This window comes from Alligator mississippiensis, chromosome 2 (assembly GCF_030867095.1).
Source record: "Alligator mississippiensis isolate rAllMis1 chromosome 2, rAllMis1, whole genome shotgun sequence".
Lineage (NCBI taxonomy): Eukaryota > Metazoa > Chordata > Crocodylia > Alligatoridae > Alligator > Alligator mississippiensis.
In genome coordinates, this window is record NC_081825.1 from 128,319,888 (window position 1) to 128,464,066 (window position 144,179).

A 144,179-nucleotide genomic window follows, 5' to 3' on the forward strand; every position below is an offset into this window, starting at 1 on the left:
TCCAAGACCAAATGTTGATCAGCATATTTAATGCCACTGCTCCCGTTATCAAATTTCCCACTCCCTGGGGAGCCCTGAAGGTCACACTTCGCCCACAGGCTGAAGGTTGAACTGATACTGCAGCCAAATGTTTTCCTGGACAAATTTCTCTGATACATATATTTTAAGCTTTGTTAACTGCACCCCTTACCACAAAGCAGAATGTTGTAATTCTTTGTATGCATCTAGATAGGAAATGAATTGTACAAATTTAATCTTGCTTGGAAATAGTGGTGTCGTTGGTGCAAGACAGTGGCAGAATGAAATTGGTATATACTTACCGTTACAGAGAAAAAAATGTCAACATACCTTCCAATTTTAGTTACATGTATTATATTAGTATTTGTACCTGGAATATAAGACTAATGCCATTAGGCACAAAGATACCCAGTATCAATAACTGACAGTATAATGTTAATTATAGCTGGGCTAGTGGGGCCACCAATAGGAAATGGCAGTGTGGGAATCAGGTTTCCAGGTCTGTTCAATCTTTTTATTCCTTTGCCACAGTTGTTACTGAGGGTATCTTATTGCAATTAATTTATTCACTAGGAAAAGAACCAGAATAGCTATTTAATAGCTGTCAGTTCAAAGTAGGCCAAGAAGTCCTTTACAATTTTACCCAATAACAATGGTAGAGATGGTACCTTGGGGCATACAGTATCAAGAAGTAAGATTAACTACTCCTGACCAATCCAGTTCATATTTTCAGTAATCTAAAATGTACCGAATTCAGATTTTTTGATCACTAGGTTGGATGCTTTCCATTTTTGTTTCTATGGCACAGCATGTTACAAGGATGCTTGTTCCATATACAAAATTAATATGGCCAAAGACTTTTGTTTACTCACCATGAAAATATCCTCCCCCTTAAATACTACTAGTAAACATGTAGGATACTTTTTAAAAGCAGGTTGCCCATTCGCAGTTGGGAACAAACATATTTTACCATTTGCACCTAATTCCTTTATGGTGATTTAACCCAAACTAACATAGGACAGGTACAGACATTACATTTTTTCTGGTTTAGGTGGTTGGAAGCCAGTCTATACCCATTACCAAAGTTCAGAGAGCACAAACTCCTATACAAATGCTGGATCCTGGTCTAAAATGGACCTAGACTGATGTGGTATCAGACTTGATTGATCCGGGTTAGACCAGTGAATTGAACTTCAGGACCAGGTCTGCTCATGAATCAAGGTTGGTTAGTATCTGCTAGCATCCCAGGTGCCTTTGTGGGCCCCTGCTAACCCTCCCTCCCATGGAGCCATGTGGGCTGGAAATGCCTGTCACTGACACTGCTGCTGATGGGGGGGAAAGGAGGGAAGGGGAGTCTTTTAGTGGGCTCCCCTGGATCCCTGTCACTATGGCTCACCATGCCCAGGTCCCTGTCACTGTGCTCTCAAGGGAGGCATGGGGGTCTTTCAGTGTGCTCCTGTAACCCCACCAAGAGATCTCCTCATGCATCCTGCAAGCAGGTGCAGTGACAGGGGAGCCACACGTGCTGGAGACACCTCTCGCTGATGCTGCCACTGATTTTTTTTTGGGGGGGGGGGGGGGGGGGAATTGGCTGTGCCTAGCTCCCTCTCACTGCACCCACCTGAGGGAGGCATGGGGGTGTCTCAGTGGGTGTGTAGAAGCCCACTGAGACACCCCCCAATGCTTCCCTCAAGCAGGTGCAATGACAGAGTAGACTGGGCTAGAGAAGCCTGCCACTGACTCCACAGCGCTCAGCAATACTCAATAGCTCAGGGAGGCTGCGGGTTATGCCAGGAGGTATGCTGAGTGCCCCAGCCTGCTGGCCTTGGCCACTGTAGGCAGTCCAATGGTCCTCTCCCCCACACCAGGAAGGCAAACTTCTGTTCACTCCTGACCTAAACTAGGGTGCTTACAGAAACATGTGCCAGTTTGAGCAATTCTACCTCAGGCTTTTTGAATGTTTGTACCTAAGTCTTCAACCTTTACAGACTCAAGGAACCTCTCATTACAATCAAGGAACCTCTCAGAAAATGCCATCTCTCATCTTTCACTCATTTCTTGCCCACAGAAAAAAATGTAATAGAACAATTCTTCTGTTGCAAGCAATTTTGAATGTTTGCTCTTTTCTATCTCTAGATATACCTTGTGAATCATGTGTAGTTGTTTACACACCTAATAGCACAGCACCCGTCAAAGGAGATCATGGCATCCTGGTTGGGAACTGGGGCTGTACTTTGCTGCTGGATATCTTGGCCACTCCAGGAGATTTAGTTTTAATAAACATATATCCTGAGATCAGTTTCAATTTTCCATCAGCAGGCATAGGGGAGTGTTCTTTAAAACGTTTGTAGTATGATCAAACAGAGATTATATTATAGAAACCTTCTACCATATACAGAAGCATAAATAACTACTAGATTGTCTATACTGTAAATTGATTTTTACTAAACAAATAAGCAAATAGCTCTCAAATGTATTTTTCATAATTTTTGTATACAAAACACATAGAAGAATAAAGCTTTTAAGTAATAGTTTTACAGAAGATATCATCATAAACCAGTTTCAGGTGTTCTCATATTCAATGTCAAGTTCATAAATAACTGTGTATTCTGTAGAGCTGTTCACTGAGATTATGCTAATATGCCCTTTTGACACTATGGTTTCAAATAATTTATAAGATGTCTACTTTTCAGTGACATTTAGCTTTTATTCAAAATGTGAAGTAGTCTAAAATAAAAAAATATGCAGTTACTGACTTCTTGTCTTAATTTAGGGACAAGATCCAGCATCAACGAAGACATATAGTAACTGATAAAAAATGCAGACTGACTAGTAATTCTGAGCTTCTGAGCAATCTTTGGGCACTCAAATAATTCTGGTTAAGCAAAAGAGACTAATTTAAATAATAAAAGGATCCTTCTCAACTGACTTGCTTCAAACAACCAGGATACCCCACCTTTAGGGTGCAACTAGTATAGTCATAAATCAGTTGTGAAATGTATCTATTGTATTTTTCTTTTAAACATTATACCACACATGATTCAATTTGAATCTTTCTGGGTATAGAGCTCCTGAATATTCAACTTCTTGATTGTTTTAAAATGCTTTAAAGGATTATGCTTTAAAAATTCACTAATATTACCTGCATTTTTAGCGCTTTAGTTCATTATGACAGTGCAGTGAAAATTATCATTTAAACCAAATAAGTGGCAAAGCTGAGGCTGATTCATGATTGACAATGCCTAAATCAGTACTTGAAACAGGCAGCCAAAACATCCTTCCCCCTCTACCTCTGACTATCACCACCCACCATCAATTTTTAGGTGCTAAGTTGAATCTGTGTTCACAAACCAAAGCACTGTTACAAGTATCAGCAGAAATTAGATTATAAAAAAAAAAATACACCAACATGTTTACATTTCAAAACTGGGGTTTTTTGGACATTTTTCTTTTTTTCAAATAATACACCTTTCCCTCTCATCTCTTCAACTAACACACATTTTATATCCCTTATTTTCATCACAGAAGAAATCATATCATAAGATAGCATTCAGTAGTTAACCACGCTTATTTTGAATTTCAAAAAACATGGACCAAGATTGGTTTAAGTAACAAAATATAAATCAGGATTAAGAGAGACTCTTCTTCAGAAAACAATGTATATGAAGGTCCCAACATTAGTTTTTATTGATACACCTACAGCACATTCCCCTCTATGAAAGTCTCTTCTCCCCCCCCAGAAAAGTCTGCAAAATAGAGTGGTAAACACATTCTTTTCAACAATGAATTCTAGATTCAGTATAGAGTTCAGCTTCTAAAATGTAAGAGTTGCAGAAATATAAAAACACATGATGAAGCAAAATATTTTAATTCATAAGCCAATCATAAATAAATTCACCTAAAAGAATAAACTGAATAACTTAAGTTGTGTTTTTTCCTCTGCGGATTCCAATCTCTTAATGTCTTAGTCAACTTCATTCTTTATCTAGGGCAAACTGATTTGTCGTTGAACATTCAACACTGCTGCACACTGAACTATTCATTCTTTAGTTACATTTTTACATCTTCTTTACAAATGTAACACTTATGTACATTATATATTTTATTTCTACATTTCATGTACTTTATTGAAATTCTAGAGTCTTCACAGAGAAAATGTTGAGTCTTTTAGTAAATATGAATCATTCCTTTTAAAAAGTAATTGATATAAACAAACAACATACAGTGTTGCCCTTTGGCTTCTCTGTTAGAGTTTGAATCCAGAAGGGTTATCATAATAAATGTAAGAAAAAAAGGTTTCATCTAATTTTCCATTTCATTAAGAAATATCCCACATCGCTACATAAATTCATCAGCTTGCAATAAACAGAGCACCATACTGCTGCACTACTGGAAGCATGTATAAACCAATTTAAAATGTACTAGTGAAACAGCTTCATTACTCCTACCATGTTTAGGCTGAAGCAAAATTGTGTAATTCCTCTGGAAATACAGATGTATTTGTCCATTAGCTTGGAACTGGTGTTATGGACTGTATATTGGGAAAAACAGACTCCTGTTACTGAAACTTTCTATGTGCTTTTCTCACAGCTGATGTTTGCATCCACAATCAGGAAGTTGTTTCTTCTTTACTTCTCTTTCATTTACAAGTCTGCTGTTGAATCTGAAGTAAGTATTCATAGTATGAGAAAGCTGCCTCTGTCCGATCTTCAATTAAATGCTGAAAAAAATCCGTTTTGGCTGGACTCTCATCTCTGAAAAAGAAGAGAAAAATATATGATCCATTAAACATTAATAAAACACATTTTACAGAAAAGTATAAACAGAAAGTCCACATAATGCTTATTGCCTTGAGAACTACATGCAGCATAAAATTATTAATGAAGTATTCCATTTTCCAACAGTAAAAATCATGTTATTATTGTGTTATAAAAAGAACACTCCTAATATCTGAAATGAAAAGATATTTAAACCTGAAAAAAACAACAAAAATGTAAGTATGATAAAACATTAGAATAAAAACAATTTTTGCTAGCAGTTATCATGACCTGTAGATAGTAACAGGCCATCTATAGGTTACAGTTCGACTCCTGATAATAAATATTTAAACTTTTTACATATCTGCAATGCTGAGTTCACTGCTGACATACAATCTCCTCCAGGCAGATCAGTAATGTTTAAGTTAAGCATAAGAGTCTGTAGGATCAGTGAGTAAATTCAGTTTAGCACAAATCATTCTTTATTATTTCTACAGCATCTAGCGCAATCAAGCTAGAATCCTTAAAGCCACTCAATGCTACTGCAACCCAAAGAGCAGCAATACCAGGAGTTAAATTAAGTCCTTTCAACCCTCACTCTGAATTTCTTGTTTTTCTGTTAATTTGATTCCAATAATTGTTACTTTATAATCTAGAGTTACCCACTGAACTACTCAATGGGGTGGGTTTTTTTTATGTATTCAACTTTTTATGTTGCAAAACATTTACTTAAGACATCTTTTACAGAAATTTTACTGTTAAATAATACATTTTACAAATAAGGAATCAAAGGAAATTCTGATTCAGTCTTTACTACAAGGCAGTAAAGTTCCAGGCATGGCTATACAATTTATCCAAACTACTTTTGTAAGGTATAAATATACATACATAAAAATGTATCAATATAGCACAAAAAACAACTACTATTTGCTTCAAGGGTAAAAGCTGGCAGCTAAAAACATAACATACTTTCCTTAAAAACAAACGGACCAACCAGTCATCAGTTCTAGTAAATTGATAATTGTCAGAGATGAAAAACTATTAACTAAATAGAAGAATTTCACAAATCCCAGATGCTTTAAAACAGGCCATGGATTGAAAAGGCTACAGGATGTCTATGAAGTAATCCACTGATAAATTTATTATTAACTTCTATTAGGCAAACAGGTCTAGTTTAACACTAAACAATTATTAGATATTAGAAGTTATGCTTAAACTTTGATTGGATATTCAAATGTTGAGAGAGTCCAGAGAAGAGTCACCCGTATGATCAGACTTGCAAGACAAGCCATATGAGGAAAGGCTGAGGGACCTGGGACTCTTCAGCCTAAAAAAGAGAAGGCTGAGAGGGAGACTTGGTAGCAGCTTACCGCTACATCAGGGGAATACATAAAGGGCTCGGCAAACAACTGCACTACACCACCCTTGGGGAACACTAGGAGTAATGGCCACAAACTCCTGGAAGACCGATTCAGGCTTAACATTAGGAAAAACCTCTTCACAGTTAGTGTCTAGACTGTGGACTAAGCTCCCTCCAGAGGTGGTGCAATCACCTACCCTAGAAAACTTCAAGGAGACTGGACGGTCACCTTGCTGGGGTCACGTGACCCCACTTGTCTTTCCTACCTAGTGCAGGGGGGCTGGACTGATAATCTTGCAAGTTCCCTTCCAGCCCCTAACAATCTATGAATCTATGAAAATGAAAAGAACACAGATATTCTCTAGCATGACCCTTGTGGGGCCCTAAACTTGCAAAGGTGCTGCTTTTCCTCCTGCACTGAACAGCCTCATTTCCCAATTAACTTCAATTAGAAGCTGAGGGTACTTAGCCTCTAATAGGATTATGTGAGAATTACTACTATGAAATCTAAATATGTTCCCCTGAGATGCATATATGGAAAACAGGAATGTTATAATAAATGTAACTAAAGATGAACTTACTTTATTACTTGAAGAACTGGGTTTAGAGGTCTACTGTCTCTAAGCCAGGATATAAAAGACCTTGTTCTCTCTGAAGATAGCGTATCCAACTCTGGAAGCTGGGTCTGGTTAAAAAAGCCATGAGAAAGAGAGGCTATTTCTTTTCAATATATACCAAAGTAACATAAAATCATGCTGAAATAAATGAATGGTTGAATGAAAGCCAGAAGGTATGATATATACTAATCTAGAAAAAACCACCCCAAAGTCTCAGATTATGAATGTCTTCCAAATAGCTTGTTTTGATACACTGTACATGGAGGTAAAGAATGGGTACATGCATAGATACCACAGAGTAGAAATAGGTACATGATGAGTTTAAAATGCTTAGTAGAAAAAGCTATTCTCAGGACACGAATCTCATGGAAAATAGCCTGAACTTTTTTTTTTTTTTTTTTTACAAAATCATCTGCCACATATTGTATTATAGGCTCTTGTTAGCTTACGTACAACGATTCTGTATCTGTCCTTTCATTTTAGCCAAAAGTAAATGTTTAAAAAAACTGCATTTTAATTGAAAGGTATTTAGAAAACAGGCCCACAGAAAACTAATTTCCTTTCTGGAAATACGGCGTTTTAATTTCCCCTTTGTACATACACATTCAAATTCTTGAATGTTGTGCTCCACAGCAAGAGATACTGACAAACACCAAAACTAAGTCCTGAATTGAAACCACTAAGGTTCAAAACAATGACTTTAGTGGGCTCTTTAACAGGGTGAGGGATCACTGCTAAGCAGCATCAGATATTTCAGCCATTTCTTCTGAGTTAGTATATTGCATCTGAATCATCTGCATCTGGAGAGCTGTTACAGATGTACCTGGAGAAACATCTTTCTCTGAGATCAAACGACAGTTTTTTTTGTGGAAGAGAGCTGGGACACTCCCAATATCCCACAGCCCTCTGCTGTCTCTCTTTCCCCTTTCCAGAGGGCTGGAGTGCTTTTACACTCCCTTTCTTGCCATGTTTTCAAGCTCTGCAAGTTTTCTTTGAAAATTGTATCTCCAAAAATGAATGACTGTCTCTAGCCCAGTTATTTTACTCCCTGGTCAGATAGATATGGACTGTGGGGGTTTCTGCCTTCCTCTGTAGCAGGGGCTATGACCCTCTACCTGGGATCACTTGAGTATATATTAATAATAGAGGTAAACTGATACATTGGTCTGATATAGGATCCATACTGATATAAAGAAAACTGGCTGTATCAGATATTGGTCCAAGGGGCCAATGATTTGGCTGATAAATGCCTGTGTTGCACGCAGCTGCAGTGCAGCACTCAGGCAACAAGGAGCACAGCCGACAGCGTGGAGAGCTGCCTCCAGCTGGGAAGTCTGGTGTGGTGGAAGGGGAAGGGGCGAGGAAGGGGCGTGGGGGGGGGCAGATCAACGCCCCCTGCAGTGAGTGGGTGGAGGCGGGGTGTTGAGCTGGGGCTGCGGTGGGCAGCTGGCAGCAGCAGCACTGAGAGCAGAGTGGCAGCCAAATTTGGGGTGGATGCAGGACCCTCCCAGCACTTCCCATGCTCCCAGTACCTTTCTGAGCCCAGCCCACACCGAGAAGAACACTACACAGACCCGGCTGCAGCCTGCCCCCGCCTCCAACCTCCCCCATGCCCTCCTGGGGTGCAAGAAGCAGCGGGAGTCGCCTCCTTCCCACCACGAGCTGCGGCTCTGGCTCCCCACCCAACCCCACCCCACCCCTGCCTGGGCAGCACCTGCCCATGCCCCTTCCCTCACTGCGGGGGCCGTTGATATGCCCCCCCACACCACTTCCCTCCCCTTCCACCACGCTGGATTTACCAGCTGGAGGCAGCTGTATCAGAAATCGGATCGGTATCGGCTGATATGCCTCCTTAAATATTAGCTATCAGTACTGGCCCCAAAAATCTCTATTGGTGCACCTCTAATTAATAATCTTTTACAAAAGCAGGACTTCGGCTACTATGATACTCCTGCTTTACTTGTGGAAAGATAGATTATGTCTTGTGTTGTTTCTGGGTTGACTATAGTTTTACTAAGAGGTTAGATTTTGGATTTGTACAGGATGGTTTGGGTAAGGATGATCCTGCCTCAGGCAGGGGGCTGCACTAAATGACTTTTGGAGGTCCCTTCCATCCCTGCTTCTCTATGATTCTGAACCAGTGCCAGGGTACCCAGGGGTGCCACCAGATCCTTTGAAGGATGCTTTGAGGCACGATAAGATAAGTGAGGTATAAGGAGGTAAGCAAATAAGCTAAGTGCAGGCTCAGGCTTGTCCCTAGATCCCCCACCCTCACTACCTAGCCCCTCTGCAAGGAGATAAGCACTGTAGTATCTAGTTTCTGAAACTGGGTGCCATTCATATTCACAAAAGTTATGAAGGGGGTGCCTCAAGTCCAAAAATGTTGAAAACCACTGCTATAGCTTATGTAGCTTGTGGAACAATTAATATGGGATCAAAAACAAGTCTTTGACTGCACGTTTAAAATTAGTTGTGTTGCCACCTTTGTAATAAATGGATGGAATGAGCTATATTTAAAACAAATCCACATTTCTGTAGTGATCAGTCCTTCCTTATGTAATGAATCCTTCCCTTTTGCATAAAAAAACCTGTCCTTGTATTATGTCTCCCCCTTGATTAAAACTGTATTGGCGCATTTTGGTTCTCTCTGAATATAGTAATTAAATAAAAAATGTTTAGCATCTTGCTAAAGTTCCCTCTACATCATGTTCTTTAATATTTTGGAAAAATTTCCACAGCTATCTTGTTGCTTTCTACTGAAGTATCACTACATCTGATTCAAACAACCATAGGCAGAGATTTTCACTGTGTTTGGCAGACTTGAAACCACACATAATTCTCCTACCATGCACAAATTCTACCATGAAATCAATTCAATTCAGCTTCTCAACTGAACAGAGTCAAGAGAAATGTTGATTACTTATAAATATACATATGATATGATCCAAAACATTCAAATGCTTACCAATTTCTGGGGTACGGCTGCATAGTTTGGATACCCAAGTACATCTTTTATGAAGTTATTATCACAACTTTTCCCAATCCATATGTAAAAAATCTACAAAAGATTAAAATTAGTCTCGGTAAAAGTCTTGCATATTTTTTAGAGGAAAATACAACCTGAATCCAGAGAATTCATGTTTTGTTTTGGAACGTAGGTTTAAATGGAAATGGAAAAAGTATTTTAAGAACTCTGGTCTGGGATATACAGTATTTAGGAGATTCTCTCTTGATTTTTTTTTCCAAATATCCCAAATATTGAAATTATGATATAGAATTTGATAATTCATTCAAGGAACTATTATTATCGGAATATATTTATAATTTAAAATCAACTGATGCACAAATTCAGTAACAATTTCAAAGCACATTCTTCTACAGCCAAGTCTATATACTTTGCTTTGTCAGTAAACTGGCACCATCTACAGGAAGATAATTTAATAGCATCAGAAAACTACAGTAAGTACAAACACTGCAGTAAATTTTATACAGGTGGATGTCACTGTACCGTAAGCACAGATACAAGGGCTTGTAAGTACAATAGCTGCTTTACAATAATTTCTAAACTGGCTACTCATAGTGGGCTATAACATTTGTACCGCAGCTTACTGCAAACTAACTTCCCTGTTTAGATAAGCCCTAATGTTCTGAAAATCTAACTAAGGTCCATAACTTTTTCTGACTTTTATAGACAAATCACTTTTCAGACTGAATCCTTTATATCCACAAGTTCAGAGTGCTTCCTTTCCAAATTAAACTAACAATTTGTGGGAAAAAATATTATGGCACTTTCCACAGAAATCTGGATCATTTTCTTTAATTGTCATAACATAACTTTCCCCACACACAAACATAGTTCATATAAGCCACAATTCATATAATTTTTTGCAGAAATCTAGTTGGTTTAATAAAAGATATCACCTCTACCACGAGTTCTGATATAATTCATAGAAGTATTTAAGTACATCCTCAACTTTGATGAGAATCAAGTATGGGAGTAAATGTTTTGCTAGAGCAGACTTTAGCATGTCCTGTTAAGCTACCACTTTCAAAGAAAAAACTCAGTGGAAAAAGGAAGCTTTAAACACTGTCATTAGAGTCCATAACAACATGAAAACATTAGTATTCCGTGCTAGATTAAGAATCTTCTTTTACTAAGAGCAAAGTGTCTCAACTGGGACAGGAATTTAGAGCCTTGTATTAATCACTGTGTTGCTTTGCTATAGTACTTGTGTAGTAAGTTGGTTATTATTAAAAGTTAAACTCATTTGTTATTGTCTAAATAAAAATGAATCAAAGTAGTAGCTTACTGAGCCACAGTCCATAAGAAAAACTCCTTCTCTTGTCAGCTTCTCTGCAGATAACTTCTGAAGAGGAGGTTGAGGAACAACCCTGTCGTTAACATGAATTGCACCCTGTAATACAATTACAATAGTAATTACAGTTACAATTATAACAGTAATTACAATTACAATAGTGCCCATTACATAAAACAGGATGTATGATTAATTAACTTTAAGCTTAATCATTTTTTGACAAATTAGGTAGTTTAGTCTAAGTGTTGGTTCTCTAGTTGTATTTTAGATAGATTCTTATCTAACAAAATCCCACCTCTACCCTTCACGTAAATCTTTCAAAAATTCTCATTCTGGAAAGATGCATCTAGAGACATGATCTATTTTACTATATAAACTAAGGGATGATAACTTAACTAAGCACATTATGTATACTATGTCTCCATGCTTACTGTGTGAACTAAATACTAATATGTATATTACATTAAACAGATTCTCACTCTACACCCAAAAACAAATGAAAAAACCTGACCTTTACTAACTAATGAAAAAGTTACAAATGGCAATGTCAAAGACTCCCCAGACTGTTCCTGTAAACCAGAAGGCTGGAGGAAATTGTGGTGGTAGAAAGCACCTGGTGGTCAGATCCTGCTTGGAGTCATTTGTGGCAGCTAAAACAATTCTGTCTTTGGTACACTGCTCTGAAATGCACTGAATGACCAATCTCTTTCCCCACTCCCCGCCTGTACCTGAGAAAGCATAACAGAATTGCCAGACCCTACAGAAGCTGGATTACACTACCCTGTCAATGTATCTGAGCCCAGTGTTATAAAGGCAGGCTGAAGATCTATTACTAAGGACCTGTGGATCATTCTGCTAAGAATATGAATATGAAAAATAATTACATAAGTGATAGTATATCCTCTGGGCTGGATTATGATCTCATCTAAAAAATGCAGCACTACCTTAAATACAATGTGAAAATGAAAACTGTAAGAGTGTCTTGGAGAAGAAGTAAGAGCTGTACCCAACTGTAATGAACATCAAGAGAAGGGGTCTGTATTTTAAAGGTCAGTAAATTTAAAATCCACTGCAAGAAATATGACTTGAAGCAATATTGAGCTATGGAATTCATAGCTCTATGCAAGCTAAGACACTAAGAGAAATTAAATCTGACATCTTAGGTCCACATTGTTTTTGGGTATGAATATATCAATGAATGACACAATGATCCCAGTGTTCATAGAGATCACCTGGAAACTATCCCAGGATTTTGCTTTCTTGACAGAAGTAAAAGACTACTAAAGAAATACAAAAACAGACTGGAGACGACTACCTCATGGCACAGATAAACCAAGAGTGAGGGTGGGAAGGGAGTACACAGATTATTAAGAATTTAACTTAAAAAGAAAAAAGGGTACATTTGAAAAAAGACAAGAAAAAAAATAAGAGGTCAGAAATTCTTAAAGGGCTTCAACCATTATTTTAGGCCTTGAATCACAGAGTTCTCCACGTAAAGCCAATGGCAGTTGAGAAGCACTATGAAGTAGAAAGCAAACTGCCCTTTCTATCCTTGGTGCAGAGCAGAAAGGAGTGGAGTTAAGTGTGCCCTAGAGATATTACTGAGGCAAAAAACTCTCCTCTCAAGGACAAGTGGCATTATCCATGTTCACCCACAGTGAGGATTGTGCATATGGACAATCCCTCAAAGGAGAGCTGCCTTGATTGCATGCTCTTCTCAGATATTTTTTTCCTATACAGTTTAAGTCTGCCAGGCTTATTTAAAACAAACCAACAAACAAACAAGGATAAAACAATGAGGGCTCAAGAGCTAGTACAGGGCAAAAATTCCAAATGGAAAAAAAACTTCCAGGCTGGCTAGAGCTATTCATACTATACAAAATAAAGTATTTAAATTAACTTCACTTAGCCAATAAAAATAAAATTTTAAAAATGAACTTCTAGCAAGAGATAACTGAATTGAAATCTCTTGGAACTAGCAACTTTGTATTTACTAATTAGATTTTTTCAATGCATTTTCCTTTAGCATTAATGGCCGAGCATAAAACAAAGCTACTTTAGCTTTTCATGTGTCAGTAGGAAGAAAAAAAAAGATTGACATGCCAAAAACAACTAGTCATTTCAACTGTTCTTGTTGGCACTAGCTTCAACAATTAACTGATACTGCAAAGGAAGGCATATTTAGCTTCCAGCTTACTATTTTCAACCCGAAGAAATGGTAGCCTACAAGTTAATTCTGTAGCTGAACAATTCAGATTTAAGGAGTGTAAGCAAAAATCAATGATATGTAATTATATTTACGACAGCTAGTGGGAAATTAGCAAACAAAACTCTACTAAGCTAAAAGTTGTATCTGTCATACATATGAACAACTAGCTCTACTGAACGTTTCAATTGTTAAAACACGTAGAAAAAACCCAAATAAACCAAAAGGCTCTTTACTTAAACTCTCTGTGTTCTTGCACCAAGCCCAGCACAGCACAGGCAGTGCATTAGCTGGACCTGGTTCACTCAACATCTGTATAGATTGGGCGTTTTAGTGGGGCTTTTTTTGGCGTGTTTATCTAATAGCAGATTGAATCACCTTTTGAAAAAAGTGTCAAAAAGCCCAGCTGAAGCATCTGATCTATACAGATGCTGCAGAGCCGAGTCAAATAACACGCTGCTTCTTCCAGTCAAGCACATTTTGTTTGTTCTTTTTTAAGGTCTGCAAGCAACCTTTACTCATTCTCCACAGCCAAACTACAACTCAAGCATAGCTTGCCGATTTCATTATCTTCACATGATTTTAAAACTTTACCTTTAGGAACCAGATATGCATTATCTTTTTAGCTTTCCATAAATTGGCAACAGATGGCAAGATGACAGAATAATAATCACTGAAACATGATTCTTAAGAACATGTGCAGAAAGACCTTGTGCACTCATTACCCATCCTGTATTTCTGGCAAACCTTGTAAGCACTTAGCTTTAGAGATTATTCAAGGTTTTTATAGTTTACCATGTCAAAAATGGTAGAAATAAACATTTAAATTACAATCAAAATGTATAAGAAACTGTTACCATAGGTTCAGTAGATTCTGCAATGTGTTTCAGCTGTATTCTATATAAAACAGTTCTATGTTATACCTCATCTGTCAATCTGTCTATCCTGTACAAGTTGGGATGTATCATTTTCATCAGATGAATAAGAGGCTGACTCTTCATCTGGCACATGGCATATACACGGTCATCCAAGCGTGTGCTAGTGCCAGTTCTAAAAGCTTTCTGTAAAACAAAAAAGTATCAAATTGAGTTTAAGACCCTTTTTATATGTTTTATAAGGAATTTTAATATATCATGGCAAAACATTCATTGCAAGGAACTCAAATCCAGAGCTGACAAAAACGCAGTTATTTTTATGAGGAAAAAGATTCACTTTATGTTAATTATAAAATCAAGTTCAATCTGAATGCCAAATTTGAGGCACTTTAAATAGAATTCATCCTCCTGCTGTTCTGAGAAGTATTTGGGGAAGAATCAAGAGCAAGATGGTTTCTCCCATTTATCATAGATTTATATTGCTGCTTTCAGCATTTTTCTTCTATCTTTATACTTAATTCCTATAACAGGCTATGAAACTTACTGCCAGCAGAAATCATTGAGGTGAAGAGTTTAAGAGGTTTCAAAACGAATTAAAAAACACATCCATTATTATATCCAAATTTAGGGCAATAAAGATTAAAAATAATCAAGAACTGTGAAAAATACAGAGCAGCACAGACAGTCCTCATATTTCACAGTACAAACCAGGCTTCCACAAATGTGGGCCAGAAAGAATCTTTTCTGGAGGACAAATTATTCCATAACTGCCTTCTGCAGGTTTCCTTGCACTTTCTTTTGAAGCACTTCATAAGCACTGCTGGAGCTATTCATCACTGTATAAATAACGGACTCCTCACTGAAGAAGGGACCTGAAATGGGGTGCGTCTATCAGTGGTGAGAGCTCCTCACCCATACAGGTTGGCCTGCTTCCAAGACTAGACTTTCCTGCAACTGAAAACCCTCTCAACAAACAGGATGGATCACTGTTTTAGACATGATAACAGATTAGCCTTATTGGTGTGGCATGGACATTTGTTTCCCCAGAGACAAGCAGCAGCAGCACTACTACCTTGTAGTGTAGGTGGGTTATGCTGGTGCTACTTTTCCCTGGGGAATGCCCATGCCACGCATGATCTAGTGCGCAGCAGGTTATCCCAGGTTGGGTAAGGGAGAATGAGGCCAGCAACTGTGGTTAGTCCCAGCAGCCTTAACCGGGGGCCTTGGGGAGTTGCAGCTGCTGTGCGCAAGCTAGGAGCCTGTCCAGGAGCTGCAGTGTGGCTCCAGCCAGCCAAGCTCTGGTTTTGGGCAATGCGTACTGCCGCCACGTGTGCTGCCACATGTACCACCCCGCTTTGTTTTTGGCATGGGTTTTTTTGACCCTGGAATCTCCAAGGGTAACCCCTTCCCCCCTCCCACAAGGTAGCAGTACGGTGAACACCTGCACATCCACGCTTGTCTGGACATGGCCATCCAGATGTAGCAAGATAATTCCTATATTGAAAATTCAGAAGTCTGTGCAGTAATATAGCTTTAAAATGCATGGAATCTCTTCTGCTTGCATAAAGTACTCTAAGAACTCAATTTCTTTGGTCTGCCATGTTTCAGTATCATTTCCAGTCTCCTTTCTGTATCCCTTACACTTTTTAATATGCAAAAATTTGTTAGTATCTGGTTTCATAGATGTTACAGGCTGGAAGGGACCTTACAGGTCATCAGGTCCAGCCCCCCTGCACTTGGGCAGGAAAGACTGCTGGGATCAGATGGTTATTCCTTCACCTGCTGTTAAGGGACTTTTAAATCATTGTAATCTATACACCCCTCCTGTGGACCCTCTGCAGAACAAAAAGATAGCTTTGCCACTCTTTTCCTTGTTTGTTGAGCCTTCCAGGGTACCTTGAAGCAGGCAAGCCTAACAGAGATAATGCAAGTGATCCTCTGGGTAGAAAAAAAATAATTTTCACTTTATTTGTGAATTCTGGAGATTTACCTTTTAATTTGGAAAACATTATACAAAACACTTCAGGAGATGAGAACTCACAGAAAATACTTGCTATACCTAACCATAAAATTAATTTGAATTTTGTTTTTAAATTTAAAAAATTTGAAGTAAAAATTGAAAGTGCCTGTGAACTATTACACATTAATTTGAGGTGAGATCTTAAACCACCTATTTTTAGCTTTAATCACCAGTTTCATTTAATAATGTATAAGAATAACATCTGTTGGTACACATTTAACTTCATTGATCATTCATGTGTGTGTCAGATATGTTGAGAGTATTTAATTGATGTGTTTTCCTTCATTATGGAAATTGAGCAAGTAGAAAAAAGTGGCTTCTAGCAGTAATTTCAAGGAAAAGCGTCAATTCCAAATTTTGGAAATGTTAATATTCACAATACTGATATTTTACATTTTGTTTCAAAATAGAAATGACATAGAATAATGAATTTCAAAAATAGATGTGCTTAAAGTTTTGGTTAGGGACTGATCAGATAACATCAGTTAAATCTTTTGTGCTATTGAGCTTATTTTTTAATCAAACTATTGCCACCCAAAGAAGAGATCGTTCCACTTTTCCAATAATGTAACAAAGGAGCTACCATAAAAAGGGGGAAGATGACAGACTCTAGATCCTAATATTTACACCAATGACTCATTGGTTTAGATTTCACAGCACGCTGGTTGAGAATCACTGGGTTAGACTGTCTATTGGAAGACTTAGTTAAAATCGAACACAACTTTGTATTTGATCTAAAAAATGAAAGCCATTAGATTATAAAATACCTGTTTAAGAAGAGCCAAAACATACAAAGGAAACAGCTTGAGAGAGTTTGGTGCTATCAGAGTAGACTGTTGTAAGTTTGAGACTGTTGACATATATGCAGACAATGAATCTACCACAGCATTCACTAAGGCATCTCTTGAATCCGACAGACTTGATGAAACTGACCGATCCACAGCTGTAGAATTTAAGCAGCAACAAAAAGGACATGCAAGTTTACTGACTGTATTTTAATATGAGAGTTGTAAAAAGTATTAGAAGTCAGTTGCTTTGTTATAGAATTTTTAAGAATTTTAAATAGCCGGTGAATTTCTATTAGAAGTGAATACATGAGTTTTCTCTAGGAGGGAAAAAACAAATCTGCTTATGATGTATAAAGAAAAACAGGCTAATGCAGTGACTTTTTCTCTGTTCCCAAGCTCCTGGAAATCTATGATACTGGGGGAGTAAGAGAGAGAGTAAATGTACTGTTCTTTAAGTGCCAGATTGACATGCTGGCAAGAAAAGAAATATTGAATCAGAAGCAGTCATAGAAAGAAGACCTACTCAGGAGACTGAAATGAAAAATGAAGAGGCCTGTCAAACAAAAATACCGAATGGAATGCCAACTGGTTTTTAATAAACTGCCTATTAAATTGAATACTTTGGAAAACTGCCACTGGATGTCTTGTTCTACTTCAGTCATTTCTAGTGTCAACTTCAGCAGAAGCTTCCCCCTTATTTCTCTGCAGTTTGGCCAAAGCTTCTTTGAATAACTGACCTAGAAAATTGTTTAAGTTTCCTGTTTGAAAAGATTGCCTGCCTGTCAAATACTGAAAATAAACTGGCTATTATGAGTGTCATTCTTTATTCAGAAAGATTTGGTAATTCTAAAATCTCATTATACAATAAGATTACAACTGGAGGAAGAGTGGAGTTAGGAGCTGAGCTGAAATCTCTTTGGCTGCTTACAGATGTAACCCCCTCCCACTCCAAATAGTGCTTTACTTTAAACTTCGTACATCCCCATGTTGAGCCCAGCACATGCCCAGAAGAGGCATCACGTTAGTTTGACTTGGCTTGCCCAATGTCTGTATAGATCACACACTTGAGCACGGCTTTTCGGGTACTCTTATCTAATAGCTGATTGATCAGTCAGCTATTAGATAAAAAAGTGTCCAAAAAGCCCTGCTGAAGTGAGCAATCTATACAGACACTGTGGAGCCATGTCAAACTAACCCAATGCCTCTCTCTTCCAGTAAAGCACGTTTTGGGTTTTTTTTTCCCCCATGTCTGTCAGCAGCCTTTATGCCCAGGAGCCCTCAGGAAGTCTCCATGTTTTGCTGATAATTTCAACAAATAAAGATTCAATCAGTTTCTCTCCCTTCCTCTCTCCCTTTTTAAGTGAAACAAGGTACAGCCTCTAAGAAGCTAAGTAATGCTGCTTGCAAAGTACAGCTCCTGCCAAACCTATCAATTAATGCCAGATTTCCAAAATGGACAACCAGTAAACTGACCTTCTCCAGACAAATTTATTCTGCGATTCCAGTCTAAATAAGTATAAAATTAAACAAACAGTATACTACAGACTTGAAGCACGCATTAAAATTTGAATATATTCATAAAACGGTTATATTCTGAGACATGTAACTGCACTTAATAGTACTTCTGATCTACTTGTATTAAGATATATATTGATCTGTTTCTCTAACACAGCTGCAGCTAGTGCAAATTGAGCTTCTTCCTTCATTGCTATTCCAGGACTAGAAATATCTTTTGGTTGTAGGAAGCCATCTGCTGGGTGAATGTAAATTTAGCATCTATAAACTAAATATTATTAGTTTCTCCTAATAACATTTGTTTAGCAGACCAGTAAGTTAAAAAACAGCATAGACTAAAGGGCTAAGCACTTATTTCCTTCTGTAGACAGTGCTGTGCTCCAGTGACAATGATGAACACGAAGTTGTTGCTGGCAATCTATGTAGGCAGCAAGTTGGGGTGTCAGATTCTTCAGGTGACAGTAACATGAGCTGCCATCCCTTTCCATCTGAAGTCAGGACTTCATGTCTTTCCTTAAAACATACCGGGAAACTACTAACCAGTGGTTCTCAACCTTTTTAGACCAGAAACACCCTTGGATAGACTTGAGGCAACACAGGAAAAATGAGCCTGAAGAAGGGTGTTTGTGCCCAAAAGCTTGCTAAGAAGAATTTTTCCTATTTGAATTGGTCTAATAAAAGATATTGGATTTACCCAAAGAATCTTGTCTGCCTGTCCTTAGACCAACACGGCTACAACCTACATCCATGAATTTTTAGTTTTCCCTCTTTCTGCATACAGAAAAACAACAGAGCAGTTCTTCTGTTGCAATGAACTCAGAAAGACCACAACTAGGGACTTCTATCTTGTGAATCATGTCTGTTAATTTAACAGTGCTAACAGTGCGTGACATCCTGTGGCACCCTTAAAAGGATCTCAAGTCACCCTGGTTGAGAATCACTGTACTAAACTCCCATACAGACTCTTTTTTCTTTTAAATTGATAATTTATGAATGTTGAGCTGACAAACCCGGGATTAATAATAAATCATTTCTCTTGCCTATTTCTAGTCCCTGGGCACCGTGATCCTGCTTTTATCCCTACCTAACCCATTTCCACAACTCCTCATCCCCTACTCCCCTCCAGTCCCTGCTTCCTTTTCCATCCCCCATTTCCATTTCTTCTACCCATTCCCTGCCTCCCTCACCATAACCATGCTCCTTAGTCTTCTGTGGTGTCCCTTTCCCTCCCCCTTCATTGTCTGGTTCCTGATGCTTCACCTCTTCATTGTCCTTCCAAGATACCCAAATCTCCTCCTAAAGCCCCTCTGAAGGTGCACCGATACATCAGTCCAGTATCGGATCGGCACCGATATAAAGAAAATTTTCTGTATTGGAAATCAGCCTGATGCGGCTGATAATTTGTCCGATAAATGCCCATGCGTGAGCGCAGCCACAGTGCAGCATGTAGACAGTGAGGAACAGAGCCTGCAGCATGGACTGCTGCTTGCAGCTGGTAAGTCTGGTGTGGTGGGAGGGGATGGGACAGAGAAAGGGGGAGGGCAGGGGGTGGGGAGCAGATCAAGGCCCCTGCAGTAAAGGGTGTGAGACTGGGGCTGCCCAGCTGGGGCAAGGGCGAGTATGAGACAGAGGCACGGCTCGTCAGGGTGTGCGGGAAGGGAGGGGAAGGGGTGGCTCCCACCGCTGCGCACTGCTCGTCTGGCAGCTCCTGCTGCTAATCCCGCTGCTCATCCGGGAGGGCATGGGGGGGGTGGCATGTGCCCTTGGATCTGTTCAGGGCAGGGCGGGCTGGGCTTTTCCTGGCTAGGCAGACCTGGGGGCACACGCCCTCCTGGACGAGCAGTGCGAGCCGTCAGATGAGCACTGGATGAGCCGTGGGCAGCTGCGGGAGCCACCCGCCCCCCTGTCACACCTCTGTCTTGGTGCCCACTCCAGCCCCAGCTTGCAGCTGCAGTCCAACTTCTGCAGATCTGAGGGGGCACATGACACCCCCCCCAGGACGAGCCGCTTGTGGCTCTGTCCCACGCCCTTTCCTGCCCCGGCTGGTCAGTGTCTGCCTCTGCCCCAGCCCCATTCCCACCCTCACCACAGGGGCTTTTATGCAGCTCTTCAGTTTGAAGAGCTGCATATTGGAAATCAGACTGCTAGCAGTCAATATGCCTCCTTAAAAATCAGCTATTGGTACAGGCCCCAAAAGTCTCTTAGTACACTCCTAAACCCCTCCTAAGGTTCTCTTAATCTGTAAGGGCAGGGGGGTGGGATGTCTAACAGAAGTATGTTCTCATACACCAAATAAAGCTACTCTTCCTGATATGTTCAGGTGGCAGCAGTAGATGCTAGACAGATTTCTTTGCCAGCAGCATGAGGCAGTCTGGGGCTCTTGATTTTCCTATTTTGTAAAATTTTCACCTACATTAGAGGTTCTGCCCAGAATGTTAAAAGGGGGCAGCCCAGAATGTTAAAAGGGGGCAGGGTTTACCAAGCACTGATTGCTCTACAGATGCCTGTCTGCCCCCTGGATGGCTCCAGCAGCCCCCATCTCTTTTTTATAGGATAACATTCTGCTAACTAATGCAGTTTGCCCTGCAGCTTAAGCTTATGATGCAATTCTAAAGTTCCAGGATACAAACTTAATGAGGATATCTGATTGGGAATTGTTACAACAATGCACAACAAAGTTTGCTTTTATTTTCTCTAAAAATATCCTGGCAAGTTACATACAAAAAGTTATTTAATTTAGCCTCTTGTGAGTATGCTTTAAGTGTCTCATACATATCCCTCCCCCCACCTTTACCTTGGTTTTTTAATACGCAGGCTGGATACTCTGGACCAAATTAAATTTGCATGGGAAACCATAAATCTAGCTTTTCCTAAATAACAAAGTTCTTCTAACATATTTCTTTTAGGTAACATAATATTTGAACATCCATGCCTGTACTCACCCATGTTTGCTAAGAGGCAGATAACTGCTTGTACATCTGCTCCTGCATACACATCAGCCAGTGAACTGACAACCGGCAAGCAAAGAGTGTGCACTCGAATCCTCCGTTCGCCTACAAGAGAAATGATGCATAAGTACTCACTGCTTTTCAACTGGGTAGAAAAGGGTTGGCTAATATTGCTTAATACATGCTTGCTCACGTCCCAGACACTTCTAATATAACTGTTTCCTACTTTTACCTTGTAACATACTGCCCAATATTATGAAATTACTCTTATCCTACATCATAAAGTCAGCACCCTCTTCACACTCAAATACCTCCCAAAATACTTCTAGAATATCCAAATTATGAGTTCGTAATAATTTATAGAAGTATTAGAATTTACCAGTGATGGTAGTTCTTAAAGAGTGGCCCTAGCCTATCCCCTTTTAATGTAACACACGATGTCTGTACATTGGCTTCTGAAACCAATTACTTCCTTGCCATTTCAGTGGTAAGGCATTGACAGTGCCCTCATAACCCTTGCTTTTACCTATGGCAGGAGTGTTAAACACGGCTAGTGGACCAGATTCAGCCCACGGAACTGTTCTACCTGGCCCACTGGTAGTCCAGTTGGCTACTGAAAGTTGGGGGGTTTGGTCATGGAAGCATGGCCTGCTGCAGAATTCAGGGGCCCTGAACCTGATGGACATTGTCTCTGGCAGCAGAGAGGTGAGCAAGGGTTGTGCAGATACAGCCCCTGCTTGTCCCGCTGCTGCTCACTCGTGGGACAGTGTCTGGTGGATCCAAGTGTGCTGCCTGCTACTGGATCCCTGGATCTGTGCAGCTGCCTGCTCTTGGATGTATGCTGCTGCCTGCCCCAGATTCATGCCACTGTCTAATCCCTGATCTATGCCACTGCCTGGTCACACACTCACACTGCTGCTCACCCCCGGACTTGCACTGCTGGCCTGGCCCCAAAGATCCAGCTCAGAAGTAGCCCTGTCTAGATCCAGCCTAGAGCCCAAAGTGAGTTTTACACCCCTGACATATGAAATGCAGTAAGGTGATGCTGCTGTTTCTGGCTTTATGCCTTACAGTTTGGACAAGTGCTTTGGACAATCAGTCATTTACAAAAGCTTCTGAACAAGAAACGATGGCGAATCCCCAGAAGAGAGTAACATAAAGCAAGTCTTTTTTAAACTAGAAAACACAGGCAGGGATTCTACTCACCAGTTTCTGCTACTTATTCAAATTTAATACCCAATTCCACAGGAAACTCTACTGATTTCAGTGGTACTTACAGAATAAGCTTGTCTGTACTAAACAAACACTTATGAACAGTATGGAGATAGGGCGCAGTTCACAAAAATAAACATTTTAACAGAATTTTTGCTTCTTTAGATAAAGAGCTTAATCTGAATTAGGTGTAATTTGGAATTTTTTTTTTAATTTAAAAACAAATTTTGTAGGCCCTGATGTCTTATATACCTGCAGATATTAACTATAAATAGAGCCATCGACTGTGATGGAAATACTTATTATGTATAAAATTACATAATGTCATGAGTCTTTGTTATGCTTACTAGCACTCAGAATTTTTCATCTGAGATGCATTGCAGCAATTCACACTTGGTATAACTAAAATCAAGAGCATTAATTAGGTTGTCCTGGTAATGAGACAGCTGTGCAAGCAACTGACCAGAGCAAAGAGGAGATTTGTACTCTGTCAACAGTATTACCCACTGGCTTCTGCAAGATTCATTAACTAGCAACAGCATCTACTTCAACACAAAATAAACTTTGCCTTGAAGTAAACATTTCTCTTTCCTGCCATAAATTAAGACATAGTGGGATGGAAATTCTCCAAAAGGTTACTGCATTAAGTACCTAATAATTACTGCTTCAAAATGAATCAGGAGTCATTTAAGATGTATAGCTAAGGGTAGTGGATTTCTGCAATTACCTTTGCTGGAAGTATACAAAAGGGCTGTCTGAAAACAAACTAGAGATGTGTCTGTTAGGCTTTCCTCTATAGACATCTGTACTGCAAATCCAGCATCAGGATTGACATTGGCAAGTGACAACAGGTCAGTAGATCGCACAAAAAAGTTTCCATGGAAAGTATGTATTGAAAGCCCTGTAAACAGATGAAATAATTTAAAAATAGGAAGTGACAACAGCATGAAAACCCAATACCAACTATTCTCTGTCAATCAAAGTGTCCAGTTTCAACAGTATAACAGTACAATAAAAAAACTTTTTCTAAATATCAATGGAATTTCAATGGTTGCATAACCATAATATAACAGTAAGAGATTTTGGAACAATCCTGTATGGCAAAGGTGCCACACAAACAGTTCACTGGGCTAGCCTACCAATTTGGGGACATGGACTGCTGCGGAATCCAGGACCCTAGGGCCCCAGTGGACATGCCCACGAGCAGCAGGGGGGTGAGCAAGGGCTGTGCCATCATAGCCCCATTTTCCCTGTGCTGTTTTCGCTGCCTCTGCCAGGGCAAGTGCCTGCTGATCTGGCTCACAAGAAGCCCCACAATCTGGATCTGGCCCTGGGCACATTCAACACCCTTGCTGCTTGACATTCATACTGGTTTGCAGTTTTGAATGCTCTTCATAAATAAAATGCTTCTTACTTCAGGAGGGGTAGTACCTGAAGAGGTGGGCTATTCATAAAAAGTACAGACCTCAATCTTGCAAAAACCTTATGCAAAGGATTAACTTTAAACAGCCAGGAAGTATCCTAATGCTTGAAATTAGTCATATACAAACTTTACAGGATCAGAGCCTAGGACTTCTCCACGATATAACATGCTGTTGTGTTTACACCTTGTTTTTTGCTTTTCTTATTCTAATGTTCCTTTAATGCTTCCTCCCTCCCTCCTGGTGTTACCCTCAAGTCTCTCCAAAGTTTATGGAAAGGGTGAGGCTGGGTACACAAGTGGTTTTCTTACCTCCAAAACTGCTTTGTGATAGAACTCTGCTCCTAGAAAGATAGCTGGAATTGCTCCCTGGATTCTCAGAGAGAAAATTTTTAGATGCACAGCCTGAGGACACATCTACACTGTAATCAAAGGTGTGGTTGCAGCCAGTGCACATGTAGAAGCTTTGATTTAGTATCATGTGGGCTAGCAATTTGAAGTACCGTATTTCACGGTGTATAGGTCAACACGGTGTATATGTCAACCCCATTTTTCTGATCCAAAAAGTTAGGGATTTTGCAGATCTGGTGTATAAGTTGACCTAACTTTTTGTATCAGAAATATCAGGTAGACTTATACTGGCCCCTGTGTGCCTTCACTGTGGGCTGGGCACCCAGGGGGGCAGACACGTGCTGCAGCGCCGCACACAGGGGACAGGATCGGGCTCAGCTGGCATGGCCCCATCCCTTGTGAGCAGCTGCTGCCTGGGCTGTGCCAGCCAAGCACCAAGCCCAGCGCTGCTTGCAGGGGATCGGGTTGTGCCAGCTGAGTGCCAAGCCTGGCCCTGTTGCTGTGAGCAGCACTGCCGAGTGCTGAACCCAGCCCTGTTCCCTGTGAGCGACACCAAGCTTGGCTGGCTTGTCTGGTCTTGGTGCTCAGCAGTGCTCGCTTGGTGTGACCCAGGCAACACCACTCACAGGGGATGGGGCCTTGACAGCTGAGTGCTGAACCCATCCTCATCCCCTGTGAGCTGCACCAGGCTTGGTGCTTGGCTGGCGTGCCCCCACTCCCTGCAGGCAGTGCTGCCTGGGCCGTGCCAGCCAAGCACTGAGCCCAGCCCCGTCTGGGCACTACTGAGCACCAAGCCTGGCCACACCAGCTGAGTACCAAGTCCAGTACCACTCATAGGGCTGGGCTTGGCGCTTGAGCCTTGTGCCACTCGCAGGGGACTGTGATATGACGTATAAATCGAGGATGAATTTTAAGTGTTAAAAATTGGGCTTCAGAACTCAACTTATACACCGTGAAATATGGTACATAATAATAGGCACCCTGGTTGCAATTACGTGGACAAGGTAGTTAGGTTAAAAACAGTGCAGGTATCTCTCCATATCCTGCAAACACACCTCTGATTGTATCACAGACATGCCTTAATTGGTTATGTTGTATGGAAAGGTATGGTAGATGTGTGTCAGACCACAACTGATAAGCTGGTCAGACCAAAATATGCTGTCTACATACACACTCCAACCTCAGGCAACTTGAGCTCAGCAGTATCTGCACCTTGCCTCTCCTCATGTTATGTATAAATGACAAAGGATAACCTGCACCACTTGAATCACAGTTTTCTTTCAATCACTGAACAAATTAGTAAACTCCAAGGAAGAGGATGAAGGGCAGACTGCAGAATGCATACATAAGGAACACCTCTTGAAGAGCTCATTTGCTGTAAGGTAAGCAACTTCTCCCCTTGGTGATCACCTGTACCGTACCTGACTCTAAAATATAAATTAGTTCATATGGAGGTAGGAACTCAAGAGTTTTAAGAGACTAATGACTGAATCATTATTTTCTCCAATGCAGCATTCCATTTTGAGGCTTTGGAGATTTCACAGCGTGAATTGAGAGCCACGTAGTTGCTTTATAGAATTCTACTAAGGAAACACTGAGGCAACAGCAATCAATAAAGACATCTTCTTTGATAGAGGCAGTAAGGAGAACGATGCCATTGGATCAGTAATCCCATAAGAGCTTTAAGAATTAAAGCTCTCAAGTTCATAGTGGCTGCTTACAGACATTAAAAAAACAAAACCAAAAATGATGCTTTACTTTAAACTTGGTGCGCTCCAGCACGGAGCTCAGCACGTGCCCAGCATTGTGTTTATTTGACCCGGCCTGACAAACATCTGTATAGATTGGGTGCTTTTGGGGGGTGGGGAGGGGGTGGCACTTTTATCTAATACCTCAGGTGTTCTCAACCTTTTTTAATAAGTGTATGCCTGGCGGCTCGGGGGTGGCACATGGCTGCAGGGGGAGTGGTGCATGGCTGAATGTGGAGTGGCGGCATCAGGTGGTGGATGGCAGTGGTGGCTGCCACCACGTGCAAGCTCTTTGCCACTCCCCCACACTGACCAGCTGGGTGGTGCCTATGTGGCCCACAGAGGGGTGCTGCTGCTTTCGCCCTGCTCCAGCCCTGTTCCTGGGAGGCGGCAGCACGGGGTGGTGGGTGGTGGTGCTCCATCCCTGCCCATCCGCCCATGCCCCCTAGGACCTTCCCACATACTCCCAGTTGACAGTTCAGGGACAGTCAGGACCTTCTGTTTCATACCTAGAAGACAGTGCAAGATTACAGATATGGATGTCTCATGTAGTTTGAGGGACCTGTAGTGCATGAGTCAGAAAATCTAGATAGGTGCATCTTTCCTGTTGACTAAGATGTCACAAACCACCGAAGAGCAGGGGCTCCTTTACAATTCAAGAAGCATTCAGCATCTGACTGCAAGACGAAGGGTGCTCAAGTCTAAGCAGAATATTCTCCTTTTACCCTATAGTAACAAGCCTGACACCACTTTCAAAATTCTTGGGAATAAGAAATGACAAGCACAGAAGATGCAGGAACCAGAACTGGTCGACCTCTGGTTGGGACTGTCAAACTCAGACTGGCTTATTTTTGCTTGACTTCACACCTGTATAGATATATGAAGTAATCTTTCTGTCCTAGATATCAGAAGGAATCAAACAGAGATACTGGCCTCAGGCTTCCAAGTCGTAATACCTGTTGTTTTAAGTAGCAAACATTCTGAGATTGGACCTCTGAGAAGAGGTTCTGAAATACAGAATTCTAATTCTACAAATGGTTTAGATCAGTGGCACTCAACCTTTTGGCTTTATGGACCAGACGAGTGGCACAGGACCAGTCTGCAGGATGCATCAGGCCCTGCACTGCCTCTGCCTGGCCCCACATGTGGAATTGGGCCCTGTGCACCAGGATTGGGCTATGGGGTCGCACACCAACTATGCCTGGCTCCATGTGCTGAGATAGGGCCCTGGGGCCCTGGACCACTCCTGTGCACAAGATCAGGCTCCACACTGCCGTGCATCCCCAATCCAAGGTACAGGGTCACAGCCCATGGGGAGCTCCATGGGCTAAATGACAGTGCCAGAAACCAGATCTGGCTTGAGAGCCTGGGGTTAAACACCCCTGATTTAGATAAATTTTCCTATAGTGGGTGTACACACCAAGGTGTTCTGGATGCTAGGCAGACAGAAAGCAGACAAGTTTATCTGATGTCTGGTGCACCAGCTCCACAGCTAGACAGCTTGCCAACAAAATGGGAGTGTTTTCCTCTACTTGCTGATGCAAAGCATGCCTGTGGTACTGTGCAATCACATTAATTACTACTAGTCCATTGGAGATATGCTGCAGGATGGTTCTCCAGGCTTTGAGGACCCCTTTGAAAATGCTTTCTGATTTCCTTCTACTTCATAGAGGATACTGCTAGCTGGGGAATATAGCAAGGGAATGCTTGTCTGGAATGTATATTGACCAGTTGTGCATGTACTTAGTACATAGCATGTAGCATCAGGTCATCATATTAATAGCATGTGATCCTAGCAGGGAATGGCAAGTTCTCACCATCATGGACAAAAGTTTCCGGAATATGTTCTAAGGAAAACACTAGGCTTATCAAAGGGGCTAAAAGTTATTGCGCTCGTACGAGGTTTGATTTCTGGATAGAGTGAACATCTCTTGAACATTTTTGGAAATCTGTAATCAAGATCTGCTCTCTATTAGCCAGCCAGCTAGGGAAGGATACACTAACAGGTTGTTTTTTTCAGGTACACAGCTAAAACCATGCACACCTTTAGTGAATACCCTTAGAGCTATCAACAAGCCAAAAAAAACAGAACTTAAACAGGTAGTGCTTTTGACCTACCATAAACTCCAGAACTTCCTGTGGGAAGACCTGAGAGAAATGCTGACAAACTCCTTGAAGGCTGAGAAATATGAACCCATTCCAATTCCAGGAAGGGAATTATTGTAGCTTGCCATGATCTTCCACTTCATTTTGCAGCTGAGCTCTCTCAGGTCTGGGATGAAATGCCATTTGCCTTTTCCCTTAAGGATTAGGAAGGAACTGTTCTCTGCTGCTGATGGATACCTTTTCTGTTGTCCCCAGGACAGGAAATAAGAGTCTTCCTCTTACAACAAGATTCCTACCCCGCAAGTTATAACAGCTCTTATCTGGAAAACCTCAAGGTCTAAAATTTAGGCTCTCCCAATGGAAAGACTTAATACGTGATATTTACCATTTGAGTATGTTGCACAGAAAATTATATTAGTTACTTTTAATCCCTTCCAGCCGATTATCCTGTGGACAACAGAAGTTGCATCAGCAGCAAGGCATCTTTTCCTCTGAGTGGAATGAAGTTCCTAACTATGAGTCACTATTCCAGCTGAGGCTGGACAAGAAAATGGGTAGATTCACAAAAAAACTATCTACTTTAACCCCAAAGTTTTAAAAAAGGACCATAGTTCAAATGCTTACTCATGTAAGCAAAAAATATAAAAGCAACCCATGCAGCTCACAACAGTGTTCTAAATGAATGCCTTTTAAGAAGCATGGTACATTTTAATCTCACCTATTGACTACATACAATGTCTAAACTAATACACAAACAACATTTTCTACTTTTTAATTATGCCATACCTTTTGTACACCTTATTCTCATGACTGCTTCAAATCCAATCTTCCTTGTAAGGTATCTTTTAAGGTCTTTTTGCAATTTTTCTGCTTGAGCAGAATTGTGGGTATGATGAAAAGATGGATAATAATAGATGCACCCAGCAGAATATTTTGACATGCAAGCTTTGCGAGAGAAAGAGGCAGAGAAAGAGTGTTAATATTTATACATGTAAAAATAACTTAAACATAACATAAAATGTATAAACACATCACAGAGCAGTGACTGGCAAGGACAATCCCATTCTTATCCGAGTGCCAGAATCACTAGTTTCTTCCTTTTTTATAGATGCACAGATTGTAAGGGGCTTGCAGGATCATCAGGTCCAGTCCCCCTGCACTAGGCAGGAAAAGACACCTGGAGTCAGGTGACCCCAGTGACGTGACCATCCAATCTCCTCTTGAAGATTTCCAGGGTAGGTGATTGCACCACCTCGGGGGGGGGGGGGGGGGGGGGGGGGGGGGAGTTTATTCCAGTCTGCACACCCTGACTGTGAAGAAGTTTTTCTTAGAGTTGAGCCTGAAGCAGTCTTCCAGGAGTTTGTGGCCATTGCTCCTGTTTTTTTCCTCCTCCTGACCCCATAATACATGCATTTTTGACTGCACAATGAACAAGCTTCTTCAGAACAAGGGGCAGTGGTAGCCTTCAGCTAGACTGTTCTATAGCCTGTGGTTAAAGGTGAGGAAGGTGGAAGGTGAGGGATGTGGTTTTAAATCCTTAGGTTGAGGAGAACCTGAGACCCAGCACGTTCTCAGCATACACTCCAATTACTAAGCTATTAGGCAAAAGGTATACACCATTACCACTACAAGTGGTCAGTTTAGTATCTACTCTTCAAAGAGGGACTGAGCACTCTGGATCTCAAGTGAATCGAAGTACCTAATGCTTACCCCTGTGTCAAATGCCTAAGCTCTGCAGAGCAGTAAGAGTTCACACACACCTCCTATGCTTGGTGTTTCCTTTGGTCTGCCTCTAGCAACTTCCAGGCTCTCTGAATTGAAAGTGAAGCCATCTTTCTACTGGCTTTGTCAGGACCTTAGTACCTAATCCACTTTCTCTGGATCACTCTTCTACTGCCAGGCTCCTAAATGTCAAGATGTTGCAGTTCCTAAAGAACTAATCTAGATTTTATCCTTAAACCTTAGGTAACCAGACAGATCACAAGGTTTTTGGAGAGCAAATCATACTAGTTTTGGAGAAGCAACACAGCTGTATTCACAAAGCACTGCATCTGAGCTAACTTCACCTCGGCAGAGCTAACTGGTCTGTCTGTACTTGTCAGGCTCTGATGCTTTTCATGTCAGAGCTGGCACCTGTAGAGCAGCTTCGTGCCAGGAATCCTTTCTATCTCCCTCTCCACAACTCCTCTGTGGCCCTTCCACAATCTCCACAGCCCCCTGGGTAAGAACCATTATTTGTTACCTCCACAACACAATTCTATTGTTTCATGCCATATTACACAGTGTATCAATGGCTGGTGTACAGAGACAGGCCTTAGCTTAAGATTTAGAAAATTCTGGATGATAATATTTGTACTCTGTATTCCACATTGAGCATTAACAAATTTCTCTTCATTCCTTGCCTTCTGGTTATATTGTTTCTTGAGCATGAGACTCGGAATAAACAGACCCTCTGATACCACCTGCCTGGCTTCCCTGTTCTTTCCTATTACTGATTTCCAAATCAGTTCCTTCTTTCTTTAGGGAAGTGACAACAACTTGTTTATACAACTTAAAAAACAAATTTGCTAAGGAGCCTTTACTAGGCATTAAAGTGAAAACTGTGACAAACATGAAAGTACATTTAGTATGAAAGTTGGCTTCCCCTACCTAAAGAAGCCAGGTCTGCATATTGTGAACTCAACAGAAACAAATCCACAGCCGTTTGCTGTCCTGAACAATCCAATGCCAACTTTTTATAAAAATCTGTTGCTGGGCCAAGATGCTGCACACCCTTTGGGAGACAACAAAGAATAAGAACACAGCAAGGTTAAGAACTGGGAATGTGTTGTGCTGGACAGAAAAATGCTATTAAATAGCATAGTATTGTAAAGGGAAAGAAGCATAATATAAAGCATTGCTTTTTTTTTTTTTTACTCTAAAACTTTCTAATTGTTTGCATTTATTTTCTTGAATCTAAACCACACTAGGTTAAGCTTATAATCAACCAGAAGCCTCGGTTTAATATTTAATGTGATAAATATTAGTTGCTTATTAATAATATTTATGAAGTTTATAAGCATTCCATTCACAAGCCGTTTGAATTATATACTACTCCTGGGATTTTTTAAAGCAACAAATGGACAAAATATTAAGAACTGAAGTTCCAAAATTATTCTACTGATTTGACTCAGATGTTCATTTCGGTTCTAGGTTCCAGGCCTGATCAAAACTGAGTTAATTAGGTTTACTCTTGCAGCATTAGCCAAACATCAGTTCGGCTCTGCAGAAAACTGCTCATCTGCCTTAAAGAGAGGTACGTTACATAAAGAATAAATAGTTACATTTAAAAAAAAATGAATGGAGCATCAATATAAAGTTAATAATACCTTCGTGCTTGATCTCTGATTGGGATCTTCTCTGGAATGCAAAAGTCCTGCACCCAAGGATGGCAACTGTGTTTGGAACACAGATATGCGGCCACCTGTTGGAGACATCAGTTTAAACGCAGCCTGAAGTGCAGGACCCAAAGCACTGTGTGTTTCTCTTGTATTGGTGAACATGTTTGGCAGTGCATTCAGTAAATCTTTTATCAACTGCAAAACAGATGGGAAGGTATTACTGACAAAAAAAATCCAGTTTCAGCTGTACCGGCAACAGTCATGTCATACATATTTGGTGATGTATATTTCATCTCATCTTAAACACACTGCGCAGAAAATGACATTTACAAAAAATCCAATGATATCTCAAACAAACAGAATAAAGCAGTAAACAGTTTTTCCACTCTAAAATTTAATGTTAATGAATTTCAGGCAAAATTAAGATGCTGAAATACGAAAATAAATGGAATTTATGTAACAAGGTACATAACAAAAATTTTTAAAAGAAACCTATTCTTATTTTTTAGAACTTAATAGTACTTTTTTGATCAATCTTACCTCTTTGCTTTCATGTAGATTTACAAGTAAACTGTCAGGTGTAGGTAAGAAAACATCTATGGAAAAAAAAAAACATTTTATTAAAGAAAAACACACAAATACCACAAAAATATTAGATATGTGGTATAAAAAACATTGTATAACCCAAATTTCTTTTCTTGTGTCTGTGTGTGTGTGCATGTGCACGCACGCACGTGTACACACACACACAAAATCTACTTTATATAAACAAATGGTTTTATCAGTGCCAGTGTCATTATGATTATAATGTCATTTTTTCAGAACTATTTTTTAAATGAACAGATTGTACATTAAGTAAAAACTGTATGGATCACCCTCATTTTGCTATGCATATTCTTTAGGGCTGTGCGAAACAGCACCATTTAGGTTTGACTTCTGTCTTGCCATTTTGAAGGGACAGTGTTTGGTTTCACGGTTTCGAAGCACTGTTCCATTTCATTTAATCAAAAATGTTTCACTGTTTTGACGCTGTTTCAATGTGTTTTGACATTTCACCCATAGGCTATAATGAGGAATCACAAAAATGCCTATAATTCTGTAATTTCTTGCCTGATTCGGATGACAATTGCAGGGAAGGTAGCCCCTTCTGAGGGCATAAGGTCTGCCAAGTTTCAAGGAGATAGGTGCAGGGGTTTCTGCGAAACTGCACCTCAAACTGTTCAAAGCAAAACCTGTATCACTCACCAGCAGCAGCAGCCTACTGTCATCTCACACGCATATCCAGGGGCCCATGCCCCCCAAGAGGAGTCTGGCACAGCCCCTCAGCCCTCCCGAGGGGTGTGGACCCCAAAATCCGCACATGGGGTTTCAGCAGGCTGCTGCGGCAGGCTGGGGAAATAGCCCAGAGCCGCTGCCATCACCAGCTGGCAGCAGCAGCCTGCTGTCATCCCGCATCATCCGCGGGCCTGCACCCCCCCACAGGAAGAGCTAGGAGAAGCAATCAGAGAGCTGAGGGAAAGATCAGGGAGCTGGGGAATCCAGCCAGGAACTGGGGGAATGTTCAGGGACCTGAACATTCCCCCAGCTCCCAGTTTGATTCTGCAGCTCTCTGATCACTTCTCCCAGCTCTGCCCGGGGAATGCAGACCCTCGGATCTGTGTGCAGGCTGGGGCCAGCAGCAGCACCGCAGTCTTCACAGCGCATGGCACAGGCTGCGTTGAGCAAGTGCTGCTGGCCCCAGCCTGCATCGGCAACCTGCTGAAACCCCACACGCAGATCAGGGGCCTGCACCCCCAGGGAAGAGCTGGGGAAATGATCAGAGAGCTGGGGGAAGCTATCAGAGAGCTGGGAAATTGAATCAGGAGCTAGATGTCAATATCAGAGCTGTCCTTCCTGCCCTCTTCCCCCTCCCTCTCCTTAGCTTCTAAATGTTTCCAGCGCTCTTGTTTTGTTTCGAAGCCTTTCGTTTAGATTTTGCTGTTTCAAGCTCGAAACAGCTTCGCAACAAAACGCATCGAAATTTCACACAGCCCTACTATACACCAGAATATTTAAGTAGATTTTAATCTTTCCTTAGAAACGGTAGAAGTAGATTCTAAAGTATTTTGTATCCACTTCTCTTACTCACCATCAATATCTGAAACAATCAGCATCTGAGGCTGTGATAATCCTTCCTGCAAGTTGTAGAACTGAACAGTACTGTCAAATGTTATGAACCCTATTCTTGTTCTTGAATCTCCAGGCAGCCTTAAGATAAAAAAAAGACCAAAATAAAAATAAAGACCAACATTTTAATTGCTGATACTGATATACAGCTCTTACGGATATTAACAAAAGCAGGCTGCAGATTATTAGGGTTCAGATTCTATTCCACCTATCAGTCAAGTAAGTTGACTTAGATGTTAAAATGTGATCCTATTCCACCCTGCTCAAAAAACTGAAAAAATATTAATGCCTGCTTTGTAGCATGCCGTCATTCACTTTAGTATTCTGAAAAACAGTTCATACAAAATCATACAGGAACTGTGTTGGTTTACAGAACACCTAAATATTTCTTCTTTTTATTCTCATTTCCTTTTTTTTGATTCTCTTATTTTTCTTCCTTTTAACTTGACTGGATCAGTTTCAGAAAAATACTGCACTGTTATGCAGGAGACGCACAACCCCATCCCCAAACAGAATATGCAAACTATTGTTTTGCATCCTCTCTGAGAGGTGCAGTCTAGTGGTAATTTATTTAAAATAAAGCAGGAGTGTGTCACAACCAAATTAAGTAGTGCCCATGTCACAAACAAGTAATAACCATTTAAAACAGTTTTTTCTGCACTAGGTTAACTAAGGGTTAACAATAATGATAGTAACCGCTTTTTTCTGCGCATGTCAAAAAGAAATTTATTGCTGCGCCACTAACAGAGATAAAAACTTTTTCCTTCTTTGCTTTATATAAATCATTATAAAAGAAAACAAGGAGTAACCCTGTGAAAATAACACCCTAGCAAAGACCACTAGATAATTGGCGATTCTAATTAGATTTATGACATGGCGAAAAACAATTGGCTATCATACAAACAAAACCTGCTTACATTTTTCGCAAAGTCGAAGACAACTCTGCCCACACCTTGGAGTAAATCTGACAAATTAATCAGTTGTCAGCGTCTTCCCGCCGCGACCTCCCTGGCGTACCCTTGCCCCGCACGCCCAATAAGCCGACCGCCGGCCTGTATATATATATCTGCAGAACGACTGAACGACGATCTCTAAGCTGTAACTAAGTATCTCTGACCTCCGTCTTACACCACCTTGACATGAGTAAACAATCTTGCTTTGCGACCGATAAGCGTCCGCCTAATTAATTCCACTCCACGCGTCACAAGTACCCGCCTGACGGCCTTCTAAGGCCCTGGACCCTTATCTGCCCGGGTGGGAATCAGGGAGAGCTGCTGGCCGGCTGCTCTGGGTCCCAACAGAGTGGAAGATACCTGTAAAATGTAACCTATGTATTACTCTATTCTATATATTTTCTTTGTGTCTAAAAGCAATACCAATAAAAATGAAGTTGCAACACAGAACACTTTATAAAATTAACACAAGTACTGAAAATCCCCAATTTTGAGTGGAAAAAGTTCTCACTAAAAAGTGACTCAGAGTTAAAATAACCAAAAGATAGGTAAACCTCACTTTAATGCATTCAGAAGGCATCAAAACACTAGGGAACTACCCAAGAATAAAAACATCCACATCATTGGTTTCCATAGCAAGACATCTAGGGACAAAGATTAAAACAAGAATCTACTTCTAATGATTTTTAAAAGTAAGCAAAATATTTTCTTCTACTTATTGGTGGCCTTTGATTGTCAAGACAATAAGTTTTACTTCCAATTCCTAATAAATTCACCTACTGCATGCACTTTTCCTCCCCAAAACTGGGATGCTTGTCTTGAGTGAGGAAGCTTGATTTTCTGCCCAGAATAGCAGCAGTGGCATTTCTATTCAGGGAGCACAAAAGGAGTCAACTGAAATCTACCCAATTCCTGCTAATTGTTCTTCACTCAACAGGTGTTAAAAAACTACTCTCTTTTAGAATTGTCTTGATGGATAAATGGATAAATCAAGCAATCCTTTTCTTCAGCAACTGTGCTGAAGAATCTGCAATTTAGCTACTCCTGATCTCTCTCCTAGGTCTGCCCATGGAGTCCAGTCTTCAGTAGCAGCAGCTACAGATCCAACCTTTGGCTGAGCAGTCAAGAGCAGCTCATATTTCTACTACAAAAGAGTTAAAAGTATAGCTTTTGCCTGAAAGGAAAAGGAGGGTGAGTGAGATGAAGATTAGGCTCTGTCCCTGCTGCATGCACGCATAACTGGGGGAAAAAAAATTTAATTTTGCCTTCCTAAAAAACAAGATGCATTTCTTATTCGGGGACATGTGGTATGTGAGAAAACATGGTACTTAGAAATCACTACTTTTGGAAGCAATCTTTGGTAATGTATAAAAATGAGCATTTTTTTACTGTGACAGTGCCAATAAAGCAGTGAGAGATGAATACGATGAACAAGGCATCAAAAGATACCTCTAGAAATTTGCATCACCAAATGAAAAAAATTCAACATGATAAATGTGAGTCAGATTGGCCAGCTCCAGTTTCTAATTAGAAACTAGGGGTGCACCAAAGGATTTTCTGGGCTGATACCAATCACTGACTTTTAGTGAGCCATATCAGCTGATACCAATACAATTCTGATATGCAGCCAGGCATCATGGAGAGTGGCATCAGGCTGGTAAGTCTGTTGTGGAGGAAGGGGAGAGGGAAGGGGCATGGGGGGACAGACTGAGGCTCCCGTGGTGAGGGAAGGAGTAGGGCTGGGGCAGGCACTGCAGTTGAGGCAGGGCACGGGATGGAGCCACAAGCAGATTGTCCAGGGGGTGCATAGAGGGAGTGGCGGCTCCCACCACTGCGTGCACCCCAGGAGGGCATGAGGAACATGTGCCCCCAGACCTGCATGCAGGGCGCGAGTGGGCTGCCACTGTGGGCTGAGGCAGTGCTGAGCATTTCCTGGTGGGGGGCTGGGCCAGGTTGTACTCAGGGTGGGCAGTGGCAGTGCTGGGAGGAGGTCTGGGAGGGGGGGAGGGGGGGAGGCCCGCCTCAATCTGCCTTCCCCCCACACAACACCCCTTCTCTCTCCTAACAAACTTACCAGCAGGACCTGGCTGCTCTCCACACTGCCAGGCTGTGCTTCCTGCCGCCTGCGTGCTGCGCTGCAGCTGTGCGCATGCACGAGGTATTTATTAGCAACATTATTGGCCACATCAGCCAAAACAAGCCAATTGCCGATACTGTCAATTTTCCTTATATTTGTGCCAATCCGATATGGGACTGATGTATCAGTGCACCTCTATTAGAAACCCTAGCAGCTGCAGTAACAGCATTATGTATGCTGGATACTCCAGGAGGGGTGATCAAAACACCTTTAGAAAAACAAACATTTTTACAAGTTTTTCAGAATAACTAATATGAGGACCCCTCTTTATCTGCTGCTATTTGATCATTCAGGATATAATTTGGGGTCATCTAACAAAACAAAAAACCAAGCCGGTTTGTACATTACTTCTAATCAGATAAATGCAGGGATGTTCTTTGTCATGATGCAAACAGCTGTGAATCACATTCCTGTATTCTTCTTCTAGATTCACATTTCAAAATGAAACTCACCTTTGGCAGCAAACATGTGCCTTATATGAGCAGATCATGTACATACCATATGGAAGTACATACCGCATAGACAGAGAAGAGCATAGCAGAGGTACCACTGTGGATTGATCTCACACAATTTACCTATTACAAAAAGATTTATTTTTATATTCTTACTTGTCTAGGTTTTCCAGCAGTGACTGGCAGAGAACTGTCAAATATCCAGCTTCTACTGCATTATAAGACACATCTAAAACAAACAAATACACTGCAGGCTGAGGAGGACGAAGCTGTGAAGTACAGAAAACAAAACTTAAAATTCTTATTTTAAAGAATAAAAGGACTGTTATCCACTATAATTTAAGAGAGTGAAAGATGAGAAGAAAGGAAATAGCTTGTATTAAAATACCCTTTTTTGCATAAAAGTTAAACAGTGAAATTAGCACAATCACTCAACTCAAGGACTTTAACAAAGCCAAATAAAAAAAAAATCTCATTTATGTTAAACATATAATAATTTAGAAAACAAAATTAACATTTTTATCTTTGCTTTAATTGACTGTGTCTAAGGAGAGCTTTTGATGTTAGGAATAACATTTATTATTTAAAATTACATTTTTTTTCATATTTTACTATCCTGAATTAAAACATCATGGGTGTCCCATGGTTATCAAATCTACATTGTAATTGTTTATATTTGATTATCAATTTGCCCCTACCTGTAAGTTTCATTTTTCAGCCAAGAGTCCAAGTCAGCAGTGGAGGATTTAAATGTAACCATCTGTTGGAAACTGAGTAGCTTGTACAAGTTAAATTGGTTCTTCCACTTCCGGGAGAACGTGTTTCACTTCTAGTATACTAAATATAAAGTTTTATACAACAAGACTGCTAGTTGTTCAGTGTCCTAGAGTGAGAAGTTAGACTTAGGTCTAAAATTGTTTGTTTTTAAAATCTCTCCTCCATTTGTCTTGTTTATTGATTGCTAACCTATTTAAGAATATTAGTACCTGCCCCAGGATTTTGGCATGACTAACTACTTTGGTCCAGTTCTGTGTCATTTTGAAACATATTCAAGGTTTCACACATTGTTGAGTGAACAGGGGCAGCAAACAGGGCAGTTTGCAAGCAGTTCGCTGGGAGCAAGAGGAAGAGGAAGAGGAGTCAAGCACCAGATCCTGCTCCAGGAATGTAAGTGAGCCAGGGCTGCCTGTGTTTGGCTTGATGTTTGTTTGGTGAGCAGCGTTTGGGCATGTGCTCTGAGCAATCTGGAGTGCTGAGTGACTGGTGCTTGTATCTGACAAAAGCCCCAACAAGGGCCAGTAATTATGATGTAATTGGAATAACAGAATAACTTGATGGGATAGCTTGCATGACCCACGTACTGTTATGGATGTATATAAACTGTTCAGGAAGGACAGGCAGGGGAGAAGGGAAGGAGGAGAGGAGTTGCGCTTTATGGAAAAGAGCTGTATGACTGCTCAGAGCTTCAGTATGAAAATCTCTGGGTTAGGGTCAGAGAGGAGAGCAACAAGGGTGACATCATGCTGGGTGTCTGCTAAAGACCACCAGACCAGGAGGATGAGGTGGACAAGGCTTTCTTTAAACAGCTAGCGGAAGTTTCCTTATCACAGGCCCTGGTTCTCATAGGAACTTCAATTACCCTGACATCTGCTGGGAGGGCAATACAGCAACATGCAGGCAATGCAGGAAGTTTTTGGAGGGTGTTGCGTAGAACTTCCTGGTGCAAGTGTTGGAGAGGCCAACTGGGGCTGTGCTCTTCTTGAACCTGCTTCTCACAAACAGGAAAGAATTGGTGGGGAATATAGAAGCGGATGGCAACTTGGGCAGGAATGACCATGAGATGACAGTGTTCAGGATTCTGAGAAAAGGAAGGAAGGAGAGCACCAGAGTACGGACCCTGGACTTCAGAGGTAGACTAGACTCCCTCAGAGAACTAACGGGCAGGATTTCCTGGGAGGCAAGTCTGAGGGGGAAAGGAGTCCAGGAGAGCTGGTTGTATTTTAAAGAAACCTGATGGCGCAAGAACGAACCATCTCAATGTGTAGAAAAGCTAGCAAGTATGGCAGAAGACCAGCTTTACTTACCAGGGAACTACTCTTCAGTAAGCTAAAACACAAAAAGGAAGCTTACACAAAGTTGAAACCTGGACAAATGAGGAGTCATGAGAGTGCTGCTTGGGCATGCAGGGATAAAATCAGGAAGGTGAAAACGCAATTGGAGTTGAAGCTAGTAAGGGACACGAAGGGTAGCAAGAAGGGTTTCTACACGTATATTAGTAACAAGAGGAAGGTCAGGGAAAGTGTGGGTTCCTTACTGAATGGGGGAGGCAATCTAACAACAGATGATGCAAAAAAGCCTGAAGTACTTGATGCTTTTTTTTGCCTCAGTCTTCCCAGGCCAAGTTAGCTCCCAGACTACTGCACACAGCAGCATAGTTTGAGGAGGTAAGCAGCCAACAGCGGCAAAAGAACAGGTTAAGGCAGGGTCAGGAATGTTTTTGGGCAGAGTGCCAAACACACCCACAATCTCAACTTCTAAGTTGTCGGTGTTCCAGAGACAGATGGTGGGAAGAACCACAAGGGACCTGATCCTTCTAGTGGTAGTGCAGCTCCAGCCCCTTCCCTGCCATCCACCCCAAGGCGTGCATGCAACCTGCCACCAGCGAGCTGGGCCACGGCTTCCTGGACACTGGTGCAGCTGCTCGTAGCTTCCTGGCTGCCTGCCACAGCCAGTCCAGGCTCTGGGCAGGTTCCTGCTGCCTACCATGGAGCCCAGGGTGCTCACAGCAGATAGCAGGAAGGCTACAAGCAGCTGCACTGGGGTCTATGCAGCCCTAGCCCAGCTTGTTGCCATTGGCGGGTGCACGCACACCTTGAGGTGGATGGCAGGGGAGGGGCTGGGGCTGCATTGCCATGAGGATCAGGCTCTTTGTGGCTCCGTCACCACCCACCCCAAGGTGTTTGTGCCAAGAAAATACGTTTGCATGCCACGCTCTGGCATGCATGCTGGGGGTTGCCTACCCCTGGGTTAGGGACTATTTAGAAAAGCTGGAACTATACAAGTCCATGGGGCTGGACAATGCACCAGAGGGCTGAAAAAGGGGAAGAGGAAGACAAACCAGTCACCAGTGTGACGGCAGAGCTGCTGGCCATTATCTTTGAAAACTCATGGCGATTGGGAAAGGTCCTGGATGATTGGAAAAGGGCAAATATAGGGTGCCTGGAGACATGTGGGATGCCTGCTCCAATGCACTGTAATTACAGTGTGTTGGAGCAGACTGGATTAATCGAGTCTGTTGGAGCGTGCTTATTAGCATTAAACAATCTTTAGTTGAAGCACCCCTGCTATCATTCTGTAGTGTGGGACACTGAATACAGGAACTGCTGAAAGCATTTTAATTAGAGCAGCTCCTGAGACCAGCTCTAAGAATGAGGAGCCAGGGAACTAGACAGGTCAGCCTCATCTCAGTCCCCAGAAAAGTCATGGAGCTGGTCCCTAAGGAATGCATTTCTAAGGACTTGGAGAAGGTGGTTAGAAACAGTCAGCATGGATTCCCCAAACGCAAATCATGCCTAACCAACTTGATTGCCTATGATGACGGGATGACTGGCTCTGTGGATGCGGGGAGAGGAGTGAACATGATATACCTTGACTATAGGCAAGGCTTTTGATATAGTCTGCTAGAACATTTTCACAAGCAAGCTAAGGAAGTACAGATTGGATGAATACACTGTAAGGTGGATAGAAAACTGGTTGGATGATCAGGCTCAAAGGGTAATAATCAATGGCTCAAAGTCTACTTCTAGCCAGTATCAAGTGGATACTGGGGCCGATTTTGTTCAATATCTTCATCAATGACCTGGAAGACACTCAGCAAGTTGGCTGATGACGCCAAGCTGTAGGAAGTAGTAGATACGCTGAAGGGTCAGCCTAGGACTCAGAGAGACTCGACGAATTGGACAACTGGAGCAAAAGAAACGTCACGAGGTTCAATAAGGACAAAGCGCAAAGTCCTGCATTTAGGATGGAACAATCCCATGCACCGCTACAGGTTGGGGACTGACTGGCTAAGCAGCAGCAATGCAGAAAAGGACCTGGGGTTACAGTGGATATTAAACTGAATATGAGCCAACACTGTGCCCTTGTTGACAAGAAGGCTAACAGCATACTGGTAGGAGTATTGCCAGTAGATACAGAGATGTGATTATTCCCCTCTAATCAGCACTGGTGAAGCCACACCTGGAATACTGTGTTCAGTTTTGGGCCCCCTGATACAAAAAGGAAGTAGACAAATTGGAGACAGTCCAATAAAAAAAACATTAGGGGCCTGGGGAACATGACTTATGAGGTGCTGAAGGAACTGGGTTTATTTAGTTTGAAGAGAAGACTGAGAAGGCATTTAATAGCAGCCATCAACTAGCTGAAGGGTGGATAAAAAGAAGATGAAGCTAGACTGTTCTCAGTGGTGGCAGATAACAGAACAAGGAGCAACGGTCATAAGTTGCAGTGAGGGAAGTTTAGGTTAGATATCAGGAACAGTTCTCTTCACTAGGAGGATAGTAAAGCACTGGAACAGGCTACCCAGAGAGGTTGAAGGTTTTTAAGACCCAGCTAGACAAAGCCTTGGTTAGGATGATATAGGTGGGGTTGGTTCTGCTTTGAGCAAGGGGTTGTGGATTAGATGACCTCCTGAGGTCCCTTCCAACTTTAATTTTCTATGATTCTATGATTGTCCTCCATGCTCAAACCTGTTACACAGAATCCCTTCATTCAGGAGGCAGCTGGAATCGCAGACATTATCTTTGTAAAGATTCTCAGGACGGAGGCTAACTTAAAGGCCAGAGAGCATAACTAACAAAGCCAAGTTCAGGATAAGCCTCAGGAACATTTAATGTGATGGAAATAAAAAGATAGGCTTCTTTTAATTTACTTAAAGGAAATTCCCTCTAGTTGATCAGACAAGTTATAGTAAAGAAATTCCATCCTGAGTTTAAGTTTTGAATATTAATTCAGATCTAAGAAGGATATTTTCCCCACAATTCTTTTCTGAATCTACAAATTTTAAGGATCACATTCCCATTGCTCTTCTCTGATCAATTGATCTGACTTCCAAAAGATTCTTCACTGTTCAGTCAGAAACTTCCCTTTTGATCAGGTAGGGAAAGAGGGGGTGGAATTTAATAAAGGAAACTTCAGCCAGAAACTACAGAAATTCTGCCTGTCATAATCCTTTCTAATTATAACTCAAAGGAAGAGGATCCGCCTTCCCCTGACACGCTGAGACATTTACAGTTCTGGGAGACCATCAAAAGCTACATGGACTTTAAGTTTGCTTTCAGAAATGAATAATTCTCCTCTTTAAAACTTAGACCTAGGTTTGTACTTAATATTCACCTGCAGATGATCTGATGAGTCTTTGTTCCCACTGTGAAACTGGAATCCTAGAAATACCTTCCCATAGGTCACTATCCTCACAACCTTCATCTTCCCTAGGTAAGGATTTGCTCATAAATTAAGATGCAATTCTCATTGCTTTTATAGCTGTTGGCTTACAACATGTTGCATCAACAGACATTGCCTCTGGTTTCTCTATTTTCAGATTTACTGATGGTTAGCAAAACATGATTAAGCCATAACAATGGGAAACAGGAGTTGAATAATCTCTTATCAGAGAGACGTTCATTAAGGTTACTTCCTCCCTGTTAACTACAAATACACAGGAATAAAACTGATGAGGTGGGGTACTTTGGAAATATCCCAACACCTTTCAATTTGGTAAATTATTGGTTTTGCCCATCTTTTCCAGAAAGGAGGAGAAGCCCAGACTGTGGATCAGGCAAGACAACTGCAGCAGACCCACAAACAGAATTTGTTTGGCAGTCTTCGTTAATCTACTCACGTGTAGGTGATTTTATTCCACATAGAATAAGGCAGAACCAGTCATCTAATGAGGGTATGAGCAAGACCTCTAATCTTCTGTCACTGAATTCCCTACTCATAAAATCACTGCTTATGATGTCATATCAACGAAGTCTAGGTTGCACTTGTATTTTTTTCTTCCCAGTTGGTTTCCAGTCTAGTTCCCATATCACAAACATTTAATAAAGCCTATGTCTTACCAGACACACCAGATATTCAAATGGGAATATAATGTAACTACTAATTCCATCCTGCATGTCCTTTCTAGTCAAAATGTTTAGTGAAAATTGATGCACAATGGTGGTGCAGTGTAGGGAAGTATGCATTGCCAAACCTACACATATTTTAGTGATAAACAATGACACATGTTACAGGCCTTAAAAATTCATACATTTAAAAATGTTTATTTACCATGTAGTCTGAAGAAGCAATGAATTCCACTGTAGAATTTTGGACTTCTGGCCTTTTGTGAGGCTCCCCATAGGACCGTGTCAAAGGATTATACATAAATTCTTCAGGAACTAAACAACAATCGTGATTCTAATGTAAATTATTCACAGATACACAGACGTCACAACTGTTAAATACTGTCAACATTATGTTCATAAATGAATATGCATTATAAAATAGCGAGGAAATCATAGTTACAGAACATTTAAAAATATTTTTAAAAATGAACATTCAAAATGTTATAAAACAAACACCAGGGTTACATACACATCAAAAAACTAAACATCAGTTTTATGGACAGGAAAATACATCGCCTCTAGTACATCAGTGCCTATAGTGTGCCCTATAATGACATGCTTCAAGATGAACTGTACTTTTTCCAAATGGCCTTTTTCGTTGACTACTGACTGTGTTAACTATGAATTTATGTTGATCACGTATTACTACTGTGCCCAGGAGAAAGTTGCTTTAATTAAGCAATACAAATTGGGACAATCTGATAAAATGCTCCCAGCATCCTGCCAGGTTGCATGAAAGCCTTTCACTTGTACATATCAGTGGTCAACAACTTTTTAAAGCAGCAGGTTGGAACAACCCAGCTTGAGTTGGAGGCAGGCCAGCGCTTCTCCCCAGAGCCTGACCATGGCAAAGGTAAAACGCCACCACCACTGGAGGGCTGCTGAAGCCCCGTACTTCCACTGGCCAGATCTGATGGGTCTGTAGGCCAGATCCAGTCTGTAGGCAGTATGGTGCCAGTCCCTGTTCTAATTGGAATGAGGGCATGCCAACAAAACTGTTCATAAAAATTGAAAAGGGCTTGAATGGATCACGAAGATGAAAGAAACTTGCTCCTTACCTCTACTGTAAAAACTTACCATCATTAACTCTGTAACAAAGGTTGCATTTCCACCTTCTTTGATCAATGAAAGAAACAAAAGGGTTGATATATGTCCTGCATGATCTGCACCTCACAATGGTGCTTGATGTTATTACTGGTAATTGCTAAAAAGTAAACAAACAAAAAAATAAATAATGGAATGTTGAAGCAAAGAGGACTCTTGGAAAATTTTCAAAGGATTGAATTTTTCAGTACATCAATTTGAAAGCTTCATAAACTCAAATATTCTATTGGTCTTGTCCTTCACTTTGGCCTTTTAGCATATTTTTATATGACATCATATTAATATTCATAAAACTATTTTCTCATCATAAAGATATAAAATATTAAAAATAACTCAGGCCAATTTTGATCTCACAATATAAATCAAGAATTTCACTGGATTATAATGTAGCACATATGCAGATAAAAACCATACGGATCAGAAGAATTTGCTATAATAATGTATATTAATATATGACCATATTTACTTGAATCTAAGATGAGGCTCCCCCATCCTGCCCCCATTCAAAATGTGGGGGGAAAGCCCCCATCTTAGACTTGAGTACAAGTGAGGAGGGAGGGGGCCCAGGGGTGGAGCTGGAGCCACACCCATTGCCCCTCCCTCTGCTACCAGCACCCTAAAGCCTCTGTCTTTATTCCTTGCCAACACTTACCTTCCCCTTGCAGCTCCAGTTCCTGCTGATCTCCCGCTCCCAAATGGCCAGGGCTGAAGCTACTACGTGCTGTAACAGCTGCTCTGTGGTTGGGCTAGGACCAGAGGCAGCGCATTCTCCATGTTCCCTGCTCTCGGTTGGAGTGAGGCCCCAGCAGGAGCCAGAGCTACAAGGGGAAGGTAAGCAACAGCTGCGGGGGGTGGGGAGGAGGAAAGCCACAGGGGGCAAGCAGCAGGGGTGAAGCAGGGCATTGCTGGCAGGGGGAAAGTGGTGGGGGAAGAGGGGTAGGTGGGAGGGATGCAAGTGGAGGGGGCACAGGCAGCAAGGGGGAAGAGGTACTGTGGGCATAGGCAGGGGGCACACAGGCCACTTGACTCCCATGTCTCCTGCCCCACTACCACTAGCCTGCCTGCCACTGTTTGCCCTGCTGCAACGGTGTGGAGGGGGAAATGAATTCAAGATGTCCCTCCAAAAGTGAAGATTCTAGACATGGAAAATAATAGCAACATTTATAGATTTTCCATGTCTAGAATCTAATTATTGGGGGGTTGTCTTAAATTCAGAGTCATCTTGGATTCAGATAAATACAGTAGTTAGATAAAAGAAATCTGATTAGTTGGTGTAAGTGCATCCTTAACAGCAACTATATTATTATGTTTTTATAAAGCAGCAACAGTTTTGAAGAAAAAGTTGTGCAGGAGTACACTCACATCTTTGATGACTGAAGGCATTAATTACTACATCTCAAAGATCGCCCAGGAGAACCATATGTAACAGGTAACCCTAGCTCTGTTATGAAGAAAGGCCTAAAGAGTGAGAAGGACCCATGAAGCATCTTTAAGAGGAGAACTTCTGGGGCCTAGAATGGGCAAGAACTCAGAAGGTTTAAATCTGGCTTTGGAGCAGGACAAGGGGCTCAACCCTGTCCCAAGCCCAGCAGGGAAAAAGTCTCTGAGAAGTGGAAGCTGCAAGACAGGAAAAGGGGTAATACGCTGCAGTAGCAGCCCAAAGGAGGGCAGAGGCTAAAGTAACAGGGGTACCAGCTCCTGTGGGTAACAAGTTGTTTAGTGATAGGATTCACAAAGACTAAACTCTAGACCAGGAATAAGCTAGGAGCTGCAGGCTGGTACAGAAGCTGCTTAATGAGTAACTGACCCAGAACTGTGAACCTGCCTCTGGCAGAATAGGCTGAAGGTTAATGAAGATGTTTGGATAATGAAGAACCCCCCTCCACTGGGGCTGAAGAGCAGGGATTAGCTGACTGGCAAAGGTGAGGCTGGCCTCCAGGGCAAAAAGATGGCACTCTAGTCCTGAGTATCGGAGAGAGAGGAATGTTCCTTCAGATTGTAGTGAACTTATGTCCACTAGAAGAGGAAGAGCCACTAGGAGGGGCAGGACAGCTCCTCTCTGTTGGTGACCGTGCCAGGCAAGTTAAAGGGTTTAGTAAATGTTTCTGTTTACCTAGAGCAAGGGTGGTGCTTGGGCCCCAGGGCCCAATCCTGGCATGCAGGGGTGGGCAGGTACAAGAGGGAACAATGCCATGCCCCCCAGGGCCTAGTCCTGGTGCACAGGACATAGAGGGGGCTATGTCAAGCCCCAGGGCTTGACTCTGGCACATGAGGCTCCAGCCAGCCAGTGGACCAGCTCTAGGCTATGCAACTAACCCACAGAGCCATACGGTTGAGCACACCACTGACCTAGGAGGTTTAGATTTTTAAATAAAACTCAGTTTATAGAAACCAGGGGTTTGGGCAGTTTGGAGGCTACACAGCTCAATGCCTCAAATAAAAGATAGGAGATTTATAAATAAAAGATGCCTAAAAGAAATAAAAGATATCTAATAAAAGCTCTGAACCACCCTCATCTATTTGATGCAGTTCTTCAATTCTGAACATCTGACCAGATAAAACCTAACAATTAAAAAAGGATGCACGATTTATGGTCATATAATGTAGTTACTATAATCTTACAATAACTGAATCAGTTCACCGTGATAAGATAAAAATGAAACTCTGACTAAAATGAACATGTAGAAATAAACACAATGTGTAAAAATTCTACTTAAAAACAGTGTGGTCCACACTGCCTGCTACTTCTAGTAAATCTTATGGCATAGAAATAAGAAAATACCACAAAATAAAATGCAACGCCCTGTGAGAAGTATCTAAAACATAATGTTACCGTTAAGTCTCTGAAGGGATGTAGAAGCAGTCCCAAGGGAAGTTTAGCTTTGTTTAGCAAAGTCTGAGTCTGTGGAATATTTGTCAGTGTACATCGAAATGAACTGAAAGGAAATCATACAAAAATTAGCTTGCAAAGAAAGTTTTAGAACATAGCCTATATTTGCTCTGAGTCCCACAATTTAATAATTAAAAAAATGTTTACACACCTACTTTCAGAACAAGTGAAACAATACCTCCAAAACAGAAAGTCTCTTATAAACAATAGAATAGCTAGGGGTGGGTGAGAGGGGCACCAGCCCTGCTGCCAAATTAGAATCACCCCGCAACCCCAACAGAGTCTGTGCCCTTGCAATGAAATCAGTATTGCTCTTTCAGCAGCAGCAGCCAGATGCCTGAACACCATAATCCTGCTGTAAGAGCAAAAGTTGGGGTGGAGCAGACCACATGGCAGCACCTGCCATGTGGCCAGCAGGACCAGTTTTGGAGTCCCTGGTATAGGTATAACTCCCGTGTTGTCCCCTTTCTTGCCCTTCTGTTCACCCCATCTTGAAACCCATGCACCTTTGGCACTCTCCCCACTACCCACTACCCCCTCCCCCCAGTTCTCCCACAGGGTTGGTCAGTTGTGCCAACCCTGCTTGTTATCCCTGTTTACAGGGTAAACAAAAAAAGATGCAAAAAAATACAGCAGGGTGGCACCTAAAGATTAACTGGTTCTGAGAGACATGAAGTTTTATAGGCAACAACCTAGTTCATTATCTGCTAACAGATCTCCAGGTACAAAAATTCTTCCAGTGTTGCAGATATGTTGCCATTATCATTACAACTGAACCCATTTTAAACAAGCATTGGCATGAATGGTTCCAGTGTAAAAAAAAAAAAAAATAACTAACAAGAAAAAATACTACAGCTATTACTTAAACTATAAGAAAAGAAAAAAAAACCATGATAATCATCTACTACCAAAACATATATTAAATAATAAGATAGTACTTTAACTCATGAAAGATTTCCTGTTCTCAGAACCCAGTACAGGAAAACTCCATTTGTTTTGTATAATGTTACTTTTCTGTGGGAAGGAATATAAACTCTATAAACTCACCAAGGGGGACCAGCAGGGTTTGGGAGAGACCCTGTTCCCCCTAGCGCCCCCCCAGGGGAACAAGGAATAACGGCCACAAATTGTTAAAGTAGGTTTAGACTAGACATCCGAAGGCACTACTTCACAGTCAGGGTGGCTAAGATCTGGAACCAACTTCCAAGGGAAGTGATGATGGCTCCTACCCTGGGGGTCTTTAAGAGGAGGCTTGACATCTACTTAGCTGGGGTCATTTGAGCCCGGTTTTCTCTCCTGCCCGGGGCAGAGGGTCGGACTTGATGATCTACAAGGTCCCGTCCGACCCTACTTCTATGAATACAGGAGGATCTTTTATGTTTCCTCTTTTTAATATTGTCAACAAACATTCCCTCCTCTTATTGATGTGAAATGGATGTGGCTCAGTTAAAATTTATACTACTGTATACGGTAAGCAAAGAGGAACAAATACAAAGGCATATGGAACTCAGAAACAAACATTGTCTAGAGCATGCTCCAGAGGTGCACAGTTGCATCGATCCCATATTGTATCATAACTGATATAAGGAAAATTGACAGTATTGGAAATCGGCTTTTTTTTGCCTGATGTGGCCGATAATGTGGCCAATAAATGCCCCATGCATGAGTGCAGCCACAGCATACATGTGGCCAGGAGTGCAGCCCATCAGCCTGGAGAGCAGTATTGCATGATAAGTCTGCTGTGGAGGAAAGGGAGGGGGAGCAAGATTGAGGTCCCTGTGGTGAGTGAGGGAGTGGGGCAGGGGCAGGTGCTGCTCAGGGGCAAGTGCTACTCAGCCGAGGCAGGGGTGGGCACAGGACAAAGCTGCGAGCAGGTCTTCTGGGGAGCATGGACTAGGGGAGGGCAGCTCCTGCTGCTGCATGCACCCCGGGAGGCATGTACCCCTGTACCTGCACATGGGGTGGGGCAGGGTGGGATGGGCTGTCGCTGCATGCTGGGGCCAGGATCTGGGCCAGGCTCTTCCCCGCGGCAATGTTGGGCCGGGGCAGCGCCAGGTTCTTCTCAGTGGTGGGGGTTGGGCCAGGCTGCGCTCAGGGTGTGTGGCAGTGGCACTGGAATGGGGGCTTTGGGGGGGGGCTATGGTGAACTTTGGGGTGGCTGCTGCCCCTCCCAAAGCCCCTTCCCAGTGCCGCTGCCCACCCCAAGCACAGCCCAGCCTAGTCCAGTCCCTCTGTTGGGAAGAGCCCAGCGATATCCCAGCCCCAGACCACAGCAGCAGCCTGCCCTTGCCCCATTCGCAGATCCTCCAGAGGTACACGACCCCCCCATGCCTCCTGGGGTGCATGCAGGCTGGACACCCCCCCGCCCCCCGGACAAGCTGCTCGTGGCTCTGTCCTGTGCCCTACCTTGCCCCAGCTAACCAGCGCCTGCCACATCCCCACTCCCTCCCCTCACTGCGGGTGCCTTGATTTGCCTCCCCACGCCATTTCCCCCACAGCAGACATACCAGCGTGACATTGGTGTCCAAGCTGCCTGGCTGCATATCGGCAATCGGATCGGTACTGGCCGAAATGGCTCCTTTAAAATAGGCCATCGGTATCAGCCTAAACAATCTCTACTGGTACAACCCTAGTATGCTCCAAGTCTAGGACTGAATTTCAGATTCAAAACTTCCATTCCTCCCCCACCTGCCAGAACACATTGCCACTAAAGCTGTCTCCAGTTTAGACAGTGGATAAAGTTTTTTTTCCCCAGAATTACAACTAACATCTTATGAATGATGATGAAGAATGTCTTGCATTTGAAAGCCTAATTTTATTCCAACCATGCAGCTGGTGCAATAAAAGATATTACCCCCCCCAAAAAGTCCTTGACTCTTGCATAGTTCCTGGACCATCACAGCTACAACATTACTCTAACACTACTAAGTAATCTCTATTGGAAAAACTCATTTTTAGGGGTGCACTGATAGAGATTTTTGGGGCCAATATCGATAGCCGATTTTTAAGGAGGCATATCAGATTATAGTGATCTGATTTCTGATAGACAGTTCAGCAGCTTGAAGAGCAGTGTCCAGCTGGTAAGTCTGTTGTGGTGGAAGGGGAGGAGGAAAGGGGCATGGAGGGAGCTGATCCAAGCCCCTGAGGGGAGGGAGGGAGGGAGTGGGGCTGGGGCAGGTGCTGCCCAGCCAGAGTGGGGTGGGGCGGAGTGTGGGACAGAGCTGTGGCTCAATCAGGGGGTGTAGGGAGGCGGGGGCGCCTCTGGCCGTTGAACATAACCAAGGAGGGCATGGGGTGGGAGGCAAGTGCTCCTGGATCTGTGTGGGGCAGGATGTGCTGCCACTGCAGGCTGGGGCCAGGAACTGCACTGGGTTCTTTCCAGCAGGTGCTGGGCTGGGCTGGGCAACACTCAGGGCATGCAGTGGTGGTACTGGAAGGCGGACTACAGGGGGGAACTGCAGCCACCCCAAAATTCACAGCAGCCCCACAACCCCCACTCCCAGTGCTGCCACCCACCCTGCCCCGAGAGCAGCCCACTGCCTCCCTGCCCCCACCAGGAAGAGCCCTGCACAGCCCCAGCCCCAGCCTGCAGCTGCAGCCCTCTGAGGTGTGCAGAGATCTGGGGGCACATGCCCCTTGTGCCCTTCTGGGGTGTGTGCAGTGGTGGGAGCCACACCCCCTCCCCTTCCTGTTTGAACCAGTCACAGCTCTGTTCCGCGCCTGCTCTGGCTGGGCAATGCCCAACCCAGCTTCGCTCACTCCCTCACCCGTGATCTGCCGCCCGCCCGCCCGACACACACACACCCCTTCCCTCCCCACTCGCCTTCTACCACAACAGATTTACCAGCTGCATGCAGCTCTCCAAGCTGCCAGGCTGTGCTACTCACTGCCTCCATGCTGCGCTGTGGCTGCGTGCATGCCCGCAGCATTTATTGGCCACATCAGGCCAATTTGATACCAGTCAATTTTCTTTATATTGTGCCGATCCGATATCGGACTGATGTATTGGTGCACCTCTACTCATTTTCTCTAACCCTAACACAATCTGACCCTAGGCACTACAGCAACGTTAAAACATTAAACAATAAATCCCCTCCCCCACTCCAGCCTATTACTATATACATCATGCTTGGAACATCACTCAATCCACAGCTAATGCAAAATGCTACTATCATCCTGCTTGGTACTATGAATATATTACACATATTTCCAGAGACTGCACATTGTAGAAGCAATCCCAAGGGAATATTTGTCAGTCTACACTGAAAGGAAGTGAAAGGAAATCATACTAGATTCTACGCGTTTCAGGTGCAGTTCTCCATACCAAGACTGATTTATAAATTAATTGAGGATCTGGATCTTGCCTACATGATAGATTGCCTAACTCCGAAAGTATCACCAAGGCAATTAAAATTAGTTGGGGTTCTTTCCTTCCCTCAATAATTTTAATCATATACTATAAAGACAGTTTGATGTTAGACTTCATTCACTGATCAACCAGAGTCCTAGTCTGTTGGACCTTTAGGGCACAGTTTAAACCTTTTGTCTTTTATTTGTTTTTTGCCTACCTCTGTATTATGGGCTTATGGTTTAATAGGTCTTCCAATAATGATGTTAATCACAATTTACATGGGATCCATATGTTGTTGTCAGTGTTCAGGGTTTCTCTAACCCAGGGACGGGCAATTGGTTCAGCTGGCGAGTCACTTAAGTTTTGGTGAGGTGTTCAGGGTCACACAAAATCTTTCAGAAGATATCATTTTAACAAATTATATATAAAAAACAAATCATATACTAAAAGGCAAACATCTACTTTAACATATTTTAATTTTATTTTTAAAAATTTTTTGTATCCTGGTTTGGTTTTTTTGAGTACTGCATATAAAGGCAATTGCCTAAAATAGAGTATTACTTTTTTATATTGGGGGGGGGTATGGGGTGGGGAGAGGGTGTGAGCACGTTGGGGGGCCGCCCACATGCTAAGTCCCAGGAGCCAGCCAGGGGTGAAAGAAGGAAGGGAGGGGGAGCAGGGGGCATGTGAAGTAGAGCTCTCCTGGGTAATGCAATTCAGGTTTAGGTACAGTATGCTCCCTCCCCCCGTCTGGCCCACAGCTGCTCCTGTGATGCACTGCATGAGGCCGAGTCCCACTTGGGGCAGTCTGCATCGCCAATGGCACTGCCCCAGCCAGCATGTAGAGCTTCCCAGAGGGGCTGCTCCCGCTGCTGCTGCAGCCGCCCAGGTACTGCTTGGCTGCCCCTCAACTCCAGTGGCAGCTGCTCCTCCTCTTGCATGCTGGGCACCACATGTCCAGCCAGGCAGGGGGGAAGCTGCAATCAGGCAGCTCCAGCTCCTGCTCCACTGCCCAGGCACCTTCCAACCACTCTGCTTGCCTGTCACAATGAGCAGCCATCTGTAGACAGGTGAGTGGGTGGAAGGGAGGCCTGCCAAGAAGCTGTACATGCTGACCAGGGCTGCAGCTGGGGCCAGGTGTGGGCAGGAGCATGACATGTCCTGTCCCAGGCAGGAGTAGGTGAGGCTTGGCCCCATGTGAAGGCCGTGGGGGAAGCTGCGGGCCAGATACAATCAACTGGCAGGCCAGATCCAGCCCACAGACCATATTTTGCCCACCCCTGCTTTAACCATTCCAACTAACTTCAAGTCTGACAAGAGCTAGGCCAATGCTGAGCACCTTTGAAAATTCTGACCTGATCAAGAATAACTTGCATTCAAAAGCTTTTCTAAACTTTATTCCAACTATGCAGTTGGTCCAATAAAAGATATCACCCCCCAAAAATCCTAGCCCTTTTTTTTCTTTAAACACATTTCAGAATCCATGAGTATTTTTTTTTTCATCTTTAAGGTATTTAAAAGCAATTAATTTATTTTTGCATACGAGTAAATTAGTAGGAAAAACACTACTTAAGAGCTAGGTATTAAGAGATTTTATATAAAGCTAAAACAAGGCAGAAATTAAGTGGCTTGTTTAATGTCAGAAGCAAAAAATGGCAGAGTTTGGACTAGGATGTTGGCTACTATGGCTATAGCAAACTTTATGTAACTTTGGTAAAATTCACTGGAAGTTGTTCTCCTGAATCCAGAGTGCCAAGTCAAAGCAGTATTATTGCTAGGCTCTAGAAAAAAGTCTCACTGAATTATCATAAGGATGGCAACCATACTGCTGATGGTAGGAGATGTAAATCAGAAAATTTCAGGGTTCAGACAAATACAGATGTTCAGCTTCCACCAGAAGAATATCCATTCTCTTGGTGGAAACCAAAAGCATACATTTTTTTTCTCCTGGGCCAAAAATGGTGGTTCCAGGAGGAAAAAAGTTGATTCCAACCAGGGAGAAGTTGGTTCTGGGAGAACGAACTTTTGCACACTTTTTCATGGCTTAACTCCTCCTGGAAACTAGCAGGAGTAGAGCTGGGGTTCCCATGCCTCCTTTAGACCAGGGCCCCCTAGGCCCTGGGTGGGAGCAGTCACTCCCATGCCTTCTCTAAAATCTGGTCAATAATCACCATGGTCTGGAGAAGGCTGGTAGGGGGAAGAGGGGAGCAGTCACCAGCTTCTCCCTGCCAGCTCCTCACACTTCAGGGATTCTGGTATGAGAAACAGACAGGAAGCTTTGTCACATTACTCTGATCACTTGGGTCCTGGGCACTGGAAGCCAAACAGAGGCTCCAGCATTGCAAATCCCCTGCCTACTTCTCACACTGAAGTCCCCCAAAACAGATGTGGCCTAGGGTCTTTGACTTGCTGCTCCCCTCCCATCCTGGACTTTGTTAGGGAATAGAAGCAGCAACCATTGCTACCCAAGTTCCCCAGATTTGGGAAGAAGTGAGTGGCTCTGCCAGTCCTGCTGGCTTCCCCTTGCCACACACGCTGCCCAGCTGGGTGGCGAGGCAACAATTAAAAGAGCCAGGGGGGCTGTGAAGCAGGCTCTGGGAGAGCTTTCCCAAGCCTGGTTCCTGGCCCCAGTGGCTTTTAAATCACCACCCAACTGGCTGGCAAAGGCAGCAAGGGGAACCAGGAGAGCCAGGAACAAGGCGTGGGGAACCCAGGGAGGCAGGGGAAAGTACCCACCCACTCCTCACACCAGAGTCCCAGATGTGTGAAGCATGGGGGCTTTGCATGGGGCTCAGTCCCAGTGCCTAGGAGTTTTTGTTAGAAATTTCCACCTATAGAAATGAACATCTGTACAAGGCCAGTAATGTTGGACAGCCCCCTCCCCCTTCCCAGCGTGAACAGTGGATTAAATCAGCTAGCAAAAAGCAGAACGCCATTGTTCAGTTTCCCTTGTAAGTTCAAAATCTGTTTGCATTACTTCATATAACTATGTTGCAAAAGATAAGAGAAAAGCATTATGTCGAACGTGCCTGAAGAGGAAAACTGCACTTACTCTGGACTGCAGTTCAGTTTCCTAAGGTCTGAATTCAAATTAGGCACAGGAGCTGGAACTGGAGTAATGGGCAAAATATTCCTGTCCTGAATAAGGTTTACAGGTCTTAAGCTTTCTGGCTGCTGAGAATGTTGTAGATTTAATCCTCCTAAGGAGGAAGACAGCTGGTTCATGCCAGGATACTGCTGAGGGGGAACAAAAAACACAAGAAACATTGCAAATGAATAAAGCTGCTCTAATATCCTGTTTAACAAATGTAATCTTAATTCATTGCATTATTCGTTGAGATCTATGAAAAATACAGAACTAGTTAATATTGCTGTCTGGGTGCACAGCCACTTGTATTGTCCAGTTTGTTTAATATTTTTAAATTACTTCAACTGGGTGCTAAAATACTAATGCATATTGCTTTAAAAGAAATTCAATTTATACTGTGAGATCTACACAAAAGACAGAAACTTGTATAGGAAAGCATAAACCTCATTTTCATGGTAGAGTGACTTCAAAGACAGAGGAAACCATCTCACACTAAAAAAAATGATGGGATATTTCCTCCTCAAAAGGTCTTACAATACCCAAATGCAGACTATCATCCCACCCCCCACTGTTTTCAAGTCTCAAGGAGACAGGTAACACAGTCTATTTCCCCTCTCTAATGCAGGGTAAACATGAAACTTTGTGTTTTCATGCCTTGGCCTTGTCTCTCTATTATTTAGTAAATGGTAACGTCAAATGAATAGTTGTAAGATCTCTTTCACTTTAGATAAGGGGTAGGCAACCCCCGGCACACGTGCCAAGCATGGCATGCAAGGTCATTTTGCTCAGCATGCCGTGGCCAGCCCCGGCTCTGGGTAGCTGCTGCCAGCGATGGAGCCTGGGCTGCTCCCAGCAGGGCTTGCAGCATCCCAGGTGCCTGCTGGGAGCAGCCCAGGCTCCTGGCTGGTAGCAGCTACCCAGAGCCGGGGCCAACTGCAGCCGGGGCCAGTGTGTGCACCTTGGGGTGGGCTGTGCTGCCCTGCTGTCTGCCCTGAGGTGCGTGCGCAGTTGCCACCAGCATGGAGCTGATGCCAGAGCTGTGGAGCCCAGCACAGCTGTTTGCAGCCTGTCTGCTGCTTGCTGCAGCTGCCCAGAGCCCAAGCTGGCTACAAACGGCTGCACCTGGCTCCGGAGCCCAGTCACCAGCTCTGTGCCAGGAGCAGGGGAGAGACTGGGGCTGCGCTGCCTCAGGCCCCTCCCCCACCGCTGGCTCTGAGGCACGCACGGGCCAGTACAGAGCTGATGCCGGGGCTCCGGAGCCCGACGCAGCTGTTTGCAGCCTCCCAGCTGCAGCCGGCCCCAGGTCTGTATAGCTGCTGCCAGCCAGGACCCCAGGCTGCTCCCAGGAAGCAGCTGGGACACTGCAAGCCTTGCTGGGAGGAGCCCAGGCTCCAACAGCTACCCAGAGCCAGGGCTGGGGGGCAAGGGGCACAAGTAGGGCAACCTGCCATGTACCCCCTGCCCTAATTTTTTTTTTCTGGCATGCCAGCACTCTGGCACCTTCCAAGGTAAGCACTGTGGTGTTTTTCGGCACTCCAGCCAAAAAACATTGCCTACCCCTGCTTTAGATATTCAAACGGGGGGGGGGGGGGGGGAGGGTTAAATTGAAATTTGTTTTAATGTCATTACACAAAACCACCTGGAGTCCAATACCATAACGCACTCAATATAGAGAAGATTGCAAAACTGCTTTAAAAAAATCTTTTTTGGCTGAAGTCTGACTTTCCAGGTATAGATCAAACTATGAAATCAACAAGGAAGGCTTAAAAGAGCAATGCTTTTATGCATTCATCAGTAATGAATATTGGTAAAATATCTAATTGATATGAATGGTTCTTACATCTGAAAATTGTTCCAATAAATATAAAATAATCTTGTGAACTATACCATAGGCACATAAAATATAAGCTTAAAAAAAAGACTGAAAGATAAACAAGTAATTTGTGAATTAAAAAGATCTTACCTGTGAATATTGCTGAAACCCAGAATGATGGCCTGGGTTTGTGGGCTGCATAGCAGAAGTAGGTGGTGCCGAATTCTGATAACCAGGTTGAAGAGCTGGGTATCCATAACCAAAGGGCTTAGAAGTCTTTGATGTTGGGGGAACAGAGGGAGCAGGAGCTGGACTACTTGTTATAGAACGTGTCTCTTTAAAAAAAGACGTGTTTATTACCTTTAAGTACACTAAGAAAATTTCCAGCTGCTGCTGAATAATAAAACTTAATTATAAAGAAACAACGCCAAATGTCTTTACACTGGCCAAATATGTATAACACCACAATAGTAAGAAACATTTGTATACTGTTATCAGCAGCCAGGGGATAACCTTGGCCTTACCATACAGCAGAGCTGTTCAACTGGTGGCCAGTGGGCTGCAAGCAGCCCACTTGACCCATCGCCTTGGCTACAATGCAAATGGTGTCTTTGGGCTCCTCTCCCTGCATCTGCACCAGTGGCTGGGGCATTGTGACAGTGCAGGGAGGGTGCGTGTGTGTGTGTGTATGCGTGCACGTGTATATAATGCTGGCTGGGGGAGTCACCGGTGCCTGGTGTAGCAGAAAGGCAAGGGAAGGAGACAAGTGCATGGTGCAGCAAGAGGGCAGAGAACCGTCTGGCAGGCGTGCTGCGGGTATGTGGTACAGTAGGGGAGCCTGCACATGTGCGCAGTGTAGCAGTGAAGGGGGAACAGGCACACAGCCCATGGTGGTAAAGGTGTCATGGGAATGTGGCAGGAGTGTGTGGCCCACAGGGACTGTGTCTTGCCTTGGTGTAGACTGCAGGGTACGCAGGCCCTGCTGGTGCTGTCCGTGTGGCATGAAGCCCCTAGCTGCTTAAAAGTTGCAAAGCCCTGCTATAGATGACTAACATTTTCTGTAATCTTATTTAGTGTAATGTGATTATCATCTAATCAGAACAACTTCATGTAATTTTATATTTGGTTCCTTTTAACAGAAAAAGATAGGAATAAAAATGTTATTGGTTACAATGCAAGAAACAAAAAGACCATAATTATATTTTTTTTCTCCAATACATTTTTTGCTCCTGACCCTTGCCAGCCTTGCATCAAAATCTACTGACCCTCAACCACCCTCTGGCTTACCTATGACAATATTACAGAATTTTATTAAAAGCACATATGGTCTCCCTTGAATCAGTGCAAGTCCTGCCTGTATATTTTATAGCACAATTTGGACCTAACTGTTTTAAAAGGTTAAACTGTAAATAAAACATAGTTCCCAATTCAGATGGCCTGTTATAGGGGACAAAGCGAGGTAGCTTGGACAAGAGATTTAAACACCGCTTAGGTTACAAGTGCAGGTTATATCTCTGTAGGTCTCAGATAAGGGAAAAAATGCTGTTTTGAAACTTGTACATTTCAAGTTTTTAATGGGTGTCCCCCTTGCCCCAAAAAGTTCTAAAACCATGGTCTCTCACTGGGGAACCAAGGCAGGAAAGACTACCTGAAGTAGAAGCACAGCAGAGAAGAAGTTAGCTGCATTGGCCTAAGTCAGGTACATGGCATAGCAGTGCAAGCAATGTGCAAAACCCCGTCTGGTAAAAATCTAGAGCTGGTCTGGGTAGCCAAGAAAGTGGATGAGACCAGACAAGTTTCAAGCTGACTCTCAAATTCCCTCAAGAAGCAAGTGGTACAAATTTTAAAGTAGTTAGTCTTTCCAGGCTAGTAAATAGAGTACAGTACACTGAAACCACATTTTATCTTACCTCTATATCTTGAGGTAGACCGTGTAAGAGAAATTATATCAGCTTTACACTAGATTAGTGGCGCCCAAACTTTTCTCCCCATGGGCCAGACGAATGCTGCCAAGTTGGTCTTTGGACTGGATCTGGTCCACGGACCCGATGTGGTATACAGAGCCAGCCTGGCAGTGGCCCAATACAGTGGCACAAGGCTTGGGAGTGGGGGAGCAACAGCAGTGTTAATTGTCATCACTCCCATGCCAAATTTCTGAACCCATGAGGAGCTCTCCAACCTGGATGGTTGAGCCTCTTGACTAGACAGATGCTTCCCCTACTGGAGGAATCCTGAGCTGTGGGTTTAAGCAAGCTACTGAAACCATATTATGAGGTCAGAACAATGAAAACAATATAGTGAAGCCCAGGATTAATTCAATTACTAAGGAAAATCCTAAATAAAAATGTGCCTATGTTAATGATTTAGCACCCTTGGTTTTCAGATGAGTGGCAGGGTCACAGAAAGAACCTTTTAAGACCCTCAGGAAACTACCAGCAAGACTATCCGAGACTGGCCTGGACATTCCCGATATTTTTTAGAGCACAAAAGCCTTAATACTTTGTCTTCCTTATATATGATAGAAAAATCAGAAAAAAGACAAATATTATCTAACTCTGTACGACAAGTCTAATCTTTGCCATCTTAAACTCTCCGTATAGGTGCCAATGAGCAACTTTACATGTGTTCTTGGCATGGGTGACTGGTGCCTCCTGAGTCTGGGGGGGCACCAGATCGTTGCTGGGGGGGGGGGGGGAGGCCTAGCAGCCAATCATCGACCAGTGGGTGGCGGGGGCCCGGGGGGGGGGGGGTAGTAGTGATCACTGAACCCAGAACCACCAGCAATGAAACCAGAAATGCACTTACAGTTTCGTGGCTGGTGCTTCTAGGTGGTGCACGTGCACCCGTGGCAGGGGCGTTTTAACTAGGGCTCATTCAAGAAGCTTTAGTAAAAAGCACTCCCGTCATCATTTTGAGGCATGGGAATGGCTGAATACATGAGACAGTGAGGCTGCTGGAGTGTGCTAATTAGTACGCTCAAGCAGACTGTTAATAAAGTGTGTTCCAATGTGCCTGTAATTACAACATTTCAGAGCAGGTGTCCTGTACATCTACAGGCACCCAATATTACCAAATGTGATGTGAACACATATGCCTGTTAAGATTTGGAACAGTACCAACTCTTTTCACACATAGTATTTAAAAGTCAACAGAAATTGATGGGGGTCACTAATGACTTGGCTTGGAATTCAACGGATAAAAACTTTCAGCTTTTTTGGTCAGACTAAGAATAATATTTTTAGAACAAGACAGAAAAATGGTGGTGGTGGGAGGAAGGTTGTTTTTCTGTCTGTTGCTTTGCAACAACAGGAAACAAGAGGCAGTTTTAGCTCTGTCTTCAACTGAAATATTAGACAATTAAGAACATGATTTGTCTCAAACAAAACAAGATTCTTCTCCAGTGTCATGACAGTTAAATTATGATTTGTAGGACAGACAAGTTTTATTATACAGATCCTCTAATCTTAACTGTAATAAAGATAAAAAGTAAATTAAAAAGCAAGATACTTTGGTGAATGACATTTTAATAATTTGTCCCAATATTCTATACTCATTCCTTTTTCCCTTGTTGCCAGTTACTCTTTAGTGTTTCTAAGAGGTTTGTTTTTTTTAAACAAAAGTTTAAAAGACAAATTTGAAAATTAGCATGAAGCAAATCTCTTACCTGGAAAGCCACCTCCTTCAAGGGCATCATAATTGTTAGGAACGGGAGAGGCACTGCTAGTAGTGGAAGAGCTGTCAATAGCTATAAGTAAACATAAGAACATTTGCAACATTAAGCATTTGCAAGTTTCTGAGAGAAAAGGGGTTTTAAAATAAATATTAGAGAGATCCTGAAAAAAACCCACTGCCTATAAGTTACAGAAAAACAAAATTATTACTGAAAAAACACAGATTATACAAACACAGCCATTTTTTACACTAAAAATCATAGAAAAAGAAAAGCATGGATAAGGACAAAGAACAATTAAAAATGATTTCTTGTTTCCATGAGGATTTTATGAACATCCATTTCTAATTGTAATCAAGCAACTTAAAAATCATTTTTAAATGCTCATTTGACTTATTCCTACCTGGGGAATAACGCAAAATTCCCTTCATCTTCAAATGAGAGTTTTGCCTGAGTTGGGAGTTTCAGATAAGACCAGTTAAGTAGCGACTTGTTCTAAAATTTCAAAGAACATGTCCCTCCTTTGTTGGAGAGAGTTCATCTTGTTTTACTGTTAGATGCAAAAGTCCTACCGAACATTTCTTGGAGGCAGATGGACAAGCCAAAAAGGCTCACCTAAATTAACTAATAAAACACTTCAAGCACTTTTCTTTGTACTGAGTGAGCAGACTACTTATACTTTTCACCACGCAATACATGTTTGCTTTTTAACAGAATATCTGGATTATAACATAGCATAGATACTCATTTTGAAAAGAAGGTCTTAAAAACATTTCTGTTGATGCAATTTCATACACCTTTGCCACATGAAAGAGACCACAAAAGAAGAAAGTAGGTACACCTGCTCTTTGAAAACAATTTTGGCTTCTGATTCTGGGTTTTGAATTTTTATATCTTAATTACTATAGGTCACAAACAACAGGAAGAACGTATAAGAGTTCAACAACAAAACAACAGTAAAAACCTATGTACAACTCCTGTGGGTGGGGCAAGCAGCATGGAAATCCTTAAGAGATTCCTCTGCTACTACCTTACCTAAGCTCTACATTCTTTACAACTCATCCCTCCTTGCAAAGCCAAGTGGTTTTAAGGAAGCGCTTTAATGAAGAGAGGATGGTGGCTTTGAAAACTCACGAGGGAGAAAGCATTCCTTGCATAGGGATGCCTTGAACACTTCTGTGAGAACTTTATTAATAACATTAACACTATTGTAAATATTATTTTGACATTCCAGTTACAGTTATTTATATAAACATTTTTTACCTGGGATACAAAATAAGGCTGAAATTCAACATTCAAAATTAGTCACTTTGAGTGGTGAAATTTTAGTTCATATATATTTAAAATTTAAGCAGATTATTTTAAAAATAGTGTTAGTTCTCAGATTATTTTTAAAGTAAGCATATATACATTCCTTTGTTTTTGTAAGAGAATGTAACAATTATATCTCTCTCCTTATCAAGTTCTGCCTTTTTTCCTACTATTTATTACTTTGTCCTCCAGCTTGGGCTGTAGTACAACTCTGTCAAGTTCACTTAACATACGGATGGACAAAATACAGCCCCGCGGGCCAGATCCAGCCCACCAGACCATTCTATCCGGCCTGTGGGGCCCTTAAAAATTTTACAGAAATTAGTATTTATCTGGCCCTGGCCAAAGTAAAATGACAGGAATCAGGGGCAGCAGGACCTAGGGGAAGCCATGGCAGGCCTCTGGAACAGAAGGGCCCACCCAGCCCTGCCCCCCTAGCCAGAAGCCCCTTCCTAGCAGAGGCTTCTGGCCCAGGACCATGGGGCTGTTCCCACCAAGGTGGGAAATTCAGGTAAGCGTGGGGGGCAGGGGAGAACTGTGGATGACAGCCCCAGTCCTTAGGGCTGAGCCAGCTCCTGCTGAGTCCCACGGTCCGGCCATGCAGCCAGGAGCGTGTGGGCACTTGGGAGCCAGCAACAGCCGGAATCCTTTCGCCCAGACAAGCGACTGTGGGCCGCATGGGGTTGGGGCTGTGCATGCTGGTCTCCTTCTGACTGTAGGGCTGGGGCGGGGGCCTGGGAGTGAGTGGGGGCCTGGGAGAGGGGGGACAAGGCCGCTGCTTCCCCAGCCCTGTTCACTGTAGGTGGCGGTGGTACCGAGTGCCAGTCAAAGGGGATGGAGGGGCAAGGTTCCCCCCGCCCCGGGAAATGGCACGGGCTAGTGGTTGTCGGTGCTCCATCCCTGCCCACCCATCCTGGCATTCCTGACAGGCAATTGGCTAGTCTAAAATAGGCCTGAATGCCAGTCCAACCACAGCTAGCAGAAAAGGGTTAAGTTGGGCTAAATGCAGGCATTAAGGGAGGTTAAAGGGTGATTGGAGGAGGTAAAAAATGCCACTCAATATAACTTAGTTCATTCACGTGCAGACCTTACACTGAGATCCAGTTGATCAGAAATCAATCTATATACATACAAAGGACTTAGTCCATCTGTCTGTCCGTAACGCTCTTGGGGGGCATGGCTTCAGCCAGTGCTGTGTCAACAATCATTCTTGATGGGCAATTCACTAATCTAACCCATAACTACAGAAGTTCCGCACATATACACTGGTCTAAAAATGGAGGAACCTGGTCTAAGATAGTGCTGGATCAATATACACTCTAATGTAGTCAATCTAAGTTAGACTGGTGCATCCAATTTCTGTAGTTACTAGGCTGGGAAAGCCTATCCACTTGCCCCAGTTCCAAGCCTGCGCTTTTTCTACCCGCCTCTGTAGCACTGGGCTATTTTTAGTCCTTCAGCCCCTCATTCCCCCTCCCCCATGAACCAGTCAGCTCCCACCTCCATTCTGCATGCAGCTTGGGGTGCCATTTTTTTTTCAGCATTCGCAGCTGCTGGGAACTGAGAAAGTAAGTATTGGTAGAGGGAGCAGCAGGGAGGATGGGAAGTAGGTTTGCAGGGGGGTGGGAAAGGGTTGGGGAACTAAAAATAGCCTCTGGTCCCTCTCTAAACCTCTCCCATGAGCCCCCGTGATCCCACCAAACCCTCCCTGCCCCCCATCACTTCCAAGGACACCACCTGAACCCCCAAATTCCTCCTACAGATGCTTCCTGCCCCCCCATCACTCTCATAGATCCTATTTGGCCCCCCATCCCCCCAACTAGCACCCCCCTGCATCCCAACTTACCTTAGATTAGGTGGCTGTTTTTAACATGATCTAACCTCCCCCTAATCTCTGTAAAAGTCTGCATTTAGCCTTACAGAGTGGCAAGGAGGCTTGAGGGGTATGGTCTCAACAGACCTTAGAAGAATCTGTCACGTGATTAGAAAAAAAAAACTGAGCAGCCTTGAATTAGGGGATAGACAGCCGATACCCTAGCCAAATGAATTTTCAAGAAGCCGGATTTGCATGTGATTTGGATCTAATTTTGGTTTTCAGTCCAGGAAAATACCTCCATTTGCTTTAAGGAAGTGTTGGGTGAGGTGGGAGAGGGTTCTATTATTCCACATATCATCCTCACTACCAAGGAATATCTTCTTTCTAGACAATTTAGCCATTCAATATCTATGCTGTTCTACATACAGATTATTAGGAGGACACGGTATGGACTACCTAGCTGGAGTATTTTACAAAATCCATCCAAAACCTCATTATCAAAAACCATGAGAGAACAATCCCAAGGGGAAAAAAAAGAACAGAAGAAGCTTGAATTCTTGTCATATTGAAGAATGCCTCCATTTTTCATTAACATGTGAACCCATGATTATGGGAAAAATGGTGCTACTACTAGGTCTCTAGAAGTGAACGCTAAACCACAATCTGGGAGATTCTTCTGATGTAAAAGGAACGTTAAGCAAAAGCTGCTACAAGCTATAATTTAACTATCAAATCTGTATTAATGCTGTTGAAAGAGTCTGAATTATTCTGGGTAGAGAGGGGAATAAAGACGGTGAAAGCTTGTAATAGTAAGGTTTAAGGAGGAAGTATTAAAGATGTAGTTAGTAAGAACATTGTAATACCTATACTTCCAAGCCAAGACAAACTCATGACCTGTACTGGGTCTCTCAACCCTAACAGACCTCAAAACTACCAATACAGAATCTGTAGTATATATCATACAACAGATTTCAAGCACCTATTAACAGGATGAAAAAATGGCCTGTTTTTTTTCTCTCTCAAAAGGCACCTTAACAGAGATAGTTGTAAAGCAACTTTTCTTTGAGAGTTAAGCGAGACCAAGAGAGGGACATCCCAAGTGACTTTCATAGTAAGAATGTATGAAATTAGTTTCAAATCCAAGTAATTCTGATGAAATACAGACAGGGATCCTTGCAGAAGAGAGCATGAGATTTAAAAAAATAAATGGCCAAACAAACTGTTATGACCAGACCACCCCTGCAGGTCAGAGCCAGCACACAGGGCTGTTCTAACACGGGCACCCCACAGGTAGTGCGTGCACTGTGCTAGCCCCGCACACTGAATGCAGCGTGATCTCAGACTGGGGTCAGTGTGCACTGCATGTGGCATGCAAAGCTGGATCTAGCATATGTGCTGCATGCAGTACACAGGGATGATCCAGGGTGTGCTGCATGTGGCATCCCTTCAGACCAGCCCAGTAACTTCTCCAGGATCTCAACACAAGCAACAAGACTTAAGAAATAGTCTGAGCTGTATGGATGGGTACTAGTAAAAAAATAAATGCATAAAAGAGTACAAGTTCTGTTTACAGTTATGGACTTAAAAGACATCTATTGCAATATAGTGTTTCTTTAGCGCATCATTTACAATGCTTTCCATACATAGAAAAGGAAAACACAATAATACTAGGATAAATTTCATCATGAGTGGTAAAATATTTTTAAATGACACCTGTTCATATATTTATAGAAAGAAAGTAATAATCAACCAAATGCCTCTAGGGGTGCAATTTAGTTAAAAACATTATAATACTTGTTGAAAGTCAGAATATTGAAATTAAGATGGTTTTACAAAATGTATATATTACAAATTACAAATACAGAAAATGCCTATCATTTTAGGGTGAATATTGCTACTATATTCATAAACTGTTTGACATTTAATTTGCTTGCTGTCTGAAGAGTCAGAATTACTTTTTGGCTTGAATGTTTGATTTTAGTAATTTAAGGAGGTCAAAATAGGAAGACAGAATTTAGGTAGGAAAAGAGCAAGATACTGGTGTAAAGCTAAAGCAGACCTGCTTCCTCATCCTCCTCATCCTCTTCCTCATCACCTGAACTTGATGACAAGGGAGCTGGTGTAGAGCTAGCTTGATTATTAACATATCCATCATACTGTATGCCTGTGAAGTGGAAAGCACAAACATCAGAGTCAGACAGACAGGAAAGGTAAGAAACAAGTCACAAATCATTGCATTAAAAGTGAGAGAAATTAGGCATTCCAGAAAACACTTTAACATGCAAGTAAAAAAGTCCATACCTAGTCTATTTAGCTAAATGATCTCCAAAATTAGTTTAACACAATCAAGTTTTTGGGGGCTAGGTTATTTAAGCATTAGTGCACAAATAATTTTAGTAGGAAGGTATATTTCAAAGTAAGAATTCTTTGCTTACAAAAATGTGCACTTTCCTAGTTAATGTTCTTAGCAAATCTGTGAGCATCATTCAAATTCTTTGGGATTTTTAGTTTCTGGTAATAAATACATGAAATGCCGTATTTACCTGAATCCAAGACACGTCTCCAATAATTAGATTCCAGACTTGGAAAATTTATAAATTTGTCATAATTTTTCCTGTCTAGAATATAATTTTTGGAGGATAATATTCAATTTGTTCCTCCACCCCCCAACAGCTATAGGGGGGCAAGCAATGGCAGGTGGCCGGGGAGCCCTACCCCTTACCATCTGCCCCTCTCCGCACATGAAATGCAGGCATGCCCCACACCTGCCCCCATGCTACTCCCTGCAGTCTGCTCCCGCCACTTGCATGCCTCCCAACTGCCCTCCTGCCTCCTCTGCTTGCCCCACCATCAACTTGTCTCCTGTTCTGCCTGCCAATTCATGCCTGTGTCCCAAGACCTGGCCCCTCCATGGTAACTGGACTGATGGGCATCTACTTATCTACTACTTGCTTCCCCTCTTGCCTGCCCAACAGCTGCCCCTCCTTCCCCTTTGCAGCTCCAGCTGTTGCAGCTGAGGCAGCAACAGCTTCAGCCCTGGACCAGGTTGGGGCTGGAGGCAGCACACACTCCATGCTCCCTGCCTCTTTTGTACACGCAATATGCTAATTACCTATACAAAATACTATACGCATTTTTTTATAAGATGTACAAAATGGCACAACAGCAAATGCAGATCAGCTTTCAACTAGTTGTGTACAGGGCTACTGACTTGACTCAAAGTATACAATGAAATTATGAACTTCTGTTTCTGTCATCGATTCAAGCTGCCGCCACCGTTTCTCTTTTGGCAAACCAATGGACTACTCTGCTGTACAAACAATCCCAGACTTTTCCAAGGGTCAAATTAAGAGTTCTGTTTTTTCTAACAAGTATCTAGTTAACATTGCACTAGTGCTCTTTATGTTTGATGTGGAAATATCTGAAATTCTGTTAAATAAAATCAAGCTGTTACAAATCATATTTTACACAGAATGATGTGAACTTTCAATATTGATAAACTACTACCCTGTAACACTTTTTTAAAGTGTTGTAAATGTGCCATATTAACTCATATTTAGAACAATACATAAAATCTAAAAGGGTCATCTGTCACATGATTGTGATTTTAAAAAAATATTCTTGTATGAAGATACTTGGATTATTTCAAATACAATCAAGACAAATTAACAGAGTAAATTTTAAGAGAAGCCAAGAAAAGTATTAAGTCAAGATGTATGCTACCAAAGTGAACTAACACATGTGATCTTTTTACATTCACGTGAATGAACTGCCAGGGACTATGAAGGAGGAAGCATACACCATCCTTTATCCCCACAGCACAGGGGCCCAACTAGTAACTGTCCGGTATACCACAGACCTTCCCCTAAAGCAAAAACTCTGGTTAGAAGGCTCAGGGCATGAATACAACCAAAGAGAATTTATATGGGCAATTAACTCGAAGAAGACAGTGTTTAGACAGAAAGACTGTGGGTTTTGCAACTGATCCAATGCATTAAGCACTTGTATAGGAAATATCACATCCTCGCTGAAGCTCAAGCTTAAATCAGGATGATGCAGGCATAACCAGTAAAAGTGAAACTGATGCAATTCTTCAATTTTTCCTCTGCTGCTATGATATAGGGAAAAATGTTCAGAGACTCAGCAATTTTTTATTACTGCTACTGGGTGTACTTCATATGTAATTCATAAAATGGAAAGACTAGAAAAAAACCCTCTTTTCTTAGTGCTAAAACATCTTTATCCTGTTCTTGCAAATAATGTGGCTCATGAGAAGATCAGATGAGAAATACCATATTTTCTCACATATAAATTGCCCCTTTCCAATAAGACATATGTCTTATTTTAGTAAGGAAGACTGAAGAAAGAAAAGATTTCCCCTTTAAAATACTGGTAAATACATTATTTTCCTATGAAAAACACAGGCAGCTGCAGTTGGTGGGGTAGGGGGGGAGGAGAAGAGAAGGGGGGACGCTGTGGCTTCTCTGTTAATCCCCTAGCTCCAGGATGTTGCAGGTGCTGTTGGCTGAGCCAAAATGCCTGCCTGCCTTCTATTCTTGAGCTGAGCTGGGTAGAATACAAAGATTCCCTGAGGGGTATACATGTTTAGAGTAACTCTAATCTACTAAAGCTAACTGAAGTAAGCCATGCTGACCTCAATTAAAGTTAAGAATTATAGTAACTAATGATCTTAAAAAACAAAAAGCGAATACTCAAATTGAAAGTGAATAAATACAAGTGAAAAGTATAGGGGAGAAATAACATAATATCCAAGGATGGAAAAGTAGAAAACCAAAAAAAGCCAAGAGAAAAGCCATAATTCTAGGGAAATACTTCGCTAGGCATTTTGACCAAAAGAGATCCCAAAAGAAAGCTTTGTTAAATTTTACAATCTACAAAATCAAAGGAAGAAAGGGTGAACACTGCATTGGTGGTATGGTTCATTACCATTGTATCCCAACAATAAAGTATTTAAAATGTTGTTCCACACAATTTATAGGCAAATGAGACTGTAGTTAGGAAGAAAGAAAAAGATAAAAAGGGAAAGGGGCTTATTTATAAAACATGCAACAAAAGTTCCCCATTTTTGTTTAAAAAAAATACATAGCCATTAAGCATATTGCAGAAAACTTCTATAATGTAAACTATGTCAATCTGCTTGGCTTAAATTTCATACCACTAGCCCTACCATATAAAGAGAGGTAATAAAAGTCAAAAGAAATTAGACTTCTTAAAAAGCCTCTTTTCCATTAGCCTCATATTTCTAATGCATTCACCTCATTTTCTACCAAAAGATTAAAATGTTAGTATCAAAACTTTTGAAAAACAGTTGATGAACTTTTAGATTCAGGTGCTTTTATAGTGGATTATTTTCACTCATTCATTAGGTTCTGCCATTTCAGAATGTAAGCAAAAGATTTTATTTATATATTATGGATCTGTCTATAAAGGGACACTCAAGGAAAGTTGATCTGAATTAACTACATGTGTGACTTCAAAATGAATTAAATAAACTACATGAAATCCCTATGTGGAAACTCATTCCAAATTAAAGTTGCTTTAATTTGCTTTTATTAGTTCACTATGCAAGTGAAGCTGAACTGAATTAAGGCAAAATAAACCATATACGTTTATTCATACACCAAGGACATGGAAATACAATAAAATGCATCTATGTGTACTGCTGCCTGATAAAGTCAACACATGAAAATTAAAATACACATTTCAAGCTTCTGGCAAATTACGAAGGTCCTTGATATGATGATACTGGATTCTCTGGCTTAAAAAATATATATATATATATTCATCCAATTCGATACATACCGCATGAGCCTTCAAATTAAGAGGTTTTTACATTTAGGCAAAATGCTTACCAAGATCTGAAATGATGTATATGAAACATGTTAAATAAATTTCAAACAAATCACTGTCAGTGTCATATCGATAATACTGCACATTAAGGCTAATATGTTCATTTCAATATTCCACCATGCCAAATCCTGGTTTGAAAGCACTGAACTCGCATGGTGGGTGTCATCTACAAAGGCTTATACCTCTCTGAATAGGTTAGAGTGTTTCTACGCACCCTTCCAATCATGGGATAGGATATGAAGAATTTTATCCCAGATCCTAGAAGTTGCTTGTCCTCTCATCCCAAATCTTGAACATCTGGCACAGCAGGATGTATGATTTTTGGGATACGGGATAAACATCTCAAACCTCATCTGACATCTGCTGGCATTCAGGGAACCAGGGATCAGGGAGCAGCTCCCTGATCCCACACTGAATACATACATTTAAAGGGCAAAGGAGCACCTCACCAGTCCCCAGATGAACATGTCCCTCTAAACTTGCCAGGATGCAGGAAGCCCAGCATTGAAGACCAGTGCCCTGGTGCATAGGGAACACAGCATCAGTTTAAATGAGTTTGTGTGCATGCTGGCACCAGACAGCCAGTGTCCTATACTGGGCTTCTCCACGCCAGGAAGTTTAAAATGCACTGGGCAGCGCAGCACTGGTGAGTGACTCCTGAGAGTCCAGGTTCCCTAAACACCCTCTGAACTAGTATGCCATATGTTCAAATTGAAGTGGGATACAAACCACTTACAAAGATGTTCCAACACATTTAATGAGTAACATATCTTTGTGGCTAGTTTGCCATTTTCACTGCATACTAAACTGCTTAAACATCTGGCAAGTTACAATTTGTTGTGCAATCAACTTATTTGGACAATAAATGTATAGTCTGATGGGAACCTAAGGCAACACTGTGCCCTGCCTTCTGAGTTCAAACTAACAGTTAACTACCTCTATACATTTACTACGTAACGGTTACCGAACAACTGCCTAGAACAGGGATATTCAACCTCTGGCCTGTGGTCCAAATGCACCCTGTGGGTCCATAGATGTCTGACCCATGGTGTTCCCCACAAGTCAGGAAATTTGGCAGCAGGGGAGTGGTGACAATACATATGGCCACCCTCTCCTGCTGCCAAATTCCTAAACCTGGAGCCCCATGCAGCAGGTTAGGGCCAGGCCATGCCTCCTCCCCACCACACCCTGGGTTGGATGGGGTGAGCCATGCCCCTTTCCCCATGGCTGACTAAGTCTCCTTCTCCCCCTGCAGGGTAGGGTCATGCCCCCTTCCCACCCATGAGGCTGGACTGGGGCCAGGCGATACCCCCTTCCTTCCACGAAGCTAGGCTATGCCTCCTCCTCATAGGGCCAAGTTGGATCTGGGATGCCCCCTGGCCCCCTATGCATGGCTGGACGAGACCCTGCCATCAGCACACCATGCTGGATCAGGGCCACTAGCTGGATCTGACTTGCAGACAGCCTGAGCACTGCCTATCTGGTTCATGGGACAAAAAGGTTGAACGCCACTGACCTAGAAAGATCAAATTACATGCTTCTGAGTAAACACCATTCAACACAGCTACATAACAACTACATTCTGTTAAATGGTGCTACATTTAGGAACACTCCCAAGTAGGATTCACTATTTTACTTGGCTGTAAAATGGCTTAAAAGCAACTACAAAGCACCTAAAACAAAAACCATTTCTTGAATTGGTTTTCAAACCTTTATGTGGACAGTGCTTTACATACAATAAACAGTTTTCTCTCTCTGTCTGGGAGATAAAAGATTGGTTAGTAGATAATGAATTACTTTAAATGGCCCACTGACTCTTTTGGTTCATCAGTAAAAATTAGGAATTATGGCATTTCTGTAAAAGGGTTTTGAGTTGTATGAATGAAAAGCATTCCTATAAAGCCAAACATTAAGATTTTAAAAGCATTTGAGAAATTTAAAAAATTTGTATGTAGTCACTTGATGATCATTATATTTACGACACAAAACAACTAATAGCCTTTGTGGAGAACAAAGGAACTAGAAGAAAGTAACAAGGATAAAATGGGGAAATAAAAACAAATAAAGCCAAAGACGGGATGGAGATAATGGGAACATAAAAGAGGGAAGAAAAACACAAGAGAGAGAGAAACATACTTTGATACCCTGAAAGACTGAAAGAAGGGCTGCCCTTTCATAGGTCAACAAAAAGGGACAGGGATCCATTAAGAAGTTAAAAACATCCTACCGCAATCCTTAGTACAAATATAACCAGGACAGGTGGGAAATAAGTTGACATTTTCAGAGAAAGTAAAAATAGAACATTGATGCTTTGATCTATAAGAAATATTAAAATACCAGTCTATGTTCTAAAATCAACTTTTAGTACCTTCTTGAAGCAGAGACTCTGATGGTTTTGTAACAGATGGCACAGGTCCAGGCTGAGCCGAATGGTCTACAGGTGTTCTTTCTGAAGAGGTCACAGCAGAAGAAACAGATGATCCAACACCTGACTTGATAAATCGAACATTTTGGCTTACAAGGTGCGATGAATCAACACCACCAACTGAAAAAGCAGGAAAACAACAGAAAATGTTACTTATATCAAAGGCAATACAAGGGAACTGTTAAGCTGTTTAGTATGTAAGAAAAAAAAACTGCCTCAAAAAAGCAACAGCTCTAACATGCTAGATTGCTGAGGAGGCCATTTTTTCAATTAAAAAGCTCTTCTGTTACTTTTCTATTCAGATGAAAAGCCTACTGTGTTCTGGGCAATAATTGTTCTGACAAGTAAAGCAGTTAAAATACTTTCATAGAGAAAACTTTACATAGGTGGATTAATGGTAAATGAGCCTAGATTCACTACCAAAAACTATACACTTCCACAGATCTGCCTCCCAGGCCCCAATGAGCCTTTTGTCCCCTTATTCCAAATCAGTAGTCTTCTTTCCAAGTTGCAAAACACAGAAAACCTGCAGCAATTCACTGTACAAGATACCACTGCTCTTTCTCTCTCTCTTATCTATTACTCTCCAGCTAAGGTACATAGGCCCCTTCTACACATTACAGGTACCACACAATTAAATGGAATTGAGCAATTACCTTGAGACTAGCTACATGTGCAAAGTAGCTATAATAAGCTATAAAACGCTCCAACCAGCTATAAAATTAATCTTGAAAATGCATACTAACTTTATAGCTGGTTGCTATCAAGGTTTAATTTGTATGTGTAGCAGGGAGCAGCTGACAGGACTCCCAGTAACAGGGGTGCACCATGCCCAGCCTGGGCTGGGAATCCCGCAACTGAGGGGACTCTCAGCCCCAGCAGCTGCCAATGCTTGGTCCTGGCAGCACTAGGACCCACAGTCCTGTAGCTGTGGAAGCTGGGTCTTTGCAGCTGGGGACCACCACAGCTGCCCTGGGTGCAAGTGAAATCCTCCGGCCTAAGAGATTGCAGCTGCCAAAATCCCCCAGGTCCTGGGGTTTCACGCACCCTGGAGCCTGGGAGATTGTGGCAGCTGTGATCCCCCAGTTTTAAAAAAATTACCTTATGAAGTACAACATACTGTGGTTTTAATTTTGCTGAACTGGTCAGCTGACAAGGAGATGATGTACCAGTTCAAGTAGCGATTAACCTAGGATGTAGCAATCAAGCCCCAGATAAAGCTGGACTAAACATCTGTTTAAGAACATATTTTTTATTAGCTTATCCTGGGCAAGCTTCATTAGCTGCCTCTTCCCAGATATTCTAGCTAACAAATACCGTAGAACACCCCGACCTACGTCAGGTGGCAGTAACATTAAAAGCTCTAAAATTAGCATGGATTAAAGGGAAATTACAACATAATTTCACTTTGTGCCCAAAGGCTTGTTTAACATCTGCCCAAACTATATAGTTGGTCCAATAAAAGATATAAAAAAAGTAGAGCTGCACCAATATATTGGTCGCATATCAGATTGGCACTGAAAAAAGGAAAATTAACATTATTGACTATTGGGTTTTTTTGGCCAGTGTAGCTGACAATGTCACCAATAAGTACAATAGGCCTTCTGGCCGGGGCCTCCCAGATGCCACGTACATGTGCACAGCGGCTATGAACGTGGCCAGGAATGCAGCTGAGCAGCACGGAAAGCAGCTCCCTGCAGGTATCTCTGTGAAGGGGAAGAGGTGTGGGCAGGGTAGATCGAGGCCCTCACAATGAGGGAGGGAGTGGGGCAGGGGCTGGGGGCACTACCCAGCCAGGGCAGTGAATGGGACCCTGGGGCTGGGAGTGAGCCAGAGCCACAGGCAGCTTGTCCAGGGGGCACAGGGGGCAGGGGGGTTGGGGAAGGGGGGTGGCTCCCTGCCACTGCACACACCCCTGGGGGAGACATGGGGAGGCATGTGCTGGCCCAGATTTGTGCACAGGGTGGAGGCGGGCTGCCTGCTGTGGCCTTGGGGACAGGGACAGCACCTGCCTCTTCCTAGTGGTGGAACTGGGCTCGGAGTGGGCAGAAGTGGGGCAGGCTCAGCTATACAGGGCAAGGGGTAGTGGTGGTGCTGAGAGGTGTGGCTACAGGGGGGGGCTAAGGCAAATTTTGGGGTGGCTATAGCCTCCCCAAGCCCCACTCTAGTGCTGTCCCTGCTCAGGGCTCTCCTCTCTGCTGCCTTTCCCTCGGGAGCCCTGTGCTGGCTGCGTGTTCCTTGCCCACCCTGCAGTGGGGGGCTTTCCAAGGAAAGGCAGCAGAGCAGAGTCCTGAGCAGGGGCAGTGCTAAAGGATGGTCTGAGGGGGCTATAGCTATCCCAAAGTTTGCCTTAGCCCCACCCCCCATAGCCACCCCTCCCAGCATCGCCACCTACCCTGTGCAACTGAGCCCACCATTCTCTCACCTGCTCTGAGCTCAGCCCTGGCCTAGCTCCCATACCGGGAAGAGGCTGGTAACGCCCCTGATCCCAAGCCCGCCTCTGCCCTGTGCACAAATCTGGGGGAGGGCACATGGCCCCCCATGCCTCCCCCAGGGGAGAGCATAGTGGCAGGGAGCCGCCCCCCTTCCCACTGCCCCATAACTCCATCCTACTCCTGGCACTGGGGTCTCATTCACCACCCTCCCTTGGCAGCACCCCCAGCCCCTGCCCTGCCCCACTCCCTCCCTCACCATGGGGGCCTCAATCTGCCCATGCCCCTTCCTCTCCACAGTCTTACCTGCAGGGCACTATTCTCCACACTGCCTGGCTACATTCCTGTAAACTGGTTATTAGATTGGTATTGGCCGATATGGCTGGTTAATAAGCAAGCTATTGGTATCAACCAAGAAAATCTTTAATGGTATACCCCTAAAAAAAGCCTTGCTTCTTACACATTTCCTGGACCATCACTGCTATAACACCACTCCAGACCTAACGATAACCCAGAAATTGTCACTTTGAGAGTCTAATCAACTTTGACAGACAGTTCAGTGTACAAGTACATGATATTTCAAAGGTAATTTTTAAGGTTTACAAATCATGTTAATAAACTGTACTTCAAACATTAGCCTCGCAACCAAGAAAAAGTGTCTGGTCTTTACCACAGATTCAAAGGCTGATTTATCCCTCATGCATTTAAACATAAAAAACTGAAACTCTGCCTAGAAATTACTACAGCTATACTGTAAACACACCTGTGATGGCAAAGCCATCTTCAGTACAAATGAATCTTATATTGGCAACACTAATTCCCAAGTGAAATAAGTGACAACTATTTTTGCTGACTTTTCCCAGCTGAAAAAGCCATGACAATTGCAAACTACGTGGATTTATTCAAATTAAAAACTGATTTAAGTCACTAATTTTAATCATGCTTTAAATCAGCAAAGATGAAACCTTGATTTAAATGATCAGTTTTAATATCTTCTACCCTATTTGTACTTTGAGAAGCAAATGAGGCAAGCTGATTTACAACTAAACATGGCCTTTAAATTATATCTGCTGCTCTTTATTAATCAGCATGTTTCTGTATAATTATTAAAAAAATTATAGAATTTAGATTCCCAATAGTTACTTTACTACAAAATGATGAATAACATTTCTTATATAGGAAATGGTTTACATCTTTTTATTTTTATATATATATATATATATATATATATATATATACATACACACACATACACACACACATATACACACATACATACACACACCTGTATGAAGTTGCATTTTGGAAACTAAAATTTAAAATACACAAATTTTTTCTGAATTCTTTTGGTTACAGAAAAATATATCGACTATGCTGGACACACAAATAATTAATTTGTCAAAACATGTTTTACATTAAAAATAACTGGCAGTAAACAAACGAAGTATTATCTGTAACCAGCGAATTGAAATGATTTTGAATAGAAACAAAGTATTTCACAGTTTCATAACTTCTCTCTCATCTATTCAAAACTTACTTACATTAAAAAAAAAAAGCTTCCGTGTTTTTGCAACTCCTTGTCAGTTTCTCACCATTAAATGAACTAGCAACTAAATAGTTTATCATTAGCTGAATAAACTGCAATACAGAAAATGATAGGACTGCCAAAAGCTGATTTATGACTTCTAAGAAAATCTAGTTCTGCTTTAGAGCCTGTGACTTCCACCAGCTCAATGGTTTTACTTGCTTTAGAAAAATAGTACATATTTGCTACCAGATTTTAATATGATAGTTTACAAAAAAATAAATTGTGGTATTTTAGTTAATAAAGGATATTTCAATTGGCTTTCTTTTTAAAAGAAAAATATTTAATTTAAATCAAAACATCCTTTTTTTTTAAAAACTAAACTTTTATCTACCCAAAAAACAAATCTCACCTCATCACGCTACTGACTGACATAGCTTTGCCAATTAAGGTCTGTTACAAACATGGCCTTCCTCAGGTAAGCAAGTTTAATTAATAATTTTTCCCCTGAACATAAAACTTTAGGCAGCTTGCAGACGTTAAAAAACAAAAACAGCACGCTTTACCAGAAGCAGCAGCACATTTGTTCAATATGGCTGTGCAGCATCTATACAGACTGGTTGCTTCAGTGGGGCTTTTTCGCACATTTAGCTAGAGCTGATTCAATCAGCTATTAGATAAAAGCACAAAAAAAGCTGCACTAAAGCACCCAGCCCAGCTAACATGCTGCCTCATCTGGGCATATGGTAGGCTCGGCGCAGAAGCACACAGAGTTTAAAGTGCTGGGGTTTTTTTGTGTTTTTTTATGTTTGCAAGCATCCTTAATATTAACTGTAGATCATTATCTGTTTCCTACATTTTCCAAGGAGCTCATCAGCTGAAGCCTAGTACTGCTCAAAAGATCTTCAGACTGTATCCTCCTTTGGACATTGTCTAGGTCTTGTTTAGACATATTTTAAATCTAGAGTTTCACCTTCATTTTTCTGTTCTTCTTAGTGTTAAATCTGACAAACTTGGAGTGCCCTATCAGAGTACATGTCCATTTCCTGCTCTCCCCCAACCCCCGAAATTCATATGCACATGTGGATCAAAATAAACATTTAAGTCTACAGACATTCCCAGAAAGCATGTTTAAGAACTCTAGTAGACCTTGGAACACTTACTGGTTATTTAATTGACAATTTTTCTGTATAAAGTAGCATGAGGTTTATAGGAAAGGTAATCACATCTTGTGAAACATCCATCATTTACAAAAACCTGCTTCCTTTTGTGCATTACTAATTGATTTAGGCAATTTTCAGGAATCCACAAAATGGCTATTTAATGTAAATTTTTTTCTACATTTTGTGCTTTATTTTTTCACACTATTTCAAAATGAATTTTTGTGTAGAAATAAATCATTAGAGGCATAAAGCTTTCTGCACAGTAAATGTATGTCTATAATGATCATCCCCTAATAGTGCAAAAAATGCTGCCATGTGGAAGTACATCCTTCATTTAGAAGTAATGGTGAAGTTGGCAATAACCTTTTTAAAGGCAGGTACCAAGACATATGTCATGTAGCCAAGCAAACAAGGAAAAAAGAGATCTACTCAGACTAGTGATCAAGCAAAAAATACTTCTAGTAAGTCACTGCAACATTCTGCAGAAATACCAAATAGAAAGGCTACTCTATATGAAAACACTCAAGGTATTCATTGACAACTCAGAGTAAATAAAACTGTCACGGTACCCTTTCCCCCAAGTGACTTGTTTACAGCAGAACAGCTGCTGCTGCTATTTTTCAAATGGGTGGTTATTATAAAAACTGCATTTCTGATGTAATACCACACTTCAATTATGGTTACAAAGGTGCTGAGCATTCTTGAGAAACTGCAAGTCTCAGCAAAAGGCTGAAATCTAAAGTCAAACTGGACATTATTTATTAAGCACTGTTTATCTTAGGCTCCATCAATGGTGCAATTTAATTATAAAACTGGCTTTTAGTCATTTAGTGTTGAGAACAGTCTTCTTGTGCATTTGGAAAATTGTTGCTGAATGTGCTAATATCCAATGGCATGACAAAATTAAATTGGGTACACTTCTTGAGAAAATAAATCTTTGGATCAACTACTGATTATAAATACTTATGCTGCATTTAAATAAGTGTGGTATTGCTATATTTTTCTACTGATGTAGAAAAGGAGTATTATACAAGAATAAGCACTAATATAACTATAAATGCATATGCATAATTTTCAGTTAAATATCGCCACATTAACCAATTGTCTCTATCACCATTTGAATGTCAAGAACCATACTATTATTTAATATTTCAAGTACAAGATCACTTAAGAGCTGTAGCTGCAGAGCAAGAAACCACTGGACAACAAAAACAAAAAGAGAAGAAAAACCCATTTAGTCCTTTTCTGCATCAAAAAGCTTATATTGATAAGTATTAAATTAGTTAAAATCTAAACTGAAATCTGTTTCCTCCCTTCTCCCTGAAAATAATGTTTGAATTAAGAAATTTACAATTTTGCACCCAGTTTATATCAGGGGTGTCAAATTCATCTGGCTCCATGGACCAGATGAAGGTCTCTGAGCCAGCCCACAGGCTACACCTTTGACATCCCTAGTGTATATATGGTATAAACATATAATTTTACACGATACACCAGAAGTGCAATTTGGCAGCTGTAACCAAGTTGCCCTCTTCAGGATCTGCTCTGTTCACCCACCATAGGGAGGGGGCTATAAAAGATACCCTAAACATAGTCTACCTTCTTGCTGAATGGATAACCATGTCCAGTGGAATCACCCCTACTGATATCGAAATCAACCAAGACACACAAATAATTTTGGGACCTGGAACATCAGTACCCTCCACAGACAATTCTAATAGTGAATGCCCAGAGCACCACACTACAATCATGGCTCAAGAACTCAGGAGATGTATCAATGTTGCTGCACTGAACAAGACCTGATGAGCGGGAGCTGGGCAGCTCAAAGAACACAGAGGCAGTTATATCTTCTTCTCAAACAGGAAGGAGAATGCTGGATTCACAGAGTTCGTTTTGCCATAAAAATGAGCTCATAAACCAACTCAATGAGTTCCTTACCACAATTAATGACCACCTTATGACTCTCCATCTTAAACCAGCAAGGAGCCAATATGCCACTGTCATAAGGATGTATGCCCCGACTCTCAATGCCACTGATGAAACCAAGGAGGAAATCTATGCTAACCTTGACCAAGTCCTTTCTGACATCCCAGAGGGAGACCAACTTACTCTTCTCAGCAATTTCAATGCCAAAGTCGAAAGGGACTCTAACCTCTGGAACAGAACTATCAGCAAGGAAGCAGTAGGAAAGGTCAACTCCAATGGCATCCTTCTCTCGACCAGATATGCAGAACATGGACTCACCATTACCAACACCCTGTTCTGCCAGAAAAGACAGGCACAAGACATCATGGCAACACCCATCATATAAGCACTGGCACCTGACTGACTGTCATTATTTGTGCCCAGGATCTCAAACATGTCCACATTACCCAAGCTATGCTAGGACCTGACAACTGTTGGGCAGATCACCAACTCATCTGTTTGGTTGCCACTCAAACCAGCTCTCAAGTGACGGCTGCAGCAGAAACAATGCCAACAGAAGATCAATGTTATCTTAAGGATTTGGAATGACAAGGAAATCCCACATGACCTCAGGGACACCATCATCATGACAATCTTCAAAAAAGGAGATATGTCCGACTGGAAATTACAGAGGGATCGTACTTGCTGAAGAACTCATAATAAATTCATTGTGGGTTTAAGGCATCAAGAGGCAAAACTGACATGATTGTCGCAGCTTACTAGCTGCAGGAAACAATACAAACCTCTCTACATGGCTTTCTTTAACCTGCCAAAAGCCTTTGGCTCTGTCAACCAAGAAGCGCTGTAGAGAATCCATCTGAAGTATGGATGCACACTGAAATTCGTCACCATTCTTTGTCTGCTCCATGACAGTATACAAGTGGTGGTTCTCAATAATGGATTTATCACAGATTCTTTTGACGTTAAGACAGGAGTTAAGTAAGGCCGCATCATCACTCCAACGCTCTTCTCGACATTCCTTGCTACACCTGACCACCAACAAGATTCCAGTTGGAGTGCAGCTAGACTACTGAATGGATGGTAAGCTGTTTAACCTCAGCCAACTCTGAGCCAAAACCAAAACCACCCCGACCTCAATTATCAAGCTCCAGTACACTAATGATGCTGTAATCTGTTCTCACTCAGGAGACCTTCAGGCAATGTCAACATCTTTACCAAGACGTTGGAAGATAGATGCACCAGCATTAGCATCCTCTCACAAGTAAACACCATGAGCATCAAGGCAATGCTCACCCAACATCAACTTCACTAGGCCAGCCACTTCATCCAGATGCCCAACTCCAGACCTCCAAAGCAAGCTTTATTCTCCCAGCTCAGTCAAGACATGTACTCAAGGGAAGGGCAGAGAAAGCACTTCAAGAATGCCCTTGAGGCCAACTTGAAAAAATGTAACATGGACATCAACTCATGGGAGACTATCACCCAGGACTGCCCCAAATGGAGGAAGAGTCTGCTGCAAGGATTTCAGTACTTTGAAACATCAAGACAGTAACAGAAGACAGAAAAGCAGGAGTGGCAGAAACAGCATCGTGAACCATATCAAGAATCCAGAGCCACCAACCCTACACAGAAACGTGCCTGAGTTGCAACGGTCTGTCAATCTCGGATAGGTCTTGTCAGCCATCTTCGGATGTGAAAGTAAGACATTAATGAAAGACAGTCATCCTCAACTGTGAAGGATTGCCAAAGAAGATATGATGCATGAAAACTATTACATATAACTAAGCGATGACTATTTAGCAAATACGACAAAAATTCAACTCTATCTTAATGTTCTTGTTTAGGTTTTTGTTGGTTCTGTTTTCCCATCTTTCAAAGAAGATCTCCTTGGAGACAACATTCTTATGAGCAAATAAGCGGTCACATGTCTACCAAGAAAACTCAATTTTTATTTAAATGAAAACTCTGTAAGGCATAAATTACAAAAATTTGGGTAAGCACAAAATAGACTCCCACAGACAGGCTACACCTATTTAGCTGCTTCCGTGATGTTAATCTGACTGAACAATTTTATAGTTAATAAAGATAAGTTTAATATTAAATTCTGGCAGGCAAGGTTCTATGAGAAGATGTGATATCTTTTATAAGACTGAGCAGTTGGAAAAAAGTTCTTAGCAAGCTTTTGGGTGCAATCACCCTTCTTCAGGCATAGGGAGCCTCTGTTCGAACAGCGCATGAAAGCTTGCTAAGAACTTTTTTCCAGCTATTCAGTTGGTCTAATAAAAGGTATCACATCTACTCATAGAACCTTACCTGCCTATGTCCTTAGACCAACACAGCTACAACCAAAAACCCAGCAGCATATTAAAAATTGTGGGAACTTTAAACATTCAGTTGCCAGATTTAGGCCCCTTCCACAGATTACGTTTAAGGCATGATTAATAGGTAATCATGACTTAAATTGTGACACAGCTACACGTTCAACCAATTAATGGCATGATAAAGCAAGCAATAAACTACAAAGTTATTCTGTAAAAACTGTCTCTTAACTTTGTAGCTTGTTGTAATCATGCCGTTAATTCAGTGTTTCACAACCTTTTGGTTCTGGTGGCACACTTACCAGGCCTCTCCCATCCTGCGGCACACTGGCTGAAAACAGAGCAGGGCTTGGGGGGCCAGGGTGGGGACTGAACACAGCGCGCAAATGCAAATCCCTGGCTGGAGCCACCCCCCAACCCCCTGTCTGTCTCTGCATTCATGGCGGCAGCAGGTAGGGGGTGTGGCTCCAGGCCAAAATTCTGCGGCACACCTGGACTTGCAGGTTGGGAAACACTGCGTAAATTGAATGTCTGCCTGTAAGGGAAGAGAAGAGACACCGGTGGCAGAGAGTAAGACACTGGGGTTTGAAGGGTGCTTGCAAGCAACCGTCCTATTGCCAAAGCTAAACACAGCCACACAAGGATCCTTCCTCTCCCAATGTTTCTGGAGGGGAGGAGGAAGGAACATTAGCTCTGCTATAAAGAGACTCAAAGCAAACAAGGGGTGAACAACCAGAAACAGAAGTTCCTGACTCCAACAGAGTGAGACAGAGAACAGCTGAGAGCATCCAGGATGCAGCAAGGAAGGCTCTTCAGGGAGTCAGCTATAGGGAGAGAGCTGACAGGGAAGAAGTTGAGACAAAGCAGCCTTCAGGTAACCTGAAGCCTCAGCACAGCGGTCTGGCGAGAAGGAGGTAAAGACCCGAAGACAGAGAAGTAAGACCTGAATAGAAGGACAGAGATAAGTTAACTTTGTTTTCTCCATCTGGGAAGAGGGGAAGAACCCTCCTAGGCACACAGCAATAGTGAAGAGTAACTATCTGCACATAAGCCAGGAGGCTGTTTAAACACTAGCCAGTTAATTTTTTTTTAAAGGCCTGGTGGAAGCTAACCAGGACAAAGTTTGTTGTGACTTATTTGAGCCACAGGTATATTAAGGATTCTGATGGGACTCTGATGGGCTCTGGTAGATTATACAGACTATAAAGTCAAGGAGGAGGTGGAAGAGGAGAGGGTATAGGGGTTGGTGGAACCCTCACTATACTAAGGTGGACATAAGGACCAATTGTGCAAGAAGCTTCACGCTCTGACATTTCTTTTTTTTCTCATCATCAAGTCATGGCAGGAAAGAGAGTGTGGGTGTGTGGAACACTGCATCAAGAAGGGTCCTGGACAGTCTTTAGCCAGCCGACTGAAGAGCAACGACTGCCTTAGCAGAGAAAAAAAACACCTTACAGAGATGGTGATAACCATCCGAGATTAATTTATTACTTTAACTGAGGCGAAACTGACCTCAATTACACTTTCATAGATTCATAGATGTTAGGGTCGGAAGGGACCTCAATAGATCATCGAGTCCGACCCCCTGCATAAGCAGGAAAGAGTGCTGGGTCTAGATGACCCCAGCTAGATACTCATCTAACCTCCTCTTGAAGACCCCCAGGGTAGGGGAGAGCACCACCTCCCTTGGGAGCCCGTTCCAGACCTTGGCCACTCGAACTGTGAAGAAGGTCTTCCTAATGTCCAGTCTAAATCTGCTCTCTGCTAGCTTGTGGCCATTGTTTCTTGTAACCCCCGGGGGCGCCTTGGTGAATAAATACTCACCAATTCCCTTCTGTGCCCCCGTGATGAACTTATAGGCAGCCACAAGGTCGCCTCTCAACCTTCTCTTGCGGAGGCTGAAAAGGTCCAGTTTCTCTAGTCTCTCCTCATAGGGCTTGGTCTGCAGGCCCTTGACCATACGAGTTGCCCTTCTCTGGACCCTCTCCAGATTATCCGCATCCTTCTTGAAGTGTGGCGCCCAGAATTGCACGCAGTACTCCAACTGCGGTCTGACCAGCGCCCTATAGAGGGGAAGTATCACCTCCCTGGACCTATTCGTTATGCATCTGCTGATGCACGATAAAGTGCCATTGGCTTTTCTGATGGCTTCATCACACTGTCGGCTCATGTTCATCTTGGAGTCCACTAGGACTCCAAGATCCCTTTCCACCTCTGTGCCACCCAGCAGGTCATTCCCTAGGCTGTAGGTGTGCTGGACATTTTTCCTCCCTAGATGAAGCACTTTGCATTTCTCCTTGTTGAACTGCATCCTGTTGTTTTCTGCCCACTTGTCCAACCTATCCAGGTCTGCCTGCAGCTGTTCCCTGCCCTCCGGCGTGTCCACTTCTCCCCATAGCTTTGTGTCATCTGCAAACTTGGACAGAGTACATTTGACTCCCTCGTCCAAGTCACTGATGAAGACATTAAAGAGTATCGGTCCAAGGACCGAGCCCTGCGGGACCCCACTGCCCACACCCTTCCAGGTCGAAACCGACCCATCCACCACGACTCTTTGGGTGCGACCCTCTAGCCAATTCGCCACCCACCGGACTGTGTAGTCATCCACATCACAGCCTCTTAACTTGTTCACCAGTACGGGGTGGGATACCGTATCGAAGGCCTTCCTGAAGTCTAAGTATACAACATCCACCCCTCCTCCTGTGTCCAGGCGTTTCGTAACCTGGTCATAGAAAGAGACTAGATTGGTCAGGCACGATCTGCCTGCCACAAACCCGTGCTGGTTTCCCCTCAGCATAATTTGCCCTGCCGGGCTCTCACAAATGTGAGCCTTGATAATTTTTTCAAAGACTTTACCAAGGATGGAGGTGAGACTGACTGGCCTATAGTTGCCCGGGTCCTCCTTCCTCCCCTTTTTGAAAATGGGGACCACGTTAGCCCTGTTCCAATCCTCTGGGACTTGGCCCGTGCGCCACGAGCGTTCGAATATTCCCGCCAGCGGCTCTGCAATGATGTCGGCCAGTGCCTTCAGCACCCTCGGATGGAGCTCATCCGGGCCTGCCGACTTAAAGGCATCCAGTTCTTCCAAGTGACTCTGCACCACCTCAGGATCTACGTATGGAAGTGTGGCACCTTGCTGCTGCCTCTCTACAACCTCAGTGAGAGACTTGTTGTGCCCCTCACTTAGGAACACTGAGGCAAAGAACTCGTTGAGGAGTTCAGCCTTGTCCCCCCTGTCTGTCACCAATTGTTTCTGCCCATTTAGCAGGGGTCCTATTCCTCCCTGGGCCTTCCTTTTACTCCCAATATATCTAAAAAACAATTTCTTGTTGTCTTTTACTTGGGTTGCCATCCTCAGCTCCATGGTAGCTTTGGCCCGCCTAACTGCCTCCCTACAAGCACGAGCAGAGGAGGTATATTCATCTTTAGTGATATCACCCTGTTTCCACTTTTTATGTGCTCCCCTTTTGGCTCTTAGGCTGCCCTGGATTTCTCTGGTCAGCCATGGAAGCCTCCTGGCCCCTTTCCCTTTTTTGCCTCGCTCGGGGATCGTCTTGCTTTGTGCCCGAAGGATCGTTTCCTTAAGGCACAGCCACCCTTCTTGGGCTCCCATCCCTTCAAAACTCCTACTCTGCAGTGCTTCCTTGACTAATCGCCTGAGTGCATTGAGATCAGCTTTCCTAAAGTCTAGCACTTTCACCCTACTAGTTACCTTACCCACTCGACGTCTTATGTTGAATTCTATTATTAGGTGATCACTGTCTCCCAAATGGCTACCGATCTGGAGATCCCCTATCATGTCATCCCCTGTTGCCACTACCAGATCCAGTATGGCATTCCCCCTAGTCGGACCATGCACCTCCTGTGTCAGGTGGAGGTCCTGTACACAGGTTAGAAACCTGCGTGAGCGATGGGACCTTGCTGTCTGCGTCTCCCAGCAGATGTCTGGGTAGTTTGGGTCCCCCATGACTACCGCCTCTTTAGCTTTTATGGTCTCCGAGAGTTGCCTCAGGAGCCCCGCATCTATTTCTTCCCCTTGGTGTGGGGGTCTGTAGCAGACCCCTACCACCAAATCCCTTTCTCCTTGCCCCCCATGTAGCCTAACCCACAATCCTTCTACTTCCTCAACCTTGGATTCTGTCTTGATGAGGGTTGATGTATATTGCTGACTGACAAGCGCAACCCCCCCTCCCTTTCTTCCCCGACCTGTCCTTTCTGTACAAAACTTTAGCATTCCTCAGGAATGGACAGTGGCCAAGTACTCCCCTGTGGCTTGGAGCCCCATCAACTGAGGGGCTCCCAGCCACAGGGGTGTACCACCCACAGCCAGACTGGCACGTGACAAGTTTCACAATGTTGACAGCACTGTCAGCTGCAGAACTTGCAGCAGGGAGAACAATGTTCCCCATGCGAACCTCCTTGGCTGCAGGGCTTGCAATGGGGGCAGCATATTCAGCTGGAGGGCTCGCAGAGGAACACTGCCCATATTGTGAACCTCGTGATATGCGGACTCACAACACCAGCAGGGTTCCTCGCATTGTCCCCACTGCAAGCCCCACAGCTGATGTCACTGTGGGACTCAGCAGGGACAACAGAGAGAACACTGCCGCTGCTGTGACCCCTGAGGTGAGAAGTTCACAATGGCAGCAGTGTTTCCTTGCACTACTTGCACTGTGAACACCACAGTCGATGACTATTTCAAATGCACATTAGATCACACAATGCCTCTACCTGCACATGTAGAGAGGCCCTAGTGCTTTTAACTTTCAATCTTAATATGGCATTAATTGGTTTCTGCATTATAGAGAAGAGCAGATCTGAGAAAACAATGTCCCTTATGTCACTGCCCCAGGGCGCCCCACGCTGTCTGGGAGCTGGGGCTGAGTGCTGCTGGACTCTGGCTAACAGGTAGAGCCACCCCAGCTGAGAGGCAGCATGCAGCGCCCTGTCGAGCCACACTGCAACCATGCCATCCCCCCCACTTCCCTGCACTAACCAGGGGGGCTCTGCCACAAGACCTCAGAGGCCCTGATCCCTATAGCCAGAGCCAATGAATGCGGGGGTGGGTTTTTTGTTTTTTTTAGTGCCAGAGGCTGGGGATGGGCAGGGGATGGGGCCAGGCAGGGCAGCCATGTGGGCTTCTCCCACAGCTCCTCCAGCTGTGCCTGTCTCTGCCCCGGAAGGGGGAGCTGCAGGGGCTCTGCCCTGCTGCCACTTGCCCCCTTCCACCCAGAGCGAGCTGCACCCGCATCCTGCCCACTCCCCGCCGCCCCAGCTGGGCAAGTGGCAGCAGGGCAGACCCCTGCTCCTAGCGCTGCTGTGCCCGCATCCTGCGGCCCCCCTGCCCCGCTCCCTGAGTAACGTGCCCCTGTGCCCTGGCTGGGCAGCTTGTCCCAGCCCCAATCCAGAGATAAAATCCTTGTTAACAGCAGTATATGGAGATTAAATATAACAGACCCAATTACCTACTCATCAGACCTCTTCTCTTTCTGCAAATTTGTGTACAGAGTCAAGCCCTTTTCTCTAAAAGTGCAAAGTTTCAAGAAGTTAAATGAATTATGGATATCAAACAACAAGAATTAACTTTTTGTAGAAAACAATGATTAAATCGAGACTTCCTGACCAGTGATTTAAATCTTAAATGCTAGATCTTCAATCCAGCATTGAGGGGCAGGATCCTAAACAACAATTTAATCGATTAAAATTTCACTGAAAAAATGTCATTCTACCATCAAAAAAAAAAAAAAAGGTGAATTTAGTTTAGGTTTAACTCATGTTTTAGCTGAGTCTGACCTGAGCTAACCACTTTTCCTGGTCAAGGTCAAATCTTTAACAAAAGAAACCTGAGAGGCATCTCTACTCAAGAATCTCCTTTAGCAAGCCTCTACATAGAAACGAATTAGGTTATGCAGTTCAATTTTCCAACACCCATGTGTTCTATAAAGCAGTTGTTTTATTCAGCTGAATCATGAAGTTCAGTAAGTACGAAATCACAAATAAAACTGAAGATGCCTAACAGAACAGGCTCTGTCTTATTACAGTTAATATTTCTACCTATACCACATGGAGGTAGAAATGTGGTAGTGCTGATAACAAAATTACTTCATACCAAACAAAACAGGTGCCATCAGCAATTGTCTCAGATATCCAAAATATTTTTAGAAAACTAAGCCATTAAATATATTCAAGTCATCACTTCCCAACTTTTGACTCCTCAAACTAAAACCTCAACATCATTGTGGAGCTTTTATTCACTAGAGATAAAATTTGAAAGAATCAATCAAGCTAGTGTATAATTAAAAACTAAGTTTTCTGTCTGCATTGCTGGTTGAGAGAAAAATGCTCTTTTTAGAACTGTGGATCTATTAGATGTTTAAGTCCCCATAAAACTTCATGAAACAGACTGCTTTCAGTTCTGTTAACTGAAACTTGTATACATTCTTTCACAAAATTTGTTACTAACAACATTTGCACAAAACAGCATCTTTTCTATAGCTCACCTGCATTGATTTCAATGGAAATCTAGTGGCTGCTCTGGAGAAGATTATGTCATGAAAAAGATAACCATCACAGGGCGATTAAATTACAGAAGTTGATAAAATTAAGATAAATAGGCCACATATTCATCCAAAGTCTATTAAAACAAGTGAACAGAAATAAATATATTAAAATATTTCCTGATTTCCAAGAGGCCATATCAGTATAACCTGTCACCTGAACTCTCAGTTTCCTGGAAAAGTGCTTCATTTCATTTAGAAGCATCCCATCTTTGGTATAATACTGTACCTGTACTTGTTTGGTTGCTTGCTTTAGCCAAAGATTCAGTGTGATTTCTGCTGAGGCTGTCTTGAGCTGACTGAACATCTGAAGTGGACCATGATGTAGAACGATATCCCATAGGAACTTGTTGTAGTGAATGAGATACAACTGTACTTTGACCAGAAAATGCATTCATCTCTTTAAACTGTCCAATAGCTGGAAGGCTCTGAGAAGTAAACACCTGTCCATATGGACTAGCAGTAGCCATAGAAGGATAGGAAAGGCTAGGATATGCAGCACTGGAAACCATAGGCATGGCATAATGACCAGAATTAAGGGGAAATCCCTGAGATGCAACTGAAGAGCTGACTGAAGTACTGTAGTGGCTACCAAAGGCAGAATATGACTGTGGAGTATTGGTACGTAAATAGGATGTAGATGATATTGCTCCTTGTCCAAGTCCTTCAGCTGACTCCACAGGATGAGGAGGAACTTTGCTGTATGACTGCTGTGATCCCTGTGTGTTCAGTAGGTTGGAACCCACAGAAGGTGTCAGAACACTTTGCGCTGGTACTGAATAGCCAGTAGAGTAGTAACCAGCTCCATACTGATTATCCACTTGTGAAGGGACAGCTTTACTGGGCACTTGGGCATAGTGTCCTGATGGAGCACTATAATTTTGAGGATATCCAGTGAAGAACTGCATCTGATGCTGCACTGGACCTGAAATAAAGAGAAACATATGTATTAGAACTATACAGGTATCCTTTATAGCATTTTGCCATGACAGACAGTAGACAGAAGCAATCCTGTGTGCACTAACACTAAGATAGCAATGAGCAACAGCTACCAAAAAAGCACGTTCTATCCAATCAATGGATGGGACAGAATGATTTAAGTAACAGAAAATATGAAAATGAAATGCTTTAACTAATTTGCATAAATCAAGGGTCCTCAGCCTTTTGAGACTCAAGGTACCCATTGTTTGACTTGAGGCACCCCCTCCATAACTTCTGTGAATTGAGCAGTACCCCATTTCAAAAGCTAATTTATTTATTACAGTGCTTGCCCCCTTGCAGATGGGTAGGCAGCGGCCATGTATAGAGGAGCCTGAGCCTGCACTTTTCTCCTTGCACCTCCTGGCACCCTCCTTGAGAATTACTGGCATACGTGCATGAAACCTGATTGTCAGTGACTCAGCTTAGACATCTGAAGATATGTTGTAAAAGGATTCTCCAAGACTGAAATCTTACATGTCACATTTGTATTTGGAGCATTTTTAAAAAGTATTTAAAAAAAAAAATTGCTGGAAAAGAATCTGTTTATAGCAGAAAAGTAAAAAATAAGAATTGGCACTGCTTGGTATGTCATACTAAGGATACCTCTCTCCTGAATGAGAAGGGAAAATAAGATCCTTCATTCAAAGCAGTCTGCCAGTGAATGAAAGCAAGTATCATCTTAGTTTATGAATTCCTAATAAGTGAGAAACGTGAAATGTTAAGTATATATTACTTTTTTTCAGTTTCATCTTCTATAGGAGCCTAACTATAAAATGACAGTACCTAAGACACCCCTTCATTTCCATTCACTGCTCTATACAGAGGTTGGCAACCTATGGCCTGCAGACTATATCTGGCTTAAAGCACGGGGGAATGGCAGTATGATAGCTCAGTTCAGCATGTCCCCCTCTCTGTCTCACACCGTGCCGCCAATCCTGTTTACAGCCCCATTTCATCCCTTAGGCCATATGCTACTCACCACTGCTGCTGAATTTGGCACTCCCCACTGCTACTGGGGACAGGAATCAATGCCAAAGGGCAAAGACTGCGACAGGTGGCAGAGGCGCCACGTAGAGGCCTAGGTACTGTTGGAGGGGGGCGATGGAGGACTGGGACACAAGCAGTGGCCTGCTGCGCTAGAAAGTTGATAAGTTGGACTAACCAATGAAACTATTCTAAGCACAAGTGCAACAGTACAAGTTAAACATACTGGGATTCTTGACTGAGGTATTAAGGAACTGAGAACTGACAACACAACATCCCTGTCTTTATACAAAGACCCATAGTAAAACTGATGATCAAGTTTTTTCTTACTCCTCTAGACAGTTCAGTCCTATATTAAAGTAGCTTTTTTCTACTGTGGTTTTCTTTTTTATTAGAACCAATTTATAATGACACCAAAGGATCCCCATAGTTTGGATCATGCTGAGCTACTATACAATTATTGCCCAGGTGACTATAGCATTTAGCCAGTGGAGACAAGGCATGACAACAAAGCAACAAACCATAAACAAAAGGGGAACTGATAATTACTGAACTGTTGATTTGTGCTTTAATCTTTCTTTCGTGTCTAATATGTGTTTGGCATACAAGGTAAATGAAAATTTTGTGTATATCATTTTAAAGAACAAGCCACAGAAAAATGACCGTTAAAAAAACAGTTTGAGAAAATTCTTCAAATTAAAACATTGATTAATTTGAAGGGTACTGTAACTATGAATAGAACCCTATTAGTGCTTGGCTATGGACCCAAGGTGCAGTCTGATTAGTTTGATGGAGCCTCTTTGAAATCACAAACTATTATGTTCAGTAGGCAAGCAAGAAAGCTAATAAAGGGACAAAAGGTATAGCTCCCTGTGGAGAAAGAAAGAGGGGAATAGAAAGGGGAAAACAACCTCATTTTCTGAAGTGGCTAGCTGCCCTTTCAGTATACTTTAATGCACTATTTTTCTGTTATAACTTGGACTACTGAATAGCTCCCACTCTTTTTAATACAAAAAGATGAGATGAGAGTGTTAGGCCATAAATTGCTGCTGAAATGGCAACTGGACTTTTGGGGAAAAAGATAGTCCACATAGCCCAAAAGCCATTAAAAAAAAAAATACAAAAAGAAATACTGACACATTGTTTTCATAAGTGCAAGCCCATGCTGCATACAGCTCCAATTTTTTTTTTAAATGAGACCTTCAATTAATTAGCCATATTCCAATAACATAAAGCTTTAACGGTGTTACTAATAGACTCCCAATGCACTTTCTGTATGGCTGAAAGGACACACCCAACAATGTACAAATACTCTAAAAATGTGCACCCCCTCTCTGGGGTTTGTTGCTTTATGTAAATACTTAAAACACCTTACATTTGATTTTTTTTTTTTTTTTACCAGCTTTCTATTCTACGAAGAAATTCTCTAAGTTTCTACATAAAAGTGCAAAATGTCTATGATCCTTTAATAACAAAAGGTACTCTGAATGAGACTTAGTAAGTAAAAGACTTTGCACAATCCAGAAAGTGTGTTTTGTAGGGCTTCATCTCTAAATGTTAAGTTGTGTACGATACAAAATCTTGTATTTGCCAATTTATTTTTAAACTAGCATTATATAAATATAAAGACCAGGCATGGAGACAGGCTCCAGCTAATTCACAGGATTTCAAATGTTCATCTCCTATGAAAAGACTAGACTGCTTTATTCCCAGATTTAAACAGCTTTAGTATTAACAGCAGTCAGTTCTAAATCATCAGATTTCATAGATTTCATAGACATTAGGGCTGGAAGGGACCTCGGAAGATCATTGAGTCCAGCTCCCCGTCCGAAAGGCAGGAAGTCAGCTGGCGTCCTAGGATCCCAGCAAGATAAACATCCAATTTTCTCTTGAAGGTGTTCAATGTAGGTGCTTGAAACACCTCCGATGGCAGGCTGTTCCAGACCTTGGGGGCTCGGACAGTAAAGAAATTCTTCCTTAAGTCCAGCCTGAAACGGTCTTGCAGTAGTTTATAACCATTCGACCTCGTCATCCCTTGCGGCGCTCTGATGAACAAACGTTCCCCAGATACTGGTGGTCACCCCTGATAAACTTACAGGTGGCCATCAGATCACCCCCCAGCCTGCACTTTTCCAGGCTAAAGAGCCCCATAGCTCTCAGCCTGTCACCGTAAGGTCTGTTTTCCTGACAAAATGGCAAGAAAGAGTGTAAAAGCTGCAGTAACAAAAAAAACCCAAACTAAATTATTTGTAACCAATCAGTAAAAGAGAGTAAACTTCATTGTACAGAAACCTGACAAATTACCTGACTAAAATTTCAAATCCCCAGCCCTGTCTCCAGCAAGTTTCACAAAAAAGCCTCTAGATATTTAAAGGCTCCAGTAGTATTTTTGGGTGGAAGCTTTTCTGCAATTTATCACTGACCATGTACAACAACAATCTCTTAGCTTCATTTTATGATTTAAATAAGATTTACAGCTTTAGAGATAACTAATTCACAGTTAGCTAAGAAAAAATCAAGAGTTCACAAGAGTAATCCTTCCTGGTCATTCTTTAAAGAGACGATCCTTCAAGCCTAAATGGTGACAATCCCCACACAAATTAAAAGGGGCAGGAGTGCTCAAAAGCCCCCACAGCTCACAAAAAGCATCCACGAATGTCTCAAAGCTAAAAAGGAGGCATACACTCAATGGAAAGGAGGGGCCATCACCAAGGAAAATTATGTCTCCATTGCCCGAGATTGTAGGGGGGGGGGCTCTTAGGAAGGCTAAGGCGGAGATGGAACTGGGACTAGCGACCCGGATCAAGGACAATAAGTCCTTTTTTAAATACATAAGGGGTAAAAGAAGGTACCAGGTAATGTAGGGCCTCTGCAGGATACGCTAGGAAATCTGGCAGTCACACCAGATGACAAAGCTAACCTCTTTAACAATTTCTTTGCCTCCATCTTTTTGAGCAGGGACCAGAGCATCCCCCACATTGTGATCCCCAACAGATCCAAGGGAGGCGCTGCTGGGCCCAGGGTCAGTGAGGACCTAGTCAGAGAACTTCTGGTGGGTCTAGGCATGTTCAAGTAGCAGGTCCTGACACTCTCCACCCCAGAGTGCTGAGGGAATTAGCAGAGGTCATTGCGGGACCCCTGGCACAGATTTATGAGCACTCATGGTGCTCTGGCGAGGTGCCGGAGGACTGGAAAAGGGCCAATGTAGTCCCCATTTTCAAAAAAGGGAGGAAGGAGGACCCAGGAAACTACAGGCCCATTAGTCTTACCTCAGTCCTGGGGAAGCTCTTTGAGAAAATTATCCAGGAGCACATCTGTGAGGAACCAGCAGGGGAGATCATGCTGTCAGACCAACCTGGTGGCCTTCTATGACCAGGTCACAAAATCCTTGGACGCAGGTGTTGCGGTGGACATAGTCTTTCTGGACTTTAGGAAGGCCTTCCATACTGTCTCTCACCCCATTCTCATTAAGCAATTAGGTGACTGTGGTGTCGATGCCTACACAGTCAAATAGGTTGCAAAATGGCTGGAAGGCCGCACCCAAAGAGTGGTGGTGGATGTGTCTTTTTTGAGCTGTAGGGATGTGGGCAGTGGGGTCCCCCAGGGCTCGGTCCTCGGGCCCGCACTGTTCAACATCTTCATCAGTGACTTGGATGAGGGGGTGAAAAGCACCTTGTTCAAATTTGCGGATGACACTAAAATATGGGGAGAAGTGGGCACACGATGGAGGAGAGGGACAGGCCGCAACTAGATCTAGACAGGTTACAGGAGTGGGCGGATGAGAACAGGATGGGATTCAGTACTGAGAAGTGCGAGGTATTGCACCTGGGGCAGAAGAACCAGCAGCATACCTACAGGCTGGGGACCTCCCTTCTAGTCAGCACAGAGGCAGAAAAGGATCTTGGTGTCATTACCGATTCCAAGATGAACATGGGCCGCCAATGTGGAGTCGCAGTCAGGAAGGCTAACTGCACCTTGTCATGCATCCACAGATGCATCACGAGCAGGTCCGAGGTGATCTTCCCCTTCTATGCAACACTGGTCAGGCCGCAGTTGGAGTACTGCGTCCAGTCTGGGTGCCGCACTTCAGGAGGGATGTGGACAGCATCGAGAGGGTCCAGAGGAGGGCCACTCGCATGATCAGGGAGCAGCAAGGCAGGCCCTACGAGGAGAGGTTAAGGGACCTGAACCTGTTCAGCCTCCACAAGAGAAGGCTAAGAGGGGATCTGGTGGCAGTCTATAAACTGGCCAAGGGGGACCAGCGGGCTATGGGAGAGTCCCTGTTCCCCCGAGCACTACCGGGAGTAACGATGAATAACGGCCACAAGTTGACCAAGAGTAGATTCAGGCTAGATATAAGGAGGCACTACTTCACAGTCAGGGCGGCTAGGATCTAGAACCAACTTCCAAGGGAAGTGGTGCTCACTCCTACCCTGGGGGTCTTCAAAAGGAGGCTGGATAATCACCTTGCTGGGATCGCTTGACCCCAGCATTCTTTCCTGCCCATGGCAGGGGGTCGGACTTGATGGTCTGCTTAGGTCTCTTCTGACCCTATCTACTATGAAACTAAACTACTATCAATTGTAATAGTCTAAAACAACAAATCCACTGAAAAGCATTGTTTTAAAATCAACCAAAACTAAAGCAATTCAGTCCTTAACTTCCAAAAAGATACTTTTTCAGCAAACTTTCATATCTAAAGATGTAGATCTAGAAACTAAATAGAAAGCTCATCAGTGATCCAGGTTATTGTTACTGCTGGCGTCTCAGGAGAAGACAGATACACATAATCAAAAATGGATCACTTAAAAAAAATGACCCTCAGAAGTGACAAAAAACATCTTTGAAACATCCTTTTGAAACACTTTCCTGAAATGTCTGTATAGTTCTCCCATGAGAAATTGGGGACAGGGCAGGATGGGAAGCTGGGAGGGTTTCAGCCCTTGTATAATGTCTCCATCCCACCAAACAGCTGTTTGAAGGAACAGGGTGCTATTCTCCCCTGGCAGGAACACTCCCAGTTCCCACCCCCAGGAGAATAGTCTCTGCTCTATGCACTCCTCTGGGTGAAACCAGTGCAAGGGGTGTGGGACCATGCTCTCATAGTGGCAAGGCTCCCTAAGTCCAAAGAGCCCTGTTATCATAGCACAGCTGTATTACACCCCTGCATTCCTCTGGGCCAACCTGAAGAAGTGCAGGGTTCCAGATGGGCAGGGACCATTTTTCTGGCACTGTGGGAGGGTTCCAGCTGTAGACACATGGCTGCCTCACCCTGGCAGGACTGGTGCGGTGGGGTGGGATTTTTTCCAAGTCAGGTTCCCCACATGGCTCCCTGATTGCTCACCCCTGAATGGTTTATCAGGGAACCAGTATGCTCCTTCCCTCCTCCTTCAGTCCTTTTCCCTTCATCCCTATTTCTGACAATTATATTGTAGATTTGCTCCCGCTTAACCTCATTTTGATGGATATGCCATTCCCTCAAGGTTCTCAACGGCCTCTAGGGACACAGAAAACATTCAGATAATTGGGAGAAACCTGAGTAAATAGACTTCAAGGTTCTTTGGCAACATCCCATTAAAAACTGCCAATTGATCAGATCAGTCAAGTGGCTGCAACAAGGGTCTGGCTGGGAAGTACCACCAAACACTTTACATCTAGATCTTAGGATTTCTACAAAACCTAAGTGCTGGCCTGTAGAAACTTCACAGCAATTTCACTCCATAGAGTGGAGGGGTTTCCCAGAGTGCCTGCTTCCTGAATCCCATTACCCGCTTCCTCCTCCAGCAATTTTACCCTGCCAAGCAGGGCATAGGAAATTCTCAAAACTTCACCAAATACAATCTGTATTTTCCAAAGAACATATTATTCTAAGTGACATGGGTTTCTGAATGAATGATGTCTGGTTAACTACAGTAGATAGCAAAGTTACAACAGGATTATAGTCAATGACTGTCAGCAGACGCATCTACACAAGAACTTTAATGTCGCTCGCCTATTTTAATGCATATTAATGAATCACTAAAAAAACTGCTCTTTAGTTAATGCACATAAAGACAGGATAACGTGCATTTTCTTAGTACCTTACAATGCAAGTACTAGATTCAATGTGCATTAACTAAAGTGCGTTAATACACATGTAGATGCACCCAGCAGTATTAGGGTATCAGAGAAATTATAAAACAACCCTTGAAAAAGCAAACTCTTGAAACTCAAAGCAGTCCTGAAACTAGAATATACAGCATACTTGATGAGTAGAAAGCTCACCATGGAAGTAAGCAAATGTCAAACCTTTGCAAAATCTGAGTTTCAGTCTACATGAATTTCAGTTTCTAGCCCTTCTAATTTTAAAGAATATGAATCTACATGTAAACTACACAATGTACAATTTTTGCCTTTCATTTTAAATTATAATTAACAGTCAATCCCATTTATTGTTGGTGGCTATCTTGTCAAAGTCACATAATTTTTAACACTGGTAGTCTGGGTTTACAGTTTTGTGTAATCTAATCAGTTGCAAAAGCTGAGCTGAAATTTCAGGTATTATACACCTCTTAAAACCTCTGGCCATTCTCTGTTAAGTTCTTATCTACTGCTGCTGAGTGAATAGGCTAATTAGAGTAGAAAAAACAGTCCTTGCCTACATCCAATAGTTTTATTGCTTTAACTATTAATATCTGTAAAAAAAGATTAAACCCTCTTCCAAAATGATATGTTAATGTGTGTATAGTTTATTTCTTTTCCCATGTAGCAATAACATACTGGTCTAAGGGATGTTTATCCTTTACATGCTTATTAAGGGTTTTACTGGTAAAAAAAAAAAAAAAAAGAAAGAAAGAAAACACTCCCCAATACTTCCATCCTAACTTATGCAGTTGTACTAGTTTAAAAATGTTGCATGTAGATAAGGCTATTTTTAAAATGACTATTCCAAAGTGCTATCAAATGTACTGAACACACAGTCCTGTTTCAGTTACAGATTTTAGAAGTCACATGAAACAAAAGTATGTAAAAAGATTCTTCAAACAAAAGGATGAGGATGCTTAGTATGATTATGTCCCTTCAGTTCTGAATACTTTAGCATGCTTAAGTGCTAGCCCTGCAGTTCTTTGTCAGCCACCAAGACAGCCTGAATTCATACTACTATGCTGCTATTATGTACCACTTTTCAATTTGACAGCAACCAAATAATTCTTCTACATTTCACACTATTCATACAAATTCTTAGATTTAAGCTTCTGAAACTTATGGGCTAAATTAGAGGCACTTTAAAAAAAGTGGGGGGTGGGAGAGCCAGTTGTATAAAGATTCTTTCAAGACTGCACCTTTAGCGAGTCTCTAAGGAACTCTCATCCAGATTTCCTCTCTGAATCAGACATAGATTGTCAAGGACTGGAAGCCAAACATCCTTTTGAATATCAACTGGACTGCCAAGAACTGGCCTTCAAATGGAAAAGATTTTTTCCACAGTCTTTCAACTGAGCCTTAATCAGGCTCCAATAACTTCAATACTTGAACATGAAAAACCCTCTCAAGACTTTATAAAGTCTAACTTCTACAGTAGCCTGGCAGCAATACACATTTGATGTCTTCCATGTCATACACGGCAACAGCTATATTCACCAAAGTAGTTTATGCTTAAACTTCTGTTAAGTAACAATGATTACAGAAGCAGGCCACACTTGAAGAAGGGGAAGTGGAAATTAGCTGTAAACCTCAGGGGGGAAAAAATCAAGTCTGGCAGTCTTGGTCTAGATTCTGTATCTTTCTTCTTTCCCAATTTCCTGTACAAGAACAAAACTACAAACCCTGTGTGAAAGTTCCCCATGACAGAGATGAAGACCAAGAACTCTCATCCTAAAAATGCTGGAATACTATTGTGTGGTAATGTGAAATGACAAATTAAATAAATGCCTTACCTATCCATCAGCAGAGCTATATGATTATAAATATATCCTGAAAGAGAATGTGCGAAACCAAAAATAAAACAGACAAGTTCAATAGTTATGGAACAGGAGGACAGCAATGCAAGACTCTACCAAATTCATTTTTCAAAACTTTTAAAAATCAAACCAGGTTTAACAATTTATGGATTTATTAGCGACATAGATTAATTATCTTGTTTACAGCCTGTTCGAAACTTAAAGGCACCTGATTTCCATGACGCAATGAGAATTTTAAAAACCTATGCCCGTTGTTTGTACTCAGTTTTGCCACTTCACCCTGTCTAAACACAACAAGAATCTATAGTTTATTAGGGAAGCAAAGCACGCTCGCTTGCTTTTTGAGAGAAGCTTCACTTTTCAAACCCCTGCAACACGTTACATATATTACGCGATTCACCAGTGAACTGTGCAATAAACGATTCACCAGTGAACTGTGCAATAAATTCAGACTGGCTGCACAGGCAAAGTAACTAATTGCACAATTCACTGGTAAATCGCGCAGTAAAACGCAGACTGGACACACAGGCTAAGTAACTATCACTCCACCCACTGGTCCAGCACTCAATAAATTGAGAATGTGTGCGGGAACCTGTCACAGCCTCACAACTCACTCGAGAATTGCTTAATAAAATGCAGACCAGCCACACAGGGCGATAAAAATGACTATCCCGCTACAAAAAAAGAGCCAACCAGCTACAGTGTTAGTGGTTGAAAAAGCGTAAGGGCTCTACGGGCTGGTTTGTTCCCCCAAGGGATGACAGGTGTAGCGGGGTCCTATTCTGAAGTGAGGCACCCTTTGTGTTTGAGCCCTGCTGCCCAGAGAAGCAGCATAAGGGGAGAAGCTGAAGACAGCAGAGAAGCCCCGCGTGCCCCAGCGCCACCCTCGGAGGAGCCAACTATCACCCCGCCGCCTATTGGCCAGCCGCCCCAACGACGGCAGAACACCCCGCCCCAAGACCGTTGCAGCTTCGAACGTCTAGCCTCGCTGTGGTCCGGACGCAGCCCCCGGCCCCTCCCCCGGCGGTTGCTCACCGTTGTGCTGCGGCCGCGCTCCGGCCTGCGCCACACCGGCGGGCGCCCCGAGAGGGGGAGGGGCGGAGGGCCGCGGGGGCAGCCCGGCGGGCGCGGACATGGCTCCGGGCTGCACGTCTCTCTCCCCGCCCGTCCCCCTCCCTGCAGCCGCGTGCGCCGCCAACGGCCCGAGCCGGGCTTGGAGCGCGAGCGCCCTGCGCCTCCCCGCCTGCCCCCACGGCGCACGCGTGGCCCGGCAGGGCCGGGCCCAGCTACAGCCGCAGCCCACAGCGCCCCCTGGCGCGGCCTCCGGGAGCTGCAGCCGCCGTGGCTCTTCGGGTGGGGCGGGGCGGGGCCTCAACCGGCTCCGGGATTGGCGGGAGCGCGGCCTTGGCCCCGCCTCCCGCTGCGGCTGCGCTGCCCACCTGGTCTGGACTGTTGTCGGGCGAATCGGGGCGATTGTCCTGGGCCTGCGGAGCTGGGCAGAACTGCAGGTCCGCATCCAGCCACTCGCTACCCAGTTCCTTGCCGCCGCTGCGGCTTCTTTGAGTCAGGGGGCCCCTGGGATCAGAGCGGGGGCGGGCCCCGCTTGGGCTGGTTTGCCCCGGGCCCCGCACCCTGCTCGGGTCTGTGTGTATATATGTGTGTGTATTTGTATATGTAGGGGTGTGTGCGCGTATATACATTAAACTTTCCTTAGCATTTACTTGCAAGGAGTAGCACGGAGCTTCTAAGAACATACATAATCCCACAGCACTGCATCCCACCCAACACCATAATTGTATGTAACAAACACCATTATAGGACAGGGCACAACCGCAGCTTTTTAAATGCACAAATTTTCTACCTCTTGAGTTAAAGGCGAAGCTTCCTTGGCTCACAGTAGTTGCAGACTCATGTCCTCTCTGGACCACTAGACTTCAGTTCCTCTCTAGACCCACTAGAGAGGAACATGTAACACACACATATGCATACATATGGTATATTCAGCCATATATACATACACATATACTTACCTATGAGATATATATATATATATATATATATATATGCATACATGCAGTATATACACACATGGTATATACACACACATGCATTTATGCATATATATATATACACACATGTATACATACGGTATACATACACACATACATTATTCTAATATTATAAAAGCCTAAGTCTGTCTGCCTGTCTGTCTGTTTGTCTGTGTCACAACCCAAAGTTGTGGTTTTCTGTTTGTGTGTGCTTTGGCACTGCTAAATTATTTTCCCGCCAATTGTAGCTTTCTTTGCACGATAGAGTTCTCTGCTGCGGGAGAGAACTCTGGTGCAACGGGGGATTTCCCGCCAAATCACAGCTTCTTTTCAGGGTGCATTTCTTTTGCATACTGGTAATGCACGTTGCAAAGGAATTCCCGCCATTTGTATTTGGATTTGCGCCACATTATTGGCCAGTTCCAAATGTAGGCACACGTGGCGGCTAGCTATTGGCTTGCTAGCCGTACAAAAGGCTTGGGTAGTTTCCACCCAAGTCAGAGAGAGAGAGAGAGAGAGAGAGAGAGAGAGAGAGAGAGAGAGAGAGAGAGAGAGAGAGAGAGAACACGAACTCCAACTCCAACTCCAACTCCAACTCCAACTCGCCAGGAGGAGGAGACTTCGTGCTGTGTGAAGATCTCCAAGCGCTGCGGACCCTTGTGGACCCAACGCGCCTCTCTCAAGCTTAATAACTGAACCCACGGAGCTTTCACTTCTAGCCTCTCCCCGTCGCCGATCGCAATCCAAGACGTATCCTTTTCCTGTAAACCCAATTTTCGAACCCACGGAGCCTAAACAACTCCAGGAGACCAGGGAACCGAACCGAACCTGCGGAGCCTAAACAACTCCGTGGGAGCAACCGAATTTGTCGTAGTCCTCTAGTGAGGATTTAAGCGGAGCTGCGCCTGGAAACCTGTCCAGCCTACACCACTACCATCTTTGGGTGTAAGTAAACAATCTTTTCAATCAACCACTACGCGTTTGTGACTAATTCTAGCTCACCACCGGTTTTCTCCGACCCCGCGTGCCCGGGCTGCTGGCCACAGCCTGCGTGCGCAAAAGACGGGCCGCAGATCGCCCCCGCCGACTCGCACTTGGCGGCGGGATCGGGGCCCAGCCTGCACAGTCTGTACTGTATTCACACTCTGATAGGCTGACAGAAACAGCCAATCAGAGTGCTCCAAGCATGGGGGAGCACCACCATGATTCCAAGGGCACTTGGAGGACCAGAGGGTGGGGAAGGCTTCCCACCCCAGTCCCTGCAAGAGGCAGAACAGCAGCAGCATGGGGCGTTTGGTGGTGGCACTCCATCCCAGCTCCTCTCCCCCTTCCCCCTGTCATTCTTGATGGGCAATTAGCTAGTACACTTATAATACCCACGTACATAAATATGGTATATACACAACATGCATATGTACACATATGCAAATATGGTATGTATGCACACACATCAATTTGGTGTATATACACACTTGCATATACATGTGGTATACACACACATATACATATATGCGCACATATGTTATATACCCACAAAAAGAAATGCAAAACTCTAGAACTCTTGGTTCAGAGATGATACCTTTTATTAGACCAACTAGGAAATTGCAAAAATAATTATCTTTTACTGCAAAATAATAATGTTTTTGCAATTTCTTAGTTGGCCTAATAAAAAGTATCATCTCTGAACCAAGAGTGCTATAGATTTTCCAGGGGTTTGGGTTGTAGCCGTGTTGGTCTAAGGACATAGGCAGACAAAGTTCCTTGGGTGAATTTGATATCTTTTATTAGACCAACCCAAATGGTTGGAGAATAGTTATTAAGCAAGCTTTCGGGTTCAAAAACCCTTCGTCAGGCTAAGGAAGCTTCAGCAGTTGGTGTGTGCTCTTCCTGGATGGAATGAAAAGTTTTTGTCTCAGACCAACATGGCTACCAAATACATTCCCAAAACATGAAACATACCAAATTTTAGCTGATTTTGGATTTAAACTTCATTGATGAACAACAAGAAAGAGTTCTACACCTCCCTGACTGTCTGCCATCTGACACCACCAGGGAAGGAATCCTGCCTTATCTGCACATTAAAGAGCAACTCAGACACTCATGGACCCAGAGCAACAGACTTCCACTTTTAGTTTCCTCTGTGCAAAAATTAAGTTTATTGCACTTATGGGGACTTTTTATCATCTTTAATTTGCCCTGTCCCTGAGGAAGGGCTCATGTTCCCGAAAGCTTGCAGAAGAAAAAATCACTTGTTTGTGTGATTTCTTAGTCGACCTAATAAAAGTCTCATCTCTGAACCAAGAGTTCTAGAATTTTGCATTTCTTTTTGTCTCGGACCAACACGGCTACCAAATACATCCCTGAAACATATATACAGGTTCACATACGCACACACATAAATGTGGTATATTCACACATACATATATTTTAATATTATAAAAGCCTTAGTCTGTCTGTCCATAACACTTAATTCACACTCTGATTGGTTGTCTGAAACAACCAATCAGAGTGCTCCAAGAGCATTCGGGACAGGAGGTGGTGGCAGAGCCCTGCCATGACTGTGGGGACAGCGGGGGGAGGGAAGGAGTGGGCCCGGGCCCAGCGCAGCGGCGGGGTGGGGAGCAGGGCCGAACCCAAAATGGTGGAGGCAGAGTGGGGAAGTGGGGGAATGGGCCTGGATTGGGGGGTGGGGTGCAGACACAGGGCTCTGCCCCCCCCCATCATTCTTGATGTGCAATTTGCTCGTATATACATAAATATGGTATACGCACAGACACACACACAGCGCAAGCTTTCAGGAATCCAAGCTCATTTCATCAGGTGCTGGGAAAGGACATTCAGAAAGCAGAGTATATGGAGGAGAAAAATTAGAATAATTTTAGCAAAGATAAGGGAAGGGGAAAGAGAGAAAAAGAGAGAACTAGAGAGGAGGGGGACAATGCTGGGAGAGAAAAGCAAAGGAACAGTAAGCCCATAGCAGAGTCACAAAAGCTAATCCAGGCAATCAGATAAGAATCTATAATTCAGGATGCCCCATTCAGGCAAGACAAGCTGTGTAAAACACCACCCACTGCCAGTTTCCCACTGCCAGTGGCCCCACCACCCACTGCCAGTGACCACCAGGGTGGCCACACACATGGGGTAACCCAGAGAAAGTCAAGCTGCCCTGATTAAAACTTATATAAGACAAACCATTTTTCTTAGGAGAGACCATCCTCTTTTAGGAAAGCCCCATTGACAAGGAAGAGAGTACCTGAGAAAGATGGGGCACCTTTAAGAAGACCCCAGTCTGCCTAATGTGGGGCAAGCTTCAGAACTGTGGAAGCTGCTGCCAGGCTCCTGAGCCCAGTCAGAACCACTTTGAGGCTGCACAACTCAAAAAGCCCCAGAAATGCTCCAGGATGTTACAGGATCCACTGGGAACGCAGAGACTTGGTGGTGCTATTGCACCTAGCCCTGGTACTGGGAGACTGCAGAGCCAGGAAGCTGCAGGACTCTAGGGCTTGATCAACAGGCCATAGGATTGCCACCCTCCTGGACTGGCCGGGAGTCTACTGGAATTGGCATCAATCTCCCAGTGACTATTGAAAGCAAACCAGGAGATTGCTATTGTGAATGGGTTGAACAGTACATTATGCCATGTTGGAAAAATTAGTCTCCTGGAATAGCTTCAGCCAATTTCTAACAGGCCACTGATTGGATAATCAACACAGCTCATCTGAGAACTCCGCTAATGACACCCATAAGAAAGTTACCTCAGCTGCCCGGAAGAGGCAGGCTGTGGCTAGGAGAGTAGGGGCCAAGGGCCTTTGAAGCTGGCCTTACCAATAGGGCTTCAGATTGGTCTTTGCCAGGCTCAGAGAAGTGGCTCTGTAGAGTCTGGAGTTATGGAAGCACTAAAGACAGTTTTACACTGAAGATAAATGATCTGAGTTAATGTTGCTGGCTAAATCAGTAAGGCTGGAGAGTGGCTAGAGGTGTGAAGGAGGTTATCGGGGGTACCTGTGGGAAGGCACTGTAGAGTTGTTTATGTAGTCTGGGTGTACACGGGTTTGTACTCCCGTCTCCAATTGAGGGAATTATTGGCAGGGCAGCGTGCTGTGGAGGGACACAACAGCTCAGTGGCTGCCTCCGTCCCCTATAGAGTCAGATCCAGTCAATCAATTACTTAACTATATACAGATTTATTATCACAACAAAACCATTAAAGGGTAAAGACATATATATATATATATATATATATATATAAAATCTATGTACATAGGTTACATATATACACACACACACACACACACACACAGATATACCACACCCAGTGAGGGGTGCTCCCCTGTGCGAATCCTATCTCCAGGGTAACTTACTATTACTCTGCAGTCCCGGAGGGTTGCCTTTTGTTCTCCAGATCAAACTCTGCCCCTGCTGGGTTTTCCTGCCTCCTGACTCTGCTGCCACTGTCCTGGCTTAAGGCCACAGGCACCTCTGTGTGTAGTGGACGTTTTGCCTTATGCTAGGGGTTGGAGGCCTGGACAGCCTTGTGCAGCACCAGGGCTTGGTTTGTTCCCAGACCCTCTGAGCTGCGTCATCTGCACTGAGCTGCTGCCCCGTGTCAGCAGCTATAGACCCGAGCCACCTCAAGTGGATCCCAGGGTCTCTCGCCCTCCATGCAGCGCCACCTGCACCAAACTCCCAGCCTCGTTCTGGGGGTTGAGGACCTGAGCCGCCCCAGAGGCTCCAAAGATCCTGCTCTGTGCACCGGCCTGTGAACTGTGTTTCTGGCTGCACACCAGAGGTTGCAGACCTGAGCCGCCTCATGTAGTTCCCAGGGTCTGGACACTGTGTGCCACGCTGTGCACTGAGAACCTAACTGCTGGAGCCATCCCCCGCTCCCCACTGATAGAAGTCTTCAGTGGCTCTTCCTGGGCTACTGCTTTGCCCTGCTGAGCAGCAATCCTCAGCTCTTCTAAATCTCGCTCTTCTCTCTTCTCAGTCCTCAAGGCATCTCCCCTTGTGCTGGGCACGCAGCTCCTTTTATATGCTCCAGGGCTCTGCCCCCCGAAGTCTTCCAGATCTGACAGTTTGCAGTCTTCAATCAGGTCTGGGAGAGCTCTTCTCCCCTTCCCCTCAGGATAGGGGCATGATGGTATTTCTCTTGCTGCCTCCTGATTGGTGGATGGGCTCCACCAATCAAAACAGCAGGATCTCAAGCCTGGACTTCAACCCAAGCTCTGAAAGGTAAGCCTGCTACATTTATAAGACTGCAGAGGTCTGTGAACTGAGAGAAGAGCCTTGATGCTGTGGGCCTGTAACCAGGCCTAACAACTGCATGCAAAATGCTGCAGTGAGGGACCTGAGTGTGCAATGGGCTTGAGATAACCTCCATTAACACTGAGCCTCACTTTTTTTTTGCTCCTATTTACCTTCAACTTAAAAGGAATGTATTCAAAGGACAAGCTGGGGAATGAAATGTTACCAACAACTGTGGTACCTGGCTGAGCACCGTCCATCCACATGTAACTGTTTCTTCCAGATCTTGCTTTGCATCCAGTAAAATAGACATCTTATTTGCATCTATGCACTTATATCCGTAAGGTAACTTGTACTTCCCCACAGTGGATGAAATCAGACAAGAAATTAAGAAATGTTGCTCTGGCCCAGCTCTTCACTGCTCAAAGCACCGGCTGTTTTCTGGCTTTCGTAAGCACTATAAAGTATATACCTGGCTTTACATATTGTCATGCCATATTAATTTTTAAAAATATCATTAAGTAATTGGTCAGGTTCACCATGGCGCTTCCAGAATTGGGTCTTTGTCTTTTCCACCCCCACCTGCCTTCACCTCTAAATTGAATAGATCTGTAAATACATAGGTGGAGAAAATAATAAACAAGCTGGGGACCTTGATTTAATAGGGCACCCGGCCCAGCTACTTTTTATGACCAGGTTACAAAACACCTGGATGCAGGAGTTGTTTACTTAGACTTCAGGAAGGCCTTCGATACAGTATCCCACACCATACTGGTGAACAAGTTAAGAGGCTGTGACTTGGATGACTACACAGTCCAGTGGGTGGCGAATTGGCTAGAGGGCCGTACCCAGAGAGTCGTAGTGGATGGGTCGGTATCGACCTGGAAGGGTGTGGGCAGTGGGGTCCTGCAGGGCTCGGTCCTTGGACTGATACTCTTCAATGTCTTTATCAGCGACTTGGAGGAGGGAGTGAAGTGTGCTCTGTCCAAGTTTGCAGATGACACAAAACTGTGGGGAGAATTGGACACACCGGAGGGCAGGGAACAACTACAAGCAGACCTGGATAGGTTGGACAAGTGGGCAGAAAACAACAGGATGCAGTTCAGCAAAGAGAAATGCAAAGTGCTGCACCTAGGGAGGAAAAATGTCCAGCATACCTACTGCCTAGGAAATGACCTGCTTGGTGGCACGGAAGCGGAAAGGGATCTTGGAGTCCTAGTGGACTCCAAGATGAACGTGAGTCGTCAGTGTGAAGAAGTTGTCAGAAAAGCTAATGGCACTTTATCGTGCATCAGCAGATGCATGACGAACAGATCCAAGGAGGTGATACTTCCCTTCTATCGGGCGCTGGTCAGACCGCAGTTGGAATACTGCGTGCAATTTTGGGCGCTGCACTTCAAGAGGGATGTGGATAACCTGGAGAGGGTCCAGAGAAGGGCCACTCATATGGTTAAGGGCTTGCAGGCCAAGCCCTATGAGGAGAGACTAGGGCAGCTGGACCTCTTCAGCCTCCGCAAGAGAAGGTTGAGAGGCGACTTTGTGCCTGCCTATAAGTTCATCAAGGGGGCACAGAAGGGAATTGATGAGGCTTTACTCACCAAGGCGCCCCTGGGGGTTACAAGAAATAATGGCCATAAGGTAGCAGAGAGCAGATTTAGATTGGACATTAGGAAGAACTTCTTCACAGTTAGAGTGGCCAAAGTCTGGAATGGGCTCCCAATGGAGGTGGTGCTCTCCCCTACCCTGGGGGTCTTCAAGAGGAGGTTAGATAGGCATGTAGCTGGGGTCATCTGAACTCAGCACTCTTTCCTGCCTATGCAGGGGGTCAGACTCTATGATCTATTGAGGTCCCTTCCGACCCTAACATCTATGAATCTATGAATAGTGCAGCGACATAGTTTTATTATGAAATACTTACAGGATGGTAAGTAAAAATTTAAAACTAAAATGATAAAAATGTTGTACCAAATGGTAAACAAAATGGAACACAAAAACCTCTATGTATTTTATTTTACTAACATCCAACTGAACAAATTGCTAGAAACCAGTTGATAGGAACAACCCTGCATTGGTCTCAGAGGTTGGTCTGATTAAAGGCATGATTAAACAGGCATGATTAAACAGATTTTTTTCCATTTCTCACATGTCACTGTGTAGTTACATCTTGTAGCAGTGTGCATCCTGAAAAGTTTTTTAAGGCTTTGGAAAGGTTCCCAAAGTTTTGCTTCTGAAGGGTGATTGCCCCCACTCTGTTCACTATCTACCTAACCATCATCATCCACCTCATCTGAGATGATCTACCATCCAGTGTCAGTATCCAGTATCAGCTAGATAGGAAGCTTTTCAATCTTGGGCACTTCTAGGCAAAAATGAAACTCACCACCAAGGACATCCATGACCTTCAGTTTGCGGACAATTGCTGTGGGATGGCTCACTCTGTATAGGATGTGCGAGCAACCCTAGATCTCTTCAATGCTTCGTATAAGAGACTTGGCCTGTTCTTGAATGTTGCCAATATGAAGGTTCTCCGCTAACCCTCCCCAGGCCAGTTGAACATCCCTCGTGCTATCTACATAGACTGTGAGGCTCTGGAGTACATGGAGCACTTTCTGTATCTTGGCAGCCACCTCTCTCAATGGGTTATCATCGATGAAGAAGCACCGGGTCAACTGCACCAGTGCCGCCTTCTTCAAAGTGCAACAATGTGTCTTCAAAAATAGAGACCTTCAGAAGTCAACGAAGACTTCTAGTTTACAAGGCTGTCGTGCTGACCACCCTCATCTTCTGCAGTGAAACCTGGACCATCTACCAACACTACATTAAGACCCTCGAGAGCTTTCACCAGCGGTCGAATCCTGGGGGTCAAATGGGAGGACAGTTGGCCCAGTGAGAGTGTCCTCCATGAAGCTGCATCCACTAGCATCAAAGCCTTGCTCTTGAGAAATCAACTCCGATGGATAGGCCACTGTGTCCGGATGTCCAAGAACCGCCTCCTTCACCTGATTCTCTTTTCCCAGCTCTCCGTTGGCCAATGCTCAAAGGGTGGCCAAAGGAAATGGTACAAAGACACACTCAAGGTCACCCTCAAGCATGGAGGCATCAACACCAATGGCTGGAAAGAGCAAACTGTTGACCGTTCGGTGTGGTGCCACCTGGTCCACCAAGGGACACGCCACTTCGAGGCCCAATGACTCGATACTGAGGCAGAACAGTGGTGGCAGAGAAAGGAGAAAGAGACCAACCCCGGACTACGAGTCCCACTCCCTGCACAACAACATGGCCCCATTGCCGAAGAATGTGTGTATCCAGAATTGGGCTCCTCAGTCACCTGAGGATCCATCAAGCCTGATGGACATCATCCTTGACTCTGAGGGACTGCCACTGATAGGAGCTATCTTGGGTGGTCAGATAAAGTCTCGGGGTCAGATGAAGTCTAAGAGCCCCTTGGGCCACACTTTGGGAACAACTAGTTACTGTTGCCACAAGCAGCACCAAAGGGGTTCACAGGCTGTACTGTAGAAGCCTCTGCTTTAGATCAGGGGTGTCCAATTTCTCAGTAGCTGGAGGTCATAGCCCGCCACCCCAGCCATATACTCCATGGGTTGTACATTCCCCCAAGGCCCTGTGCTATGCATGCTGTGCCCCATGATTCCCTTACTGTGTTGTGCAGTGGGTACTCCCTCCCATGCTGCTCTGTGTGGGCATTCCCCACTGCAATGGTGTAATCATAGTTCCCAAGTTTCCACACCCTATCTCCCCACTCTAGCAGCTGGCTCCCTCAAACCTGTGGGCTGTGCTGTGTTGTGCTGCCCTGCCCCCAGAGCCGGAAGCAGAAACTGCAGCGGGTGGGGGGAAAGGGGGAGAGAGGTGAGATCCTACTAGCCAGGGCAGCAGGAGGGAGGGAGAACAGTGTCTGGACCAGGAGCTGGGGACCACAGGTTAACCCCTTGGGGGTTGCATGTGAGCCGTGGGACGCCAGTCGGACAGTCCAACTTCTGGATTAATCCAAAAATTGTAAACTGTTTTTTTGTATTATATTACTGAATTTATCTTCCTTTTATCCATTATTTTTGAGACCTTAGTTCAAAGCTGTTGCATTTGGCCTCTCTTCACTGTTTGTAGACTTCTTAGGGTGGTATTTGAACTTATGCAAAAATACTTTTAAAAAAGGAATTTAAAAAAAAAGGGGAGGGACAATTCAGGGTTAAATCCATGTTCTCCCTGTATGAACCCATTTTCCTTTATCAAACAACAAAACATTTGCATGGTACTTAGTGGGTGTGTCTACACGAGATGCTGGCTGCACAGTAGCCTAATAACACTACAGTAGCGTGCTGGGCAAAACCCATGCTAATACACTACTGCCTAGTAGTATTAGGCTACTGCACAGGTATTGTCCAAAAAAAACCTTGCGCCAGCACTAGTGTGCAATAGCATGAGTTACTGTGCATTGATTTAGTACTTTGGTTATTCAACTACTAAACTTAATGTGCAGTAACTACAGTGCATTAATGAATGTGTAGATGCACCCAGTGTTTACTTTTTATGTTTTTGGCAGGGGGAAGGGCTTGTTGCTATAATGAGGTTTCTTCAGGGTTTTTTAAAATAAAGATGTAAAGTTCCTGTTAAACTGGAAACTTCCATATCAACCCTGAATCTGCAAACCAGCTTCTGCACAATGACCTATGCTGCTTAGGGATTAAATAGCACCATATAATTCAGTGGCACTGAACTGGGTGTTAAAGAGGTGTGAACATCTAAACTTATTTATTTTTTAAAAATGGTGAAGAGCAAAAACTAAATAATACATATTTTGGAAACTAAGGAGGCCTCAGGCAAGGGCAGAAACATGTAGGAGTTATTAAGTCAATTTTTGCATGTTAGTGGTCTTGTGACTTTAACAGCTTGCCATACTATAGCAAGTTATGTACTAGTGATTCTCAGCCAGGGTGATACAGAACCCCAGGGTGCTATAAGATCCTTTTTAAGGGTGACACACAATATAATATAATATGCAACATATAATATGTTTGTATACTTTCAAGAAGGAGTCCATAGTGTCAAAAATATTCTGAGCTGTTTGTGGTCTTTCGAGTCCTTTGGAACAAAAGAATTGCTATATTTTCTGTGCTTAAAAAGCTGGCATTTTAAGGGGTGTCTGGAGTCTAACAAGCTTATAGATTGACATGATTAAAGCAGTACAAATTCATAACAAGCAGGGGCAGATCGGGGTGAGGGGAGGGGAGAGAGGTGGGTGTTGCACTGGCATACTTGCATTTTCTTTGATTCCTGGTCCACTCAAAAGTTTAAAAGCAACTGCCTAGCAGTGGCAGCAGCAGTTCTACTCAGGCTGTGCTGAGGGAGTCACTTGACTTAATGATTCATTACACTTTATCTGAGCCCTTCTAAACCCTTCATTCCACGGTGTTAATTACCTTATCTTCTTTTTAATAGTCTTGGTAGTCCACCAATCAAGCTATCCTTTTCCCTGCAGTTCTGCTGTCTGCTAGCTGCTCTTGGTAATGAAGCTCCTATTTCATGGCCCCACAGATGGTTTTTTAACCTATTCATGAAGTCAAATTTGTTTTTGCTTCAATCTTAAACTGACTAGAACAGCCCTCGACTTCTAGCTTATTAGTAACGTTTCTAGTTTATTTTTAACTGGAGAAAAACGTATTGTTTTATATGTGATGATGCATCTCACCTTCTGCACCCTTTTGAAAAAAAAATCTAATTCCACCCATGAAAACAGGTGATGCAAATTAACTGCATGGTTTGGCTTTTTATACTTATGTTCTAGCAGCCTTGAGTGCTTTATTTTTCCACCTGAATGGTCTATTAGTAATGTATTATCACTTTTTTGTATAGAATAGCCCACATAGGAGGTTGTGCTTTAAAAGGTTTCACAGTCTTGTTTCTTAATTTGTCTATCTTAGTATGGTCATTTATTACTGTGGCAGGGCACTGTTTGTGCCTGCCACTTTAAGGGCCTGAAGAAAGCAGCCAGCAGGTGCCTGATGAGGGCAGCCACTTTGGATTCAGGGGTGCCCATATAAACAGGGCATTTTGCTGCCTGGAAGGACAGACTACAACATTGCCTCGCTGTAGGGCTGCTGGTATCAACTGGAGGTAAGGGAGGAGCTGTAGGGGATGGATAGGAGGCTCCTGGGTATGAACTAAAGCTGCACCCTGCTGGGAGTAGATGGCCTGGTAGGGCTCCCAGTGGCACGGGAGCCCCCAGAAAATGCCAGGCCAGTTACCACCCTGGTGAAAGGTGGGTTGGGGCGCCTTAACCCCTAGCCCCCACAACCAGGTGGGTTACCCCTTTTTTTAGGATCTGGAAGGTAGACCCCAGAGGAAGAGTGTGAGGCCATGGACTTACGAACCCGTCTGAACATCCCCTGACTGGTCCAAGCTGGGACCATGACTGGAGGGGTCGAAGGGCTGGGGGCCCACCGCTAGGAACACCCAAGAGCTGAGGGCCTGGGGCTCTGACTGGCCTGGAGGTGGGCCAGGGCTAGTGAGCCAAAGGTCCCGGGGGACCATACCCGAAGGGGAAGCAACTCAGGGAGCAATGCAGCTGCGAATGGAGGCAGAATAGGCCGCCTGAATGGAGAGCTTCAAGTGGGGCTCAACTAGTAGGATTCTGGGGCCCAGTGTGAGGCCGGTGATGTTGGTAACATTCGGATGCCATCTGTGAGGCTTGGGCTGCAGCGTAGGGGAGGAACAGAGCCACAGATAGTGCTCCCTGGCACTGGGGGAAGAAATGGGCAGCCTCCTGTTTAATTAACGTCAATTAATTAATTAACAGCAAGGCATGGTGGGTGAGAAGCAGTTAGCCCAGAAACAGGTGGGCAGGCCACAGGGAACTTGGCCCAGAGAAGGCCTCCCTTGTTACAATTACATTAAAATCTGTTCCCATGGAAGTTATTGTGGTTTCTAATATAGTTTCACTGTAAGATCAAATATTAGGGGAGTATAAATGGTGAGCTGAAAACCACCCCATTTGTTTAAAGGTACATAGATTGAGTCAAGTATGCCAACCTGCAATGTGCATGCTGAAACTGGCATGAGCAGCTTCTGTATGGCACATGGCAGGTCAGGGATAGGGCAGGCAGCACAGTAGTGGATAGGACAGGGAGCAGAAATCAGAGCAGCAGATTGGGCACAAGGCAGCAGAACAGGATCAGAGTGGTGCTTAGAGAGGGTGCACAGCTAACTTGCAGCATGCCTGCCTGCAAGGTTGACCCCCACTGTACTAATTAATTAATAGCATAAGACATCATGGAAACTGATTGACAGTTCTATGGCTTTACTTTTTAAATATAGGACTGAAAACTTTATGCTTTACATGGCGGGGGGAAGTATCTGTAAAGACAATGTCATTGTATATGTTTTTATTTCAAATGTTTATTATTTTACATGGCCTATTGCAAAGCTCAACTACTTTTCTATCACTAACAATTACACTGCTATATCCATTCATTGGTAGCAAATCCAAATGTGCTAGTAGTTCATAGATTCATAGATGTTAGGGTTGGAAGGGACCTCAATAGATCATCGAGTCCGACCCCCTCCATAGGCAGGAAAGAGTGCTGGGTCTAGATGACCCCAGCTAGATGCATATCCAACCTCCTCTTGAAGACCCCCAGGGTAGGGGAGAGCACCACCTCCCTTGGGAGCCCATTCCAGACCTTGGCCACTGTAACTGTGAAGAAGTTCTTCCTAATGTCCAGTCTAAATCTGCTCTCTGCTCGCTTGTGGTAGTTAGTGCACTGGTCGCAGAATGCCATTCCATAATCAAGCCAAATCTATTAATTTTGTTCTCATTCATACTGAATCTGGATCTGGATGCATTACCAGGAATTGGATAATAAATCTGTATGCAGTTAATGTTATGTGACAAATGACATAAAAGTTGGCTGACAGCATCACACCATTGGTCCATGTTGTCTAATATCATACTCCCAGCACTATTTCTTTTTGATTCTGAGGATGAGAAAAAAAGTGCCCATAATGCATCTGGTCATTTGTTTAGTTCTGTAGGGATATATGTATAATATGAATTGTCTAGGCCCACGCACTCCATGATCTTATTCCTTTATGTACAAGTTCATCTTTCTTTCTACTTTTTTAACTTCAATAGATGCACATACCATTATTTAATCCTTTTCTAACTGCCAATATTAGAGATTTGTTTCTAAAATGCGTAATAATGAATTTTGCAATAATGTATACCACTATGATTAAACACTTGATTTTATTAACATAGTGTGGCTTACCATCATGAGCAATTCCATTAACATTTCTTAAGTACTACACCAGAAGCATTTGCCATACTGTCAACTGTTATGATTTGTATTGCAAGTAATTCTGTTTTACTGTTGCTGAAATGGTTTTAAAATCATACAGATAGTTAAATCTATCACCTGAGTTCAAGGAGGAAAATACGTGAGTAATTTCACTCCACACTGCCAAATGGCAACTGCACTAATAAACATGCAGTCCCAAAGACCACAAGTTTAGTTCTCAGTTCTTCCACCGAATAATGTTAGAATATCTGCGCACTCACAGCTGTTATTGCCAAATTTCAGGATAACTGTTTCATCAGTTTCAAAGGTAAGCATACTGAAAAATTGTACAAGATCAGTGTAAGCAATACTGAGAAGAGCTTTCTAATATACCAGATGGAAGGCCTTCTGATTTGCCACATCCTGGTGCAGAACCAGAATGCTAAATTAGGATGCAATCAAATATTGCATGTCTACTGGTGGAATCACAGTTCCATTGGTATTTTGAGATCCTACTGATCCAAAAATACCCATCCCTACAGGCCACATCTATGAAGCTGTTGCTTCATGCTATCCTGAGTAGTAAGGGGTCCCCCTGCTCCCCCAGTGCCCAGACCAAGACTGTGCAGGGAGTGTTTGTGCATGAATGTGCCTATGCCACCCAGCAAGGAGACGAGGGGGGTGATCAGGGCAACTTCCCTGGGCATTGGCGAGGCATAGGGGATGCACGTGCACCCCCTGAGATTGGCGAAACACCGACGGCAGTGTCTGCGGGTGGTCACTGCTCGCCACACGCCACTTCACTGCCGACACCGCCAGCGGCATCTGTGGGTGGTCGCTGATTGCTGGTCATCACTTGCCACCCACCACTGCCACCACCTGCGGGTGGTCACCATGCCCCCCCCCAGCCTCTGGGGCTACGTGTCATTCATGGCCATGGGTGCTGAAATGAAGGGGCACTAACAGGCGCTGCCTAGCCAGGATGGGGTGCAGGACAGAGCTGCAAGGAGCTCATTTGAGGGGTGTGGGGACAGAGAGAGCAAATCCTGCTGCTGCGTCACTCCTGGACAAGCAATGGGGTCGTGCGTTCCCAGGATCTGTGTGCGGATTGAGGGCAGGCTGTCACTGCAGGCTTTGCCCTGGGCATCAAATTTGGTTGCTACGGCACTGATGCCACTAGAGCCAGAGTTCTGGGGCTCCGGCAATAGTGGCAGGGCTTCCCATAGCAGCACAGCCCATGACAAAGTGAGAGCTGAGGTGTTGGCACACTGGGCAAAGCACTGCCACTACAGCAGGAGTTCCAGCTCTGGCCATGGTGGCTGACCTTCCCACAGAGCAGCCCAGCACGCTGCAGGCAAAGCCCCACCACTGACACCTCCCCCTCCAACCTTATGTAAGTGTCTGTCTGTACAGGCAATGTCATTGTAAATGTTTATTTCATTGAGTTTTGGTTCTATGTTACATGGCCTACTGTAAAGCTCAAAGTACTATTTTCTGTCACTTGCAGTTACACTGTACTTAAATCCTTTCATTACTAGCAGATCCAGATGTGCTAGTTTGCAATTCCATCATCAAGCCCCACTATTGACATGGAATGGTCCAATCTAGCCCCCTCCAGGAACAGAGCCCACAGCCCCAAATTGCCAGCACCCACTGAACAGACTCATTTAGCCTGTGCTGAAACTGGTTCCATTAGCTGGTTCCAGAGGGGTAGGGATCCACTACAGGCTGCTGGATGAAAAACTGGAATTTTCACTCTTGGCATCAGGTCAGTGTGACAATTATAAACCTGACCTCTGACACTGGAAGTCCCTCCCCTTGCCACCAGCAGTACTCCTTTTGGGAAGGGAGTTTGCCACCTTGGAACTAGAAAAAAACCCAAATTCTATACTAAAAATCAAACATCTACAATAATGTTTTAATTCTATTTCAAAAATATTTTTGTCCTGACTTATGTATGTTTGCATTGTGTATATACAGGTGATTGCATAATAGCTCAAAATGAAGTCTTACTCTTGTATATTATGGGGGGGTATGGGGGTTGGGAGGGCTGTAGGTGTGTGTATGTGGGGTGTAGGTGTTGTGTGGATGCATGTGGGGGGTGTGGGTAGGTATGAGGGGTGTGGGTGGGTATGGGTTTTGTAGGGGATATAGGTGTGTGTGTATGTGAGGTGTGGGGGTATGAATGTGGGGGTGGAGGTGTGGGGGGATATTGTGGGTATGTAGGGGGTGTTTTTGGGGATGTGTGGGTTGGTTGTGTGGAGGGGGAGGATGGCTGGCGGGGTGTGGGTGTGTGTGGGGGGGGTCCCCCTACAAATGCCCCCCCATTGTGCACAGCCCCTGCCGCCAGCAGCAGCAGCAGGTGCAGCCTCTTGGTGGCGCAAGACTGCATGTGGCCAGGCCACCAGCTCCATTGCATGGGGCTCACATGCCTGAACCCCACGCCACCAGGAGAAGCTCCACATGATGAAGGTTGAGGTGCAGGACCTAGGGTTTGCCTGGGGCAGCAGAAAAAGGGGTGGAGCTGGCCCAGCTCCATAGCACAGAGCTCTTTGCCATTCCCCATGACCTGCACATAGCAGTGAGTGAGACTGGGCTGCTGGCTGTATCATGTGGGGTTCCCCCCAGAGGCGCACAGCTTGAGTGGAGAGCCTGAGAAGTGCATGCAAGCCCCTCATGATGGAGTCATGCAGACACTGCACCTCTGCCATCCTGCGTTCTGTTCTCCCATTGCCTTACCCAAGTTCCCTGTAGGCCCTGGCCCCAGGGCACTGGCGCAGGCCCCACGCTCCTGCCCAGCTGCCGCTTTGCTCCTGCCTGCCACCACCACCACTTCCACCTGTCCGCCACTGCCACCACTGCCACCGCTACCACCACTGCTATCACCACCACCACTCCCCTGCTAGCCACCCACCACCCCCTGCCATCCTTCACCTGCCAGTATCCTACCTTCCCACCTGCCTGCTACCCTGTCCTCTTTCCTCCTCTCCCTCCATCTGCCCACTGCCGCTTCCCCACCTTTGCCACTGCCACCACCACCACTTCCCCTACCTGCTGCCACCACTTTCCTACCTGCGGGGATAGAATCAGGGCCATACTGTGGGCGTGGGTGGGAGCGGAGCATGTGCTGCCCTGCCCCCATGGGAGCAAACTGGGCTCAGCCCAATATGAGTACAGCAGGGACAGCCTGGAGCCAGGCCAGATACAGTGAACTGGTAGGCAAAGTTGCCAGGTGGGCCAGATCTGACCTGCGGGCCATATTTTGGCCACTTCTGGTCTAAGAGGTCAAGTGATACAACTTCATCCTCTTACATCCACAGGATCAAGATTCAGACCCCAACAACGATCCCAACTGGATGGAATACTGTTATATTTAACTCTGCTTTTTATAATCATTACCCTACAATCATCTTCCAGAGCCAGGAAATAAAAACAAAGATCTTAGGCCCTGGTAGATGTTAGGTTTGTTGTGCATTATATGTGACTATCACAAACTAGTTATAACTTGGCAGATGTTATACCAATTTGTCTTGGATAAAAATGGCAGATCAGCCACAAAGTCGTTCATTGAAACAGCAACTTCTTTGTGGCACAGTGGTATCCCATGATAATTTTAATGTGTGGCCAATTGCAATGCTACCTTTTGTTGTGGAATACTTGCATATAATTTGCAACAAATGTAACATCTGTCAGGTCCTTAATACCCACAAGCACCTATACACATGCTTTAATACATTCCGATTATATTAATCAAGTCTGCTGGAGTGTTCTAATCACAGTGCTCCAGTGTGCTGCAGCGTCTCGTGTATTCAGCATCCCTATGTTTCAAAATGGTGGTGGTGGTGGTGCTTTAAGTAAAGCTCATTCAATGAGTTTTAGTTAAAGTGCCCCTGCTGCCATTTGAAAATGCGGGACACTGGATTCATGAAACGCTATGGGTGTTTTAAGAAGAGAGGCTCCCAAGAGCCATTTTAATTAAAAGACCCCACTCCCCATCCTGGAGCACATGGAAAAAAGTCCCAAGGGCATTTATACATATACATTTGTCCTCTCCAATGCGCCAGAGATCCAGCACATTGGAGCAGACTTGATTCTGCTCTGATTCGATTCTGCTTTAATCAAGTCTGCTCTGCACGCAAGCTGATGCGCCTGGTGCTGCATTGTGTGCAGTTGTATAAATGGTGAAATGTGCATCAGTGCTGAGAAACTGGTGGCGGTGCGCTTTTGAACTCAAACACCTTTGTGTTTTATTTGAACAATGGATATGTTCAATCCAGGTGAACAATGGATATGTTCAACTGGATCAGCCCATAAGAAGAAACAAGAGGATAACAGTAAGCTTTCCCTGTTGAGCTTGAATTAAAAAAAATTCATCAGCATCTAGCACAAACACTATGTATTGCAGGAAAAAAAGGGTCTGTACAGCTCTATATAGATCTGTGGCTCATTTTAAGTATAGTTGACTCTGTGGCGCAATGGCAGCATGTCTGACTCCAGATCAGAAGGCCGTGTGTTCAAGTCACACCAGGGTCAGTACTGTGCCCTTTTCCCACCCCCAGACTTAGTTGGCTAACATTGTATTTTCTGTAACCTAGTTGTGTTATCCTCCTCACCCCCATCCCTCTCATGTGATTTGTATTTCCCTACTGGCTTTATCATCTTTTGGGACTCATAACTCTTAACATCTACTAATATAATGCAATCTGTTCTTATCAGTTTAATTGCTGGAAAGACAGAGAACCGCTTCTATTTTCCTGTGCCTGGCCTGGTATTGCACTACCTCCAGGACCAGCACCAACCTAGTCCAGCAGACTGCCTGAATGATTGTCTTAGAAAGGGAACTGACTAGCAGCCCTCTTTTCTTCCCTCTGGTGCAGCGTGGGCTCTTGTCAGTCCTGACGGGCTAGGGAAGGCAGTGCCCCCAGTATGTCCAAAAGAGTGCTGGTTGCACAAGTGACTGTGTTGCTCAGGTGAGTAACTGAAGGGTCTTACAGTTTGCCAAAGACCAGGGCGCCCCCCCCCCCCCCCCGATGGAAGTAGGCAAACGCCTGTACTCAGAGGATGGAACATGGACAAAACACCCCCAGGTGCCAATGACGCCCTGATCCACTGACAAGAACACTCGAGTTACGCCAGGAGATCCCCAGCTATGGCAGACCCCTGACTGCAGGTTCCAGAGGACCCTCCCAGGAGGATGGACCAGTGAACTTGAGTCGGCAATGAACCCCAACGCACCGCTCCCATGACATCAGGACCCCAACAGGCAGTGGCAGACCCCCAGCCATTGGCAGACCCACAGAGTCAGCGAGACTCTCAGAGTCCAAAACCCTGGATGATGAGAGCCGCCTCCCGGCAGAGGACCCCAGATCCTGAGGATGCCCCCCGGACGACGGCAAAGCACCCTGAGTGATGGCGGACCCCTCCAGACCCCCATAGCTGCTTGGCAATGACAGCAGGCCCCGAGTGGTGATGCCCTCCAGACCCTGGTGGTCCCAAGGAGGACAGTACCAAGGACCTCCCCACTCTGGTGGAGGAGCCCCAGACCTCCCTGACACTGAACCCCCCCCCAATGGACACCCCAAGCAAGGGTGCAAACGAGGCAGTTCTCACATTCCTCCCCTTCTCCCTCCCTGTGAACCTGCTCTGCCCGACCTGCCACCTGCCAAGACAATACAGGTCACACAATGACCTGCACAAACATCTATGGCGCTTCCACCAGCTGTGCCTAGCCTTTTACTGTGTCCTCTGTGGCACCAAGTTCAAGGCCCTGAAGCTCCCGAAGACCCACCAGAAGGGATGTGAGGGCCATGGAGCTGAGAGGAGACCCAGCATGCTGGTGAGGTCCACCGCCCCGGCCCACCGGACCCAGGCCACAGTGTGAAGGTTCACCAGACTGGCCACCCCACCAGCAACCCTACCAGACCAGACCTCCAGGGACCTCCCAGCAGAGAGACCCACCCCAGCAATGCCACCATGCATGCCTCCACCCAGGGATCCCTGACTGGACACAACACCCTGACTGGACAGCCCTCCCACTGTGTCCCCAGAGCCAGCCGATGCCCCTGAACTGCTGGGGATCCTATAGCCGCCTGGAGGAACTGAGCCACCGGGAGCCCCCCCATCTCCTGATGGTGTCAGGGCCTCCAGATGTGGAACCTGCCCCTCAGCAGAGGATGCCCACCCCATGGCAAACTCTCTGGCTGGAGGAGCTCTCCTGGGCCACCACCTTCGAGGCCCTCAAGGCCTCGGTGGCCCAGCTCACAGGAGCTCTCAGCAGCCGCCCAGCCCAGCCATCCCTTGGGGGGCAACAACAGACGGTCGACACAACAGGACCACAGACCGCAGCCACAGAGATGACCCAGGCACCAATGCTACAACCCAGCAGCAGCCTCCCGGATCCAGAAGCTGTACCGGGCCAACTGTCCCAAGGTACTGAGAGAGATCCTGGAGGGACCCTCGGCTCTCTGCCAAGTCCTTCGGGAGACTCTGTTTAACTACTTCAGCGGGATCTTCAACCTCCCAGCAGAAGCTGCTGCCCCATGCCCTGCAAACATTGAAGCACTGACCCCCGTTTGCCAAGCAGAGGGGTTCAAGGATGCCTTCATGCCACAGGAGGTGGAAGCCCGCCTCAGGAGAACCAGGGACACCGCCCCTGGCAAGGACGGCATCAGGTACAGTCTCCTAAAGAAGTGCGACCCTAGAGAAGCCATGACAGTCCTCATCCACAAGAAGGAAGACCCGACTGACCCAGGCAACTGGAGACCCATCGCCCTGTGCTCCACCATCACCAAGCTGTACGCCAGCTGCCTGCTGGCCCACATCAGCAACTGGGCAATGACAGGCAGGGCTATCAGCCAGAGCCAGAAGGGCTTTATGTCAATGGAGGGCTGCTATGAACGCAATTTCACCCTCCAGATGGCCCTGGACAGCAGGCAGAAGAGCCACGACCTGGACTCCACCCTCACGATCCATGGCCAGGCGATGAGGCACCTGCATGATAGTGAGGCCTACTGCAACCTGCAGATGTCCACTGGCCACTGGGTCAGGCAGACACTGGAGGAGACCATCGACAGGATCATGCCAGATGCCTACAAGCTGGACTTGTCCCTGCTGGCCCCCTGGCAGAAAACAGATGCGGTGAACACCTTCCTCATCCCTCGCATTGTGTTCATCCTGAGAGGCTCAGCAGTCCCCAAGACCCCCCTCAAGAAGGCAGACACTGAGATCTGGTGGCTACTGAAGTGGCTGCACCTGCCTCTGAGGGCCAGCAATGAAATCCTGCATGTCCCCTACTAGCAGGGAGGTGCCAACATCCCCTGCATGGAAGACCTCTGTGACACCGCGGTGCCACCCACGCCTTCTGCCTCCTGACCTGCCCTGACCCGATAGTGAGTATCATCAACACCAATGCCCTCAAGGAGACCACCCTCAAGAGGATGGTGAGGCAACTGACTGGACATGACTTGGCCACCTTTCTCAGCGGCTCGCTGGAGGGCGAGTTTGACAGAGATAGCAGCGACTTTGCCTCACTGTGGAGCCGAGCCTGCAACGCCATGTGCCGCCTCAGGAAATACATCGGCTGCACCTGGACTTGGACTGAGGAACACCGGGAGCTGAAAGTCTCCCTGCAACCAGCCCCACACACTGACTGCATCGCCATGGCCCCCCTCATGGGGACCTTCCTGGATCGGTTCCTGAAGGATGCCATCTCCAACAAGTACGCTGGCAACCTGAGGGCCAAACCCAACCAGCGGGAACTTCACACACTTCGTGGACTGGCACTTCCTCCACCCCACCCACCTCAACTGCCTGCCTCTGAACGTGGCCGTCTGCTTTGGCCACTGGGACAAGAGGTACCAATGGTGGCTACATAGCAGAGACCCTCCCCCACGTGCTATGCAGCTGCAGTTCACGTGCCAGAGCCTGGCAGCTCTGCCACAACGCTGTCCAGGACTGCCTGGTGAGGGCCATCCCGGCCGCAGCAGAGGAGATCTCCATGAACCACACCATCCCAGGCTGCGAGAGCTAGATGCTCCCCAACATCATCATGAATGAAGAGGCCAAGAAGATTGTGATCATGGACGTGACCATCCCCTTCAAGAACTGGCACCAAGACTTCTCCGATGCCCGGACTTGCAAGCTGGAGAACTATATGCCCCCACTGGCCCATATCCTGAGGGGCCATGGCTACAACATGACGGTCGACGTACTCATCATGGGAACGTTCAGAGCCTGGGACCCCAGCAACAAGAGCATCCTGCATGCCTGCTGCATCTCCTGCCACTACATTAAGCTGATGTGCTGCCTCACGGTGTTGGACACGATCCGCTCGTCCTGTGACATCTACCTGGAGCACATCATGGGCCACCGCCAGCACACCAACCGCCACTGGCCCAGACCCAGAGGGGAACACCCAAACCCACCTCTGCACTTGATGAACTTTGAAAAGAATCATCAACAACGGACCACCCCACTCCACCTGAAGAGGACCCCTGCAATGAGGCTCTATATGGACTAAGAAACTTTCTTCAACCTACTTCCTCCACCATTGTGGACCATTGTACAGGTCTGTATGTATCTATCTTCTTTCTCTCTCAGCATCATGAACCTCCTCCCCCACCCCCGGGCTTAGTTGGCTAACATTGTATTTTCTGTAACCCCCATTCCTTTTATGTTACTCCCTCACTCAGGCACTCTGTATTTCCCTCCTGGCTTTGTCATCTTTTTGGGTTCATAACTGTTAACGTCTACTAATAACATTCAATCTGTTCTTATTTTGCAATGTGGCTGTTCTCACTTAAGCAAAGTAAACTCAACTGCAGGTAACTCAAGTTATTTCTATAATGAGGTCATTGCTCTTGTTAAAATCCGGCATTATTACACACCAGTATCTTTGCCTTTCTTCCACCATGTAGGTCAGGATTTACAGAGTGACATTCTTTCTTTGTTTTTTCTCCCTATCAGTCAATCTCACTAGGATTGACTAAACTCTTCATTCTCTTGGTACAGCACTTCCTTTTTCAGTGTTTATGTTCCTTCCCTCCTCTTCATTTGGTATTTTCACTGAAGATGGCTGACAGCCCCAGAACCGATATGAATCCTGAGCTGCCTCCCCAGGGAAGATGTTGTAGAAGAACACTACATAGGCATTTTTTCTATTCTCTGCAAGCACCTTAAAATCAGTTTATGCTTTGCTACTGGTGCAAATGAAAAGAAAGTTACTTTGAGAACACAAGTTTTTGTGCTCAATGTTAAACTCCATGCTAGTGTATTTGCTGTTGACGGTGGAGGTGGGGGGTGGCGACTGCTGACCAGGGGTCAGTGACCACGTGCAGACACTGCCAGCAGCATTGGTGGCAGCCAGTGGGGACCGCTGACACCAGCAGTGGGGGAGGGGAGGGAATGGCGAGCGGTGACCACCTGCAGCCTTTTTGTAGGGGGTGCACTGCCATGCTCGGGGGGTGCACATGCACCCGCTATGCGTTGCCCCTGGCATGTGGTACCCAGTCCAGCTGCTCTAGGACACGTGCTGGATTTGGAACGTGGGGCTGGGCTGCAGGTCCAATCTGTTCCATGGGCTGACCCTGCACCATTCATCTGGCCTGTGGGGTTGGATGAATTTAATACTCCTGGTATAAAGGACATGCCAATGATGTTATCAAGAAGTGGAATGTATAACTAGAGTACACTGCATTTGAACAATGGAGGCCACTGGATAGACCCTTGGGACATTTCTGGCCTTGTCTAGAACAGGGATGTTCAACTCCAGGCCCTCAGGAAAAATGTGGCCTGTAGAGCTCTCCACAGGTCAGGAAATTTGGTGCTAGGGGAGCAGTGGCAAGTATTACTGGCACCTCTCTCCCACTGTGAACTTTCCAAGCTCCATGCAGCTGGATCAGGGCCAGGTTGTACCCCTTCTCCCCTACCACATGGCCAGATTGAGACCAGGCCATGCCCCCTTCTCCCCTCCACCCCGCCCATGTGGCTGGATCAGGCCACACATCACCACCCCTCATGTCAGATTCGGCCCACCAGCCAGATTTGGACATGGACAGACTGAGCACTGTCCACCTGGCCTGGGCGGGGAAAAAGGTTGGGTACCATTGGCCTAGAGCAATGATGCTCAACTCATCTGGTGTTGTGGGCTGGATGAGTGGTGCCAAGTCAGTCTGTGGCCTTGGTTTGGTGCATGAAGTTGTCATCTGGCTCATGGGGCTCCCCACAGGTCTGGAAATTTTGGCAATAGAATGAGCAACCCCAGTGTTAATTGCTGCAGCTCTGGGAGTTCTGTCAATTAACACTGTTGCCACTCCCCTGCTGCCAAATTTCCAGATCAGTGGGGAGCACTGTGGACTGGATGCTGCTGCTCCATAGACTAGATTTGGGTTGTCTCTGATTTAGAGGAGTCCCAGGGGTGCTATACATTTTCTAGGAGATGAACTATCACTGTTTGGATCCAGAATTTGGGCTCCTGCAAAATAAAAAAGAAAACAAACAAAAAAACCACACTCCACAAATATACCAAATGGATTCTGGATTCGATTACTACGGCCTCTGTCTTTACTACCAACAGCCAGAAAAAGACGCACCTTATGTCATATAATTTCTATACCATTAAACTAATGAAAACCCCCAAAAGAACAATAGGATGCACCTGATGGACAATTATGCTGTTGAACCTCCTCACTGTATTGTCCTGATTTGGCATGAATGATCTGTGCTGTTACTCTCTGCACTTACCCATCAAATAGTATCAGGTTTGAGGCTGCCAGTCAGGATGTCTTAAAGAGAACCTAAATACTGCATACATACCTGCTGTGTCCAAAGGGTCTAATAGTTTCAGTAAATTGTGCACAAGGGAAGTTTCTATATTTAAGCTTCACCTTTCCCTTTTGGTCTAACATTAGAAGAAATCTACACAAAAGCACTCCAGCTATGCTCCCCAGGACATCCCTTTTTACCACTTATGTGTCACATCCTGAACCTGTTACAGAAGTTGGGCTTCTGCTTGGAGCTATGCAAAGCACAAAACAGGCTAATGAAATCTTTTAAGTTTTAAACTATTGAAGTTCTGTGCTTTTATGGTAATCTCTAATACAGTGTTTCTCAAACTTTTGATACCTGGAGCACATTTTTCTGGATCATGACTGGCAGCACGGTTCACTCTTACACCTGAAAAGGTGTGTGTATTTTTTTTTCTTTTTTACCCCATATCTGTCTAAATAAAAAAGATATAGAGGGGGAGCCTGGAAGCTAAATAAGTTGAAAATTGCTGATCTAGCTGGTGCTACTTAGGGGTGATAGGGGCTGATCTTACCTGCTGTACCCTGCTCTTCCTACTGTTTGCCCCCTCCCAACCCTTGGTCTGTATCTCAGGGGGCAAGGGCAGTCCACACTGCTTAGGCTAGTCCCACAGGGTTTTACATGCCACCTCCAGAGCCCTTCTTGCCAGCCCCAGGAGGAAGGGCACATGGAGGGGGAGACCCCGGACAGGGGCTGCCTCAGAGTGGGGAAGAGCAGGGGGAAGGCAGCAGCAGCAGCTGTGGTCTCCTGAGGAGCAGATGCAGGTGCCTATGCAATATCTGGGGCAGATGCAAGGTGTCAGACAGTGGAAGAGAGCATTTGATTTCTCACACAAGGGGGTTTCATGACACTCTCTTTGGAAATCACTGCTCTAATAAGCCCCGTAAAATTAACAGACCCCTGGAAGATCTAGTACAGTTTGGCTAGGGACAGACATTACACATAAACCAGTTTAAGTGATCAGAAACTGGTTTAAGCTTGTAAAACAAGATGTTCAGTGCACATAAACCTGTTTGAAAATGGCTGAAACTGATTTGAGATAAACCTGGTTGAATATAGTATCAAACTTAATTGATTTGGGTCAAACCAATTTATGCAATGTCTGTCCAAGACCCCTTCCTGGTTTAAGTTAAACCAGAGTCCCCTAGCTTCCCAGATGCTGTGCAACCCTGGGTGCAGCTCAGCTTTATGCTCCAGCCCAGCAGAGCTGGCCTCTTCCCTCTGCTCCCTTGCTGGAGCTCCAGCAGAGACTGAACGTATAGTGGCATCTACCTGACTTCCTCCTGCTTTCCGCCCTGCCCCTCCCTGCTCAAGCAGGGATTCCCCCCTTCCCTCTACAGACAACTCTCAGTATTAGCTAGCATGCTAGCTAGGTCTGTGCTGTGGGAGACAGGGCAAAGGCAGACAGGACAGTGTTGGCCTAGGGCTTTTTGGAGCTAATCGACAGATAGCTGGTAATGTCCCCCTGTTCCTTCCTTGAAAAAAGTTGGTTAAGAAGAGCTTGAACTAATGAGAGAGCCTTTTGTTTTGTTTGTTGGGCTGATAAATGCTAACAACTCCCTGTGCAACTCCCTGCTATGTTATCAACTCCCAGCTGTGCTGGCTTCCTGACTGGTCAGGAGCAGGGAGGGGAATACCTACCTAATAAGAGCATCCTGCTGGGGCCTGGCCATGCTCCGCCTCAGCTCAGCACTGAGGAAGGGAAGGGAGGGCTGCTCTAGCATCCCCCAGCTTTTAGCCTGAGCCACTGCAGGCATGTGCTGACATTTCTTCAGTCCAAAGTGGGTGTCTGTGTAGGTACAAATGGCCCAGGTTAGGCTAACCTGCAAAGACTGAATTAATTCAGGCTCAAGCTTTTTGAATGTCTGTCCCTAACCTTTGACATTTTACAAGTTTTCTATTTAAAAAGTTGTTGGCCAATGGAGGGCCCAGTGCAGTCACCTACATTTTTCATGTTGCTCAGGAAGTACCACTTGTCCCTAAGGCTTGCTCTGCTGTTAGTTCTACAAGACCAGGGTGGTACAAAGACTGGAAACTCTCATTAGAAACATTTTCCCTATTTTCAGTGTATTTTCAGTCACTGATTCTCCTGGTATCGTTGCAGTAGCAGCACAGCACAGATATCCTTCAACAAAACAAAACACAGTTCAGCCTTTCCTGAGGATTAAAATCCTGCAGCCTCATGTGCTCCATTATTTATGTACGTTGTCACTACAGGGCCTGCGGAACTCACTCACATGATAGTCTTGTTGGCTTCAAAGGGATTTCTCTTTTGAGTGAGGGCAACAAGACTAGGCTCATGTGAATTGTAGATCCCATCATCCAAAACTAAAATACAAGCTAATTAAGCCATTGAAGCCTAATTAAAGCTCAAAAGGACCATGCTGTGGATTAGCAGTTTAATGGGAACTATAAACTTCAAGGCTTCTGCAGTCACAGTTTATAAACTCTGGTGTTCTGTGTACCTTTTAAACAACTTAAGAAGCTGAAAATAGACTGAACCTTTATCTGAAGAGATTGCTGCCCTCTGGAACAGATTGTGAAATTCCCGTCACAAGATGCTTTGGCAATACATGTACAACTTGTAACGCTGATAAGTATTATGGAATTGAATTGACCAAGGCCACATTTTGCCCTGAGTAGTCCCATTGGCTTCACTGGGACTAACTGGGCAGTAAGATGCATTAAACTACCGATGCTTAGGAAGGAACTTTATTCACAAGTTTGTTTCTATAGCCATTAACCTGCTGTTGTAGTTCATTGATAAAACCTTTATCTGCCACATCAGAGACCCTGGATTTGATTCCTAGACATGCATGTAACTACAGTTATCAAGGCACCGAATGCCTAGATTTGGTCTGGCCTTTGGATTCTGTCTCAATGGTCTAAAAGGGGGTGGAAAGCATGGGCAGCCTCCACTCCTCCATATTCCTGCCTAGGCATCTGCATCGAAGGTCTTGGTGACCTGTCATACATACACCATAATCCAGAAGGAGTGGTGATTACCTATTCATGCTACAGTATCTGTTATAAGGACTGTAAAATTTTCTTGGAATTATTTGCCATAGACTGCATTTTCTAAGAAAAGTTTCTGAATTAGATAGATTTTTTCTTTGTGGCATGAAAAAACTTCTAGATTTGAGTATAATAATTCATTAATGCTGACTTTTTAAAGGTGATCAACAGATGGAAATATTCAGCCCTTTATGGGGACATAAGAATTCTGCTCCATCAAACTATTCTTTTAAGGTTGGATTTTGTCCTATTTTCAATGGGGCAAACAGAGAAGTGATGTACTACTTTGTGTGAGGAAGAATAGCAGAATCTAGCTCTTAAATGTAGATTTCCAGGGTAGACAGTGATAAAAAACAGATAAACTAAATCATGCAGATAAACCAAAACTGCAATCAAAATATCCAGCCTTGATTTTCATATTTCAAGTAATGATTAAGTAGAATTAATGGAGAAAGATAAATTTATTTCAAAACCAATTTATGTCTTAAACTTTTCATATATATCAAATACTGATTAAATCTGTATAAGATTGATATTATTAAGGATGTAATCTGTAATAGAAATACAGGATAAAATCTGTAGTATAAATCTCTTTCCTTCTGTATTTTCTTGCTCTCCATGGCTTCTTTCCAGTAGTTTTTCTTTAATTTTACTTGTCATAAAGTGGGGATAGCTATTTATTTTACATTGTTAACTTTTGTTGAAGTGAACTGGGGTGCAATACCTGCTAATTCACCTGTACGTGAAGCAGGTAAGTATATTTATTAGTGAATGCGTCTAAATGTTCATTAATGCACCATAAAGTTAGTACCTGTAAATTTAATGTGCTGTAATCGGCACTACTGTACATTAGCTCAAGTGAATGCTTTTTAGGTGGCACTTAATGCCCACTGGAATAATCTATTCTGCATTAGCATGTCTTTTGTGTGACGCATAATGCACAGAATTAGTCCAATGGACATTAAGCGCCTCGTGTTGACACGCCCAGTTAATAACTACACTTCTGTCCCAGTACCTTGTAATAAAACATAGTCAAATAACTGCAGTGCACGTTCACTATTTCTTTTTACTAATAAATAACTCACCTAGTTTAAAATATGTTAACTTTCTAATGAGAAAGACCCTATAAAAACTTGTAACACCAACATATTTTTGGTCTCCTATTCTGTTTTAAAGAAACATCTAACACGTTCTAGCAATAGTTCTGTTATGTTTCATAAGGTGAGCAAATGGCATTTGGCCACCACTATATATTGGAGATAAGTTTGATACACTCTTTGAGAAGCAAATGGATGGCATTATGCTTCAGAGAAAGTGGGTAGAAGAATCTGTGACATTCTTTTATGTGATGTGTCCCCTCCTGGTGCTCAGCCCTATAGTTTTTGCAGGTTGTCGCAGAGCACTGAGGTGCCCTGCTCCTAGAGAGGGGAAACTGCCAGAGAAAAGAGCCCTAGCAGGGAATAAGAGCCCACCTGTGGGTTGCCAGGGCAACTGGAGGCAGCAAATGACCCACACCTGACAGCGGTCAGCTGGCTGTAAGGGGCAAGGCCTGGCCCTTATAAAGCCCAGGGCTGAGGGCAAGCTGGTAGTTCCCTGCCAGCAGCCAGAGAGGCAGGAGCTCCTGGAGTAGGGATGTGAGCAGTAGTGAGACCTGCAGGTACTGCTTGAGCAGAGTTATGGATGGCAGCTCTAGGGCGTTTATGCAATGTGGTTTAGCCAGGCGGCTTTACATTATGTTATAGCCAGGAGGCTTGAGTTTCTGTATCATTTTGTTGTTTATTACGCCGGTGGTTTGGGTGAGGCTATTAGGGGTTGGAGGAGGCCTCATAGGGGACCCATAGCAGTGTGGGGGGCCCCAGTGCCAATAAGGGTGCAGCTTGCAGGCTGCATAGACCCCAGCCCTAGAGAGGGGCACTTTTGAGACACCCTAGTGTGGGTGTGGTGAGTCCTAGAGAGGGGCACTTTTTGAGCAGCCCAAGTGTGGGCGCAGAGAGCCCCAGGAAGGGGGTAACATTGAGCAGCCCAAGTGTGGGCGCAGAGAGCCCCAGGAAGGGGGTAACATTGAGCAGCCCAAGTGTGGGCGCAGAGAGCCCCAGGAAGGGGGTAACATTGAGCAGCCCAAGTGTGGGTGCAGAGAGCCCCAGGAAGGGGGTAACATTGAGCAGCCCAAGTGTGGGTGCAGAGAGCCCCCAGGAGGGGGGCAGCATTTTAAGAAGCCCAAGGTGGGCACAGCGAGCCCTGAAGAGGGGAGCGCCTTATTGAGATGCCTGATGTGGGTGTGGCAAGTCCCAGAGAGGGGATGCTATTGGGAAGCCCTACTATGGGCATATAGAGCCCCAGAGAAGGCGACAGCTTACCAGAGAGCCCCAAGAGGGGGCAGTTATACAGAGAAGGCCCCAGAAAGAGGGCAGCACTGTGTGGGAGGCCCTGGAGAAGGGGGCAGCACTGCGGAGAAGGCCCAGACTGGGCACAGAGCCCCAGGAGGGGGCGGTGATATTGAGACAGCCTGAGAAAAGGGCAGCAGTACAGAAGAGACCCGAGAAACGGGCGTGAGTGCAGATATAGAGACAGACCAATGTCCATTCCAACTGTGAAGCTTGGGGCGTGGTATAAAGGGTGGTTGGAGCCACGCATAGCCCATAAGGCTAGGGTGCTCCAAAGCACCTGTTTGCAGGACAAGACCCATGAGGGGTCCAGGAGTCTACAGGACCAGAGGGTACAATGGACCGTGTCCAAGAAGATGTGAGGCAGCCTCCCAGCTGACTTAAACCATCAAAGACGTGGCGGGCAAGTTGGCCCTTGGGCCAACTTGGCACAGAGAGGGGGCCTTAAGGAGATCATGGTGTCTATCTAGCCTCCTTTTAAAGACCCCCAGGGTAGGAGCAAGCACCACTTCCCTTGGAAGTTGGTTCCAGATCCTAGCCGCTCTGACTGTGAAGAAGTGCCTCCTGATATCCAGCCTGAATCTGCTCTGTCAGCTTATGTTCCTTGCTACTCTCGGTAGTGCTTGGGGGGGGGAACAGGGACTCTCCCATTGCCTGCTGGTCCCCCTTGGCCAGTTTATAGACGGCCACCAGATCCCCTCTCAGCCTCCTCTTGCAGAGGCTGAACAGGTTCAGATCCCATAGCCTATCCTCATAGGACCTGCCCTGCTGCCCCCTGATCATGCGAGTGGCCCTCCTCTGGACCCTCGCGATGTTGTCCACATCCCTCCTGAAATGCGGCGCCCAGAACTGGACACAGTACTCCAACTAGGGCCTGACCAAGGTCGTATAGAGGGGGAGGATCACCTCATTGGACCTGCTCGTGATGCATCTGTGGATGCATGACAAGGTGCGGTTAGCCTTCCTGACTGCATCTTCACATTGGCGGCCCATGTTCATCATGGAGTCAATAATGACTCCAAGATCCTTCCAAGTCATCAAAACCTGAACTGGTTCCCACAAATGCTTGTTTGTCCTCTTTGTGGCTTCTCTTCCGCTTAACCATCCACATTTTTAGTTGTATTTTTCTCTTGAAATTAGCTCTTAAACATACAGTTCTAGTTGGCCTGTATGGGGACTATACATGAATGGAAGTTCCTTGCTTCCCACTTCCTTGACTTGCCAGCTGCATAAAGGCCAGGCAGAATCTTTCCATTAGGAAACAGGTTGTTAAAAATACTGAAAATAACTTACAGCTGGAACAGAGCTGTGCAGAATCCTAGGAAAATAGCCTACAGTTGGAAACTTGTGTGCCTATCCTTTTTCCTATTAAATTTTCTCTGATACCTTTTTCATTTCAGTGGCCTTGCTTTCATTTGTAGCTGAGGCCCTAGTTCAGGAAATTGCTAGGGCTGGGCAAATTAATTTGATAAATAGTTTATTCACTGAAAAATGAAGTTTAAGGATGATACTGTTTGTAAATTTTGGTTGAAAGTAGACAACAGTTTTGGTCAAAAAATTGAAAAAATAAGTAGGAAAAATGCCTAATTTCAACACTTTCAAAGTAAAATATTTTAATTTTAAAAATTGCCAAAATATAATTTTAAAAAGTCTATAAGAGGATTAGTAACATTTCATGTTGGGTCGAGCAAAACATTTAATTCAAATGAAAATGAAGATTTCCTCCCTTTTTTTTTTTTTTTTTTTTTTCTTTCTTTTCTCCTTGCCAAAAGAATACCCAAAGTGTTCATTTCAAGTTGACCCCAATTTTCCTGTTTTTTCAATTTAGCTAAAACATGCAAAATTAGTTATTTGTGCAGCTCTAGAAGCATGCCTGTTCTTGAAGTAATTACACGTAAGGCACCTTTATATTATAGTTAAGGAACCTTAGTATTTGCCTAAAAGTGATCACAGGCTTAACTGTTTTCTTGAGTAACTATGGATCAAAACATGTGTTTAAGTGCCTTCCTGACAAGTGTCTGAGAGCAAAATATTGCCCTCTTATTTTACCTGAAGGTAGTCTCTGCATGAGTATTTTATTAGACAGGCTCTTTCATATTAGCGCTTCAGTTTCTAAAAGCAAGGAGTCTTTTTTTTTTTTTTTTTTAAATCAGAAAGAAAAATTAATTCCATGTGAGCCGAGGTGTCTGACACCCATAGTACTCATTCACCCCTGATATTTTAGAGCTCTTAAGAAACAAAGAACACTGTAGCATAGGAACTTGCAGTTGGCTTTATGCCAGCTCCTGGCCCTTGGATGATTGAGGTTAAACTTTGCCTCCTTGGAAAAACTTTCATGCTGTTATTTTCTAGAGCTCTGATGATTAATGTTGTTCCTATGGCAAAGTGGATCTTTTTTTAATGCTTCAGAGTTGTTCCATAAAATCAAACTCTTTTTGTGGGTGCGCAGTGAAGAGGGGGATGGTCATAAGGAGCCTTCAACCCCGCTTTCATAGTTTGTACAGGGGCCAGGCACAGTTCCAGAACCAATGTTCAAAAACTGTTAACCTCCATACTCCCCCATGAGATTGTGAAGACAACTGGTCAGATGCACAAGCACGTAGGAATAAGCTGCACACCACCAGGTACACACTTTGTACTCAAGGGAGCTTCACCCAGGAAGCCTTCCACTAACTTTAGGCCTGATCTGTCCCATGGTCATGTTAAGTATCACATTATCTTACTCGGTACCTAGTCCCATTAATTAAAATGGAATGATCATCATTGGCAATCCCACAGAGTTAAGGATGATAGTCTTCCATGATCATTTTATCTGTGGATCTGAAGATGGCTGATGAGGCCAATCTAGGATTGAAAGACTCTGGTGCAGCTTGGGCACATGCATGAATGACTGGTGCCTCCCATGACTGGGGTGGGAACCATGGTAATGAGCAGTATCAGTGGTGGGGAATGGGGACCACCCACAGCTGTCAGCAGTGAGGGGGGGGGAGGTGCAAGCAGCAACTGCCTGCAAAAGCTAGTAGTGTCTTTGGTGGCAGCCAATCTTGGGATGGGGGGCATGTGCCCCCCCTGCCCTCCTTACATGTTGCCTATGGGGACATGTGAATTGAGCTATATGTTATACTCAGTGTGGATAAAGGTGGTTAAATGAGACCCATAAAGCCCTTGATTTAAGGTCAGGATACAGGCATCCATGATTACACATTTTGGCCCCAAAATGCATAGATGGGTTGGTCAGGATTTTTTTTTTTTTTTGCCTGACTTTTCTTCCCCCTAAAAAAAAAAAAAAAAAAAAGAGAGAGAGAGAGAGCACTGTTTTCAGTTCAATCAAAATATTTAGAGACAAAATGTCAGTTTGACAAATTCATATAGAAAATATTTTTAACAAGATTAAGTTAGATTCTGATTTTTAGAAAATTTCAGCATTTAATTCAGTTTGCTTTTGAATTTTATATTAGTAGTACATAATGTAGCATGTCATAATAGAATCTTATAATTGTTCTCCTACATTTTAATTATTAAGGGGAACTGTTTCACAGTATTGACTGGAACAGGTTTGCTGCTTTTCTAGATCAAAGCATTTCTTGTTTGCATTATTATAAAATAGACGCTTTTGAATATTAAAATGTCCTGTGAAACAGAAATTCCAGGTTTCAATCAGCTCTAATACTTACTTAGCAGGGGAGATACCATGGTCATGAAGGTGGTCTGGGAGCTCTTTTGAGCAGGGGGGGGCTCCTTCAAAGATGCCTGCCAAGTTAAACTGATAAAAAAGGATGTTATAGACTAGGTGTATTGGATTTTAGATTTGGTATTCAGTTAGTTGAAGGAATTAATCAGATTTGTTACTAAACTTAAAAAAAATACACACTCCTTGATGGTGAAATATCTCATTTCAGAAAAGAGGGAATCTGTTAGTTGTTCAAATTCTTAAATTTCTGATTGCACTTTTTGGTTTTCTGGGCAAGGCTTTTATATGGGATTCCTAAAAGCCATCTAATAGTACCTATATTGAGTAGTTCGGCAAAAGACAAATTTCTTCTCTAAGTCTCTTGGAGACAGGATCCTGAAGAAGACAGTGTTCCTTTCTTACCTAGCTATAGAGCTAAACTGTACAATGGTAGCTGTTCAAAAGAGAGGATAAACTGTGACCAGAAAAAAAGAAATGGGGAAGAACTCACATAATTGGAGTGTCACAGTAACAAAGAGGAGGTCTGTGCTTTGTAGAAGGGGATGAGAAGTAAGCCTTTGCTAACATTTTGGTGTCTAGATCCCCTGATATATACTGATGTATTTTGTTCCATTAGTACAGCATTTCTCAAACTTTTGATACCTGAGGCGCTTTTTAATCGAGAAGAAAAAAAAAAAAAATTAGTGGCATACTTCACTCCCCAGTCTGCAGGCCAGGTCCAGTCCATGGTCCTAGTTATGCTACCATGTTTACCTAAAGGAGTTCTAAAGATTACATTAAACTCATGATGAGTAAGATGTGGGACATCTGCAGGAATAATTTGAGTTTAATCAGAGAAGTAGAGGAACTGATGACTAGGTAATAAAAATGCATGTAAAGGTAAAGGCTAACAGAGAAAGTAAAGTGGTTCATTCAGACAAGAACAATTACTTGACTAAACTTCTGCAGTGGCTTCTGGCAACCTGTGAAAGACTTTTAGAGATTATGGGCCATGTCCTCCCTCCTTTGGGCACCTGTGACTCCCTTGAGCTATTTTAATGACACAAAGATAAGAGGTGGTTTTAAGGGCTGTATGTGGGTTCCACTTGCTTGGGAGAATTTCCAGGCAGAGTAAAGATTCCTTCATCAGCTTTGTGCTGCCCAGTCCTGGTCTCTCCAGCACAGTAGGCATTCCTGGGCATGAAGGTATTTGCTGTGCTCCAGCAATCCTGATGCACTGGAAAGGTACTGAGGAAGCCCAAAACTTCTCTAATTTTCAGCATTGGCTAAACTGGCTCCTAGTTGCACTGAGGATCAGTGAATGCCATAGTCGTCTTCTTCAAGCACACCAACTTTAGCTCAAATGCCACCGAGGATATGGTCCTACAGTTTCCCCAAGTGAAGCAACTCCCACATAGTGCAGATCCATCTGTAACGTACATTTGAATCATTTCACCTCACTGTGACATGGTGGCTCGTCAGTGGTGACTGTGAAGTCCCTGAGGGCACTCATGTCCATGCCCACTCTGATCTTTGGGCCATCACCTCTTCAGTGCTTGTGGGTCCACTCACTCTCTGCACAGCTGGCTGTTCCTGGCCAGTGCACCATTTGTGATAGGGTGGCTCTCCAGGGATGGCTGTGAAACCCCTGGAGGCACTCTGGTCCATGCCCACTCTACTACCTTTGGGCAGTCACCCCTTCAATTGCCTACCATGCCTTGATGGATTTTATTTTATATAAGGGAGCACAAGGGTTCCTAAACTGATCTCCCACTAATGACCACCAGGTACTCCTTGTCTTAAGGGCTAATTGCATGACTCCAATCCACTCCTACACCACACCCCATGCCTCTCAGGTGTTATCACTGATTGATGTTCATCACTGCTGTTCATTCCACACCAATACATTCAGCCTTTTTCCCTGAGCTCCTCAATACACTCAGCCCCTTTATGGGCCCTTCAGTACACACCAATACACTTAGCACTCTTCTGTGGGCTCCTCAATACATTCAGTTCCTCTATTGGCCCTTCAATACACTCATCCCACTTTCCTGAGTTAGTGGGCCCCTAGGGACCTCCTCCACCCCTCTAGTCTCTTATCAAACCTCTAGACCACTGCGGGCTGCACTCTTTGCTGGCATTTGGGAGTTGCAGCCATCTTGGTCCAGTGATGTTCCCTCAGCAGCATCACAGATGTTGCTCTGGCTCCACTCAGGGTCTGGGCTTATATCCTGGCCAGGAGTCCAGCCCTCCTCCAGGGTCAGATGACCCCGTATCAGCCCTGGTCCCACCTTCAGACTGCTTCAGCCATAGCCTGGCTGTTCTTAAAGTGGCAGGAGGACCAAACCTCTTCCCACACTGACTTGTCACTTCTTGTTCTGCACAAGGTTTCTGTCTAGTCCCTCCATATATTCTGCTGCATTTCTCATCATTGTGCCTTATTCTATGCTATCCTTTTTGCCCAGAATTGCCTTCTTCTTCTAGTCAGCAAAATAACCATTCTCTTCAATTTCCTGCTTCCTTAAATCTAGTTCTTTTGCTGAGTCTTTCCACTTTAATCTAACCAGAAAGCAAATATAAAAATGTAGATTGTTTTGTATTTGTATTTTCATCTGGTCAATGGCTCTGACCTGTATTATTTCTCTGGGTTATGAGTCCCCTGAGGCAGGATATGTGTTTTCCTCAGTGCATTGTGGAATATCAATCACAGAGAGTGCTCAGTAAGTAAATAAATAATACTGCTGTTAATGGTGCCGTATGATTTTTCTTCCTTATGTTTTGCATTGCCAGAGAACTTCAAATGAAGTAGCTATGTAGAGCTACACAAAAGGCCCAAATAGTTTCTCTGAGCTGAGAATAATAACACAGGAAATCATGTGTAAAATCAGAATTACTCCTACATGGGTCACATATTTCCTTTACAGTGTTTGCAGTAATGGATTGGGCACTTGGTCTGGTTTAAAAGTCATTCAGAAAGCACATAATGAAGAAGTTCAAAATAGTTATGGACTGATGTAAAACAAAGAAGGGTCAAATGGCCAATATTCAAAATGAGGAATTAGGCAGGGTCCTTTCAAAAGTCCCTTTCAAGTCCTGATTGAGGAAAGCACTGATGGACTTTAATTTGAACTTGACCTCAACTATGTGCATGCTGAAGAGCTGCTCTGAGTAGCAATTACATCCTTAACGGGCCCACCTGGGGGCATGAACAACATGTGCCCACGGTGGCTGTGGGGGCACAGCAGCAGCAGGAGCATAGCAGTGGTGGCAGGAGCTTGGCAGTGGTAAGCGGGAGCTCCTGCAGATTGCCGCCAGCACTGTCAGTGGCGGGGGGGCTGGCGGGCGCTGACCAGGGGTCGGTGACCACCTGTAGATGCTTCCGGCTGTGTCGGCTGTGGCTAGTGGCAATCACGAACTGCCCTTTTTGTAGGGGTGCACTGCCATGCTCAGGGGGTGCACATGCACCCACATGCACCCCCTACGTGTCACCTGTGCCTTGGGGAGTGCTGACTTAAGATTGCAATTGGATTTAGTGGGAGCTGTGTGTGCTCAGCACCGTCAAAGATCAAATGCATTCTAGGACTGTCTGAAAACATCGCTGTTCTTAAAATGAAGCCCACTGATGTCTCAGTTCATCTAACTTTACCTGGTTAACAGAAGTTTAGAGTGGAAGCATTACAGGGCCTGAAGCTACTGTGCTGTGTTTAGCTTCTTTAGGATACAGTATGATAATAAGAACATAGGAAATGCCATACTGGGTTAGACAAGTGATCCATCTAGCCCAGTATCCTACCTCTGGCAGTGGTGGAAATGAATGCTACTGAAGGAGCACTGAATCAAATATCTCTAGAGTGATCTATCCCCTGTTAAATATCTTCCCTGGCATTCACTGTTATTAATTTAGACATGCCAGATGAAACATCTCCAACCGTTCTGCTCAATAACTATTAATAGATCTATCGTCCATGAATATACCTAGTCCCTTTTTGTACCTGACTATGCTCTCTGCCTCCACCACCTCCTGAAGCAATACATTCCACGAGTTAAGTACACATTGTGTGTAAAGAAGTATTTTCTTTTGCCAGTTTTTTAAACCTGTCACCTAATAATTTCAGTAGGTGCCCTCTAGTTCTAGTATTCTGGGACTTGGTGAACAACAGTTCCCTGTTCCACTTGGTCCACTCCCTTCATGATTTTTTTAGTTCTTATTCATATCCCCCCATAGCTGTAAAATGGCATTGTGTTGACAATCATGCTAGGAATTTAGAAGAGTTTCTCCTTGTAGATATATTTTCTTCATAGTAGCATTGTTCTGCAATATTTAGGGAATACTAGCTTCAATTTCCTTTTCCCTCTTCTATTTTCCATGCCAAAGATTGATATAGTCCATAATTTCTTTACAAATTGTTGGCTAGCTGGAGCTTATTGATGTTGTTGGGCATTTTTACACATGCTCCAGGGATGAGGAAGGAGCGCTTTAAATAGAGTGGCTCTGAGATTAAAGCACCTGCAGCGTCTCATGTATCAGCATCCCTGTGCATCAAAATAGTGGTGGGGGCACTCTATCTAAAGCTTGTTGAAAAAGCTTTAGTTAAAATGCCTCTGCCACCATTTTGAAGTATGGGGATGCTGATACATAAAACTTGGATTAATCAATTAACTGAGTCTGCTCCAATGTGCTATGATTCCAGTGTGTCAGAGTAGCCTCCCGGCACATGTACAGATGCCTGTTATTTCTGTATTGCCATAAATGCATAATTCTTTGCAGATCAACTAAGGAACAGGTCATTGTTCTAAATTGCTTATACAGTAAGTAGAAAGACGGCTGAATTCTCTCTTACTTACAGGGCATGTCTACATGTGCATTAACACACTTAAATCTAGTACCTCTATTGTGAGGTACTAGGAAAATGCACATTAGCCTGTATTAGATGCACCCACACTGATGTAAATCAGAAAGTTAATGGTATTATATTAGAGGAAGTGAAATGGAATTAGGACCAACATGCATACTTTTGCAAATTCCACAGTAGCATAGTTAGCAAAGGATGCCTGGTAGCGGCATCTCCTGGTCACCTGGCTCTGTTCTTTTTGTTCCAGTCTTACCTCCTTCCCCACCTGTTGGTGGCCAATCTCAGATCATCAGGGAGAGCTCATATTGCCAGTGTCCTGCATGTCAAGTCACAATTCTTGATGGGTTTATCCTAGAATTGCCAAAGCTAAAGGATGAATACTGCCTATTGTCTTTAATGTTAATGTCTGATTTTGTATTATTTATTCTTCATTCTGAAGCCAATGGAAAATTAGCTTTTTTTTTTTTCTTCTTATAATTATCATGTACATAAAGGGAACTACATTCAGCTACATTTATTTGATGTCAATTAATAATATGTCCACTAGGAGATGCTGCTGTACATGGAATACACTGACTATGCACAGACGAAGGAAGAAATACACTGCACTTTAAAACACATCAAACTGTGTCACATTTTCAGCAGGTATTTACTGGAGAAAGAAATTAGGGAAACAAATGTGTAGAATCATGTTGCTGAGTGAAATAGTAAACCATAGTGTCTGGTAATTTGGGTGGACTATGCTAAAAGCTTTTAAAAGGGATTGGGTTTTTTTGTCTTTGTATAAATTACTAAATCAGGACAAGTTTTTCTGATGATCAAGAATAAGAGTACTGAATACAAGGAATGTAGTGAAAAGATGTGTCTCTCTGCATAGAGGAAAAGCTAGTTACTAGTGTGACTTTGACATACATTGAAAATACTTCTGGAGTAAAATAAAATAAAGTTTTTGAGATGTTTTTCAACTAAGAAATTAGAAAGATTCCTGACAATTTAAATAATGAAATTTTCTTTGGCTGAAAAGAAACACAATAGGTTTAATGATGATTCCAGTTGAAACTCAAGTTTTTGAAAAGCTTTCTTTCCTGGAGCTAGGGTAATGGATTTCCACCAGTATGAACTGTAAACCCTATTGATGTGTTTGTATTTGCTTGTCAGTGCATTGAAGCTTCAGATGCTGAATAGCTTTAATGCTCTTCAGTGACTCAGAATAACACCAGGCTCAGAATATTCATTTGCCCATCAGATATTATTTTCTTCTGCTGCTATTTTATTATTCCTGCTGTAAAATAAGTTGTGTGAAAATGAATAGCACTGTGTAGGATTTTAATTCTCCTTTGGCAACATAAATTTCTCTATGGGGACTCTTTAATAACAATGTTTTGGGTATATACATCATTGCAGTTCTGTTGCATTTATTTCCATAGTTTGCTAATAAAGATATTCAACCTGTCTGAAAATTGTGCCATTTTATTCAGGTGCCTAAACATGAGCCATCTTGGATTATTCTTAAATAAGCTGCCAACTTTTTGCATTTTGAGCAACCAGACTCATTAAACACCTGTTTCATTTTAGGTTTACAAGTTGGAAAATATTGGCTTAACTATATGAGGTCTATGATGGTGATTCCTAAACAGTCAGGAAAGTTATGCCTTACAGAGAGGGCTGCCCAGAGGCAGGGAGATATGAGATATTTTAAATTTTGCTGCATGTGGAGTGTGTGTTTGTGCGTTGTCAGTGACATTTCTTGACATGCTTGTGTAAAAATGGTTTGGCAAAAGTCTCATTACTTCTTTCAGTCCCTAAGAATCTAAATGTAACTCCATCCTCCATTTCCTCAGCAGCTTTACTGCCAAGGGTTAGGCAAAGGTCTTGCTGACATACCTTGATACTTGTGGTGGTTTTGTTTGTTTGTTAGTTTAATTTTCTTTTCAGACGTAGTGCCACAAATATGCTTTACAAACACACTGAAAACAAGTGTACTCATCCCTCAAGCTAGGAAGTTTACAGTGTACTTTAGACACAAGACACTGGGTACTAGTCCAACATAAAGTGCGTGCAGATGTTGCCAATGAAGAAATTGACATTGGAAGGCTTTGAAAGGAAATGCTTCTAAGGAGGGATTTGGAGGAGGAAGTGAAGGAAGCCTTGCATGTGAAAGGTTATGATGAAATGTTTAGACTTGATCCATAAATGACTAGACAGCATTCAGAACAGTCTCATTGAACAAGTCATAGGATATTTAATCTGCAAGCATCAGCCCTGGACAGACGCTTTAATGGTCACTAGCATGTGATTTCACAGTACTTATAATCTTAAATTTATGCCTTGATGAAGACCTCTGTGGATTGTTAATGCTCTTGGGAGTATCAAGATGGGTGACATTCAAGTTAGTAAGGAATTATAATTACCTAACTTTCATTTGGACTGAGTGGAGGAGAGACTAATATAACATCAAGCTCACTTCAGTTTCTTCTTCCTGAGAACAGCTCTTCCACTATATGAAACTCTTTTTGTATGAAAAATAATTTTGAAGTTCTGAAAAAGGAAGGGATATGCAGCCTATGCATAGTGTAAATATTGGTGTTTACAAAGCATTCACTGGAGCTGAGCTCAGACACTATCCCTGGCACATGAGTTTTCCAGCATTTTCTCTAGCATTCAAAAATGTGGATTTATTTTTCCCAGGTGATTCATTTGCAGAAGCAAAAATATTGGAAAGATAGTAATAGAATACAGGAGGAAGGAAGGAATTAGAACAGTTAATCAGAGGATCTGCTTAAAATCATTCTTCATGAATCACTCTCCTCTGTTTACATTAATTACACGAAAGAGTCGTGGTGGATGGGTCGGTCTCGACCTGGAAGGGTGTGGGCGGTGGGGTCCTGCAGGGCTCAGTCCTTGGACCGATACTCTTTAATGTCTTCATCAGTGACTTGGATGAGGGAGTCAAATGTACTCTGTCCAAGTTTGCAGATGACACAAAGCTATGGGGAGAAGTGGACTCGCCGGAGGGCAGGGAACAGCTGCAGGCAGACCTGGACAGGTTGGACAAGTGGGCAGAAAACAACAGGATGCAGTTCAACAAGGAGAAATGCAAAGTGCTGCACCTAGGGAGGAAAAATGTCCAGCACACCTACAGCCTAGGGAATGACCTGCTGGGTGGCACAGAGGTGGAAAGGGATCTTGGAGTCCTAGTGGACTCCAAGATGAACATGAGCCGACAGTGTGATGAAGCCATCAGAAAAGCCAATGGCACTTTATCGTGCATCAGCAGATGCATGACGAATAGGTCCAGGGAGGTGATACTTCCCCTCTATAGGGCACTGGTCAGACCGCAGTTGGAGTACTGCGTGCAATTCTGGGCGCCACACTTCAAGAAGGATGCGGATAACCTGGAGAGGGTCCAGAGAAGGGCCACTCGTATGGTCAAGGGCCTGCAGACCAAGCCCTATGAGGAGAGACTAGAGAAACTGGACCTTTTCAGCCTCCGCAAGAGAAGGTTGAGAGGCGACCTTGTGGCTGCCTGTAAGTTCATCACGGGGGCACAGAAGGGATTTGGTGAGTATTTATTCACCAAGGCGCCCCCGGGGCTTACAAGAAACAATGGCCACAAGCTAGCAGAGAGCAGATTTAGACTAGACATTAGGAAGACCTTCTTCACAGTTCGAGTGGCCAAGGTCTGGAACGGGCTCCCAAGGGAGGTGGTGCTCTCCCCTACCCTGGGGGTCTTCAAGAGGAGGTTAGATGAGTATATAGCTGGGGTCATCTAGACCCAGCACTCTTTCCTGCTTATGCAGGGGGTCGGACTCGATGATCTATTGAGGTCCCTTCCGACCCTAACATCTATGAACCTACAATGGTGCCATGCCACAAGGCTCAGATCCAAATTAGTAGGAGTCCCCCTCTTTTACTTCTTTTTTTTTTAAATATTCTGTGATATTCACAGTAAGGTAGGGGGAATTAATGGCAGATATTTATCTGATATTTTTGAAAGAAGCCTAGTATTAAAATTAATGGAAGATACATGCCTTAATCTGCTTTGAAAATCTTGGTTTCCAGTTCTGGTCTCACATCGATTGTGTGCTGACCATTAAGTTCAGTCAACTGCTGCTAGTGCCAGTGAGAAGAGAACCAGGCCCTCCATGTTCCTAAACTGCCTCCCAGATATATCAAAAAGTAGCTCGGTTAAAACCGAGAGTCTTGAATGAGATCAAGAGATGCTGCATTATAGCCAGCCAGGGTTGTGTGTGTACTTTAGGGGATGCACTTTTTCCTTTTAACTCACTGAAATGAAATTTGCTTTTTTCTGTTCTTCCAAGAAGACAAAACTATCTGGATAAAAATAGTTCTGTTGTTTGAACAATCAGACAGTGAGTGACGTGGATTTTCAGGAGGTTTATTATTACTATAAGATAATGCCTTTTTGAGTAGCTGCCATTTCACATCTCTCTCAAATCAGACTGACAGCTCAAAAACTATGTTGGTGCTGGCCTTGTGGCTGTTACAAAAATAGTTTGTTTGCATAGGTTTCTGATTCTTTGCATGCAGGAGACCTAATGCATTTTTTTCATTCTTCTTATGATTGAATATGGCCACTTCTTATTCTCCTTTTATAGTCTGTATGTAGTTAACAGCTACCAACTGCTCTAGTGGAATGAGGATAAGGGTTTGTAGTAACTCCCTCCTCTATTACTGCAAACAGCTCTCTGGTCTTGTGCCAGCTTCTTCAGTGCTACCCCACTGTGATCCCACCACTTGTGTTTCAGAACTTTAGGTCTCTCTTTGGCTATCTTATTCCATGCACTTGCTTCTTGGCAAGGTCTTCCAACAACATGATAGCACAAAAGTGGAGCTAATAATGTGCTTTATGCAAGAACTTTATAAAGGGTTAAAACAGGCTCTCTCATCTTGGCATGCAGATATCAAAAAAGTGGGAATGTTGGCAGTTGCTTCTGGCCTGGCTGCTTCTGGTTCTATTTCTAGATACAAGGATGAAGAAATAGTTTATAGTGTTATTTAACTTTTTGCAAGTTTATACTTAAGGTGTTCCATTCCTTCTACAGTTGACGTTTACAACAGAATTGACTAGACAGTCGGCACCACAGCAAGTTAAATATCAAAGCTTAAGATTTCCAGAAGGCTTAGGCATCTAGATAAATGACCTGATTTTCAAGTTCAAACCAATGGAAATTAAATTACATGTTGTGCAATACTTACACAATTCATATTGCTTATTGAGCTAAAGATAAATATGCAAATAAATATATATTTAGATAATTATGGATGCAGGAGGCTAATTTTAAGCACCCCTTTATGTAGAGGGTCTACTATCAGCAACGAAATCAGCAAGCAGACCAGGTATTTTTGAGTAGATGGCCCTGAAATATGTTGGCTATTATTGCAATTTATACAATTCCTCCATGAATCATTCTCCTGAGTGGGAAATTCCTGTTGAATGTATTGTGGTTTTATCACAGACATGGCAGAGAAGTCCCTCTAAAAGTGTTTTTATGGGGAAAAACAGTTGTAAATTTACAAGCCGGGTGCAACAGGCAGCTTTAAATTTGTTTTTAACAATAATTTTAAATAATCTTTTAGTATTAATTGGATTAGTGTTAACTGGATGAGCTTTCTTTCTGAAGAGTTTATGCAAAACTATTTGCAAACATGTATCGCTTCATGACCTTAATGAATTGTGCGCACGCAATTTAAAATCACCCAGGTTCTTCACACACTGCGATATGTACTGGCACCTGCAAAAGAGCCAGGTGGAATTTGGCTTTTTAATCAGTAGAGAGAGAGTAAGCCAGTGTACCTTGCTGTCAGCAGAAATGAAAAATCCTTTTAGAGGATATTTGGCTATAAAACAGAACACTAAACATACCAGAAGTTCACCACCTTCTTTCAAGTAACATAAAGGAATATTGAACACTGAATTCTTGAAGGAATCAGCAAAACGTCTGTTGGCACAGATGTTTCTGAAGTAGGGAGCTAGGAAGGCTTGCAGCATTTCAGGCTTTTACCATCACTTCGAGTAATACTGTGTAAGATAAGGACAGTGGCCTAGAGTGCTATCCTCTCCTTCCAGTAGAAGAAACAGAGTAGGAACATCTAGAGCCTTAGCTGTTCTATGCAGTTGGTGGACAGATATCAAGTAGAGCCAGGTGACAGGTGGAACTATGTGTACTCTA

The 144,179-nt window shown here is 43.9% G+C and overlaps 1 protein-coding gene, 1 long non-coding RNA gene and 1 other non-coding gene across 6 annotated transcripts; 2 read left to right on the plus strand and 1 right to left on the minus strand.

The window, feature by feature from the left end:
- Positions 1–2,436: 2,436 nt before the first annotated feature.
- On the minus strand, positions 2,437–98,927 carry SEC24B (SEC24 homolog B, COPII coat complex component). Of its 4 annotated transcripts, none has more exons than XM_019500103.2 (24): positions 98,713–98,927; positions 88,002–88,697; positions 71,795–71,971; positions 65,615–65,719; positions 60,423–60,503; positions 56,909–57,093; positions 54,910–55,091; positions 47,450–47,552; positions 44,590–44,716; positions 43,676–43,785; positions 37,502–37,614; positions 33,766–33,884; positions 32,178–32,233; positions 31,626–31,832; positions 30,907–31,030; positions 29,044–29,202; positions 23,360–23,533; positions 21,415–21,525; positions 16,937–17,112; positions 14,198–14,335; positions 11,063–11,167; positions 9,718–9,810; positions 6,717–6,820; positions 2,437–4,772 (listed from the first exon to the last, which is right to left on the minus strand). In XM_019500103.2, exons 1-24 carry the CDS (start codon positions 98,810–98,812, stop codon positions 4,658–4,660), a joined length of 3,660 nt encoding a protein of 1,219 aa, XP_019355648.1. In that variant the 5' UTR covers positions 98,813–98,927; the 3' UTR covers positions 2,437–4,657. The 4 variants fall into 4 exon arrangements, with proteins under 4 accessions (XP_019355648.1, XP_006272862.3, XP_019355650.1 ...); XM_006272800.4 differs by having other exon boundaries at positions 54,910–55,094; XM_019500105.2 differs by lacking the exon at positions 65,615–65,719.
- Positions 98,928–100,296: 1,369 nt separating this feature from the next.
- LOC132248359 (uncharacterized) lies at positions 100,297–105,450 on the plus strand. Its single transcript, XR_009459538.1, has 2 exons — positions 100,297–100,670; positions 104,713–105,450. It is a non-coding gene; the product is annotated as an uncharacterized LOC132248359 (long non-coding RNA).
- Positions 105,451–117,721: 12,271 nt separating this feature from the next.
- TRNAW-CCA (transfer RNA tryptophan (anticodon CCA)) lies at positions 117,722–117,793 on the plus strand. The gene has a single exon. It is a non-coding gene; the product is annotated as a tRNA-Trp (tRNA).
- Positions 117,794–144,179: the final 26,386 nt, after the last annotated feature.

What these genes read in the sequence shown, in the direction of transcription:
- SEC24B (XM_006272800.4), bottom strand. Translation starts at nt 98,812, where the DNA reads ATGTCCGCGCCCGCCGGGCTGCCCCCGCGGCCCTCCGCCCCTCCCCCT. An exon ending in AAGCAACCAAACAAGTACAG is followed by an intron (nt 71,972 to 88,001) that starts GTACAGTATTAT and finishes CTGCTTTTTCAG; the next exon opens with TTGGTGGTGTTGATTCATCG. An exon ending in GATTGTTTCAGATATTGATG is followed by an intron (nt 32,234 to 33,765) that starts GTGAGTAAGAGA and finishes TTTTTTCCATAG; the next exon opens with ATGTTTTCTTACCTACACCT.